Source organism: Salminus brasiliensis, chromosome 3 (assembly GCF_030463535.1).
Source record: "Salminus brasiliensis chromosome 3, fSalBra1.hap2, whole genome shotgun sequence".
Taxonomy (NCBI): Eukaryota; Metazoa; Chordata; class Actinopteri; order Characiformes; family Bryconidae; genus Salminus; species Salminus brasiliensis.
In genome coordinates, this window is record NC_132880.1 from 11,564,496 (window position 1) to 11,666,729 (window position 102,234).

At 38.8% G+C, this 102,234-nt stretch overlaps 7 protein-coding genes across 13 annotated transcripts; 5 read left to right on the forward strand and 2 right to left on the reverse strand.

The window, feature by feature from the left end:
- Positions 1–10,429: 10,429 nt before the first annotated feature.
- tpbg1b (trophoblast glycoprotein 1b) lies at positions 10,430–15,363 on the reverse strand. Its single transcript, XM_072674644.1, has 2 exons — positions 14,947–15,363; positions 10,430–13,146 (listed from the first exon to the last, which is right to left on the reverse strand). Exons 1-2 carry the CDS (start codon positions 15,207–15,209, stop codon positions 12,297–12,299), a joined length of 1,113 nt encoding a protein of 370 aa, XP_072530745.1. The 5' UTR covers positions 15,210–15,363; the 3' UTR covers positions 10,430–12,296.
- A 3,642-nt stretch (positions 15,364–19,005) lies between these two features.
- Positions 19,006–42,514, reverse strand: tmem222b (transmembrane protein 222b). 6 transcript variants are annotated; one of them, XM_072675447.1, is made up of 8 exons: positions 42,471–42,514; positions 41,793–41,853; positions 40,597–40,695; positions 29,444–29,528; positions 26,384–26,415; positions 26,007–26,103; positions 25,763–25,893; positions 19,006–23,191 (listed from the first exon to the last, which is right to left on the reverse strand). In XM_072675447.1, exons 3-8 carry the CDS (start codon positions 40,635–40,637, stop codon positions 23,104–23,106), a joined length of 474 nt encoding a protein of 157 aa, XP_072531548.1. In that variant the 5' UTR covers positions 40,638–40,695; positions 41,793–41,853; positions 42,471–42,514; the 3' UTR covers positions 19,006–23,103. The 6 variants fall into 6 exon arrangements, with proteins under 6 accessions (XP_072531548.1, XP_072531546.1, XP_072531547.1 ...); XM_072675445.1 differs by having other exon boundaries at positions 41,775–41,853; XM_072675446.1 differs by lacking the exons at positions 41,793–41,853; positions 42,471–42,514 and adding exons at positions 40,948–41,013; positions 41,103–41,514.
- A 205-nt stretch (positions 42,515–42,719) lies between these two features.
- paqr7a (progestin and adipoQ receptor family member VII, a) lies at positions 42,720–46,933 on the forward strand. Its single transcript, XM_072674645.1, has 2 exons — positions 42,720–42,808; positions 44,191–46,933. The coding sequence occupies exon 2, from the start codon at positions 44,225–44,227 to the stop codon at positions 45,305–45,307; it is 1,083 nt and encodes a 360-aa protein (XP_072530746.1). The 5' UTR covers positions 42,720–42,808; positions 44,191–44,224; the 3' UTR covers positions 45,308–46,933.
- Positions 46,934–49,896: 2,963 nt separating this feature from the next.
- Positions 49,897–58,777, forward strand: sh3bgrl3 (SH3 domain binding glutamate-rich protein like 3). Its single transcript, XM_072675448.1, has 4 exons — positions 49,897–49,915; positions 50,407–50,548; positions 53,356–53,523; positions 57,273–58,777. Exons 2-4 carry the CDS (start codon positions 50,504–50,506, stop codon positions 57,336–57,338), a joined length of 279 nt encoding a protein of 92 aa, XP_072531549.1. The 5' UTR covers positions 49,897–49,915; positions 50,407–50,503; the 3' UTR covers positions 57,339–58,777.
- A 1,309-nt stretch (positions 58,778–60,086) lies between these two features.
- trnau1apa (tRNA selenocysteine 1 associated protein 1a) lies at positions 60,087–65,995 on the forward strand. Its single transcript, XM_072675449.1, has 9 exons — positions 60,087–60,823; positions 61,075–61,172; positions 61,405–61,504; positions 62,323–62,375; positions 62,555–62,686; positions 64,037–64,156; positions 64,701–64,869; positions 65,052–65,085; positions 65,383–65,995. Exons 1-9 carry the CDS (start codon positions 60,800–60,802, stop codon positions 65,559–65,561), a joined length of 909 nt encoding a protein of 302 aa, XP_072531550.1. The 5' UTR covers positions 60,087–60,799; the 3' UTR covers positions 65,562–65,995.
- Positions 65,996–66,261: 266 nt separating this feature from the next.
- Positions 66,262–80,007, forward strand: stx12 (syntaxin 12). 2 transcript variants are annotated; one of them, XM_072675450.1, is made up of 10 exons: positions 66,262–66,353; positions 67,610–67,778; positions 70,305–70,374; positions 70,501–70,600; positions 71,329–71,466; positions 71,622–71,665; positions 71,768–71,873; positions 73,312–73,384; positions 74,220–74,302; positions 74,561–80,007. In XM_072675450.1, exons 2-10 carry the CDS (start codon positions 67,682–67,684, stop codon positions 74,651–74,653), a joined length of 804 nt encoding a protein of 267 aa, XP_072531551.1. In that variant the 5' UTR covers positions 66,262–66,353; positions 67,610–67,681; the 3' UTR covers positions 74,654–80,007. The 2 variants fall into 2 exon arrangements, with proteins under 2 accessions (XP_072531551.1, XP_072531552.1); XM_072675451.1 differs by lacking the exon at positions 66,262–66,353 and adding an exon at positions 66,886–67,164.
- A 14,762-nt stretch (positions 80,008–94,769) lies between these two features.
- On the forward strand, positions 94,770–97,810 carry ccn2b (cellular communication network factor 2b). Its single transcript, XM_072674646.1, has 5 exons — positions 94,770–94,823; positions 95,989–96,205; positions 96,648–96,911; positions 97,185–97,390; positions 97,505–97,810. The coding sequence occupies exons 1-5, from the start codon at positions 94,770–94,772 to the stop codon at positions 97,808–97,810; spliced, it is 1,047 nt and encodes a 348-aa protein (XP_072530747.1).
- Positions 97,811–102,234: the final 4,424 nt, after the last annotated feature.

Below are 102,234 nucleotides of genomic sequence, written 5' to 3' on the forward strand. Positions count from 1 at the left end.
CCTGCTTAAGAGTAGGCTTTATTGATTGATAGCTTGATTGTGTTTTAGCTTATATTCAGTGATTCATTTTTACACAAGAGGACCTCCCTGTAATGTGTGTTAGAGGGGAGAACTGTTGATCTCATTGTGTGTGTGCATTTGTTATGAATAAACACACCTAACCATGAGATTATAGACTAACTAAAACAACAACAACCAAAGTTGAGATTTCAGCTTTCAAAACTGAGGAACCAATTAGCTGGATGGCAATCTTAGCAACAATGTTCTTTCCCTCTTTTCTTAATATTTTGTCTTTTTGACTAACAAACTAAGTAAAAACTAACTAAAAGTTTTTTTTATTTAACCTGAAACTGTATTATTGTTAGAGGGCACACTCTGTCACGTTACGTTGATATATATCAACTGGATTTTAACATTGTATTCCTCCCCTGCATGAGAGAAGCATGCTAGGTTAGCGTTAGCATATAGCTAACATGAGGACCCAGTAATAGACAACTGAGTCTGAAGTTGTCAGCCTTGCCCCACCTGTTGGTGATTTAAAAGAATGTTGGCCTGCTATTTGTGATCCTGAGCAGGTGAGTACCTTGATGAAAGGCCATAATGTAAAAGGCCATAAACCAGGACCAGGATTGAGAACCACTGCAATAGTTGATGTGTCACAGTTAATGTATAGTATATGGTATATGTATATGAGCCAATAGAAAATGAAAAAAGAGGGCGAGCTTTTTTGTGATGATGGAAATGCTCCTTAGCAAAACATCACTAGCAATAACAAACTAGTTAAACTTTGTTGTTTTCTACAAAATATAACATCTCCATCCAGTGAGCACCAACAAAATGACATGAGGTGTCCATGAACATCCATTTAGTCTGGCCAATAGCCAGATGTCCCATTAATATCTTGAAAGTTGCCTTATTTATTTTTTTTCATGCTTTAATGATCATTTAATGATCACTGCCCATACTCACTTGATTATTGCTTCTGCCTGTTAAAAACCGTAGGGAGGCATTAGTCCAGTGTGATTGGCTTTACATCTCAAAGTAGTCAGCCAAGACAGAAGCTACAGGTTTCAGTTAGTAGTTAGCTGCACTGGCCTCCTAGCTCCAATCCAAAACTAAGACAAAGTTCATACACCAAACATGCTTTGACTGAGCTAAACTATCACTTTGCTACATTAAAAAGTAAAATTATCTAAACTTTTTAACCCTAAATTGAAGGCTTTTCTGACTTTTCAGTTCTTGTTTTTATGCACCCAACACTGATGGATTTGATGTTCACAAGCTCCCCTGCTAATCTGAAGCATTTATCCCTCTCCTACCAGTAAAAAGCACCCTATTTACTCAGGTTATTTGTGTAGGGCAATATATTAAAACATATCAATGACAAAGAGCAGCTCTAAACATTCCTGTTTCCTGCCCTTAGCCCATTGTTTGTGTGTTGCCTTGATCAATGCAGGCCGATTGTGTTTGCAGAGGCTCGAAGAGGAGGCCAGTTGGTTCAGCTGGATGTAGAGCCATTATTGCCACTCTGACCTCTATTCATCACATTCGATTATGACTGTGACACACACACACTATACCATGTGTGGCATATGCATACACATACAAACTTGCCTACACACACCTGCTCTTGTGTACACCTGCTTGCATAACAAAATGAACTGCACTACCAAAAGTAAAATGTAAAGTTTTTGAGTAGATCAGAAGTGTCTGATTAATGCTACATCCAGACAGCCAGATTACAATTCAGGTGACATTTCAAAAACCAACTAATTTTCGATAAAACATTGTCCATATGCGAATAGAACCAAGACAGCAACGTCAAACTGCCCGATACTATGGATATACTTTGCGTTTTCTGTTTAGAAGGACAATCAAGAGAGTGGAGATGTTGTGTAAACACGGAGGGCAGCCATCACAGAAAAAATATAACAAACAGCTCTTTGAAATCAGGGTTACTTTAAGGAAGTTGAAATAAAGCAATAAAAAGAATCAACGCCATTTCTGATAACATTTTACTTAGATGGTTCGTTTAGATGCCCACCTGACATTCAACATTCAACTGAATGTCTGTTAAATGGAGTAGATTTGCAGTAGAACATAAATTATTGTCGTTTAATTTGACCCTACACCTACACCTATCTTTTACCTTACTCTTTTAGGGTTAGGTTTAGTGTTAGATTTAAGGTATAAGTTACGGTTAGGGTAAGGGTAAGGTGTAGATAGGCAGTCAATAGACAGTCATTTACATTCAACTTAGAGTTGAATTACATTTAACAGACATTCAGTTGAATGTTGAATGTTAGGTGAGCATCTATGAGGCATCTATAATAGACCATCCAAGTAAAGTGTTACAGAGGTTTTTTTTTTAAAAAAAAAAGCAGATTGACTCTCTTTATCCAGTATGTGTCTTTGTTCTCTCTGAGATTGTGTGACTTTGCTAACAGTCTAACACACAACTGCTCTCATTGCAGTTACAGAGAAGCTCCATGCAGCTAAAGCTGCCAGACTGTCCTCGGTTCTGATCCTTCTTGACCTCTCCGCAGCTTTTGACACAGTGGACCACAAGATCCTCCTGTCTATCCTTGCCGGTCTTGGAATTACCGGCTCTGCATGGCGATGGTTTGCATCATACCTGCAGGGACGCTCATACCAGGTAACGTGGCAGGGCGACACGTCCGCTCCTTGTAGTCTCTCCACTGGCGTTCCACAAGGCTCAGTTCTTGGTCCTCTTCTTTTCTCACTGTACACTCACTCTCTTGGTAAAGTGATATCCTCCCATGGATTCTCTTACCACTGTTACGCCGATGACACTCAACTCATGCTCTCTTTCCCACCGTCTGACACACAGGTTTCTGCCCGTATCTCAGCATGCCTCGCCGACGTCTCGTCTTGGATGGCGGCTCACCACCTCAAACTCAACCCCAGCAAGACGGAGCTGCTGTACATCCCGGGAACTGCTGGACCAAGAAACGATCTTGCCATCACCTTTGAGAACTCACTGGTCACTCCCTCTACTGAAGCCCGAAGCCTTGGTGTAGTGATGGATGATCAGTTATCGTTCTCAAGTCATGTTGCAAACGTAACTTGGTCCTGCAGATTTCTTCTGTACAACATCCGGAGAATTCGACCCTTCCTCCCTAGAGAGGCCACCCAGGTGCTTGTTCAGTCTCTCGTCACTTCCAGACTTGACTACTGCAACTCTCTTCTGGCTGGTCTCCCTCTGCGCACCATCAGGCCCCTGCAACTCATCCAGAATGCAGCGGCACGGGTCGTCTTCAGTGTCCCAAAATTTAGCCATGTCACTCCACCGCTGCGTTCTCTCCACTGGCTTCCTGTAGCTGCCCGCATCAGATTTAAAACCCTGACGCTGGCCTACAAAGCCAAGAACGGACCAGCCCCTCCGTATCTGATGGCAATGGTCAAAAGCCGATCCGCACCAAGAGCCCTTCGAGCTTCAAGTACGGCTCGGCTCAACCCGCCATCCCTCAAAATCCGCGGAAGACAAGCGTCCAGGCTTTTTTCTGTCCTGGCACCAAAGTGGTGGAACGAGCTGCCTCTGGGTGTCCAGCCGAGTCGCTCGCTGTCTTCAAACGCAGACTGAAGACCCACCTCTTCAGAGAGTACTTGGACGAATAGTTCTATGGTCGCCTTATTGTATTGTGTTTAGCAATGTCTAAGCTTGGAGGTATCTTTTGTATTATTAGTCTATTCTAACTAGCTAAGGCTTTTCTTGGGTAAATAGCAAAGCACTTTGTAAGTCGCTCTGGATAAGAGCGTCTGCTAAATGCCGTAAATGTAAATGTAAATGTGTAAACACGGAGGGCAGCCATCACAGAAAAAATATAACAAACAGCTCTTTGAAATCAGGGTTACTTTAAGGAAGTTGAAATAAAGCAATAAAAAGAATCAACGGCATTTCTGATAACATTTTACTTAGATGGTTCGTTTAGATGTCCACCTGACATTCAACATTCAACTGAATGTCTGTTAAATGGAGTAGATTTGCAGTAGAACATAAATTATTGTCGTTTAATTTGACCCTACACCTACACCTATCTTTTACCTTACTCTTTTAGGGTTAGGTTTAGTGTTAGATTTAAGGTATAAGTTACGGTTAGGGTAAGGGTAAGGTGTAGATAGGCAGTCAATAGACAGTCATTTACATTCAACTTAGAGTTGAATTACATTTAACAGACATTCAGTTGAATGTTGAATGTTAGGTGAGCATCTATGAGGCATCTATAATAGACCATCCAAGTAAAGTGTTACAGAGGTTTTTTTTAAAAAAAAAAAAGCAGATTGACTCTCTTTATCCAGTATGTGTCTTTGTTCTCTCTGAGATTGTGTGACTTTGCTAACAGTCTCTTTCATAGCTGGTAATCTTCACATGATGTTAAGGTTCAACACCACTTTAAAGCTTCATTTTACAATATTTATATTGCAATGCAAATTGGAGCACACAAACGAACTGACGAACACACTTCATTTCTAATTTATGATATCGTAGGACACTGAAATATGAAGATGAGGGCCAAATTGATGTCAGCTTCTGCAGCTTCTGCCACAAAACTAAGCATTCAGCAATTCATGTGCCAATGACTGTCCTTACAGTAATGTTAATTACAGACAGTCGAGACAGTTACTCCACCAAAAGCACAATAAACCTTTTCTTAATAAAACTGATTTAAGAAGATACAATGAATGGACAGTTGTGCCAGTACTTTTGTCCATATAGTATGTGTACATTACTAGAAACGTAGCTAATTTAAACACCATGCAACAGAAGTAAAATAATATTAAATGGAAATTTCAATTATAAATATAAAAAATAAAAGGTTTCATGATTGTTTTCTTTGTGGACTGCAACATACCAACGCCATCTCAACAGCAATGGCAGAATATCTTAGTTAAGCCGTCTAATTTGTTTGCACAGACATGTTGAAATAAGTGGTTATGATAATTGTCAGTGAACTAATTACTTGCTTCTATTTAGTATTTTAAAGGCATTTGATGATCACCCTTTCTGGCGCAGCTAGACTTTATATGGTCACACAAACACAGAGACTCTCATAGTTGCACAAATAAAGGAAGTGGGTTCCAAAACCCACACAAATGCATATGGGAACCAGACAACTTAACCACAACAATACCACCACTTCATGACATCCTAAAAGCCAGACTTCAGCTAAACATTTTGATATATGAGTGCATGCTGACTGTGCTTTACTCATGCAGGATGGCCTCCCAAGGCCTTTGTCTCCACTTCTGCTTCTCTCCAGAGTCTGTTCTATTGTGACTGCAGTGCTCTTGTTCCCTTTTCACTGTCTCCTTTTTGCTGGTTAAGTGTGGCTTGAGGGCCAAAGATAACCCATGAGGACATTTGATTTGGCCCACCATAAAGAACAAACACATTTAAAACTATATATTACTTATTAAATGATTGGATTTTAGTATTTTAGTAGCATAAAATAGTGCAATGTTGTAAAATACATGATTAAAAAATTTATTTAAAACCTAGCCATCTTCTTCACTTGCACTCTAAAAACATCTTTTACTGTGTTAGAAATCCGGCGTCCAGGAGACAGATTCAGGAGTCAGGAGACTGGATCTTCAGTGTTGATGAGTTTATTGGTACACACAGAGATGTATTTTCTCTGTATTTTCTCTCACATATTTTCTCTCAACTGGATCTACTAAAAATTAAGGTAACAATTTGCATGCATTTTTGTAGGTAATCTCAACTAGAATTTTGTTAAGTAAATGTTAGACTTACTTAAATACTTTACATACTATCAATATAAAAATCTTCAACATCAGAAAACCAAAATAATTTGATTCCACTTAATAATAATTACATTGTTTTGTTTTACTAACATAGCTAAATTAAGTTCCACCAATAGAATTATACTGAATATATAGCTCAGTTAATTGACCCCACTAAATAAAATAATTTATTCTAACTTATAATTTTGTTCTGTTCCACCTAAAAATGTCAATTCGAAAAGTTTCCTTGGTGTTTTGTATTATTTACAATTAAGGGCAAATGAAGGCTCATTTGGCAATGTGACAATTTATTACATTTCAAAATTAAGTGTAAAATAAATGTTTGCACAGTACAAAAAAAACGCAATATTCTATATGAACATTGCTAACATGAATATTCTCAGTAATCTTCTCAAAGTCACTTCAGTCCCTTAACACACATGTTCATGTTCAGGGAATACTATGTGCAATATCCCCCCCCCCCCCCCCCATGTGCAATTAAGAGTCTTTTGCTGTAAATAATATTGTTATTGCTCTTTTAATTTTTAATTCTTATTTATATTATGTATATAGTGTAAATTATTTATCCAAATTTTTGTAACTGAGTGTCTTGCTATCCCTTTCTGCTGTTACACTGGGAATTTCCCCACTGCGGGACTAATAAAGGACTATCTTATCTTATCTTATCTTATCTTTAAAATTCTGCACTTAACAGAAAAGTCTGCAAAACCAGAAGTGCAGGGGAACACTTTAGCATTTGTAAAAAAAAAAAAAAAAGAAAAAAGAAAAAAAAAGAAAGAAAAAAAAAGAAATATAATTAAAACAAAACAGACAATTTAACAATTTGTGTGTGACCGATCTTTAGGACAATAGCTTATGTTTAAGGGATGTTACTTTTGGATTAGTTTCCAGCCCCTCCAGGTTAATTTTCCTCCAAGGAGAAAATTCAAAGCTGTGTTTAAGTTGTCTTGAATAGCTTAGATTGAGGGTGTGTAACAGACCCATCAGCAGGGCACAGGCCATTGCTGTATCCAGTCCTTTTAGGGCTTTTGTTCCTTCTATTACAATACTTGCATTGGCTGGATCAGATACACCAGATACCCCCCAGCAAGATCTCCACTTTACATGTCAGCATCCTGACAGAAAACATTTAGTTTTCAATATCATACTCAAGTATTTAAAAATCAAATGTAAAAAATAGAACACTTGGAGTTTAGATTAAATATTCTTTAAAAAATATCCTCTTCCTTTTCTCCGAGCTATTTTTCTATTGTGTTGTCCTGACAAAAAACAAAAACAAGGCTTCTAAAGTTAGGAAATTTGCAGGTTAAAGTTTACCTAGATCAATTTAGTGAATTCCCTTTCACCAGGAAATTTTATTGCCCTTGGATTAATCACAACATGCGTAGGAAAATGTTTCTGTTAATGTGTAACTCTATGCTGCTCATATAATATAAAGTAAAGAAAGTAGAACTATTTTGAGCTACATGATGTGATTCATAGTTTCATGTATTCCACTGCTGCTTGGAGTGATACAGTGGATTTTTGGGTGCGAACTATTTTTATTACTGCCAGCAAGGGATGGATAAGACCAACTTAACCAGACAATACCAACTACATTCCAAAGCTCATAACTGACAGGAGAAGGATCCTATTGCAAGAGGATGATGAATATACAAAGTACTAATAATTGTGTTATTTGGCTGAAATGAGAAATAAGAAAAAAAAAAAAAAAAAAAGACTTTAAACTGTCTCTAAGCTCTCTTGCAAGGCTTGGAAGTCAAATGCCACTGAGGTCCCTGTCGTCTTTCTGATGTGGGTTTTCCTTTAACATGTCCAATCCTTTGCAGATGTGGGATTCACTTTTGAAGTCATATTTTCTATCATGCCCATTAAACATGCTTAATGGTGCCAAGATGTTTTTTTCCATACAAGAAACCCACAAAAGAACTACATATAAATGACTAATTGCAAGACAGGAACGTTTCTGAAAAAGTGAAGCAGAAACATCCCAGAGGGCTTTCTTGTTTAATAGTGAAACCGCTACAGGGCCTTCATGAAAGAATAACTATGAAAGAGTGATGGTTGCATGAGCTGGCCCAGCACAGCAGTCCCACAAAGCTGAAATAGCTTTGAGCTCATTAAATAGCCACCTCACTGCAACGTCATAACAATGGGAAAAAAGTTAGAAGCTGTGAGATATTTTGTCTCTTCAGCTGGCTCACCTATTAGGAAGCGAAGAGAACACATTAATCTTCGTAGTATGGGGTGTCTGAGCAGACAATACAATGCAAAAACATTGTTAGTTTGTTGGACAAATCCCAATTTTGTGAATTTTGTGGGTGAATATGTTTTTTGGTTCTAACAAGCCTGCCATAATGTTGCACATTTGGAGCTGTTCATTGAGACAAACACAGTTTTTAAGACCTCTAGTTTGCTTGCCATTTTGAAAGCCAGAGCCAACAGCAGCTAATGGAAATGCTTGCTAATGTCTCTCTCCAGCTTGCATTAAAGCCAGCCCACTGGGCATGATACTGAATAACAAAGATTCTTCACCAAATCTTTCGAGAGCAAAAGCATGCCATTTTCAGCATGGCCCTGGAAGACAAATGATTTTCAAGAATCCAAGCTTGGTTCATTTAGTCATAGGTCTAATATTTATAGATAACAATCTCTGGCACAGAGAAGGCAACCAGAAGCCTAAAATATTTAGTGGGCTCCTCATATACAGAAGTGTATATACACTTTAGATAACTTTCATGAATACAAATGCCATGAGAACACTTTCAATTATTTCTTTGAACTTCTATTTTTATCCTGGGGCAGAATACAAATTTGACTCCACATAGGGTCAACATCATACCAAAGGATGCTAGCAATGACTGACCTTAGGAATGTTTTGCTGACGATTATGGAGACAAGGGAATATAAATCTCAAACTAGTTGTTTTTGTCAAAGGAAATAACCCTAAACATTAAAAGGCAATAACAAAATAAAATGTGGGCAGAACAATTAAAACATTTAGGGAGGTATAATGTATTATTTTAGTGTAGGCCATCTCATAAAACATTTTCAAACAGTAAAACTATTGAAGAAGAAATTTTCATAGACCAATTAGAGACTACACAGAGCTAAACACCTGCTATGGAGTGAGTAAGCAGTTAATGAGCATTATGTACTCAATAAATCACTTTTAGTGTTATGGCCTGTTGGATGAAAAAACAGGTACAGTCCACACTGAGTTGATTAACGTGTAATTAAGTGTGGGGTTTTATAGTATTTTATGCTATCTCTGTTATTGATCATGTCAAGTAACAGAGCTTTACCATCATAAATACCTAGTTGCCAGGAAGTTAGATAGATTAATAGACAGATACCTTCATTAATCCCAGGGGGAAAATTAAGTTGTCATACGAGACATTTAAATTTAATAAATAAAATATAATAAGAATACTGACCTATAGTAGCGCAAAAGGACAATGGTTTGATGTTGAGTATTTATAAGATGCTAGTTCTGTCTCTGTCGGTAAACACAGCCTGACTACTACAGGGTTCACTTAATTTCCTTAAATTTCAACTTTAGCACAATTCATTTTCATCTGAGTCTGAATAAATTTAGCACCAGTTTGTTCTCCTGCCCACCATTCACTGCAGCAACATTACACAAATAGACTACTCAATTACAGTAACTTGCACCTCTGGCATTAGCCACTTAGTTCAGCTATCCAAAAACACCCAGCATAAAACATAATGTCACCACTGAGGCCATGAAAAAAATAACTAACTATATACATATTATACATTTGTGGCCTTTATCATGTTGCTTAAATGCTGTTTACAGGAATCAGTATCCATGTGTTTGATGATGTATGCTAGATTCAGAACAAGGCACCCCAAATGACAAGACTCTGACTTAAGTCCCCCCAGTTATTTATTTTGCCCCCTTGTCTAACTGATTTCAGTTTTGTCCCTGATCTAGATGTACGGTATTTACCGTTCCCATGAGCAAATTTTTCTAAAAGCATATCCATAATTCCGGGTGAAATGAACATCTGTCTGTCTCAAATGTTAACATGCTACATAGGAAACATAGCATAAAATACCCCCACAAACTTTGTCTGAGAATGACAGGGACTTTACTGCAACACAGGCCTAGTTATTGAGGAGAGGGTTGGAGGGGATGTGTAAGGACACAATATAATAAGGCTTTGTGAGTATGGAGCAAGTTACTATCACAGGGCATCTCAGCATAGAGAAGACAAAGCCCATTTCATTGCACTGGCCATGAGCTAGTTGATCAGTTCTTTGTAGCACTGCGGGAAGCCCAATTATTTTCTTATCTCTATGTAAATATCTTCCTTCATTCTTTTTTCATTTATTTGAAAACTAAACAGTCAAAATAAAATGGCAACACAAAGAACAGAATGTCAGTGGTGTGCTAATATATTATTTAACATTAAGTGGTGCAAAAATCAAATGGGATCATCCTGTGCTGGCCCATATATATTACACAGGTGGAGAATCAAGTGAGTGAAAAGACATCACAATTGTTTTCTAACAAGTCACAGAACACGCAGGCAGAATTTTTTTTTTTATTAAGCATGCAGAAGAAAACTCTGCCCATAAGAAAGGCTATTTAGTTTGTTTATCTGATGCATGGTAAATATATTTGATGCACAACATATGCACAGATGAGCCAAGACCACTCATGGATGAAGCAAATAATGCTGATTATCCTGTACATGTCAAGGTCAATGGGACACATGTTAGACAGTAACAAAGAACAGTCAGTTCTCAGCTCAACATGATGGATGAAGGAGCAATTTGTTACGGCCAAATAACTAGGTATAACAGGGATTGTTCCTGGTCAATAGCGAGGGAAAAGAAGGCAATCCAATCTGAATGGAACAGACAGAAGAGCCAATGTGGCACAGGTCTCAGGAATGTTTAATGGTGGTTTAGAAATACCTACAACACACAGCATAGCTGCAGACCTGTGTTGTATATAAACTGCATGTGGGATCATTTGAACTGTTATTCAACTGTTAGCTGCCGCATTTGCACTAGTTACAAACAACATTTATTGAGAAACTACAAACAAGCCATTTAGGAAGACAAGATTTTTGCATGGACGTATGTACCCTTGTTACATGGAGCAAATAAATATTTCAGAGTGATTCTAACAGACATTGTTAGACATTTAACATTTCTACTTAATTTTTTTTTTTATAAGAAAACCAGGCTTTGGGTCACATTTTTTAATGGGCATTCTGATTTACTTTAAGACAAAGCTTAGTCAGCTACTATGAGCACAAGTAGTGCTTTAGCATTTATATTCCACTTTGTAAAGCATATGAAACCATCCAAAGACCATGCTATTGGCTCTGTAAAACATCAGATACCTATTTCAAGGATTCCAAGTCTCATGCACTTACTTACAAAAAAGGGAAGGGGGTCCTTAAGTAAGGCAGCCCCTACAGTTTCATCTGTATCTTATCACTGCAAAGTCCCTTAAACAGAAAAGGCTGCCAAGCTCACTAGGAGCTGAGCCAGGCTGTGCCTTCAAAGGGCCAGCAGGCCTACTGCAGTCTTTGGTAAACCCTCATCCAGGGCTGGTTCTCATCATCCTGACAATAAAAATGAGAGGAATAAAAACAAAGCAAAAAGTTTCTTCCGAAGGAAAGGGGGGAGGAGAAACAGAAGATGACCAGAGATTTCCGCAGCTGGCTCATTTTCCCTGAAAGATCCTCCTTTTCATTTCTCTTCGGCTCTCTCTGTTTATCTGGCACACAGGGAACACGTTTTTCTTTAGAAGAGGTTATCCTCGCTTTGGAATGCATTGGAGAAAAAGCCGGCTGCATTCCTTTACAGGCTCCCTGTGGGTAGAGGGACTGGGGAGCTCAGGGGGCTTGCTGACAATGGACCAGTTCTGTGACTCAATATCTTGGAAGAGCATGCATGCATAAACCACTGCATGCATTAGGAGAGTTGGTAGTTGCAGAAAACATTATATTTGTCGAACAGTTACTCCATTCCGAGGCTGCTAATGTCTCTTCAATCTTGACAAAAAAAAAACAAACAAACAAAAAAAAACATAATGGTGGAGATGTCTATGACCCAAGTTAGACCAAGGCACTTAGCTGCACTCTGACTGAGCAGACTGCATGGCAGTAAGAGCATGGCAGTAATGGACAGTTAAAAGAAGTGGAAATGTGCATTTAGTTCTTTTTGTAACGGGATAATCCACTACAATCTGGTCATGGTGAGAGAACACTTTAAATTGTGCTAGAAGGAGTGATGAACGTAATGAAGCATACGTTTTGTATATTGGCTCCTGAATACATAAATAAAAAGCAATGCAGGCTTTTCATAGATTAGGTCAAATCTATCTGATTACTTTAACAGCAATACCTGCATAAATGTACAACACATATTTTAAGCGGAGTTCCTTTAAGGCATAAATGTGCTAGAAAAGAATTGATGCTTAGAAGAGCTTGGTGTCAAATTAACAAGTCCAAACTAAATCTACGTCACACGTCTGCACTGGTGGAGACTTGCGACAGCCTGGGATCGGAGTCAATCTCATACCGGTAGTGATACCCCTCCCACACCTCCCTGCAGGCGTCCCGCATGTCATAGATGCGCTTCTTGATGCCCTTGCGGTTCAGATAGAGCACAAAGAGGAACATGAGCCCCACAAAACCCAGCACTAGGCCTAGAAAGACATAGGATGTCTGCAGGGCCAGGTTGTCACTATCTCCCGCCCGATGGCATCCCAGAACCAGCTTTCCTGCTAACAGCAGAGAAGTGTTGCGCAGTTCCACAGGAAACACACACACAAGGCGCTCTGCATCTACCACCCTCTCCTGTGAGGTGTTTAACCAGGCAGCAAAGGGCTCGATTCCGCAGGTGCAAGTGTACGGGTTCTGCCCGAGGTGTAGCTTTGCTTGGGGCATGTGCTCCAGCTCCACCAAGTCCTCTTCCCTGAAGGTCTTCAGAGCATTTAGGCTGAGGTCCAGCTCCTCCAGGTTCCCCAGGCTAGAGAATGTTTCATTGTAAATCGACACAATTGAGTTGTTGGCAAGCTGGAGGCGCCGCAGGTTGCCTAGGGGAAAGAAGATGCGAGGCGGCAAGTAGATCAATCCGTTGCTGGACAGGTCCAGGCCAAGTAGCCCTTCCAGGCCACTCCAGCGAAAAGAGGTAGCCAGGTCCGTGACAGAGGAGTGGTTGTAGAGCGCTCTGCTAAGGTTCAGCTCCCTCAGCATGTGACCCTGCACTGTGAAAGCCTCCGGGTGGATCAAAACCAGCTGGTTGCTGCTCAGATCCAGGGATCTGAGGCTGTGCAGGCTAGAGAAGGCGTGGGACTCCACCTCAGATATTCTGGAGAGAAAAAAGACCATTCAAAGTTTCTGAATTAAATTCAGGGGCATATATGAATTACTGAATGGAAAAATGTGCAAAACCATGCAAAGCAGGTGGTATTTATTTTGTCAGCCACTGATTGTGCAAGTTCTCTTACTTAGAAAGATGAGAGAGGTCTGTAATTATCATCATAGGTAACTAAGAGAGACAAAATGAGAAAAAAAAAAATCCAGGAAATCACATTGAAGGGTTTTAAAATAATTTATTTGTAAATTATGGTGAAAAATAAGTATTTGGTCAATAACAATACTTTGTAATATAACCCTTGTTGGCAATGACAGAGGTCAAATGTTTCCTGTAAGTCTTCACCAGTTTTGCACACACTGTAGCTGGTATTTTTGGCCCATTTCTCCATGCAGATCTCCTCTAGAGCAGTGATGTTTTGGGGCTGTCGCTGGGCAACACAGACTTTCAACTTCCTCCACAAATTTTCTATGGGGTTGAGGTCTAGAGACTGGCTAGGCCACTCCAGGACCTTGAAATGGTTTTCACAGAGCCACTCCTTTGTTGCCCAAGCGGTGTGTTAGGGATCATTGTCATGCTGGAAGACCCAGCCACGTTTCATCTTCAATGCTCTCACTGATGGAGGGAGATTTTGGCTTAAATCTCTTGATAAATTGCCCCATTCCCCTTTGCAGACCACAGCCCAAAAATATGATGTTTCCACCCCCATGCTTCACAGTAGGTATGGTGTTCTTGTGATGCAACTAATCTTTCTTCTTCCTCCAAACATGACTATTTTGGTTTCATCTGATCATATGATATTCTCCCAATCCACTTCTAGATCATCCATATGCTCTCTGGCAAACTTTAGACGGGCCTGGACATGTACTAGCTTAAGCAGGGGGACACGCCTGGCACTGCAAGATTTGAGTCCCTCTCGGCATAGTGTGTTACTGATGGTAGCCTTTGTTACTTTGGTCACAGCTTTCTGCAGGTCATTCATCAGGTCCCTCCGTGTAGTTCTGGGATTTTTGTTCATCGTTCTCATGATCATTTTGACCCCACGGGATGAGATCTTGCGTGGGGCCCCAGATTGAGGGAGATTATCAATGGTCTTGTATGTCTTCCATTTTCTTCCAATTGCTCCCACAGTTGATTTATTCACACCAACTTCCTTGCCTATTGTAGATTTACTCTTCCCAGCCTGGTGCAGGTCTACAACTTTCTTCCTGGTATCCTTCGACAGCTCTATGGTCTTGGCCATGGTTAAGTTTGAAGTCTGACTGTTTGAGGCTGTGGACAGGTGTCTTTTATACAGATAATGAGGTCAAACAGGTGCCATTAATACAGGTAACGAGTGGAGGACAGAACAGCTTCTTAAAGAAGTTACAGGTCTGTGAGAGCCAGAAATCTCTCTTGTTTGTGGGTGACCATAATTTACAAATAAATTCTTTACAAACCCTACAATGTGATTCTCATTTTGTCTCTCATAATTGAAGTGTACCTATGATGTTAATTACAGACCTCTCTCATCTTTCCAAGTAGGAGAACTTGCACAATCCATGGCTGACTAAATACTTTTTGCCCCACTGTACATGCCAGAGGTACGTGTCAGGTTTACCACAAATTTACAATTATCAACATTATATAGAACACTTACCACTCCACCACTGTAAAGAATTTAGTCGTTTCCCTACCATATATGACATTAAAAAAAAGAGGGTTTTCTCTTTAAAAACGCTTGTGTCCAAAATGGACATTGACTGATCAATGAAACGGTCCGAAATGTAGGTTTCGGTATGTGAGCGAGCTTACCTGTTGTTGCTGAGTGATAATGTCGTAACATTGTCAAGTCCCCTGAAGCTCTCGAGACCGATCCGGCTGATCCGATTGCCGGTAATGAACAGGTTCCGCGTGTACGCGGGTATTCCGAGCGGTACGCTCCGGAGTTCTTTCGAAACACACTTGACGGTCTGAGCTGCTTCCGAACACTCGCACCCGACTGGGCACGACGATGATCGCGTGGTCTCAACACACACCAGCGCTAGGAAGAAGACCCGCACTCCAAACTCGGGCATTTTAGCGAAACTACACTGGAACAGAAACGAGTCCAACGGTCTGAACGCCTTCTGAAACGCGACGTGCACGCGAACTTTTCACGTCACAAAAGTCTGCAAAGCTGAAGGACTGACAATTTTCTGAAATTTCACCCTGCGCGAGGACTTTCAGCGCCCTGTGCGTCCTGGCATTCCAGTTACACCTAAACACATGAAACAAATCCTGGCATTATTTAGGTCCACGTGTTCAGCCCTCATTCAGAACACCAGGACTGGAGTGTAAAGACTCTCCGAATCGCAGTGATTTGCGCGCGTGCTCTCCTCCTAAAGTGAACTTCTGAACGCCCGCGCCGCGTTCTCAGCTTCTTTAGCATCCCCCCACGTGTGCGCGAGAGGCGTCCAGTGATTAGCATCAGAAAAGCACGTTTCATCCGCTGCGCTGCTCCTCGTGAACAATGAAGTTAAGGCAGCCTCACGCCTTACAGTCGATAGGGAGGGGCCACGAGCTCCCTCTTCACCCGCCACACATTCTCGGGCTTAGATAAAATGATCCTACTCTATCTAATATCTAACCTAACATCAGCGTAGAATCCCTTACCCTTCTGGAGGAGGAGGAAATACCCCTCAGTTTCTGGCAGCAGTCTGTCAGAATGTTTACCCGACTTCTCCATGTTTTGGATTGGTATCTCAAAATACTCCCGCCTTTCCAGCAGTCGTGGCATGGCATGTCAAAATGACCGAAAACGGACTGTTTCTCAAAATAGTGAGAATAGTGATATCTCAAAATGATAAAATTAGCTACTTATCTGGTCATTTAAAGATACTGTCTCAACATTCTATGTCAAAGTTTCAATAACCAATAAGGAACCATCTCTAGATAAGTCATACTGCTACCACAGCTAAATAAAAACAAAATAACAGATTTTCCGTTCTACCTGGCAGGCTTTCCAAGAATTAAAGTATTATTGAATGCAGAATGGTCAGTGAATATCATTTTACACATATCACACAAACCATCTAATTCTCAAAGAGATGTTCATTCTGATCTATGTGTCCCTGATGACTGTGTATTGTGGAAGTGCTGTTGCAAAAGGCCAGAGTGAATCTGCATTTGTTCTCTTCAAAGCTGTTGCACTCTTAATGAGTGTGAGGGACAGGACGGAGTGGTTGTATGTGTGTGTTTAGAGGGGGAGCATGGAGGCTTTTGAATGATCCCCGCCTCTCCCTTTGAACACAGCAGGACTCCAGTGGCTTTTGAGGACAATAGCTAATAAATAAAAGTGGTCTGTGGGTCTTTGGGTTGTTGCCTGTCTTTTGACAGCCAATTGTCACAACTGCAGACTGTAAATGGATATCTTGCCTCAGTGTATTGTCCTTAGCATTTGCAATCTGCTTCAACATCTGATAAACACAAACTCTTTGACATCTGCAATGCAGATCTTGTTAAACTAAAGACAAATGTAAGAGTATGCTTTCAGTTTAGCTTTCATGAACTTATCAGAGATATACTAATATTTTCTTTAAGTATACTTGACTTATACTGTTAAGTGTACGATTCATAAAGAAAACAAATGTGTTTTGTCTAAGGCTACTTATAATTATTACTCTACTCAACCTTGAGTGCAGGTTTTGACACTATAGATCACACTATTCTTTTAGAAAGGTTATCTATAACATGGTTGGAATCACAGAGCCCTATCGCGGGTCCACTGAATGCTATCAGTTCGTAACAGTAAAAGATTTATCTTCAAATTACACAAAAGTAAGATATGGACTTCCGCAAGACTTTTTTTTAGGACCACTATTATTTACATTATACATATCACCACTGGGCTCAGTTATAAGCAGATATGATATTAACTTCCATTGTTATGCAGGACAGTCTAAAGGATAAAAAAAATAAAAGTAATTTCAGACTATCAATCCAAAATCAGTGTAGGGGAAATACTGTGACAGGAAAGACACCAACAAATCTAAAAAAGTTCATAAAGCTTAGTTTACAAATGTATTAAGATTTTATTAAAAGCAACATATAATAAAGGATAAACACTCTTTTTTTTATATCTTTAAAACACTTTATTATCCTCCTTTTTTCCTGATGTGGTGGTAGTGTGTTAGTGTGTGTTTTGCTGGTTCAAGTAAATTAGACACTAAGGAGCTGTTGGAGGTTTTATTATTATTTCATTAACTATATTACCTCACTGTCCATCTATAAGATGCATCTACTTTGTTGGTCCACGTTGTGAAATCAGAGACAGAAGCTCATCTGTTGCTGCACAGTTTGTGTTGATCATTATCTAGTTCTTTATCAGTGGTCACAGGATGGTGGCCACAGGAAACGGTTGGCTGGATAGTTTTGGTTGGACCACTGTTTTCAGTGCAGTAGTGGCACTTTTTTCCCCTATAATCTTTAGGGGTTAAGATTATTTTTACTATAATCTTTTTTAAGCACCCCTAAAAATCCCCCCAGCCCGACATGCTGGAAGACTGACTGCTGGAGTTCCCTCCACCTGCGTCAGACCAGCTGCCACCCTCCAGTCAGACCACCAGAACCCCCCACCACCTATGCCAGACCAGCTGCACACCCTCCTACCACTGCTATCTGCCTAATTACCACATTAAAACCTATTTGGACTCCTAACTATCTGCCACTATTAATAACTATCATTACTCTTATTACTCTTACCATCACTGCCATGACTATATTAAGTTATACTAGACCATTATTATTATATCATGATTAAGAATATGTTGCACACCTGAGCCATACAACAGTTTAGGGTGTTTGGTGACTTTTATCAATAATTTAAAAACAGTTCTGACCAGAGGAGGATGGGTCCCCCTTGTGAGTCTTGGTTCCTCTCAAGGTATCACTTACAGTATAATTGACAGTATAGTTGCAGTACTATTAACTGACTTGTGTATGACTATGTATGTGACAAAGAAATGTATGTATGTGATTTAAAACATGCCATGGCTGATCAACTGTGAACCATTTCTTTAGAGAATTACAGAATTTGCAAATAAATGTCTAATAAATTAGTCAAGGTGTAAACAAAGTCCTACAGAATAGAACTGTAAAATGCTATGTTCCACAAAAACAGAATCAGAATCAGCTTTGGTGTGCACAAGAAGACATCTGAAAAGCTACAACCCTCTAAAAGCTACATTCAAAGAACACGGTAAATTCTGAATACATTGCCTGATGACTGAAACAGTGTTGGCCTACAATGTAGCTACTTTTAAAACATATACTTGGTGGAGATGTGCATGGAGGATGAAACAGTCTTCCTCAAAGAATTTTTTTCAGATCTACCACTGTGTTAGCACAAAAATGGCAGAATTTATTAAATGGATAGATTTGTGTTAGACAATTTACCCCTGCTTTCTATTGGTCAATGATTTTGTCTAAAAATGAACCATTTCACACAAACCCACTCTGAATTACTTTATTATACAACAAATGAATTATGCAGATATTTGGAAGAAATAGTACAATTCTTATCCAGACTTTGGCGTATAAGAGAGAGCACGCTTGAATTACTATATACGGCCTAAGTCACCAATGCAGGGCTCCTAATGTGCTTAGATCAATGCCAGATCACATGGTCCTGGAGTATCCCCTCACCAGTGCAATTTCAATATTTTCCTTGCTTGTACAAACAGACACATTTAATTTGAACATATTATAAACATAAAACCGATTAGTTGGATCAGATGTGTTAGGGCAGGAAAATGCTAATTTGTTTAGGCCAAGGACTTGAAACCATAGACTGCATTTTATATCCAAACAACATTCATAATAGAAACAGAAAGGTATATTTATACTTTTATTCATCTGAAATACATTATCTACAAGGTTAGTGGAAGATTTGTATTTATTGGGGGGAAAAAACAAGGGGGCTGTTAGACAGCATTAGGGATTCTCAACAGTATTTTTGTATGACGAGTGTGAGGTACCGCCATTTTACTTCATCACCACAAAGTCTTTATAACAGAAATAATGCCTTTTGTGTTCAAAGTAAATCGGTCAAACTACAGGTATCCACATTCCAGAAACATGCCCATTGATACACTAATGAAGCAACATTTGATACAATCCAAATTCCTCTTGAAAAATAAAGCATCACCCTACCATAGGTTAAACTGGGTGGCCCTGGTGTAGAGTTACCCCAACATCAGCCCCCACTGACATGCCCAGTAGCATGTAGTAGCATAATGAATCTGAGGGTTAACAGACTTACTAAAGACATTACTAAAATAAACTGTTCAAATCAAAAGGGAAACAGGTCCTTGTGAACACCCCTTTCCCCTGTTTTAAACACTGCAGTTTCTGAACATCGTTGACATAAGCAATGGGGGCACATAAAAATACATTCTGCTCTTTATAAAGACTAATTTATCTATTGAACCCCAACCACCATTTATCACAGGTAAATGGGTCAACAATGCATTTGTTCAAGCAGGCATAGCACAATTGCTTATACTATAATGCTACTGGAATATTTCTATCAGCAAAATACAATCTTAAAAATAATCTTTAGATATCTCAATATGAAAATATGCATACAAATATATAGTGATAACCTGCAATAAGTAGGTTAAGTAAAACAGCCACCACTACAGTTAATGATGCCAACAGGTAAACACACTCACACAACCAGTCTCATGTAGCCTCAAACATCCAGGTGCATGCATAAAGGTGTACACAAAAAACATGCTAGCAAGCAAGCAGACACGTGCACGCGCTCATGTGCACCATGAGTAACAGTCACACAAGCAAGCACACACAGCTAAAACAGATATGCTCCTTGTCTCCCACCATCTCTCTTTATTCCTTATATTTAGACATACTGTTTTTCTTACTTTGTCTTTAAGACTGATGTATGTAAGTGACTTTTATTTTATCTGCCTGTTAAATTTGATCTAATTTGCTACATTCAGGTGTATAGGTGTAACAAGTGGATATGTGAAGGTGTTGGGTTTTTTTTTTAACTTCACAAAAAGGAAAGTATTTTTCAACTTTTTTTTCCCCCCTCATACATGGACTGCGTGGACTCGGGAGTAAATGTTTTGGAACTTTTAACTAGGTTGGCATACTAAACTTAAATAAAATCACATTATAATTATAATAATAATCAAACAAAAATTATGAAGCGAGCCCTTTAAAAAGAGGCACATAAATTTAAATCTCTGCGAAACTCAACAGTATTGCCCAAACTGTCTCTAACCTGATCAGTGAACACCAGTATCTGCAGGGCTATTTGCTTCTTGCACACTCTTTAAGCATCTTCAACAGGAGCCTCCAAAGAGCTGAGGACCACTCACTACCTGCTGTTCCTGGCAACACATATGAGCAAAGGAGTGCGAAAGAGAAAAGGAGAACTAATGCCAATGAAAGCAAGAAGGGGTGAGAGAGTAAGAAAGGGGGCTCAGTGCTTTTCTGTTTGATTCCAAACAATGGAGGGATTTGATTTAAACACAGGAACCATGGTAACGGATTTGGTGTCCTGACCATGGTTTAGGATTACAGCAGGATTCAACTGGTGTTTGAAACTAAATGCAAAGTTAATATGTACAATAGAGAAAGGCAAACAATAAGGCTTGACATCATAGTCTGGGTGAATACAAGAGTACTAAGCACGTTCAGAAGAGTTTAAATGGTCACAATTTGCTATTCATTACATTAATTGATTTATTTGTCAACATTCAAGTATGACAAGTAGGGATGCACAATGATATTTTAATTATATCAATATCCGCAGAAAATTGCTTTAAAATAATGATTGCCACCAGACAGATGTTACGATGTGGCCGATATTTCAACCCCCCCCCACACGTTTATTCAATTGCAGAAGAGCAGAATGCTCTGCATGCTCTGCTACTGTGTGTGTGTGTGTGTGTGTATCTGTTTATATATATATATATATGCATTTTTTTCAGTTTCACAACATTTGTACAGAGAATAAAATGTTAATATTTTTACATCTTATAAATGTTCATTCTTCGTCTACAGATATGTACCTTCAGTACCAATATCAGAAATTGGTACAGGCCAAAATGTCTGTATCTTTCAATCCCTGATGACAGAAACGTTTTGAATCAACCAAAACTAAGAACATCAATAACAAAATGATAAATGCAGTCATAATGTGTGACAGTTACACTCATGATTTAAAAAGTGTTCTGTTTTACTTTTAATAAAACAGCAAAGAATTCTTAGCAAGTGCAGATGTGCATCGTGTATTACTTCGTACAAAACTTGTACACTGTACTGACTGCTCTGAATTTCTGCTGAGCTGAATACTGCAGAGAGGTAGATTGCACTAAAAATAAACGCAGACAAGGCTGGACTGCTTTCTGAGTATTATTCACCAACATACTGCTTACCCATGTAGCAGGGGGCATATTCATCTAGGATGAATATAAAATGTGATGATGCAGGATGTACTGCCGTTGGTCAAGCCCACCTAGCATACGTTACCATCAACACTGTCACAGCACTCCTAGCAACCATGATTTCCAGTGAGAAAACGTATTACGTTTACAATGCTGACAGTTAAAGATGGGTCATTACTCAGAATCCCAATTTCTATTTAGTAGTTCTAGTTTAGTTCCCATTACATTCCCTATCCTATTTATTGTTTAGTGTAATTTTCCTTTAGTTTAATACTGTAAATAATCTGTGTTCTGTGTTTTTGTTACTTGTCATACGTGTTGCTCTCACCAAGACAAATTTCTTGTATGTGTAACATTACACATTCTGAGAGATTCTGATTCTGATTACAGTATTTATCTTTTTGGTCACCCCAGTTTTTGTTAGCTAATACTAACAAGCCAAGAGTTTTTTTCTATCTTGGTCAACCAAATGACTTGACAAGATTGACCTACTGTCACTGATATAGAACTCAGAGACAACAACATCCTCCAACAACATTCCTTATACATTTCCCCGCCAGGTGTGCCCTGCAGTTATGGAAGATAGTCTGCAGGTTGCAGTGGAATCAGTAATGCTTGAGTACCACAGGAAAAAAAAAGACAGAATCCCAATACAAGCTGCAAATATAAACTCTGCAGGTATAAAAGATCTAAGTGGTTTCGAGATTGCTACCTCTCAAACAAAATGTATGCTGGCATGGCAGTAAAGTCCAAGATAATTATTACAAAAGAGGCTTCACTTAATTATCAATCATCAAGTTGAAAAGGTTAATTGACTAATAATTGACTAATATTATTAATTATACATTAAGACAAAATATATTTTTTTAATGAAGTGCATTAATACAAAATCTTAATGCGCTGAAAAGTATGCCATTCCGCAGCACAAGAAGCTATTCAAAGAAACTACAATGTTACACCTTCCATAACGATGTGTATGTTATCAGCAGACACAACCAACAGATTTAGTTGTTTCAGGTCCTAGAAGCTTCAGCTTCTGAAAAAAGATGCTTAAAGAGGAAAAAAACACTTTACTATCTTATTAGTTGATCACCCATATCCATCTCTTTTTTGAAGGATGTGCATTTGACACACACACACACACACACACACACACACACACACACACACAGACAGATGAAAACATGAACATTAAAGTCTTTATACTGTGGGACAGATCTGATTTGCAACCAAATTAAAATCAGCACCAAAATCATACTTAGGAAGACAGAGCTTTTTAGTATACACCACCATGAGACATGAAACCCATAGCATATTCTCCCTCTCCTTATCACAAAGAGGCTTCAAGTTAGTTTTCTGATGTTGGTCTCCTACGTTTTTAAGTCTGGACAAGGCATATCTTTATCCCATTCAGAGGATCCAGCAGACAGTCATTGGAGTCCCACTTCAAAGACCTGGATCTCCATCAGAATATGGAGGTCTGCGGTTTCACCCTTCACTTTCTGATCTTGCATGGTCACCGCAGGTTCACATACAGAGCCAAGGACACAATGACACTGTTTAGTATCAGAAATGGTAGCCAGGTCTTTAGAAAGCCAGCACAACTGTAGAAAAAGATGAACACACAAAAATGGCATAAGACCATGTTGAGCAAAAATCAACTACGAAATAACAACAAACATATCTGGCCTGTAACTGTATGACCCACCCCCTACGGAGGCCCATACCTTTATAACCTTCTTTACTGTGACTCATAATTGAACAAGCTTCCTTACTGTGGAGGTTCCCAAAATAATCTTAGAACAAATATGTTACATGATCAAGAGAGCATCATACTAAACATGGTCCCTTTAAGTTAACATGATCTCACACCAAGATGCTTTTGGGGAAAACTGGCAATGGATCCGTGAAGGACAATCAGAAATGAACAGACAGCATTTTTCTCCCATGAATATCACCTCAAATGATCATTCACACACCATCTGGCTCACTTTGACTTATGCACCTGCTGTCTGCTTGTTGACACTGCTTCTAAAAACCAGGTACTGCTGACCTTTAATGTCCAATACAATACATTTACAGTTTTGTATGAAACTCACATGTCCAGTGAATTAGGGGTGGGGATATTATGATATTAGAGCCACAATATGGTTATAGGGGGTATTTGAATATTTGTGATATACTAAGTATTGAAATGCCATTTTGTGATACATTGCAAAATACTACTTTTGACTGCAAATTATTTTTCCAAAAGTCTACACTTTTTTAACCGAATAAACTTTACTTTACTATATTTAGGCATACTACATCTATCTTGGCGTGGTTTGAGAGAAGTGTAATTTAAGCATGCAAATTATGCAATGCTAACAGAAATCATGGCTTAAGTAAATTAGCTAGTATTAGTTGTGGTGCAAGACTAAAGCATAAAACTGCTGAATTATTATTTCAAGACACTGTGTGCACTTCCTGGTCCTGATTTAGCAACACTGCAAATGGAAAAAGAAACTGTTATTAGTAACCGGATCCACATCGGTGTGAACATTATAAAGTGGCCTTAGTACCTAGTGTTGCACCAATACCAATATCGTATCAGTTTCTGCGCAAATACTGTCACTTACACACAATATTGGAATTCGGCAAGAGAGCACCAAAACCATGAAGCTTTTTGTTTGCATACATGAAACCAAACATTTTAACAACATTTGCATTTTTTGTTTCCATGTGGTGTTTCTTTGGTTCTGAAACCAAAAGTTGAGTTCAAGCAACTTGTTTAAAGGCCACACATTGAAGTTTAGTACCTTTTTACATAGAGGTGTGTACTGTGAAATTGTTGCAGAAGCACTTTTTGTTTCTAAACAAACTTGCACGTGTTACTGTATTGTGGCAATGTTTTTCACAGCTCTGAAACTTATCAAATGTGCAGTTACTCAACCAGTAAATGCTGTTCTTTCAAGCATATTATATCTTCATTGCGAAAATATATAAAAAGGTATATATATAAACCTATAAAAAGCATAACACTATAAATATCAGGATTAATAGTCACCTATCGTGTATTTTATGTCAAAGTTGGTATCGGTACTCAGTATTGGCAAACTGATTTTGTATCAGAAAGAAGAGGAAAAAGTGGCATTGGCGCATCCCTATTAGTAACCATTCTGTTAGAATGGGAGATTCGCAGCATGATCATGCACCTCAAAAATCTAACGCAATCATAAAAACATGTTGTAGTACCATGCTGTGCCCAGTATAATTATGTAATTAATAAAGTGCACCATGCATGTATTACAGTTTTGTGTAGTGAATTATTATCTACTAAGAACAAGGATTATCAGTAAATCGTCTCCAGGAATAGCTGGTTTACCAAAACATTTTTCCAAAAGATGAAACGGTAATTACACAGTTGGGCCCCGCAAGGTTCCACAACATAACAAATCTCTCTAGGTTCACCTAAGGTCAGTGTTCATGACTTCACAATAAGATGAGTTGTATGCAAAAGTGGGATTCACTGGACAGCAAATACTTTTATCTTTGATGCAACTCTCTAACAGTGAGCTTTGGAGAACTTTTTACTTCTCTTACCATCCTCCACACTGTGCATGGTGGCAAGATAAACTTGCATGCTCATCCAGGCTTGTTTGACACTGTTCCAATTGTTAAAACGTCTTAATGATTCCTCTGACTGTAGATATGTTTAGGAGCAGGCAAGTGGCTATTTTCTTGTAGCCATTTAGCCAGGTCGACACACACCAGCCTTACTTGAATGGTGTGTTCTCTTGTCTTTTCTCATGTTGGAGAGTGAATAAGAGAAACTGATATACCCCAGAGAAACAGAAAGTGATGAATTACTAATTAAAGATTCCTAGATCCTCTTATCAACTTTATAAACTACACTTGAAATGACAGAAATGCTTCAATTACATTTTCTAGGATTTGTTAGGGGTGTCAATAATTGTGTAAGAGGTGATTTTATGATTTTTTTTTTTGAACTCACATGAGTTAAAGATGACATTTGTCTACAATTTTGTGTGATGATTATGAAAACTGAGATTATGCTTCTGAAATAAAAAAAAAAATTGATTCAAAGGTCTTTAACACATCTTAACCAGGGGTGCCAATAATTGTGGAGGGCACTGTAAGTAAATAAAAAAAAAAATGATGTTTATTATACTTACTTGACATGTTTGCCATGAATCAAAGAAAGCACACAGAGATTCACCATGTTCCATGAGGTGCTGTTGTCATAGCGCATAAGGTTCAATGCCATAGCAACATGAGAGTGACAGTTGTCACAACAAAGGTTGTGCTGAAAAAAGAAAGGTTGACTGTAAGGAGCTTTTTACTATCAGCAATATTTTAATTAACACCCAGTACTCTTCAAAACAACTGAATTAAAAAAGTAAACACATTATACTTTACCATTCTATGTTTATACTCCTCCGAAGCATCGTGAACTGCTGTATCCCAGGCATTGGAGCCACTGGCATACACTTTACTTACATCCAGCATCCAGTACCTTAAAAATAAATGTCTATCTCTTAAAACCATCTTAACAGCAGGACAGTAATGTGTTTTAAACCTAATAGACAAACTACACTGTAGGCAAGCTTCAGCTACAACTGGAAATTTGGAGCAGACTTAGTTCGTTCTTTTATGCTAAGTCACTGAGTGGAAAACCTGCATTATACTTCTAATGAATAATCCATTAAATATATTACATTATTACATAAATGTATTATGTGTACTGTACTGAAAGACTCTGTAGAAAGGTCCCCTTAAGATTTGAACCAGCTTACTTTGTTGGTCTTCCAAAGGCCATGTTGTCTTCCTAGAACAAGACAGTAACACAGCAGTGTAATCTTATATGATGTGTTAATGCATTAAATTATTACACTTTAATCATTTCACAAATCACTTCTCTGATGAAGGATCAAAATGCTGTAAATATGCAATGGCACTGTTAAGACTGAAGAAATTATTCAAATTGACATTTGAATGACATCTTGATTACATTCTAATGAGTAGTTCTTTTTATAATTATATAAATGCTAAACATATTTTAAAACATTAATAAAACAACAGACATACTATGTATAAATATGTATTTTCTTATACTATTTATATTAAAGTGTTTAGCAGGCTTACAAGTGTCCCCATGGGGTGAACTATTATAACCATGACATTGTGTAATGTATGTTATGTTACATATTTAATGATAGTGAGATCAAATTTAAGTTCTCTTTTAATATTTGTCCATTATTTTAATATGAAAACACCCACCCACCCACCCAAGCGACAAACCATGGAAGTACCTATGGCACAATGCCTGGCAACTAGCTGACAGACCAGTCACAGCAGAGATATCCACTCTCCACCAAGGGAACACTGTTGTTGGTTCCCCTAACGCATAGGTGTAGAGCTGGGTCCAAGCTGTACACTTATGCTCTTACTGCAGAGTGCTTTGCGACTGTAAGATGAGAAATAATTCATTAGTTCTTGTGGTGGTGGCAATGTATATATGGGATGCTGTGATTGGTCTGTCAGCTTGCTGCCAAAACTTGTGCTCAAAGTTTGCCAACTTTCTGCAGAGTCAATCGCTACAGACTTCCAAACTTCATTGGGGGCTTCAGATTAGCTCAAAAACAGTGTGTAGAGAGCTTAATGAAATGGTTTCCCATGGCCAAGCAGCTGCATCTAAGCTTTACATCACCAAGACCAATGCAACGTTTCAGATGCAGTGGTGTAAAGCCTGACGCCACTGGACTCTAGATGTGTTCTCTGGAGTGATGAATCACGCTTCTCTGTTTGGCAATCTGATGAATGAGTTGGGGGTTTGGGGTTGCCAGGAGAATGGTACTTGCCTGATTGCATTGTGACAAGTGTGAAGTTTGGTGGAGGAGGCATTATGGCATGGGGTTGTTTTTCAGGAATTGGGTTCAGCCCACTTAGTTCCAGTGAAAGGAACTGTTTATGCTTCAACATTAAGCAATTTCATGCTCCCACTTTTGCAGAAATAGTTCCAACATGACCGTGCACCAGTGCACAAAGCAAGGTCCGCAAAGACATGTATGACAGACTGGCCTAAGATTCCACATATTCCCTAAATAGATCATGCTCTGCATAACTGCAGGAGTTACAGATATCTAGCTGGGAGTCTTCAGGCCTTTACAACCAGCTTAAAACCAATCTAATATGAAGCAAGACAGGCAAAATAGAGGAGATAAAGGACTGCAGCTCGTAGATCATCCTATTAGAGATGGCACTGTACGTTGTTATAGATTTTCTTTTTCAATCCAGTAGAGTGTGTTTCTTGTAGGGAAGTGTTGAACTTTAAAGTGATTCCAGAGGGAAATCAAGTTGATCCCAAGTAAAATATAGACAACATAAGAGTACAACAGCAATAAAAGGCTACCTAAGGTCTGCCAAGAAATGTGCCATGTTCTGCATTCTACAAACTACTACTACTAATACTATTTCAAATAAAATGTAGAAAATGGTACTAAATCCATCTGAATTTGCAGTCTCGAGAAATGCAAGGGGTAAATTAGTAAAATTAATAAAATGCAGATATTGCATTTAAATTGCATTTATTGCAGATATGCAGATAAAATGCAGAACAGCAGCCCAGTGTAACCTAGATGTTTTACCAGTCTGGTATAGGACGGGATGCAGTCTAACGGTTTATTTAAATTATTTTTAAAATAAAGTATTTGATTAATATTTTAAAACTTTTTCTTGCACCAAATGTTTGCAGTCGCAGGTGACATAGGCAGAGTTATTTGTATTGATAACTTAAGACTGAGGGATTACTTTTAATAGTCACAAAAAATAAAACACAAGACCACAACATATCTAGTACATTTCTGATAAATGTGAATAAAAACTGGGGCTACATGATTTGATCACACAAACACTGAAATATATATCTTCTTGTTCTGCGGTATATACTACAATATTAAAATAAAACAGGTATTTTCACCAGATTTCTACAGAAGTCATTGATCCAACATTTCAAGATATTAATAATGCACTCTGCATTATCCAAGATTGGAGTAAAGTAAACAATATTGGGCAGATAAGCCTGTAATATATCTGTCATGGAAAATAAGACCAGTGGGTATTTTTCCTTTTGTATTAAATAAGCATGACGAACATGAGGCATGAGAACATGAGGATGACCAACTTAAGGATGAGGACGAACTACATAAAAATAGGTTTATGTTACATTTTCACCCTCTTGTTAATTAGTGCTTTGATCACACCTACAATATATGCAAATATCTGTGTAATGACAATCGTTGTCTTAAGCAGTTCTCTGCAAACACTGATACAATTTTAATATCATCCATAACTTCTCTATTAAATGAGATTTTGTCATTTCAGCATATAATTATAGTTTAGTTGTAAGCAACATAATTTAGAGTGGTTTGATGTAAAGTGTTCTGTCCTTAAGTCAGAACTGTTCACAGTAGAGGTGTAGAGTTTGAGGTCTCTAAATGCTACATTCAACAGACATTACAAAACAGTTTTACAATTATGGTGCCTGATGCCAGAGTAATATATTTAAGGAAACATTTGGCATTTGGAATATATATTTTTTAATTCACGCATGGTAAAAATTATTATATACTGCATTGTAAGGCAAATAACACATTTATTATACTTTATTATCATTAAATTATCATCAATGCCACAAGTACAACTCAGAAGTGCTGTTTCACAGGTCATTCTGAAATGGTTGTATTTGTGGTGTAAACATAGTGACTTCTGGTTGCTACCATCACCACAATGACAATAACACTGACAACAGTCAGGAAGTTTTTCTGAAATTAATTAGTCTAAATCAGGGCACTCACCGACACAAAGTATGGCCCAGCAAAGTCTCGAATCACACCTGCAGAGGTGCAGATCCCCATGTGCCCAATGAATGGAAAAAGCCATCTGAAACATGCATCAAAAATGTGCATTAGATTAAGCACTGAAAAAAACAAAACAATTTTTAGTTACACCAAAATACATTATGTGCCACATTTTAAGCATAGTTAGAAGAACATCCTACTGTCTACTAGCAGTAAACATAAAAAAAAAACAATTTAATATTCCCCAATGAATCTATTTCTAACACTGTGGGCCAACAATGTGCAACAGCCCAAAAGATAACATGACAGCTCACAGCTTAATATCCAACCGTGCCTAAATCCAGGCAACTGCCCTTTTCAATAACAAACAACTGGTAGTCATCCAGTTCTGTTGCTGATTCATTTTCAAGTGCAAAGCAGTAATCACTCTTCAGGAACCAGAACAAGCGTTCAGTGGTAAAAGGGACACAATCTTTCAACACATACACACAAAAAACTGCTTCACTGGCACGGCCGAGACACCTGGTGCTCCTTATTTCCTTGTTAACACTTTAGATAGTGCTGTTCAGTAACCAGCTTCTTCACCCTAAATGGAACAGGGCAGATACTGTCCTGTCTTGGATATATTAATCTCCACAGACTTTCTGAGCAGTGTTGCTGGCCTATATGTGTGATGGGGCAAACCATGGCTTTAAAGAGGGTGGTTTACAGATAATTTACAGAAAAAAGCGAACATTTCACCCTATGTAAATCCGTGTCTGAGACAATTTTATATTCATATATTTTTTAACGTTCTTCAGTTTGAACCTGTGGAAGATGTTCTTCCACATGCTCTCTATTTCCAACATTGTGCACAGTATAAGTTATAAACGTATTGCTTCTAGGCATGGCAAGGCAAGTTTCTAAAACATGCTTCATACTCAAAAGCAATTAAAAGTGTTTTGCACAAATAAAAGAAAAAAAATGGAAAAATAGAATAAGAAATAATAATAATAATATTATATATTTCTCTCTCTCTCTCTCTCTATATATATATATATATATATATATATATATATATATATATATATATATAAAATATAGTACAGATACAAATAACACAGTTATATGGCAGACTTTCCAAACTGCACACTTAGGGCCCAGTTTCCCAGGGCCTAATCTTGGACTACACAGCATTCTGAATGGAACTTCTGTGTTAGATAGATGGATTTGGTGTGGCGAAACAGATAACACCACTCCCTGCATGTGAGCTACCACACCACACAGAAGACTGCGGTTCGATTCCCAGTCTGGGTGACTATGCTGCACTACACCAATAAGAGTCTTTGGGCAAGACTCCATGTACTTGCAGGCTATTGTTTCCCATACAAATGTTAATGCATTATTTTAGTGTAGGCCAATATTTCATGATATGGGAGACATTTAAGATGGCCAAATAATGGTTTACAGTCACCTCTCCCAGCATTCCCTTACTCTCAGTCAAGGTGATTTGAGCTATTAAAATATAATTTTACTGCTTTAAAGGGTCTTTTTTTTGTTACTTAATAATAAGAGTGGTTGGAGTATGTTAATACTGTAGCCATTTTAAGACATACTAGTTTGTGGGTTCTATAAATGGGAACTAAGCTGTAAAAATATATATTTAAATAAATTGTTTGTGATGTTACAGCAGTTTAGCTCCACCCACTCACTAAAGCAGCCAATTGTAACAGAAATGATACATTAACCTTATAGGCGAAGGAATAAAGAGCCTGCCTGGTTCTGAAATAAGAATGGGTTGAAAAATGGTCATATAAAATGAATTTAGTCTGTTTTTGCTTGGCTACATAAACAAACAAAAGTGGACGTTTTTGCAAAATGCAGAAAAATGCAGGGTATGCCCTACACTTAGCACAAATGGTGTGGGTAACTCACCATTAAGTGACCAGTAAGGTTGTTAGCTTTCAAAGCATTGTACATAAAGGGAGCTATAGCTGCAAATGCGGTAATGTCAACAAAGTAGGTCAAACAGCATGACGCTGGAAAGAGAAATATCGAATGTTATGTGTTTAGTGTTTTTGTGTGGGTTTATTGTACTGACGGACAGACAGAGCGCTGACTTAATATCTCTATTGCTGCTAGCAGTCTCTTTTCCATGATGGGAGAATTCCACACGACTACAAACGAGTAGCCTGTTAATCATGAGCTTACACCGCGAGGGGCTCGTGTAGTTAGGTCTCGTTTCCGTGTGTGACAGTCACGAGTTCATGAAGCTTGCGCTCGGCGGCAGAGGAACGGCTACTCTGGTCTGATTCGATCTGATGCTAAAAAATGGTAGAAAAGTGAATGTCGAACGCTCATGTAACTCACGATAGGACGGGGATAGGCGTCCACACAATACAGTAGGGATATCGGCTCGTGCCAGGATCTATCTTCTCAAACGCTATGCGATAATTCTTCATTGACTCTATCTCCACATCCGCCATCACCAGTTGAGGAAAAATCACCTTCATCCGTTCCGCTTCCGTTCACCCACGCGCCCTGAGGAGGAGTAGCCAGCAGTCTCGTGCTTCCGGGGCCGCGCGTACGGAAAAGTTAATTCCGAATAATGAAATGAACCTAAAAACGTGGTCAGGTAAAATGTAAAAAAGCAGTACGACAGAGTAGTACGACACGCTGTAGTACGACACACCGTACAGTGACTCAGTGAGGTGATCACGACTGTAAAGAATTTAGAAATGCGCTGCGCAGAGAAAGAAAGAGTCTGGTCAGGATTGGATGCATTAGCTTGCTGATTTGCCTTTGAGGCTTCACACACAGTAAGAAAAAAGACAGTTCAGGTAAATTTATGTTTGGTATAAACAATGTACGTGTGCCTTTAAAGGTACAACAAAGCCCTTAAAGGGGAATTCTGCCTTTTTTTCAAAACTGAAAACATAATTCAGTGGTTGAAACGTAAACTGGCTTGGTGTGAAGAGGTTCATTGTAGAGAAACTGACTGAGTCTAATTTCTCTACAATGAAACAGTTGTGGTAAGAAAAACAGGAGTCATATTTAATGTCTTAATTACATTTGTAGTTTTTATTATAGTTTTTATTATTATTTATACTTTCCAGGCCAACCAAATGAAGCTACACATGTTAAGGTGTAGCTACAATGTTAATTGTTAATTGACATTCTGGCAAATTTAAAACACAAAGCTTTTATATATAATTCTTTAAAAAAAATAAAAGGAAAATCAAACTAACATGACTTATCTCTTACACCAGATACAATCAATAAGCCACTACATGATTTATGCTATCTTAGACAAAATGTTAATTTGCCCCCCCCCCCCCCGCCACTGTCTGAAGTGTTATTATATTTTAATAATAAAATTTAAAACATTAGACAACAAATCCGACCTTATTAAATCAAACATGACTGTCACCTGGTGTAGCTGATTTAGAGCATAACTTAGTTGTAAAACAGAGGCTGAAAGCCTTCTACACACTTCCACAGCCAGAAATAGAAAAACATTTTTTCACAGCAAATTGTACAAACTGTACTCTCAACCCAATTCCCTCAAGAATACTAAAAGAAATACTCCCAATTATAATCAGACCTCTTTTAACAATAGTAAATTCATGCCTTAGCCTAGGACATGTACCCAAAATCCTTAAATTAGCAATCATAAAACCTTTAATCAAGAAACCAAATCTTGATCCTAGTGTTTTGTCCAATTACAGGCCCACCAAGATATTAGAAAAAAGCTGTGGCCCAACAACTTTGCTTATACCTGAGTAAGAATGACATGTATGAAAAATTCCAATCTGGATTCAGATCCCATCATAGCACGGAAACAGCCCTAATGAAGATTACAAACAATCTCTTTCTTGCCTCTGATCAAGGCTACGTATCACAATAGCAGCTTTTTTACATTTTACCTGACCACGTTTTTAGGTTCATTTCATTATTCGGACTTAACTTTTCCGTACGCGCGGCCCCGGAAGCACGAGACTGCTGCCCTACTTAACCTCAGTGCAGTTTTTAATACAATAGATCACACTATTAGGGTTAATAGTTTATAGTAGGTTAGAGAACATGGTTGCCGCTATTGTGGTTCAAATCATATCTAACCGAACCCTATCAGTTCTTAAAGGTGTACATGTCTTCGCTCCTGAGTACCTGTGGGATTCAGACACAGTCTCAATGCCAGAGGGAATCATCTAGCGCTGTGTGCCCTCCATACTGGACCCCATTAGGCCTGACAGGTGATATATGATGCAAACACGAAAAACAAACTACACAGCAAATGCAGAGAGACTTTGATAAACGAAAGGAGGGTAACACAAATACTATGAACTCATCATGTCAAGCCAAGGGAATTGTCCAGTAAAAGGGGCTATAATGGCCACAGCATCCAACCCAATTAGGTCAGACCATGGCCATAAAGCTCAAACACCACTCACCACTTAAATCATTCATCATTCAAATCAGACATTATTTCACTTGCACGCAACATGTAAAACATGAAAAAACATTAATTGGTTATTATTATATGGAGTTTTAACCGTTAAAATGCTTCTTTACACTTATGTATCTCTAATAACTGAAAGGTTCTTCTGTTTCATAGCTCCAAACACTTATTGGCACCTTTAATTTTAGACACGTATCTGTAGATCGTGGTCTCTTAATGTAAAGGGTATTGTGGTCCGTTGTAATGATACTGGTATTTAGCAGGCACTCTTATCCAGAGCGACATACAAAAGTGCTTTGCTATTTCCCCAAGGATAACCTCAGATAGTTTGAATAGGCTAAAAATTCAAAGATACCTCTAAGTTTAGACACTACTAAACACAAGTCAATAAGGTGACCACTCTACTATTCGGCCAAGTACTCTCAGAAGAGGAGGGTCTTCAGTCTGCGTTTGAAGACAGCGAGTGAGTCTGCCGTTCGGACACCCAAGGGAAGTTCGTTCCACCACTTTGGTCCCAAGACAGAAAAAAGCCTGGACGCTTGTCTTCCGTGGATTTTGATGGATGGCAGGTCAAGCCAAGCTGCACTTGAAGCTCGAAGGGCTCTTGGTGCAGATCAGCTTTTGACCATTGCCATCAAGTATGGAGGGGCTGGTCCGTTCTTGCCTTTGTAGGCCAGCGTCAAGGTTTTGAATCTGATGCGGGCAGCTACGGGAAGCCAGTGAAGAGAACACAGCAGTGGAGTGACATGGCTGAATTTAAAAACGTTGAAGATGACTTGTGCCGCTGCATTGTGGATAAGTTGCAGGGGCCTGATGGTGCGCAGAGGGAGACCTGCCAGAAGAGAGTTGCAGTAGTCAAGTCTCAAAGTGACGAGAGACTGAACGAGCACCTGGAAGGCCTCTCTACAAAGAGGGGTTGAATTCTCCGGATGTTGTACAGGAGAAATCTGCATGACTGAGCTACGTTTGCAACATGACTTGAGAACGATAACTGATCATCCATGACTACACCAAGGCTTCAAGCTTCTGTAGATGGAATGACCAGTGAGTTCTCAAAGGAGATGGCTAGATCTTTTTAAGTCCAGCAGTTCCTGAGGTGTATAGCAGCTCTGTCTTGCTGGGGTTAAGTTTGAGGTGGTGAGCCGCCATACCTGGTATGAGCGCCCCTGCAGGTACGATGCAAACCATCGCCATGCACAGCTGGTAATTCCAAGGCTGGCAAGGATAGACAGGCGGATCTTGTGGTCCACTGTGTCAAAAGCTAGACTAGAGAGATTGCTGGCAACTGCTGAAGCTGGGAGGATGTTGGCTAAAAGCTTTCTGAGAAAAAAAAATACAAGGCTTCTTAAAACAGTGTGTAGTTACAAAGAAAATAATTTTCAGTCCATATTGCATTTGTGGGAAATGATGGCTAAAATAGCTACATAATGAGGTTTTATGTAGTTCATATCTGCTTGTTAGCTAGCTTAGGAAACAACTTTTAACAATAACATTAAAAAATAGCATGTCAGCTCTTAATATTCATTGCTTTCATATCTTCAGTATGTTCAAAGAATCACATCAGTACTAGCCATATAGTGATGTTTATGATGTCAATGCTTATTTGGAAACAGTCATTAGCATGTGTAGTTAATGTCTATAAATGTATAACTCTGTAGGACGCATGGTCTCATCCTAACTTTGAGAATACAGATATAATACTTTACCAGCCACGTTGTTGATCTATGTTATAAAATGAACAGACATTTTCGGGGCTTTATTTAACCTGAAGGGAGAGTTGGATAGTTAATTAAGTGCTATGTTAGTGTTGTAGACATGGCGACCCATGGTCCCTATCACCACCACCGTAAAGAATTCTGAGCTGGTAAGGTTCCATTTCACACCAAACAACTCTGAATGACATTTCAAATATAAGCAAAAAAGAAGACAAATTGGTGGAATACTCCTTTAAATTGTGTTGGCTTTAGAGAAAAATACAAAGCATTGTATCTAAATTTAAGTTCAGCTAAAAAGAGCCTAATACTAGTCACACATATACGACCTTTTTTGAGCAGGATATACTCTTGCTCTGAGTGCACACAAAGTCTCAGTTGTTTTCTTTTGTCTCCACAGAAGTATAGATTTTCTGTCTGCCATAATGGGTCTTCGAAAATATTACCCTTTAAAAGAAGAAAGCTCGGTAATTAAGCTGCCCGATGTGTGGCAGTTAGAAGTTGTACCTTTCAGACCTTCACCTCAGTGGCCTACAGATAAAGCTCTTGAGGGAAAATACCATATGTTTCTAAGGCTCAAAATAAAATAAGGCCTAAATAACCTTTAATACTATAGCCTTAGATGCACCAGAGGTTCATTAAGTTGCTATACTCACTGGGGAATAGTCCTGTAGAAAAGGTTATATTAAGGTTGAGCTGAAATTGTCATGTCAGTTTACATGGGATAAAATATTGTGATAATTTCATCCAGAGGAATATGAATGTCACAATTTTCCCTGTTGATCTATAACACTGTAATAAGACCGTACAAAATGAAAACAGAAACTCTGGTATCCTAAGTATTAGTGCATTTAGGTGTAAAATGATGTTACACATAGCCTTAAGCTAAATTTTATTATCACTAAGGGTTCTCAAAATGTACTTTAGATTATTAGACTTTCTGTCTAAAAGAATGCTCAATATCATCAGTATACATAGACTAGTCTTTTTATGATTGGTTCCACATACATGGACGTAAAACTTTTCATTGTGATATTTCTGAGAAATCTACATTCTTATTCTTATATCTATTAAACAATTTAAATGATATAATATGTATCATGGATGAAAATAGTACAAATAATCAAAATAGAATTAGATCTCTGATTTACATTGCCACAGAAACATGACAAGGCAGCTTGTATTTCTATGAGTAAATAAATTATTATGCTTGCCACATTCACTTTGATCGTGAACTTGAAGCTGTTACTTAGCTCCCGATGGCTCCCGGAGGTGAGACTGTTATCAGTATATTCTAACCTCAATATACAGAAAGTAATTTCACTTCCAAGCATTTTAACATTTACAATAAGTGATGTATATTGTACATTGTTCTCCAGTGTTGACTTAACATGACAGATGTCTTTGCAAAATATTTCTTAGTAGAGGAGCAGTGTCCTCTAGTGGATCAATAGAAAATGGGGTTTTGAAGGTCTATGGTATGTTTTCAGGCAAAGGTAATAATAAATAAAAATGACAGAAAAAAACTGAATGGCATGTTTCAGCTCCTTTCAAAGATGCTCAATATGATTTAGGTCAGAGCTCATAGAAGGCCACTTCAGAATAGTCCAATGTTTTCCTCTTAGCCATTCTTGGGTGTTTTTAGCTGTGTTTTGGGTCATTATCCTGTTGCAAGACCCATGACCTGCGACTGAGACCAAACTTTCTGACACTGGGCAGCACATTTCTCTGTAGAATCCCTTGATAGTCTTGAGATTTCATTGTACCCAACACAGATTCAAGACACCCTGTGCCAGATGCAGCAAAGCAGCTTCATTTTTTGAACATAGAGGTGATGTGCCTTGGCAAAAAGTTAAATTTTTGTCTCATCTGTCCATAGGACATTCTCCCAGACGCTTTGGGGCTTGTCAACATGTAGTTTGGCAAATTCCAGTCTGGCTTTTTTATGATTTGTTTTCAATAATGGTGCCCTTCTTGGTCGTCTCCCATGAAGTCCACTTTGGCTCAAACAACGATGGATGGTGCCATCTGACACTGATGTTCCCTGAGCTTGAACTTTACCTTTAATCTCTTTGGAAGTTTTTCTGGGCTCTTTTTTTTTACCATTAGTATTATCCATCTCTTTGATTTGTCATAAATTTTTCATGCGGCTACGTGCAGGAAGGTTGGCTAAAGTCCCATGGATCTTAAATTTCTGAATAATATGTGCAACTGTAGTCACAGGAACATCAAGTTGCTTGGAGATGATCTTATAACCTTTACCTTTAACTCTTTCCTTCGCTTCCTCTGGTCCATGTTGAGTGTGGTACACACCATGTCACCAAACAGCACAGTGACTACCTGTAGCCCTATATATAGGCCCACTGACTGATTATAAGATTGTAGACACCTGTGATGCTAATTAGTGGACGCACCTTGATTTACATCAATCACATTATTTTCAGGGATACAATCATTTCTGTCCAGGCCTGTTTCCTGAGTTTATTTTTTTTAATAATTTTGTTGAAGCATGGTTCAAAATCAATGTCAGATTCTCATAAAGTTTTTATTTATTATTACTTTTGTCAGATTCAAGTTATTTCTGTGACCATTGTGGGTTTTTCTTTCATTAACCAAGGGGTACCAATAATTTTGTCCATCTGCGTAAGTCATATTGTCATTCTGTAGTCTGTGTCGTGCCTGCATCAAGTTTAATTTCTGTATTTAAAAAAAAATTATATGTTTATGTTTATGAGTTTTTGAAAATCGCTGCTGTCACACTCTGAACAAACATGTTGCAAACCTGATATGATTTGTCCTGTGTGCGCTGGAAAACGTGGGTTGTCCTTTGTGGTAACAAACAATTAAACTGGATTTAATCAACTCAAATAAACACTTTGAACCAAATAATAATCACAGTTCAGTTGCTTGTTACTACATAAACTCATTTTTTTTAATCCTCTGAAAAAGGGTTGTTAAAGAGTAGAAATACCAAAAAACTGTGCATGTAAGGTGCACACCAAAACATCACAAGACAAATAAGAACGTGTCTTTGGCAGCAGTAGAATACAATAGATTACCTATTGTTTTAGTGTTTTAGTGTTTTATAATATTTGTTTTGTAGTAAACTTATTTTCACGAGCATGTAAATTGCAACAATACTTAACTACTTAAGCACACAGGATAAAACGTATCGGGTTTAGAACATATTTGTCTACCACAGGACATGGAAGCAGTGCTTTTCCCATTCTTATTACCATTCATTTGTCAAATTTCTGAAATCCATCTTAGATTCAGAGTTTGTAGAATGGACACGACTCCCACTACAAAGAGACAAGGAGAAAAAAAGTATTATTTTGGGTGATCTGTAATTCAATTCAAAACATAAGCAAAACACATAAACAAATAAGAAAATATAAATGGTTCATACACCATTCTTTTCTGGTCAACACCAGATTGCAACGCAAATAACAGTAAAAGCATGAAATACAGAAATCTTAAATTCTATTTAACCCACTTTGTATCCAAAATGTATTAGGCATGTTTAGGTCTTTCTTTGAAAAATTTTGATGTTGCATTTTGTGGTAAGGCCTTACCACAAAACGGGGTTTGATTGGTCATTCTAGCAATGCTGCAAGCAGTTCTCTTGCTGAAAGTTGCAGACCTCAATTTGACCCCCACCATTCCTGTTACCTGAAACTCCCTAACTCACTGTTAAAAGTATAAGATCCATGAGGAACATTTGGAGATTCTTCATTTTGAAACTGGGAAGGAACCTCTTACAGTGCACCAAGAGACTTTCAAGGAACCTTTCTTCTTCAAAAAACAACAACAAACTTTTCTTAAATTTTTCTCAAAGCACCATGGGAGGTTCCTCCACAGTTGAAAATTCAAGAACCTCCGGTGTTCCACAGTGTACATTACAGAATGAGGAAACAGCTACCTAAAAGTATTTTGCAACCTTCTTATGGCATTTATATTACGTTATTGGTATGGTATTTTTATGCTGGTATGGTATTGAGTGTATGTCCCAGTATGTCGAGACGGAGGTGGACGTACATGCAGGATATTTATTACTAAAGGAAAATAAAACAAAACAAACAGAAACCAAACAAGCACTATTACCAAAGAAAACTGAGGGAGCTGAGGGCATGGCGGGCGCCACTGGCACTAAAGCTGAGGGCACGGCAGGTGCCGCTGGCACTGGAGCAGACTACCTGGGGACTGGCACTGAATCTGGGGCAGCGGGTGCCGCTGGCACTGGAGCAGACATGGCGGGCAACACTGGCACAGGCACTGAAACAGACACGGTGGGCACCGCTGGCACTGGAGCCGATGCGGAGGGCCCCAAGGACTTCTCATGCCCTGTGTCCCCAGTTATATCCCTGGTGACCCGGGGCATAGCCTTAGTGCAGCATTGCCACTCCCTATAGTTATCTGGAGAAGCCTCCACTGGATTATTAACAGAATTAAAGAGGTCCCAAAACAGGCTATAACAGTGCCCCAGTGGACCGCCCAGTTCAAAGCAGGCTTTTGCAGAAGCAGTACTACTAACCCAACCTTGTTTTCTTCAGACTGGAACAACCCAGAGAAATGGACCATAAAGCACAGGCACTCACCGTTAAACACTTCCCACTGACTTGGGTCACCATTGAAAAAGCGAGGGTACACCGGGACAAAAGCGGTGGGCACTGCCGACACAGGAGCAGGGGACACTGCCTTCAGCAGAGCAGGAGCGGCGGGCACTGCTTGCCTGGTAGTAGGCACAGATGCCACTGCCTGGACAGAAACAGAGGCGGGCGGTGCTGCCAAGACAGAAACAGGCCATAGGCCTGGGCGCAGACACTGGAGCCGGGACAGACTCTTCTGGTTCGAGGGGCACAGTGATGAGGAAGTTCATAATGTTCCATAAAGGAAGATCCTCAAGACATGCAACCCTGTTAGCCTCACCTCTCCAGTCCTGAGACTCAAGGCTGACAGTACCAATCTGCAACACCACCCCACATACCTCCCACACATACCTGACAGGCAGACCAGGAAGGGGGTTCGCCTTATCGCACATCCGGCCCAGGTATCGTCTACTACGTCCATCTTTAGATCTTCTGTCATGGTATGTCAACCTTGGAGATGAAGGCAGACGTACACACAGGATATTTATTAATTAAGGAAAATAAAACAAACAGAAACCACACTAAGCACTAAGATTACCAAAGAAATACAAGAATTACACAAACACGCACGCACGCACGCACACACACACACACACACACACACACACACACACACATACACACACACACACACGCAGGCACACAGAACCAGACAAAGGAAGGCTAAAACAAAGGGGTACTTATAGGAAGGATTAGGAACACCTGGGAGTAACAAGGTGGCATGGTTACAAAGGAGACCCAGGTGGGAACACTAATGGACAGGTGGTGCTAGGAAAGACAAGACACAAAACAGGCATGACAGAACTACTTTCACTATAAAATATTTAAAAAAAAAAAAGAGTTAAATCGCTGTTTACCCGTACAATCGTTTTTTATTGTTAGCAGTTTTGGGACTTCTTGTTTAAGAATTCCTGTTGCTTGGGCATATTCTTTGGACTTCATTTTATGATAGACAAGCTCAGAAAGATGCATTGTCGGGATTGTCCTGAACGGTTGTCTGATGTTCTTTTGTAAATTAGTGTAGTTATAGTGTAGTTATATAAGTCAAGTCAAATTTATTTGTATAGCGCTTTTTACAACTGTTGTTGTCACAAAGCAGCTTTACATAATTAGTCATTAGTAAAAGACAGGAAAAAAGAAATAATGTATGAAGACATTACATATATAAATTAGCTACAGAAACAAAAACAACATTATCATAGTCAATTCACTTGTGCAGTGTTGCAGCAGACCATGATAAGGTGATGTATAATAAAATGCTGTGTAATTGAAACTGTATATTATATAAACTTTAACTTCAAAGTCATATTCTTTCATTACTTGTTTTATTTAAAGACTTGCCATTATCACAGATAAATTGCAACTCTCTGGACAAAAAAAAATTAAACAGTGAAAATAATGAAAAGCAAGAAAGCATAAAATATTCAAGATACTTGCCTAAAATGTTTCCCAACATCAACTAAACTACCAACAAATGTTATACCAAGACAGGCTACGTTAAAAAGAATGACCCTGGGCCAGAAACAAACCCTCCATGGTATTCTCACGATTTTCATATGTCTGGAGTGCCCCCTGCTGCAGACCACCAGAACCCCCTGTTGCCAATTTCTGTTGAAGAGACAAAATATATGCGCCTAAGAGTCGTTACACAACAGACCAAGACTGGTCGCGTGACTAAAACACATTCAATATGAATCAAATGTAAAGTACCCCAAAATTACTAGAGGGGATGTCATTTCAGAGGGGAGTCTGAAATGTGGAACTATTTTACAGTGGATCATGTGCTTTGACTGGGTCTAAGCCACTCTTTATTCAATTGTTTGTCCACGCTGCTAAAACCAACCACTTGTGCAATGACAAAAAAAAATATGATATCCGTGTGCGTTAGTTCTAAACCCTCATTAAAAAGAGCGCTCTAAAAAGAATGCTAATACACGCACATGTAGAAAACCCAAAAAGCGTTTTGAACACAACATAACATGATTACTATATTGTTATTTCATATCAGTACTCATCAAATAACAACAGATTCTAACCTATTCGGAGACTTGGCCTAACGGTGTTTCGTTGTTCAGAGTGTGTACCACTATACACACACATCACACGTAAGGTGATTTAACTGAAGCATTTGATCTATTGTAATGTTTTAGGGAGATTATAAGATCTTAAACACACTATAACGTATAACTTTAAAAAAGAACCTTTTTAGAAAATACTTGACACACCATTGCAGTCTCCCCAACAAACTCCACTCTCACTTTCCGCCACTCCCACCACTCTTAGAGAGACGCGCGATGGACAGACTGCCTGTGACGATCAAATATTAGCCAATCGTTGCCCAGGAAATCCTCGATTGGCAAATGGTAAAACACCAGAAGGCGGGGTCTATTTGAACACGGGTGGGGAAGAGACACTGTTTCACAGGGCACAGCTCCAGCCATGTAAACATTGATAGCAGCAGAGAAGGAAGTCCAAAAGCAGTTCAGTGGAGTGTGGATACACCTCGGTCTGCTTAGACCAGCGCGGGGCTGCAGGCAACACTGATCTGAAGGAGGAGACACAGGTAAGCTATACAACATAGGAACCCTCAAAGGATTGCATATCTGTATGTTTACATTTACTTTCCGTTCTGGGGGTAAGTAAAGCAATATTTATCGCTTAAGCCCGCTAATTTAAATCCAGGAATTAAGACTATAGTAGGAAAGTCCTGCAGCTCTTTTCGTGCTGTGAGGAATTTTCTCCATTAATGTTTAAAGGGGAACTCCCCGTTTTTTCCAAACGTTCTGCGTGTTTTAGTAGTTGAGGTGTAAAAGCATTTATTAAGATTGTAAAATGGTTACTTGAAATGGTCATTAAGAGAAACCTAATGACGCTGTTTACAGTGATGGTGATTGGAGTTATGGTGTCTATCTGGGAGTGGCCACTTTTTTTATATAAGTTTTCATAAGTAGTGTATAGTAGTAAATTATTGAGCCAGTTCTCCTAAAATTAGTAATTGAATGGTTGCATAAATAAAAAATACAACACCATTTGCTTTGACAGTTATTTTAATCAAGCATATAAATAGATTGTATACTTACAATTATAAATAGTTGTAACAAAAATAGCATCCTACTATTAACCAAGATTGATTATTTAGGCCATTTGTTTTCTTACCTGGGAACCCTGAATGGTGTACATGTCTGGTCTTCCAGTATACTTGTAGCAAGGGCTTAGTGCAGGAGCAGGGGTTGAGAAAAATGTGGACCAATTTGGGACCTCTGATTACTGGGTTAGAAAACATTGAATCAAGCATGCAGTTTGCACAATTCTAATTGGTAGAGTTACGCTGTTGCTTGTTCCAAATAAAGAAAGAAATACTGACCAAAATATGTCACATTTAAAAATTATGTTTGATATGCAATATAATGGCTTAATCAGTTATACAAGTGTTTCAATGAATTTATTAATATCTGGTTGCAAGAATAAATTGTGCATGGTGTGTTAATGCTACTATATGCTAAAGATTAGTATTCAGTTACAGTAATGTAAAATGTGTAAATTAATGTGTTATTCTTAAGTTACTATAGTAAGTAAATCTGAAACCACCTTCTGTAGAGATTAAGAATCTCAAAGAAGTTAATTAATAAAAACCCCACCACATTCCATATCTACCATAAATTGTACAGAATAATTGCCTCTACCTGAAGACACTGTCACAGTTTCTGTTTTATGCTTACTGGGATACTTGGGGTGGCAAATTTTATCTCCCAAATCTAGTCAAATCCAATCCAAATAAGGTTACTGTTGGTCTAAATAATCACAGGTTAAAATGGCTTCTGGCACAAAGAACAAGGTGGTCTTTGCAATGTTCTAAAATGTAAATTCAAATTGAACCCCTGAAAAAGGTTGTGTCAGTTGCATTTCCTAATTGCATGTTTTTCCTCCATACTTTTCTCCAAACAGTTACTGTTCTGTTGGCATACCTTTATATACTGATATGGCAACCACTGTGATGGAGAAGATTGGTCGGCTGTTTATTAATCTGCAGCAGGTGAGGCAGGTGCCCCAGCTGCTAAGGGAGGCGGTGCCGTCAATTCCTGCCACAGTGCAAGATGTGGAGGTGCCCCGCTTCTTCCGCGAGTGTTACATTTTTGCTGGTTACAGACCCCTTCACCAAGGCTGGCGCTACTACTTCCTCTCACTGTTCCAGCGCCACAACGAGACAATAAATGTGTGGACACACCTGCTTGGGGCTCTGGCAGTCCTTACCAAAGCAGCTGAACTGGCTGAGACCATAGAGTTCCTCAGGGATCCCCACAGCTGGCCGTTGCTCATTCTCCTCCTGTCCTCGATAACCTACATGACATTCAGTGCTGTGGCTCACCTGTTGTCAGCTAAATCTGAACTCTACCATTATGCCTTTTACTTTCTCGATTATGTAGGAGTGGCACAGTACCAGTATGGAAGTGCTGTGGCACATTTCTATTATGCCATAGAAAAGAGCTGGTACACACGGGTGTGGGGAATCTTCATGCCTGTCGCCAGCTTTCTCTGCTGCCTATCATGTCTGGGCTGCTGTTTCGGAAAGTACCAGAACTACAGCCTACCTTCTTGGATTCGTAAGGTCAGTCAGGTGTTGCCGTCTGCACTGGCCTATGCTTGGGACACAAGCCCTGTTTTCCATCGTGTCTACCTCTGGTACCTCTCCTGTGGAGAAAAGGATTCCACAAATGACTATGCAGTGACCTTCCATTGTGGCCAACTCGCTTTTTTTCTCTCCAGCGCCTTCTTCTTTACTTACCCTCTGCCTGAGTCCCTGTTCCCCGGACATTGTGACTTCTTGGGTCAGGGCCACCAGCTGTTCCATGTGCTCCTGGTGTTTTGTACGCTCTCCCAAATCCACGCCTCTTACCTGGACTACCTTAGCCGCCGTGACCTTTACACCAGTCTTCATGGTGACAGTGATGCACAGGTTTTTGTATTGCTGTATTTGGTGACGACAGTCATCTGCACTCAAATAGTTGCCTATATGATTAAAAAAGTAAAATGTTTGCTGGTAGAAAAAGCCAGATTAGATTAAGAGACATTTAAAAAAACAGATCTGTTGTGCATCACTACTTACTACTAGTAGTAGTAGCAGCACAATGCACTAATTATAAGTGCTGACTTGATTTAATATAACAAAACTTAAATTAAGAAAATGATTAATGCATTCATGTTTTTGCATTATTTAGTCATTGGACTAGAGACAAGAGGAAAATGCACATATAATCAAGTAATACAATGCCTTTTCTCTATTGTACTGTATTTATAAGATATAAATATTACATTTCTGAATAATGCTCATTTATAATGCTAATTCAAGTAGAGCTAGTCCTGATTTCTAGCTTTCATAAATAAATATCCAGCCACACAGCTTAAATAATATATACAGTCACACAGTATATACATGCAAAAGTAATAACACCTTAAATACAATATGTTCATTGGTTCCATTATGTTAAGCAATGGTGCTCTAAAACATACTCAGAATTTTAATATTATATGTAATTTCTATCATTCATGTCTCTGGGCTCAGCATACCAGAAACTACACACTATGTGTTTCTTACTGGTGGCCTGTAGTGTGAATTACACTTTCCAATTGTAAGGGGAGCCCATGAGCAAGAAATACCAGTTCTCCATAATACAGCTTTAAGTTTGCTTCCTGTATATGACTTTAGATTCTGGTCTAGAAAGTCAACCAAATGTGTCATTTGAACAGGGGCACCCAAGCTTTGCACACCTAGCCATGAAATTCCCTTCAGTTAATTGCCCAGTTACTTTTGAGCCTGTGTGTAATTGTGTATTTCTTGTACACCATAAGTATGTAATTTTTTTCATACAATGTTTAACATTCTTAATATGCCAGTATTCCAGTATTGTGGAAACTAACTAAATGTTTACTATGTTCTTAAACTTGCAAATCAAGGAAGAGATTTGATATTGAAACAACATATTAATCATTTACTTGTTCACTTTTTTACATAGAGTTACTTGAGGTGGAAGTGTTAATATTTAATTTAAAAATGTAAGTAGGCCATACCTTTTAGTTTTATCTATTAACAGCAATTGCAGACAGTTAACGGTCAGTACCTTATCTGGGTTATTTGATGGTACATGTATAAGGAGTAACTATCAGTACGAGGACAAATTTTATTGTGCCTATGATGCTCTGGTGTCAGTGGACAAGCAGCTGCAAAAACCCTCTGGAATTACAACAGTTTGACAACAGCAGTATTTATTGTATGTGTACTTTATTGGATATTCATTTTTCTGGATTCAGTATTAGGACACCTGCTCATAAGAGTTTATCCTACTATTGGATGGAGCACCATCATTCCATAGAACGCAGTTCCACTGCTTTACAGCTCAATGCTGGGAGTCTTTATACCCCAATAGTCTACACTTGGGACTAGGCATGGCTCTACAAGCCAATCCCTCTACTAGTAGGTATTATTTATGTTATGTAGTATTGAAGTGTTTGACCAATCAGTATTTTTTTTTTAAGATTCTCTAGGTTTCACATAATATCTTGTTTTTTTTTTTTTTTTTTGCATGACTGGGATATAGGTTTATGTCTTATTCTGTTTTGGAGATCACATTGAACATAACATTTGAATTTCATCATGTATATAATGAAAGCTTTGATTACCAACAAATAGTAAATTGCACCAATAAATTGCAAAAATAGTGTAAATTGCACCAATAAATTGCAAAAATAGTGTAAATTGCACCATGTTTGTGTCCCTGCATGTAAGAAGCTCTGTTTTTTTTTTAATAGGAAATTGAACTACAACTGTCAATTGTGACTAATACAGCTTTCTGTATTCAAACAATGATAGACATATGGTAGATATTTTCTTTCTTTATTAAGGTTTATCTCTTATTTATATATAAAATGTATGACTTTCCAACTTAAAATATAGTGGTTCATTGTAAGAAATCTGCCTGGTTAGAAATGAGAAATCTTAGTGTTGAAAATCTAATACACAGTGAAACCTCAGAAACATCAGGTGTGCTCATGCGTAGAATTGGGTTGGGTACCCCGACAGACTGTCCTAGCCTGTCCATGATTTTCTTGCTATCAGATGTTTTAAACTCATATAAATGAATTTGCCATATCAGTCATTCAGGTCACTTTGCTTTTGATCCAAGTGCAGAGTGTGTTTGTATGGGGAGGAGGTGTGATGATACAGTTAAGATAGCTTGTGGACTGTGGGTAGGTGCGCAGCACTGTTTATTCAGCAGCGTAATTGCTTAAGGGTAGAAGCCGACTGGTTCTGGTCTTCAAGCTTCTGTACCTCCTGCTGCTGGGCAGCTGTAAAACCAGGCAGTGGCTTGGGTGGGTGCATTTCCTTAATAATCCTTCTTGACTTCCTCAGACAGTGTCTGGTGCATAAATCTAAAGGGTTTGGAAGCTGAACCCAGATGATGCACTGTGCACACCACCCTCTGCAGAGCTTTCCGCTCAAGAGTGGTGCAGTTCCCATACCAGGTGGAGATACAGCCCATCAGAATACTCTGCACAGTGCAGGTGTAAAATGTCCTGAGTATGTGGAGGTTCATACCAAACCTCCTCAGCCGTCTTCGCCCCTTGTGTGGTGTGTTCTGTTAATGTATGTTCCTCTGTAACACCAAGGAACTTGAAGCTGCTGACCCTTTCCACGGTGGCCCCATTGATGGAGATAGTGGTGTGCACTCTTTCCTGTTTCCTGAAGTCCAAAACCAGCTCCTTGGTTTTGCTGCCGTAAAGAGAAAGGTTGTTTTTCTGTTATCAGTGTGACAGGAAGCTAACCTTATCATTGTTGGAGTAAAGGCCCACAATTGTCATGTCATCAGCAAATTTAATGATGAAATCTGTGTCTGGTTGTGCAGTCATAGGTGTACAGGGAGTTCAAGAGCAGGCTGAGCACACATCCCTGGGGGGCTCTGGTGACAAGGGTCAGTGAAGAGGACATGGATGCTGCCCATTCTTTCCACCTGCTGTTGTCCCGTCAAGAAGTTCAAGATCCAGCTGCACAGAGAGCAAAACTCAGATCACGGGGCTTGATGTCAGCCTGGGTGGAATGATGGTGTTAAATGCTGAACTGTAGTCCACAAACAGCATTCTCACATAGGTATTCTTGTCCAGGTGGTAGAGGGCAGTATGCAGAGTCAGGGCAATAGCATCATCAGTGGATCTGTTCCGTCTGTATGCAAATTGCATTGGATCCATGGTGTCAGGGAGTGAGGAGCAGATGACAAGTTGAGACATGCTGAAGATGTCTGCAAAGACTCCAGCTAGCTGACTGGCGCATGCTTTAAGCGCTCTACTGGGTATGCCGCCTGGACCAGCAGATTTACATGTGTTGATGCGCTTAAAGAATCTGCGCACATCAGCTTCGGAAACAGAGGGTGGGTGGGACTCAGCAGTGAATGGTGCGTTCTCCATGGCCATCTCGAAACAAGCATTAAAGTAGTTTTGCCTGTCTGGAAGCGCGGCGCTAGTGTTTACCATGTGCTTCTGGCATTGGTGGAGCTGAACTGTGCTTCCACTTTGGCTTTGTACTTACGTTTGGCTGCTTTTATGGTCTTATGAAGAGCATAGCTGGCTATTTTATACTCTGTATGAATCCGGTGACTGAGTCTGCGTACTGGTCAATGTTGTTTTACAAATCACGAAACATCTCCGAGTCCACGTCATTAAAACAGTCCTGGAGCATTGAGTCTGATTGGTCTGACCAGCGATGAACTACACTGATGGTGGGTGGCTCCTGTTTGAGCCTCAGCTTATGCTTATGACCATATCACCAGCTTTCCAAGACCATCTCTTGGTAGAGTTCAAGTTTGTGGTCTGTGTGAATTGGAAGTGTCACACTGGATGAACTGTCGTCAATAAACTTGAGGTGACGATGTACAGAGACTCTCTGCCTGCTACAGTTGCACAGGTGGCTGAACTTTCAGATTTCAGGGCAAACTACTGGGGAAATTACGAGGACTTCTTTACAGTCATGGTGACAGGAACCAGGAGTCACAAAGTCAACAATACAAATACTGCCATTTTATTTATAATGCAAAACTACCAGTGAGTCAGCACATATTTTACATGTTTATTAATGATGCATTTTGTGGAAAAAAATAAATCTTAAAAAGTAATTTTGTGGGGGACCATAAATAATGAGAGAGTTAAAGAGTTAAAGAGTTAAAAAGCTAAACATTAGTGATCATTTATATAGAATTTGTTTTAAATCATTTGAAATATTCAGAATTTGCGGAACCTTAAACATTATACTTTAAAAACAAACTCTTTACAATGGTTATTTAAAGATATTTTAGAGATAATTCAATATGTCCCACAGAAAACAAAACTGGTTCTCTTTTGCCACTGTTTAAATACTTTCTTGAGAGTCTTTTTTTTAAGTAAAGGTCAGCATGGAGCCTGATGAGATTAATATGGGTTTTACCAATGAGTGTGAAAAGTGGTGTCTGGAGGTCTGAGGAATGTTTCTGCACTGATGAGTTAATTAAAACTTTTGGTATCTCACTGACTCATACAGTACAGCGTCTGCGGGAGGAAGCTATTGGTCACATTCAACCGCTTTACTGCCCTCTAATGGATCTGCCATTGCTTTTTCAGGTCGGGCTGGGTGGCCATTTACTCGGAGAAGGTAAAAGAGAGAGTTCGTTCTGAGAGGACTTTATGGAGAGCAGAGAATGTTGAGCAGTATCAGAGTGTGTATGACTGACTCCGGCAGGTCTGACAAACCTCTACCTGCGAGATTGGACTAAGTAGTATTGAACATTTTCGGGTGCAGGCACTGTTAAAATAGATGATGTCATGTGGCACTGTGTACTTAGAATAGGTTAAAGTTGTAATTGGAGAAAACGGCCAAAGCTCTGCTTTTCTGGGGGCTTTCTTCTGTGGACTAATTCTAAAGTCTGGGAATTCGCTGCCATTTTACACCAGAGAAAGTAAACATAACGATTTGAGTTATTCATGGGTTTCTGATTGCTACTTTAATAGTATATGAACAACAACAACTATATGAACTATTCTTTTTAAATATTTTATAAGTGTTCTTTTCACACAACCTCACACTACATAAAGAGGTTTATTTTCCTGGTTGAAAATGTGCTCCTGTCACTTTAAATCTTGCAGCGAATAGCGGATCAGTGATGGCGGGGAGAGGCTGTAGGGCTGGAAAACGGAGCGCGTAGGAATACACACTTACACACACAAACGGATAAACGCGACCATGGGCATCAAATTATACTACACTACGGTCACTGCTTCAAGAGAGGTGAGATGGCGTAACTATATGATGAATGGGATCAAATGGAACAATGGCTGCAGAATGAGGGCTTTTAAATAAGCAGAGAGATTTGACACACCCAGTGCTAGTAATGCATCTTTTCTGAGCAGAAAGCCACATGTGCACACACGCTTGTTTGCAGGTTTATGCTGACCTTTAAATCCATTATTAAGCACATCTTAGAGATTGGAAATTTGGTGATTATTTAATCAGGAGCAAAGCGTTGAGGAAGTGCAAACTCATACCTGTTAATAACGGAAGTGATAATGGCCATCTGTGCCTGTTTCTCAGTTCACAGACTAATTGGCGGTAAATTGTTTTCCCCCTCTTGTGTTCTTCGTGGTTGGTAACGATACTACTATACTTACCTTTCTAATGGCTTGTGTGGAGTGGCCGTGGTATACATTTGGGAGGCCAGTAGCTGAATCTTAAATTACACCACACGGCCTATGTAATGTGCTTTGTATAGAAAGATTAAGGTAATAAAACGTTGGTTTATACATCAATTGGTGCATTACATGTATTGCGTGACTAACTATATATGTTGGACCTAGCTAACGTTTAGTGCGGAAGCCATAGTTTCGTGCTTGGTGTGTCTAGTACGCTGCAGCAGTAGAGAGCCATTTGATATTCATCCCTTGAAACCTATTTCATCTTTATAAAATGTGTCTTTTTGTGTGTTTTTTTTTATTATTATTATTATTATTCTTTTTTTTATACGCAAACAAGAACTAACGTGTGTAACTTAATCTATAGTCCTATAATTCTCGACCCAACACTTTAGGTCTCTAATGAATGGGATTTAGTTCTTTCTGCAGCATTAAAACAGTTGGTCAAAAGTATGCACATTGATAAAGTCCTTATCTACTTATGTCTTGCTCTAAATGTTTCTGATATTTCTGACTGATTTCGACTGAATAATGGTTTGACCCTAGGCGTAGTCATTGTGCAGATGTGTTCTTCAACTTCCTCAATCTGCTCTCTGTCAGAGCGTTTCCCAATTAATCATCAACCCAGTTTTTTATAGCCAGGACAACAAGGAAAAAACTTTTAAAGACATAGTTCCTGTGTGAGGTGGCTGACTTTAATATGTGCCAGACATTTGGTTTGTGTGTATGTGAATCCTACAAATGTTAGGGTAGAAATGGTTAAAAAAAAGGCATTCTTGTCAAGGTTGTTGATGTTAGTTAAATCAATTGAATTTGATAAGCTTTCTGTAATTGTTTGTATGTGTCTGTACATGCCTGACAAGGGGTGTTGTGGTTTGGCATTTTCACAGTATAAAATACAAATAAGTAAAAAATATAGCTGCAAGAAGCAATCCAAAGGTTCATACATAAAGAGGCCTTATGCAGGTTGGACCAACTAGGCCTAAAAAAAGACTCCAGCAGTTTTGTCTCTTATTTACAGAGACAGGATGATGAATGCAAGTAAGTCAGAGTTAGTTGTCAAAAGGTATGGATGTCTGGAGGTTTGCAGAACATTCTAAAGACAATTAACACAGTAGGACTGCCAATAACAACTATTTTACTATCAATTAACCTATCAACTATTTTTCTTTTAAAAAGTCAAACTGAGCAAGTTTCTTTTATTTTAACTGTAGGTTCACTAGCAAATACAACATGCTGGGGGAAAAAACATCCAGCAGTGCAATTTCAAAACAAAGTTTCTATGTGATCTATTGTATTTATGATATTCTCTACACAAGGAAATGTACTTAATTAATGGCGGGAATAAAATAATTAGGTACATATCCCATCCAACCCAAAGCACATAGACCTGTACACTGGCACAGTCAATCCCAGAAGCCCAAATTCTACCCTGTAAATTTTCTCTTATTCTGTTAAAAAAGTATTGTTATTGGAACAATTAGGGTAGCAGGCAGACGTGTGTAACAAGTATTTTTAGCAACCAAAAGGACACCCAATTTTAAAAAGCTTCCCTACTAATAGTTACTGAACATGACTAGACAGCACATGCAGTGTTTCAGAACTGTAGCTTTCAGTGGAGTTGACTGTAGCCAAAGACAGCTGAATTTATACTTGCAGCAGTTACTTGGAGGGGTTAAGAAAAAGCATTTCGAAATCTGAAAGGCTAAGTTCATAACAATAAAAAAAATGTTGCACTGGTTCACAATTTTGATGTTGATGACAATGCTGAAAATGCATCAATTACATTGGCTAATCATGGCAGCCCTGCAATATAGATGTAAAAAATACATGATCCATGGTACATTTTCTGACTGTATCAGAACTGTTTCAAATTGTATTTGGAATTTTGTTTGAATCCTGAAGTTTAACTGTTTTATATGCTTGCCATAAAGAGACCCAGCACACCTATAACTGACCTCTTTGAAATATAAGAGGCAAGTAAGTGAGTTGAAATTTGTCAAAATGCCCATTTGGTATAATTATTTATCAGGGTCTATTTATGTAGCATTGGCCTCACACCTTTTTGACTTGCGTTTGCTAAACTCTGCACACTTGAACAATCATTCTATTAAACCCTAAAACAATTACAGTATTTAATTACATTTAATGTGAGGGTGATTGCTCAGGTTTGTTTAAGCTGGATTTAAGATGATTGGCTGCAGCACAAATAAGCAACCTTTTTTTTTTTTTAAACCAGTAGTAACTTTTTCTTTTTTCTTCTTTAATGTATAATTCAGCATGTTTCTGTTGCAAAATACACACATTTGCTCATACATATATGCCTACAAGCAAAATATATTAATAGGCTCAGACATCTATGATGTAGGCAGAACTTATGATGTTTGATGATGTACTCTTTCCTAGGTGAAATCACAGCAGGCTGAAGTGATGCGCATCCTGGAGAGTAAGAACATCCAGTTTGAACTGATTGATATTTCAGTGGGCGGGGCTCTTCGGGATGAGATGAGGACCAAATCCAGCAACCCCACAGCAGTTCCGCCACAAATTTTCAATGATGATCAGTACTGTGGGGTAAGAACAAGTAGAGAGACAGATGTGTGTGTGTGTGTGTGTGTGTGTATATTATATTAATATAATAAGATATATATATAGTGCCCTCCATAATTATTGGCACCCCTGGTTAAGATGTGTTCTTTAGCTTCTAATAAATTGAGTTTTTTTCTAAATAATATAGGACCACGATGGAAAAAAGAGTAAAATCCAACCTTTAACTGAATTTTAAGGGAAAAAAAAAATCCCTGACTAAGAAATAATTATTCTTCATAAAATCACCTGTTCCACAATTATTGGCACCCCTAACATTTCTTAGGAAATAAATGTAATTAAAGTATTTCTTTCAATTCTACAGTAGTTTACGAAGTTGATCAGAGTATGTAGGAACATTTAATTAGTAATTCACAACTTCCTGTTTCCCTGGGGTATAAATATGACGTGACACAGAGGCCATTTCTCTTCAACATGGGAAAGACAAAGGAACATACCATTCAAGTAAGGCAGATGTGTGTTGACCGCCACAAGTCAGGCAATGGCTACAAGAAAATAGCCACTCACCTCCACCTGTCCATATCTACTGTCAGAGGAATTACTAAGAAGTTTAAAACAACTGGAACAGTGGAAAACAAGCCTGGACGATGACACAAGTTTATTTTGCCACCACGCACAGTGAGGAGGATGATAAGAGAAATAAAAAGGTCTCCAAAGCTCACTGTTACAGAATTGCAACAAATAGTAGCTTCTTGGGGTCACAAAGTCTCCAAAAGAACCATCAGGCACTATCTGCATGCCAACAAGCTGTTTGGGAGGCATGCACGGAAAAAACCTTTTCTCACTCGCAATCATAAACACAAACGTTTGGAGTTTGCTAAGCAGTACTGGAACTTCAACTGGGGCCGTGTGCTTTGGTCAGATGAAACTAAGATAGAGCTTTTTGGCAACAAATGCTCTAAGTGGGTCTGGTGTAACACAAGAGCTGAGTATGCAGAAAAGCACCTCAAGCACCTCATGTGAAATATGGGGGAGGATCAGTGATACTGTGGGCCTGTTTCTCTTCCAAAGGCCCTGGGAACCTTGTTAGGGTGCATGGCATCATGAATGCTTTGAAATAACAGGACATTTTAAAACAAAATCTGGTGGCTTCTGCCCAAAAGCTGAAGATGGGTCATCACTGGGTCTTTCAGCAAGATAATGACCCAAAACATATGGCCAAATCTACACAGAAATGGTTCACCACACACAGAATCAAGCTCCTCCCATGGTCATCTCAGTCCCCAGACCTCAACCCCATTGAAAACCTGTGGGGTGAGCTGAAGAGGAGAGTGCAGAGGAGAGGACCCAGGTCGCTGGATGATTTAGAGAGATTGTGCAAAGAGGAATGGTCAAAGATCCCTCTATCTGTATTCTCCCATCTTGTGAAACATTATAAGAGGAGATTAGGTGCTGTTTTGTTGGCAAAAGGGGGTTGTACAAAGTATAAACATCAGGGGTGCCAATAATTGTGGCACACATGATTTGATGTTAAACAATTATTTCTTAATGTGGGATTTTTTTCCTACTGAATAAATTCACTTGAGTTAAAGGTTGGATTTTACTCATTTTTCCATCGTGGTCCTATATTATTTAGAAAAAAACTCAAATTTATTAGAAGCTAAAGAACACATCTTAACCAGGAGTGCCAATAATTATGGAGGGCACTGTATATATATATATTTTGCTACTGAGTACTCCAATATAAGGCTATATTGGCTAAATTGGTAAATTGAAACAAAATGCATCATTATAGTAAATATTACAGAAACAAATGTATTACCTGTAGCATAACAACAAAAGACAAAAATACTTCCTTGTACGAAAGAAACTTGTGCTCCATCATTTAAGACCTCTCTCTGCTGCCCAAATAATATGGCTGTTGAGAACTGATTGTCATATGTTAGTAAAGCATTGTTAAAATAAAACTAAAATATAAGATATATCAGCCGGTCAGACTGGTAGGTGGCAGCTGGTCTGATGCAGGTAGAGGGGACCCCAAGCGGGCAGTCTTCCAGCAGGTCAGGCTAGGTGACTGAGTTGGGGGGCTTTATAAGAAATGGCTCTTCCACCTGTTGAGGTTTTCCTAATTTTGGGAAGTACTAAGAAGCCAGCACCCAGAGATCTAAGTATTCTTGATGGCTCTAGCATTCTGATAACTAAAAGTACGAGAAGGGTATAACAATCACAAAGTGGTACTGTGTAGGTCAAGTTAAGACCTTTCAGAGATACGTGTTCAAATGGTACAAAAGTAGAAAAGCAAATAAAAATGTTTGAAAATGAATGGAAAGCAAAACTCATGTTTGACTGCAAAAGATCATCTAGAAGATGTAGCAGACTCTGGAGTGGTGGTGCACTGTTCTACACCACTCCATACATTCATGTGAAAAAATTTGAGCACTCCACGAAAACCATGGAGTGTGGGTTTTTAGGGTAGACACATTTGACATACTGTAACTAAACAAATAAAACTGAAGAAATGTCATCTAAAATAATTTATAAATGTAATTAATACAAATGCAATTTAAGAGGACATAGTTGCTAATTACAATGCCTAAAATAGGAATCGAGTGCAGTACATCAGCTGTAAATGATTAGAAGTCAGCTGTTCCACTGTCCAGAGAATCATTTACAAGTGGAAATGATCACCAACATGACCAGGCCAGGCCACCCTAGGGACTTCATCCTAAGAGATGCATAAAGTGGTGTATTCACCCTTCCCAATTTCCCCCAATTGCTGTATATTTGTCACAAATTTAAATCATCCAGTGTAAGATTATCTTACTTACTTAACTTATTTTAATAATCCAAATTCATTTGACAATTTGATTCAATTTCACTAGCTACACCCAGGCACGATTACTGATCTAAACATTACTGTCTGGCAAAGTGAAGCAGGCTAGTAAGTTTTAAATGGCAGCACATGCCAGCTTCTAAAGACCTTCAAATACAGATGCAAAACAAAGACGTTGAAATCTATCTGGTCACTATTAGCATATACATGTTTGATGAAATGCAGCATTTTATGAACAAAACATCTGTCTAACAATTAAGCATAGGGGTGGATACTTGTTTGCATCAGAGAGGCATAATCAACATTTTACTGGTAGAGGAAATAATACACATTGTATTAACATTACACCAGCTATAAAAATAAGTTTCAGACAAGAATAGGATGGCTTCTATAGCTAGTGATTCTAAACACACTTTAGAATCCACAATGGCCTACTTTAAGCTGGAAATTCTGGCATAGCCTTTTAGTCCCTTGACCTAAGCATAATTGAAAATCTGTGGATAGACCTGTGTGCGCCGAGCGGTGTGTGCAAGGCGGCCCAAGAATTTCACAAAACCTACCTTTTTGCAGGAAGAGTTTGCAAAAATTGCCCAAACAATAATTGAAAGACTGAAAACCATTTACAAGCTGTGATGCTTGACAAAGAGGGTCATCAAGTACTGCCCATGCAGGATGCCTATACCTCTTGCTTTGGGGCATTTGCATTTTTTTTGTTAAATGTTATCTTTACTTGCCATTTGGAAATCATCATCTTTTATTCGCTTAGCTGTTAACCTGACCATGAATTTTGACCAGAGGTCCCCAAACATCTGCATTCTACAGTGTTGTTCATTGGTCAGAAGTCATTGCATCATTATTGATGTTTAACCAAAATCTTTGTTTACTGCCATTGTATTTTTTTGGTGCTTTTTATCTGTGTGTGTCTCTGTTTTTTCCCCAATAGAACTATGAGATGTTTTCAGAGGCAGTAGAAGAGGACACGGTTGAACAGTTTCTGAAGATCGCGTGAGCGCCACACCTGGTCGCATTCAGTTCCTAGCCCTTACTTGTTGTCCCCAAACCCTAAAGAGAATGCCTGTGTCATCTCCTCTGCCTGCTGGAAAGGCCAACCTGCTCTTCTCTCAATGCCATGTTAACATGCCACAAACATATAATCCCCCCATCTCTCACCTCTGAAAGCACATACCCTGTGTAATTTAGACTTTAATTAACCTCAATCACTTTAAATGTGGTTGCTCATATTTTTGCTTGCATTTATGTGACTTTGTTTGAATTTATTGGTTGTTTTTGTTGGTTGTTTAGCTTCCAGTGTGTAAATATCTCTAATTTGCAGTCTTGTTAGAACTAAGGCTTCTGAATGTGTGCAGTTGGGTCACGTAATCCTGGCTGCAACCAACTAATTACTTAATCTTGTGCTAATCCACACTCATGACAATACTTACAAATCATTCAAATCTCATGTGGACCATAAAATATGGTAGAAATGTGTTTTCTTTTTGCTAGCTTTGAACCATGTTTATTTTACATTGATGAATTAATTTCAGGTCACAGGGGTTAGCATGCTGGGACGAACTATGCCAATACCTAAAAAAAAACACAGGCTACAATAACAGCTTCATTTACAGCTTCATTTACAGCTTTATACAGACTGCATGTTCTGTCACTTCAGAATCCACCATGTCTCCAGAAAACAGCTCTTAAGTAATATTAACTCACATAAATCAGTTGAGTGGATATCATTCCATTGTGTTTAATGGTGCCAATAAGTTTCCATGCAGGTGTGTTTTCCGCATAAGCATAGTCTTCTCTTTACTTGGGTAAGAGCAAAGCTGTGGTTAGAAAAAAAGCTCTTGTTTACCAAAAAAAGCTCCAAGGTTGCCAATAATTCAGAACATCACAAATCAGACTAGTATTAATAACTTGTGTAATTCTTGTCTTCTTGCTAACCCTTTACTGTGATTTTCTGCTCTGTTTGGACTGCAAGGTTCTCAGCTGAACATGTCCACACAGCACAGCTTGTAATTCTGTGACCTCTATTTTGGTGATGAGACCGGTTAGACTTCACTTAAGGCACTTGATTTGTTCTGTGTATTGGATTCTAATGACTGGGGCTGAAAGCCACTGGGCCAACGTCATAAAAATGAATTCCCAAGTAATGACTTCTAGCATTAATCATGGTTTGAAAAAAGAATTGATATGAGGTAGTAATTAAATTCTGGAGAAGTTTTAGTACTAATGCTATGCCATCATGATGTATAATGAAAGAAATTGGTTGGTTTGGTGTGAAATGCTCTAAACATACATACTCTATAATAGGAACGTGAACATCTAAAACTAATGCTCTATACTTACTTCACAAGATGTTATTACTAAACTTAGTGGAGTTCCCCTTTAAATCATGTATGTTTGATTATCAGAATATTCAGTAAAATGTTCTTGTAGTCTCTGTGTTGTGGTCTTTGTACTGCCTGGCATTTGGGCTTGTGCCCCTTTTTGCCAAAACAGGAAAAAGAGAGAAAGAAAACATGTTGTCTTCCAAGAAGATGGTGAGTTGGTGAAGTATGGGTCAATAAAAAAGAAAAAAAAAGAAAACTGCCAGTGATGTTGTGCATTTTTTTCCATAGCAGAAAGGGGAAGAAAGTTGCTGATACATTTGGAGCAAACTACTGACTGATTTACTGTTAGGATTGTAGTTTCTAATTGTCTTAACACAAATCAAGGGAAGATCTTGCAGTTCCAGATATTTTGCTGAGAATTCCCTGGGCTCAAAATGAATTTTGATTCAGTGGAGCTCAGGCTCAGAGTGGACTAGTGTGTGTTGTAGAATGTGCCATCTCGGTGCTACTGTAATTTTTAATTAACACATCTTCAGTCACCCTTTCAGCTCTCTGCTAAGTTCAGTCTGATGAGGGAGCAAAAAAGTTACACACAGGACATCAATGTCATCCTTGTTTATGTATGTATGTTGACAAAGGAAAGGCCAGAATCTTAATGTCACTGCACTGTGCAATGACAACAAATGATACAGTCACAACTTACCATTGAAATGCATCTGCATGCATCATGGCTAAAGATATACAAATTGTTGGGTAATTTACTATAGCAAGACTAAGGCCATATCTGGATGTGGAAGTTGGAAGTTTTTTTTGAAAATCTCTACATCTACACAAGGACAGAAAAGTAGCCAAAAATGCTCACATGAGTGCAGCCCAATAGGCACAAAATGTATGCGGTCAGTTATCAAAGCATTTCACTGCTGGTTGTACCATGTATAACTATGTATGTGACAAATTAATTTTAACTTTAAACTTGGAAAAGGGCATGAGATTGTGGGTTCAAACTATGCTCTTATGTGGGTTATGCCAGTTTTATAGTATAGCTTTGGAGTATTATTCTGTTGTAACCTCTTGTACGTTTGGTTCTATCTACGTACCCTGGCTGAACCCCAAGCCCCCTTCTCCCAAACATTTTCCTTTATCTAGTGGCTGTCCATGTCACTCATATCTACATTCGCCACTTGCCATCCATGCAAAAACAACTGGCAGCAACCCAACCTCAAAGCATTATAGATTCACCCTCTTGTTTTACAGTTTGTAAAACAAGACCATTGATACCCCGTGATCCTTGTTTTTGTAGCTGGCTGTGTTTCTCAGTTCTTGTTTTGGGAATTCCTCCTTGCAATAGGAATTTAGTTCTGAGAGATACTTTTTTTGTATGCGCTGCTCTTTGGATCTCAAGCCATAGATTTTCAATGCTGTTTAGGTCAGGGGACTCTAAGGGCCATGGTAAGGCATTTAGCTTGTGCCTCTTGAGAATCAGAATCAGAATCATTATACAACACATTTTGCTTGGTGTGAGCAACACAAATATGACATGTAAGCCCTCCCCCTTTCATTTATCTTTATCAGACTTACATGTTCTTTTGTAAACTTTATATTATGAAAGTTGTGGTGAATATGCAGGTACGGTTTTCTTCTGAAGGCTCTTCCACAAAGCTGAAAAATGTATTTATTCACGTTTTATGATTGTTCATATTCATGTAGCTGTTAAATAGAACTGCTGGGTTTAAATGCATGAAGATATGTAGTTATTTAATTATTATAAATTAGCTTTTCATCACTGTTTAGATTAATAAACAATGCAAATCAGGTGCTTAAACTTCATGATGATTTAAGGGCAGGCAATAATTAATGTGCACAATAACCATTGTTCCTTGTTAAATATGTTGAGAGTGAGGAGAAAAAAAGGAAGGTCTGATTCTTAATCTGAACCGTACCACATAGTCTGTCAAAGTAGTGAAGGAAGGGGAGGGGATAAGATGTGTTATGACACCGGCTCTGGTAAACAGACACGACAGGAAATAATAGTATCCACTAGGGGCGTTAATACAAACATTTATCAGTACCAAAATATCTGTCAGGAATTCAGCTAGCTAGCTAGTTCATTATTTCAGAAACTAACTAATACAAAATGACCAGTCTTTGGATGGGAAATGTAAGTTTCTTTCAAACCATTTCCCGCGGTATACTGCTATATTATGTAGCTATGTATATACGAAGTTCAAGTTATTTGGCGCTACATTACGTTTTAAAAGTGGAGTGCAAACTTCGACAAAGAAGCCAACCAAGGCTTTCTAATAACATTCATTGTGCAGAGCGTGTTACTTTTATTTAATCCGATAATTTGAAATTGTACATGCATCTAAATGATGTTTATTGTGAACAGTTGTTATGCTGTTTTGTTAGCTGGAGTCTTACATGGATGAGGATTTCATTTGCCGCGCGTTTGCTGTGATGGGAGAAGCAGTAATGAGAGTGAGAATAATTCGCAATAAAATTACCGGGTAAGACGTCAATTGCCTCCCAGCCTCTTAGAGAAACTCCGATGCATAATGGCGTCTGTGGACGACCATCTACATGAACTGAAAAGAGAGCTAGCTAAACACAAATAAAGGCATAATTATATTAACCCCTCTCAACTCGACAGCGATAGTAATGATAATGATATTAATGCTATTAATAATAACTACATATACGTATAAAAGGACGAGGTTACTATGCAAGTTGGTTGTGCAGGGATCCTGCTGGGTACTGTTTTGTGGAATTTGCTGATGAGGCCACAGCTGAAAGATGTCTCCGCAGAGTGAATGGAAAACCCTTACCTGGGGCTGCTATGGTAAAATCAGACATCTTATAACCACAGTTGGCCAGAATACTTAGAAACAGTTAGTGATGGCTGAGTATGCATTCTGTTACTCATACATTAGTACACATCTTGATTAGGCACATAAGAGAAACATTGCTGTGTCCTTTGTACTTTCTGGTTGATATCAGTGTAAATTATCCCTTAACATAAAAAAACTACAGTTAAGCTTGGGCAATATGGTTTAAATATTTTTTTTATCTACAGTATTCTACTGTGACGATTTCCATAAAATGCTCAGAAAAGTGTATTGCAATGTAATTTATCACAGTAACAGTAATCATAATGCCTAGCACCACTTATTTTAATGAAGTTCTGATTAAATTTCTTTATTTATTATTATATTATTGTGAAAGTCCCCTGCAGCTCCCACAATCCTATGAGCAGGTCTGCTAATCAAAAATGAGTCACTTTTTGGTAAATTCACCAGGGTACATGTTTAAAAAGATGTATTTTGGCACTGTAGAACAACAAACTTTATTACAGTCGAAATAATCACTATCCTGAACAAGTTTAATATTTTTTAAAACCTTGAAAAGTAGATGTCAACATGTTACCTGCTCTCTCTACCTTTCATTCTGGCCTCTCTCCAGTTAAACGGCTTATAAGCAAGTAGGTTAAAGTGTTAACTATGTTCTGAATTCTGTTTTCAAAATGTGACATATACTTAGTATATTTGGAATATGTATTTCCAAAAACGTTTTATGTTTTATTACATACAAACCTTGCAAATAATGTGCATCTTACAATATGTAAGATATCTTGAACAGCTTTATTTGTACTCTTTATAGCCAAAAAGGTTCAAGTTGAATCGGGCCACATATGGAAGACAGGACGAAAACAGGTGAGAGGTGTTGAGAGGTTTGTAACTTTTGTGTCAAAAGGATGTGTTGTTTATATTCACATGTGGCTTTGCAGAACACACATAGGACAGTTTGTGTAATTGAACAGAAGATTTACCTTAAATATGGTCAGTGCATCTTCTTATTGGCAGTACTGATTTCATTTTCTTGTCTCCTGCAGTCCCACCTTCTCTCTTTTCGTGTCAGATCTCACGCCGGATGTGGATGATGGAATGCTGTATGAGTTCTTTTGCAATCACTTTCCTTCCTGCTGTGTGGGGAAAATAGTGCTGGACAGTAAAGGCTACTCAAAGTGAGGCAAATGGCTTAAACGCTAATTTCCTTTCTTTTTGGATCTTTTTGGATTATTGATCTATTTATTTAATATTGTTATAGAAGCATATACCTACTTATAGCAATTTTTGAATGAAGTCTGTACCTATAGTATTTTGAGCTTTAATGTTTTAAGCTTGGCTTGACCCATCATTCAGAATGCATAAGAAATTAGCTTGCAGACCAATTTGAGGTTTTTGTCTGAAGTCACAGGATCAATATTATACATACAAGTTAGTCATACACTTGTTACACCAACACTTGTTAGTCATAAATATGTTTCTGGCAGAAAACTGGTTGGATATTTGATGACTCTTCTTGGCAGAACTGAAAGAGTTCTGCCTAATAAAGAGAAATATGTTGCCTTCCTGCTTAACATTTGATTATGTTTTTGGGGTTTAAAGGCCTCACATTTAGTACTCCAAACATTTGTCTCATCTGCAAATAAAACCTGGACTGTTGGCACAAGGCAGGTTGAGTGTTTGGATTCAAGCTGTTGGTGCCACATTTAGCCCCTGTGATCTGTGTGCCTGTTTTGACACACATGTCCAGTTTTGCAAAGCCTTTGCCATAAATTGCACTATTGTGAGAGAGTAACTAACTGTAGAGACTGTTTTGGTGAAAATCCCAAGAGATCAACAAACCTAAACACCAATCATGCTACACTGAATCCACATTTTCCCTCTATCCTGATGGTTAATGTAAACCTTACCTGAACATTCTGGCTCATATCTGCATTACTTTATGCACTACAATGCTGCCAGTAGATAAAATAATTGCATGAATGAGTAGGTGTAGAGGTCTTCCTAAAGTTGCTGAGTGAGTGTGTTCTGCCCTACATTTGTTCTGCCCTAAAAAATAAGTTTAAAAGTTTAAAGAAATTATGAAAGCCCAATATTACCATGGCATTTATGTCTGTTATGAGTGCTTTTTGCCTTTTTTTTCTTTAACATAGCTCTGAATAAGAATCATGTCTTATTATTAGTTGTTATTATTATTATTATTATTATTATTTCTTCACATTTAGAATAGCAGATGTGGTTATTTATGTATTAACTTTGGGAGTACTGGAAATGTTCTAGTGTGTTTCATGTGTTCATTTGGTTCACACAGGACCCATTATTTTATGGGTCTATGCTACGCAAGATTTGTTTTAACTTGGTTAGTAACTTTATTAACATCTTGTAATGAGAGGTATTAATGTCTTAAGACAGCTAGGGTAACATTCTTAAGCAAAAAGTTTTTTTTTGTTTGTTTTTGTTTTTTTACAGTGAATGCTAAAATTTTAATGATGTTGTAATGTAATATTTACTGTTGTGACTGGTTTCAGATGTTGTGGCTTTGTGAGCTTTACCAGTCAGAGAGAGCAGACGCGGGCCTTGGCAGAGTTTCAGGGTGCTGTTGGACTCGGGAAGAAGCCCTTGCGTCTCAACTTGGCCACTAGCAAACCGTATGTTAGTCTTGTTGTTTAATGGATAATTGAAGACTGTTTGCAGGACTTGTGCTTTACTTTACATTCTTTATAACGGTTTCAGTTCTGAAACTCTTCTCATAGACTTCAGATAGTAAAAAACATTGACAGATACATGAGACATATACTGTTGAAGTGTGGAATGATTTCCGTTGCCATTTAGCGAATCTTAATGCCAGAGCACACAAGAAACATTTGGGTTGTGTGCCATACGTGTGTGTGAATGCTGGAAGAATCACGAATGTCTATGCTTTATTAAGGTTATGTGCTCTGGCGTTTCAAGATACTGTTAATGCACTAATACGAGTTGTGAGCTGGTGCTAATAACCAATGTTTTCAATGTGCACAATTGGCAGTGTTGTTTCAAAAAGGTTTATTGAATGTAGAAATGTGGAATTTACCTGGATTATCATGACAAAGTAATATACCATTTTTTGATGGGGTTGTAATTGCAGTAAAATGAATAACAAGCTGATTTTAAGCACCGTATTGGTAGACAAGAAAACCTCTGTGTTCTTTCTAGGAATAATAAACAGCAGACAAAGGATCAGACCAGAGCCTTGAATGTGCGAAACCAGCATTTCTATATTTGCCAGTTCTATGTCAATCAGTATTCCAACTACTACGCTGGTTATTATCAGAGTGCAGCAGACTATGATCCTTACGCAAACGTCTCTCAGGACTCAGTACAGGTACACTACTCTACTTGAGCCATTTCAATTAAATGCTATTTCTTTTTTTCATGTAGTACTCTCCAGACACTAATTGACTTGTTATATTGCTGTTGTCACTTTCTTAATTGTTTAATGTATTTAATTAGTTCTGAATGGAAACTTATTAGCCAGTGTGACTAATATATAAACTCATAAAACAGAGCTATGAGGAGATGGAGGACAGTGAATTGGAGTGTAAGTTCTGTTTTTCTCTTTTTTAAATTTTTTTTTATATGAATATGAAATTTGGCAAACTTTAATGGGCCACAGAACTGCAGTGAGGTTTCGGGTTTACCAGCAATACCAGTCGGGCCTGGTCTCAAGTTGTTGGTACTGGTCATGCTTGTGCCCCAATTTCATGATCTTGCAGACCTCTGCTCAATGGGTGGCAGAGCCAGAAGATTAAATGTGTGCTGTTTTACATGGACTACTTTATATGCATGCAATAGGAATGTCTTCTTTTATCACAAAACATTTGCTGTGCTGTTCCAGACCCAGACCTTCAGCTGAATGTTGTGGAGTCCAACAGAACATTCATAGAAAACAGTGAAGAACTGTATGATGCTCTCATTAGCTGTTTCTGCCAACCTCCAGAGGCATGGGATGGAATCACCTGCAGCGTGATGTGCTGTCTACCAGAACCAGCCTTTGAATATGAGAAGTGGCAGTGAACACAAAAAAAACAAAAACAAAAAAAAAACAATTTAGTCATTTGACACAGAACAGGATGTTTTGTTTGATTAAGGGCAGCTGAGTATTTTTGACCCTGCAGTGGTTTAGCCATGTTCTAGTACAGAACATTGTGTATGTCTTTTTTTTTTATTTTTTTTTATTTTGATCATTGCCCTTGACTTTATGAAGAGGAATTAATCCAGCCTGCTATGACGATTTAAAAAGTAAAACATGTAAATGATGTAATGCATAATGGGAATATATTTTGTGTTTATTATATTTCATTATTAATAGGGAGTTTTGTGTATTTTCCGTATCTGTGTGTGGCTTTTTCACAAAACTACACGTTGTAGGTGAATTGGCGAAGCTAAATTGCGCCAATCTTTCATGTGTGAATGGTTAGGTGTGGTACACTGCGACGGACTGCTGCACTGTTCAGGGGATATTTCTGCCCTGTGCACAGTGACGTTGGATATTATCTACATCTCCACGTCTCTAAACGAGCACCCGAATAATGTAAATTTATTAGTTAGTCGTTTAGGCTGTAGAATCTTCCGAGGAGTGGTTTCCTGTCTGGGTCCCTTGTTTTGTCTGATTTGTAGCTCAAGCGCACACTAACCGTATCAGCAGATATGGCATGCACGTAAGATGCGCATGGTTACAAGATTGGTCAAGTTTCATTACACTATTCAGACGAAGCCCGTGACGTAGATCTGCTCGGAAGGCAGGTGACTGGTGAAGAGCATTCGCCGTTTTGACGAAAAAACCCGAACAGAGAGGTCTCGCAACAAGTAAGATTTTTTTTTTTCAGAAAGTAACGTGACTAACATGTATGTTTAGTTCAAAACGGAGTTGCTTACCCGTATCTCAGGATTGGTTCTGTACATGTAGTTGTACTTCATAAATATGGTGCTCCGTTAACAATGTTAGCTAGTACTAGCTAGCTAGCAAGTACATTAATGTTGGCTATGTTCACTCACATTTTAGCATATCTAGTGCTAGCTATCCACTTAAGCAAATGGTCAAGACAACCGGAAAACCTTAAGCTAATGGCTTTAATTCGTATGGACTATTTAAGGTTACGTAAGACATGTGCCAGATTCCTCAATAGCTAGCTAGCACTATCACTTGTTTTGGCAGTTTAGTAGCTAGCTAGCTATCTAGCATTTCATGGTTTGCTTAATTTCGTTGAGTAGTTAGCCGAGTTAAGCCGCTAGCTAGCTAAGATTCATTGTGGCAAACTACAGTGGCTAGCTAGTATTTATTCTTAGTTATGAGATTTTACGGACACAGTATAGACGAAAAAAAAATTGACACTTATTGTACGGCTCTGATTATCGATTAGATCGCTAGGTAGCTAACTTCATATAGATGAATCTCACGTCAGCTTGCATTTTTATCTTATATCTACAGCCATAACATAAGCACCACCTGCCTAATACGGAGTATGCATGAACTGCACGAGACCTCTGAGGGCATCCCTGTGGAATGTTGTACCAAGACGTTAACAACAAATCCTTTAGGTCTTATAAGATGTGAGGGGTGGCGTCCAAGGGGTGGCCCATGATCCTGTCACCGGTTCACCGGTTGTCCTTTCTTTTGGTAGTTACTGACGATCACAATTTGGCAATTTGGCTCCTTACGCATGCCTATTATCCGAACACGCAGTTGAATATAAATATGTCTGTCCTCAGTTATTCAGAATCTTTGTAGTGAACCAGAACCCCGTAAAGAAAATACTAGTGCATTAACGACAGAGAAGAATGTAATATTAATGTAATGTAATTAATGTGAGAAGAATGTATATATAATTTGTGTCATTGTATCATTTGTGTATTTCATGTATTTCTGAGAAGGTAACCTTATCTAGTTGTTACTGTTCAAACATTTACATTGGCATTTCTCCTAAAATGCTTACTATACTGAAATAGCCTGATTTACTGAAAAATACTAGAAGTGTTTGCGCCATGATCAGGCACCTGAAAACAGTCTGTTAAGCTATTTACAGTGTTTGTCATAACAAATTTCTGTCTCTTTATCATTTCAGATATCGACACGCTTCCTGCTTTAGGCCTCTCTGCCTTTCTCTTCAGAAGTCTACTCAGAAAAACCAAAAGTCATGCCATACGGAAAGGCGAACTACCACTCCCCACTGCAGGACTTTAACAGTGTCATTCAGACATGTAGCTCCAACATCCAGCAGATCACACAGAACAGTGAGTGTTTCAGCTTAAATTTGGTCATGAACTGGGTTTAATCAGGATTTACCTTGTGTGACAAACACCAACCTGTCTACGTCATCTAGCTTTAGAGCACACTATGGACAGGGATTAGTGCTGATTGGGGCAGGAATGCACAGGTATTTAACACGATTTTCTCAGTGTTTCTCTGTTTTCCACCAATGAAGTGGTATTTGGGTATTGTCCACCTTAGCTAGACTATATGTCCCAGTGTTTGTGGACGCCCCTTCTAACTAATGTATTCTGCTACTTGGGTTGCATCCATTGATTACACAGATGAAAATGTCTTTTTAAAACCCACTTGTACTGAGTTCACAAAGACTGACATTTACCAATGTTTTCTTATTTGGAATTTGTTCAATGTATGAGAACTATGGGGTCCATTACTATTAGAGCATTGTTCTTAAAAACACATCATGAATCTGACAAACTGATTTTAAAGAGACTTCTCAAGAACAGATTTGAAAAAAATCTTAGGAAGATATTAGTGAATGAGACCCTGGACCCTGACAGCTCCGGACCACCCTACATTATCAGTTTCTCTGGTTTTACTACAAACCGGATTCCAAAAAAGTTGGGACACTAAACAAATTGTGAATAAAAACTGAATGCAATGATGTGGAGATGGCAAATGTCAATATTTTATTCGTAATAGAACATAGATGACAGATCAAAAGTTTAATCTGAGTAAATGTAACATTTTAAAGGAGAAATATGTTGATTAACAATTTCATGGCGTCAACAAATCCCAAAAAAGTTGGGACAAGTAGCAATAAGTGGCTGGAAAAAGGAAATTGAGCATATAACAAACAGCTGGAAGACCAATTAACACTAATTGACAACATGATTGGGTATAAAAAGAGCTTCTCAGAGTGTCTGTGTCTCTCTGAAGCCAAGATGGTAAGAGGATCACCAATTCCACCATTGTTGTGCGGAAAGATAGTGCAGCAATACCAGAATGGTGTTACCCAGCGTAAAATAGCAAAGACTTTTAAGTTATCATCAACCGTGCTTAACATCATCAAAGTTCCAGATTCAAAGAATCTGGAACAATCGCTGTGCGTAAGGGTCAAGACTGTAAAACTCTACTGGATGCTTGTGATCTACGGGCCCTTAAACGTCACTGCACCTCAAACAGGAATGCCACTGTCAAGGAAATAACAGAATGGGCTCAGGAATACTTCCAGAAATCATTGTCAGTGAACACAATCCACCGTGCCATCTGCCGTTGCCAGCTGAAACTCTACAGTGCAAAGAGGAAGCCATTTCTAAGCAAGCTCCACAAGCTCAGACGTTTGCAATGGTTAAAATGGAGTGTGGCAAAATGGAAGACTGTTCTGTGGTCAGATGAGTCACGATTTGAAGTTCTTTATGGAACACTGGGACGCCATGTCATCCGGACCAGAGAGGACAAGGATAACCCAAGTTGTTATCAACGCTCCGTTCAGAAGCCTGCACCACTGATGGTATGGGGTTGCATGAGTGCTTGTGGCATGGGCAGCTTGCATGTCTGGAAAGGCACCATTAATGCAGAGAACTATGTTCAGGTTCTAGAACAACATATGCTCCCATCTAGACGTCATCTCTTTCAGGGAAGACCCTGCATTTTTCAACAAGATAATGCCAGACCACATTCTGCAGCAATCACAACATTATGGCTATGGACATTATGGACTCGGGTACTGAAATGGCCAGCCTGCAGTCCAGATCTTTCACCTATAGAGAACGTTTGGCGCATTATAAAGAGGAAGGTGCGACAAAGAAGGCCCAAGATGATTGAACAGTTAGAGGCCTGTATTAGACATAAATGGGAGAGCATTCCTATTTCTAAACTTAAGAAACTGGTCTCCTCTGTACCCAGACGTCTGTTGAGTGTTGTAAGAAGAAGGGGGGATGCCACACAGTGGTAAAAATGGCCTTGTCCCAACTTTTTGGATTTGTTGACGCCATGAAATTTTGAATCAACATATTTCTCCTTTAAAATGTTACATTTACTCAGATTAAACTTTTGATCTGTCAACTATGTTCTATTACGAATAAAATATTGACATTTGCCATCTCCACATCTTTGCATTCAGTTTTTATTCACAATTTGTTTAGTGTCCCAACTCTTTTGGAATCCGGTTTGTATTTGTAGGCAGTGTGTTTAGGGAAATAGAGTTGTATTTTATAAACCATGGACATGACTTTATGCCATTCATACTATGCAAATTCAGGTAACAGGTAAGCTTTGTTTGGTGAAATGCCTGGAATAAAATGGCTGCCATACACATGGAGATGCAAATTTAAGAAAAAAAAGAAAAATAATAAGGTCTCTTAATTTTTCCAGCCAATCCAAAGTGCCAATGACCCCTGACTTGAGTGATCACCTCCCTTTTTTTGTTTTGGGGCATAGACAGAGCAGGAGGGTAGAATTTAAAGTTTATACATTTATAGTTGTCTTTGTTGCTCTCATTTTTAAACTATTAATGTTCTCATTCTCATTGTGTGTCTCTGTTCTAGCGGCACGGATTAAAAGTATGGTGAACCAGCTGGGGACAAAACAGGACACCAGTGAACTGCAGGATAAACTGTAAGTGTCTCAACCCCTCTTTGTATCTCCCTGAAATACACTTCACTTGTTTTCACTTTAATAAAATGCATACTTCTGTCTGTTTTCCTTCATGTCAAATTCAGTGTTATCATTGTTGTTTTTCAGTCAACAGATGCAGCACTACACTAATCAACTGGCTAAAGAAACCAACAAACATCTAAAAGATCTTGTTTTTTTTCCTGTGGCTCATTCACCCTCTGAACAGGTGTGTTTGTATACCATTTTCATGTATGCCATGTAATTTTTTCCCCAATTTGGTACAGTGAATGAAATGTCTGTCACCATACCCACATTCCATCTAGAGCTTTTTGTGAATTTGAAGATGTGCATGTGTTGCGTGTGATGGATCAAAACATGACATTTAGGACCTGGATTGGGAACCCATGATCAATATAAATGATAAAAATGCATTGGGAGAACAAAAAATCAAACAACAAAAATAGGTTTTAGGAGTTTTAATTATGCACTACAGGCTGTCATATTAATTGTGGAATCAAATAAAGTGAGGCCTGCAGTTTTTTAGAGGCTTGTCTAGATTCTTTTGTGACCTCTTGGGTACATTGTTGATGCAGTCCTGGTGAAATTGTGGTAGGTCTGCCACTTCTAGGAAGGTTTAGTGGAGACCCTGGTTTACTGGAGTTTGTGACATGCCCAGAACATATGAGACAAATCAGTGGGTATGCCACCACACCACCTCTGAAGAATTTATCTGGCATTTTTTTGTAGACTGCCAGGTCAAGTGTGTTGTAGGCAGCGGCCTGGCAGGGTTTCTGAATGAGAAATGTTCTGACATTGATTTTTTTTTAACAGTGTCATTGGTGCATTTATTGATATAGCTTGTGATTGAGTCAGCGTATTTGTTGTCAGTGCATGCCTTTCTAGCTGTTTATAAGGCTGCCAGATCTTCATAGCGCCATGACTTCTTCTTCACAGAGACAGCAGAAGATCCAGAAAGACCGCCTCATGAATGATTTCTCTGCTGCTCTGAACAACTTCCAGGCAGTGCAGCGTTGTGCAGCTGAGAAAGGGAAGGAGTCTGTGGCGAGAGCGAGAGCCAGCTCTCGTGTCTCTGTAAGGAGCTGTCACTATTTATATGCATTCTCTGCATTTTTTTTTTATCATGGAGGAGTGTAAACAATATACTGAACTAGTTTGTTAACAAATGGCAACAATATAGATGTATATGTGTGTAATGATGTATATCATTTTTTTCCCCCCTCTTTTAGATTGAAGATGGAGCTCATGATGAACAACTTGTTTCGTTTGATAAGTAAGGAAACCATGAGGTTTCCTTAAGAAGGGCTTGTATGTAAACTTTTAGACTGTACTTTAGTAGTAAAGAATGTCTGTCTGTGTGTGTCTCTGTCTGCAGTAATGGTGATTTTGGTCAGACCATGGCACAGAGAGATGAAGCAGCTATAACCGAGGAGGATTTGGAGCTTATTAAAGAGAGAGAGACCAACATTCGTCAGCTTGAGGTCAGACTCATAATTCACATCCTCTACACAAATAACTGTCCCACATTATCAAAGGGCTTGGTGATGTGGCAAAGATGTTAAATCATGACATTAATACTGCATTTTGTCTGTATGACACAATATTGTAAAGCAATGTCAAACATTAAAAATTGCTGTCAATTATCTGATATATTCTGATGAAAAGCAATTCACTTATCACAATAATTATAAAATATCATTCTAATATACAATTACACATACAAATACACCAGACTATTTGATCTTGTCCTCAGGCCTGTGCTTTATACTAAGTCTAGGTCTTTCCTGATGAAATTCACTAGTTTGTGTTTTTTGTTCATATACAGTTGCAATTAAAAGTAAATTAACAACAAAAAATTAAATGTCCATTTAAAATTAATTGCAAAATGTACATATGTTTGCAATAAACCAGTCAAACAAGACCTATAGCTCAATATCTGCTATAACTGCACAACTAATACAACAAGCTTTCTCTAAATTCAACACAAATTATTTAATACTTAGTAGAGCACCCTCTGACCTGTTGCAAATGTGATGCATAGTCCATCTTAAGAATCTTTGCCCATTCTTCATGGGCAATGGCCTCTAGTTAACTTATATTCATATGTTTTTTGTTTGTTGCAGATTTTCAGTGCCAGAGGAAGCAATATCAGTCCATCACTGAGCCATCAATGCCCCATGGTGTTCTTTTCTGCATATGCTTCACTCTTCCAGACATACCACAAAACTGGCCCGAAAAGTACCAGTTTTGTTTCATTTAGCCTTTTTAGGCCTGTGGAAGAGGAAGAGTGAAGCATGCACTTAAAAGAACACCCTGCATGCAGTGAAGCAATATGGTGGCTCGTGATGCTCTGGGGCTGTTTTGCTTCCTCTGACACTGGAAACCTGCTGCATGTGCAAGGCAAGATCATTTATTGAATATATCAGGAAGAATCCTAGGAGAAAATGTCATGCCTTCATCATTATCTTCATGAAAGAGTCTGAAGTAGACATCTGACTTGAATCCCATAGAAAATCTTAGTAGGTAGGATTATTGCTTATGAGGACTGGGCTAAGATTCCTCAGGAACGCTGCCAGAAGATGGTGTCTCGCTATGCATCACGCATGCAGCAGGTCATACCAGCAAAAGGGTGTTTGTTCTACTAAGTACTAAAGATGCTTTTAATGAAGGGAGACTGCAGTTGTCATTAAAATTGCCATTTTGTGTTGCGTTTAAAGAAAGAACTGATTATTAGTTGTTTTGAGCTATTTATATTGTTCTTATATTTTTGACTGGTTTGACTGGTTTATTGCAAACAGCTGTAAGTTAATACATTTTGCAATACACCTTTGCAATGGGGGCTAAATAATTTTGATTGCAACTGCAGAGCTTGTATTTAAATGTAATTGTTATGTGTTTTTCAATTTGTTCTAATTATAGTCAGACATCATGAATGTAAATCAGATATTTAAGGACCTTGCAGTGATGATCCATGACCAAGGAGAGATGATTGGTAAGTCCAGACGCTGTGGTTTAATTGATAGGTTGGTCAATGATAGTATGCGTTAGCAAGCTATTTAGGGGATTTTGGCACCGAGAGGGTAAACTGAGAAGATGAAGTTCTCTCAGTGATCTTTACATCACTCACTCTCCTTCAAGTCCAAAGCCTTGTCTGTCCTCTGTCAAAACAAAAATCTAGATGACCCCCAAGATGTAATATTCTGTGGACTTGAGTCAAAGCACAAGTGGAACTTTTTTTTTTTTTTAAAGACCTTTGTAACAAAAAAGAAAACCCAAACATAGTTTGGGTAAATATTTATTTTCATCAGATTTAGCTGGTGGTCCACTGGCATTTTGCCCAGTGTAGCCCCCTGGTTGGATAAAATGCCGCTTTTTATTACCCATTTTCCAAATGTTTTAACTAAATCATTATTTTAAACTGATCAACGATATTTTTAATCTCCCCCAATGTATCCGAATTAAAACAATGCTGGGAAGAAGAGTGAGCCAAAATCTTTCCACAGCGATGTAAAGATTTATTGCAAGTTACATTACTTCCAGGCAGTTGCTGTTGTTGTTGCTATGGTATTCCATGTAGTTACTATGATATCCCAGGTGATTGCTATGGTATCCCTGCTGCTAGGTGGTTGCTATGCAAGCCTATGTGATTGCTATATTTTCCTAGGTGTCGATCTCAAATTGTGGGATGATATATGCAGAGAAAAATAAGTAGAAGAATTGGATAATAATGAACATTTTAAATTTAAATTAATTTTTTATTTTTTATTTTAAATGTCTTATTTACAACAGTTGTTGTTTTACAAATAAATTTGATTGGATTATTCCAGATAGCATCGAGGCAAATGTGGAGAGTGCAGAGGTGCATGTAGAGAGAGGAAATGAGCAGCTCCAGAGGGCAGCACATTATCAGGTAAGAGTCAGGACTAGATCCATATTAGATTAGTCTTTTCGATATTAAGGGTGTACTCACACTAGGCAATTTATACTGTGCCCAACATGGTTTCCCCATTCTAAGTCTAGTGTATTTGACTAGTATGATTGCTTTGTATGGTGCAGAACAAAACAGAAAAAGGTGACACAGATTTGTACACGCAGTTCTTTCTTGTCCCGTATGCATGTATTATCAATACTAATATTATTTTTGTCCATCATAAATCTTCATCCACAGCAAAAGTCACGTAAGAAGATGTGCATCTTGGCCTTTGTGCTTTCCTTAGCAATTGTTGTCCTAGGTATCATAATCTGGAAAACCACCAACTGAGGAAAGCGTTTTATACTCCTCTATATCACCATCCAACACGCACACACACTCTGTACCTTGTGACTCCCCTCCTGTAAGTGTGTATACACAGACACATTGTGGAAGAGCATTGATAACACTGATTTTGATTTTTTTCTCTTCTGTACAGATTTCTGACATTCCCATATAAACTCAAGTTAGCTTTTCACTCTTCATTTCCATATGAAAGATGGAGTGTTGGGGAATTTGCTTTCAGAAACAGTGAAATTATTTAATTAATTTTTCCAATGTTTTTGACTTTTCTTTTTATATATTTACTGTACTGGCACTAAAATTGCTGTCAGTAAAACCTTTTCAATAAAAAGCTGCAAAACATGCAGTTGCTTCTAATTGTAAAGCTCTTTTCAATTTGCTGTAAAATTTCAAAGCTAGCAAAAGTGGCACACACTTGCACAAAAAAAACTGATTCATTTATTTAGAAGAACAACGTCTGTGAAAAACCTTTTGGGCACCCTTGGTCAAATGACACCTTTTCTAAGTGAAAATGTGTGAGAATCCCCATGGTAGAAACCTGAATATAAATATGTTCTGCACATTTCATAGAGCACAATTCACACATGGTTAAAGTTTACATCATGTCTGACATGACATTTTTTTACTACTTTCTTCAAAGTCAAGTTTCAGTAGTATTTGGTACCATTGCCCTTAAACTAAATGACTGTCACAATAGTTGGCAGGAATTTTGGCCCATTCCTCCTGATGAACTGGTGTAACTGAGCCATATTTGTAGGCCACCTTGCTCGCACATGCATTTTTAGCTTTGCCCATACATTTTTAGTAGGATTGAGATCAGGGGTTCGTGATAGCCACTCCAAAACATTGACTGTATTATCCTTAAGCCACTTTGTAACCAGCTTGGCAGTATGCTTCGGGTCATAGTCCATTTGGAAGACGCATTTGCTTTTACTTCCTGGCTGATGTCTTGAGATGTTACTTCAATATTTCCACATAATGTTTTTTTCTCTATGATGCCATCTGTTTTGTAAAGTGCAACAGTTCCTCCTGCAGCAAAACAACCCCACAACATGTTGCTGCCACCCTCGTGTTACGACACTCAACAAGTCCTGTTTTTTCCACCGTCTGACACACAGGTTTCTACCTGCATCTCAGCATGTCTCGCTGATGTCTTTTCTTGGATGGCAGCTCACCACCTCAAACTTAACCCCAGCAAGACAGAGCTGCTGTACATCCTGGGAACTGCTGGACTTAAAAACGATCTTGCCATCTCCGTAGAGAACTCACTGGTCACTCTGTCTACAGAAGCTCGAAGCCTTGGTGTAGTCATGGATGATCGGTTATCGTTCTCAAGCCATGTTGCAAATGTAACTCTGTCATGCAGATTTTTCCTGTACAACGTCCATCAAGAATTCGACCCTTCCTTTCTAGAGAAGCCGCCCAGGTGCTCGTTCAGTCTCTCATCACTTTGAGACTTGACTACAGCAACTCTCTTCTGGCTGGTCTCACTCCACGCACCATCAGGCCCCTGCAACTTATCCAGAATGCAGTTGCACAGGTCGTCTTTAACATTTCTAAATTCAGCCAGGTCAGTCCACTGCTGTGTTCTCTTCACTGGCTTTCCATGGCTGTCCGCATCAGATTCAAAACCTTGACGCTGGCCTACAAAGCCAAGAACAGACCAGCCCCTCTGTACTTGATGGCAGTGGTCAAAAGCCAGTCTGCACCAAAAGCCCTTCATGCTTCAAGTACGGCTCTGCTTGACCCGCCATCCCTCAAATTCTACGAAAGACAAGCGTCTAGGCTTTTTTTCTGTCCTGGCTTCAAAGTGTCTCCTTCCTGAGCGGTATGATGGCTGGACATTCCCATCTTTGTACTTGCGTATAATTGTTTGTACAGATGAATGAGGCACCTTCAGGCATCTGGAAATTGCACCCAAGGATGAGCCACACTTGTCCACAAGTCCACAATTCTCTTCCTAATGTCTTGGCTGATTTCTTTTGACTTTCCCATTATATTACACAAAGAAGCAGTGTGTTTCAGGTGTGCCTTAAAATATACACTTTGAAGAAAGTAATAAAAATTGCCTTAAAAAATGTCCTCCCTCATTCTGGCATTTGAAAAATAAAAATAATTTTTGTAATCCTAATTTACCTAAAACGGGAAAGACTTATTCTAAATTCATGTCAGACAGTGAGATAAAAATGCATACGTGTCTGTTTATATAGTGTATGTAAACTGCTGGTTACAACTGTGTGTGTGTGTGTGTGTGTGTGTGTGTATGTATGTATGTATGTATATATATATATATATATATATATATATATATATACACACACACACACACACACACAGTGGGGGGAAAAGTATTTAGTCAGTCACCAATTGTGCAAGTTCTCCCACTTAAAAAAATGAGACAGGCATGTAATTGACATCATAGGTAGACCTCAACTATGAGAGACAAACTGAGAAAAAAATCTGAAAATCAAATTGTCAGATTTTTAACAAATTTATTTGCAAATAATGGTGGAAAATAAGTATTTGGTCACCTACAAACAAGCAGGATTTCTGGCTGTCACAGACCTGTAACTTCTTTAAGAGGCTTCTCTGTCCTCCACTCATTACCTCTATTAATGGCACCTGTTTGAACTCGTTAACAATATAAAAGACACCTGCCCACAACCTCAAATAGTCACACTCCAAACTCCACCATGGTGAAGACCAAACAGCTGTCGAAGGACACCAGAAACAAAATTGTAGACCTGCACCAGGCTGGGAAGACTGAATCTGCAATAGGCAAGCAGCTTGGTGTGAAGAAATCTACTGTGGGAGCAATAATCAGAAAATGGGAGACCTACAAGAACACTGCTAATCTCCCTTGATCAGGGGCTCCATGCAAGATCTCAGCCCGTGGGGTCAAAATGATCACAAGAACGGTGAGCAAAAATCCCAGAACCACATGGGGGGACCTAGTGAATGACCTGCAGAAATTTGGATTGCATTTGGATGTTCCGGAAGAGTATTGGGAGAATGTCTTATAGTCACATGAAACCAAAGTAGAACTGTTTGGTACAAACACAACTCATGTTTGGAGGAGAGTGAATGCTGAGTTGCATCCAAAGAACACCATACCAACTGTGAAACATGGGGGTGGCAACATCATGCTTTTGGGCTGTTTCTCTGCAAACGGACTAGGACGACTGGTCCGTGTACATGAAAGAATGAATGGGGCCATGTATTCTAAGATTTTGTGTGCAAATCTCCTTCCATCAGCAAGGGCATTGAAGATGAAACGTGGCTGGGTCTTTCAGCATGACAATGATCCCAAGCACACTGCCAGGGCAACAAAGGAGTGGCTTCGTAAGAAGCATTTCAAGGTCCTGGAGTGGCCTAGCCAGTCTCCAGATCTCAACCCCATAGAAAACCTTTGGAGGGAGTTGAAAGTCCGTGTTGCCCGCCGACAGCCCCAAAACATCACTGCTCTAGAGGAGATCTGCATGGAGGAATGGGCCAACATACCAGCAATGGTGTGTGCCAACTTTGTGAAGACTTACAGAAAACGTTTGACCTCTGTCATTGCCAACAAAGGATATATAACAAAGTATTGAGATTAACTTTTGTTATTGACCAAATACTTATTTTCCAACATTATTTGCAAATAAATTATTTACAAATCAGATTTCTTTAAAAATCAGATGTGATTTTCTAAAAAAAAATTTCTCATTTTGTCTCTCATAGTTGAGGTCTACCTATGATGTCAATTACAGGCCTCTCTCATCTTTTTAAGTGGGAGAACTTGCACAATTGGTGACTGACTAAATACTTTTTTCCCCACTGTGTGTGTGTGTGTCATTATATCATATTAGCATTTTTTGTTTGTTTTACTATTATACCTAATGAAAATCCAGTATCAATTTATTTCAATATTTAGGTTTTTTTTTTTAATTTGTATTACTATTCACACAGTATAAATAGTGTTTCTTTCTGTGTACTTTAGCACATGCAGCCTGTTCAGCAGTTGGTCATTGATACATTGACAGTATCAAAGCATGGTAAAGAAAGGTTGACTGGAAGAGGAAAATGTGTTAGGAAAAGGTGCACAAGAATACGGGATGACCACATCCTTAAGCGGACCATTGGGAAAATTTATTTAAGAACGTGATGTCCTGACACTAGCCTCAGTTCACTCCTTGTGAAGTTCTCAAGAGCCACCACATACAAATGGCATCAGGAAAGGAGCTGTTCCTTATATCAAGCCTCTCCTGAACCAGATACAATATCAAAAGTGTCCAATCTGGGCTGAGGAGAAAAAGAACTGGACTGGCTTTAGTGGTCCAAAAACATTTTTTCAGATAGAGGTAGATTTCGTATTTAATTTGAAAATCAAGATTTTAAAGTCTGGAGGAAGAGTGACACATAATTCAGTGTGAAGTTTGCACAGTCTGTGATGGTTTGATTTTAGAGTGCTTCATGCTTCCTTCTGCTGACAAGCTTTTGGGACATGCAGATTTCCTTTTCCAGCTGGATGTAGTACCTGCCAACAGTGCCTAAACTACTAAAATAATGGCTTGCTGCCCATTATATTACTTATATTACTTGATTGGTCAGCCAACTCTCCTGACTTGAACCAAATAAAGAATCTTTCGGGTATTGTCAAGAGGAAAATGAGAAATGCCCAAAACATTTCTGTATTGCCCATCGTTTTCTGGTTGAGATACTGAATTACTGATTTCCATAGGCTGTAAGCCATACTGATCAAAAGTAAAATAAAAAAAGGCTTAAAAATGTCACTTTAATTAAATTTTTTTTTTTAATGGATTGAATTGTGAACACACTTTCATGATATTCTAATTTTGAAATGCACCTGTGTTAAATGGGGAAAATGCACATACTTAAAGTTATTACTTGCACACACTTTTGTTTAGATACTTAACAGTAATTTTGCTTTAGAATGTGTTCACTGTAGAGGATGAAAACATATTATTTACTTGTAAATTGTAAAAGAAAAATTATTACATAAACACTTTTTTTTTTGGGCAAAGTTTTTGGGCAGAACTGGTCAAACTGGCCAAATTGCAGACTTTATATTAACAGTGTTGTACAGCAGCAGCGGCAGCAATAATGGTGTTCCAGTGCTAAAGGACTGAAGCAGGGTTTTTTTTTGTTTGTTTGTTTGTTTTTTACTGTTGTTTTTTAGTTGTTTTTTTCTATATAAATTATAAAAATGCATAATTCTGTATAAAGAAATGTTTCCTTTCTTTCAAAATAAGTGAAAGTGATTGTCCACCTGTGTTCCCTTTTTATACAATTCATTGTTATTATTTGTTAGAATGTGTAAGTAAAGAAACATCTTAAACAGGTCTGCTGTTCTGATTTTATTTAGGGGTTTCACCCGATGCTACATCTTGACAAGCCTCTTGGAACAGTTAACCAGAAAAGACTTTGTCAAAGTCTGTCTGGAAAAAAACTTTGTACAAAAAAAGTGTACAGAGAGATGGTGCTAAGATCACTACATGATGAAACCGGACACTTGGGTGTTGACAGACTTGTTGAAGAGGCTGATAGCAAAGGCATAGCAAATATATTAGTTGTAACTGACAATTTCACCAGATGTGTCCAAGCATGTGCCACATCAAAAATCAAAAAGGTACAACCCTTGCCAAAGTTTTATGTGAGAAGTTCTTTGTCCACTATTACTTGCCAGCAAGAATAGAATCTGACCAAGGAAGATACTTCAAGAGCAGACTGATAAAAATATTTAAACTCTTGTCAATCAGTCTCACAGGACCAAAGAGAGAGGTTTTGGAATTTCATCAGTCACCTTACCGCACTCAAGCGTCAAATCAGGCCTGCAAAGTATTATTGCAATGCCTGGTTGTATGCATGTGTGAGTGTGCGTGTGGGCCCATCGCTAAACAAGTACAGTTTTAAAGACTAATATTGGCAAGAGTGTTCTGAACCCTTTCAGGTAAAATTTGAAAGTACCATTTGTTTTATAGCTGGTGATACAATTAGAATAACTATAGTAAGTGAACAATAACAAAACAATTATGATATTCTACACAGTTGATTTTGGTAAATAAAACGTGTTGGTTCCATTCTTTTTTTCAGCTTCATAACTTATTTGACTTTCACTGGCACAACTCTTGTCCTTATGTTGAACAATCACATAGAGTCAAAAGATGTTTCAAAGCATAGATGCAAGCCTACGCATCCTATGCCTGCACTAATGAAGCAATAAAACACACTTGAGTAATCATAAACATCTGTGAAGCCAAATGTCACAAACATTATGGATCAGAATGGTAAAGAGAACTGTTTAAAAAAGTGTTGTAATTTGAGCTGCAAATACACTTCAATTAAAGTTGTGTATGTGTACTTTAATCACATATGATTGGTTTGATTTGAAGTTTTAAAAAGTGGTGCAGAGGCGGATTTTAAGGAAAATGTGTATTTGTCCTAAACATTATGAAGGACACTGTCAGTATGCTGCAGTGATTTCAAATCAACTGTACATCCATTAAAATTAATCCAGTGGAAAAGGAAAATTTTCCTATTTAATAATAGTAACTTTCAACAAAGAGCACTGTAATAAATAGTGTACATATTATGTACATTAAACTGACATGGATCACCCATAATTCTTTCAATTCATTGTTTGGTTTGAAGATTCACATGCAGCAACGTTTATTCTGTTCATAAACCAGGGTTGCCAGATTGGATGGTTTCCCTCAAAATTCAGGGGATTTTGCAACACTGACATCAGGGCCTTTTATCAGAACTTGAAAGATCACTGTGTGACATGCAAATACAAGTGAGCAAAAACTGTTTGTATAAATATCCATTTTACATGCTGTGAAAGCTTCTTAATGAAGACCCCTTAGACTTTTAAACCAATGGTTGGTTCAAAATACTGGGAGACTGCAAGACAACCTACTTTAGTCTTCTAAAACCTAAAGCTTGGGAGAAATCTAACATTTAAGTCTGACAGTCAAGCAGAAGACTACAACAACACAGACATTGTATGTTCTACATACAAAAGATATGTAACAAAAGGAAGATAAACTCTAATCTCCTACTTGCCTCTGATCAAGGCTATATTTCCTTGTTGGCTCTACTCGATCACACTATTTTCTTAGAAAGGTTAGAAAACATGGTTGGAATCACCATGGTTGGTTTAAATTATATTTGTCTGAATGTTGTCAGTTCATAAAGGTAAAAGATTTATCTTCAAATTTGACAAAAGTGAGATATGAATTTTTGCAAGGATAATAATTACTGATTCTGTAAAGCTGCTCAAATTAAGGCAAATCCACTGCACAAAAATCAACCCCTGGTTTTTCAGAACTGATGTGGTGAACCTAAAAAAAAAAATTTCAAATGATTATTTATTAGTGTCATGTTTTTGACTGGGACTCAAATCATCTGAACATCAGCTGTTTTTGATATTGCTTATATGAAATAAAAATATTTAACAAAAACACTTGCATAAGTATCCATCTTATTTGCTGTGGAAGCCTCCTAATTAAGACACAATAGACTTACGGTTGTCCTCTAGCAGTGAATCACTCAAATCAGTCTTTTTTCCTTTTAACAAGAGTATCTTGAGAATTTGAAAAGGGTGGTTGGTTCAAAATACTGGGAGACTGCAAGACAACCTACTTTAGTCTTCTAATAAACCAAACCTTGGGAGAAATCTTACATTTTAGTCTGACAGTCAAGCACAAGGCTACAGCAACACAGATGTGGTGTTTTCTACGTACAAAAGGTATATGGACAAGTCAAATACAATTGAGAATCTGTGGCAGTATATCAAAAACCACAATATGGAGAAAATCTCCATGAAACTACTAAACATGTATCCCCAGCAGACATAAACAAAACTTATATTGCATAATTAAATAATTAAACTTATATTGCATACTACATTTACATTTACGGCATTTAGCAGACGCTCTTATCCAGAGCGACTTACAAAGTGCTTTGCTATTTACCCAAGAAAAGCCTTAGCTAGTTAGAATAGACTAATAATACAAAAGATACCTCCAAGCTTAGACATTACTAAACACAATACAATAAGGCGACCATAGAACTATTCGTCCAAGTACTCTCTGAAGAGGTGGGTCTTCAGTCTGCGTTTGAAGACAGCGAGCGACTCGGCCGTTCGGACACCCAGGGGCAGCTCGTTCCACCACTTTGGTGCCAGGACAGAAAAAAGCCTGGACGCTTGTCTTCCGCGGATTTTGAGGGATGGTGGGTCGAGCCGAGCCGTACTTGAAGCTCGAAGGGCTCTTGGTGCGGATCGGCTTTTGACCATTGTCATCAGATACGGAGGGGCTGGTCCGTTCTTGGCTTTGTAGACCAGCGTCAGGGTTTTAAATCTGATGCGGGCAGCTACAGGAAGCCAATACGTAACTACTATTACGTATTGGCCTAAGGCAATTTAATACTTATTTATGTAGCATTTTTCAGTCTTTATTATTAAATATATATATTTTCTGAGGTGCCCGGGGTCCTTCAATATCTGCCAGACTATGCTCAGGATCTTCTATGAGTGTTTGGTGGCAAGTTCTATCCTTTTTGCTGTTGCATGCTGTACGGCAGGACAGGATACAATGAGTTGGCACAAGCAGCCAACCACAAATGGACTTGCATCAGCAACATGCAGACAGCAGGGGGCAGCTCAGCACATGGGGGAGAGAAAAGAAAGGTGAAAATTAGTGTAGGATTTAGGAGTATGAATAGACTGAAGAACAACCTGTAAAAGAAGTAGATTAGAGAGTACTGATCAGAAACCTGTAATCAGACCTGTACAGAACAGTGTTAGTATGGGAACAAGCTACATCAGCAAGGAAAACAATACAGTAGATTATCCAAAAGCATGAGCAAGATAAGGTAAGTTATTAATCTAGATTTAAACACTGAGAGTGAGTCCCAAACAGCAACAGGAAGTTTAGAGATTGGGGTTTTATAAGAGAAAGCTCTTCCCCCAGTGTTGAATCTCCTAAAGCGAGGAACTGACAGAAGACCAGCGTCCTGCAAAAGAAGTGTATGTGACAGGACATTTTATTTAAAATGTTTGTTATTTATAATTTATTCAGTTCAGTGTGAAAAAATATTTAGAATATTACTTGTACTTTGATTTGACTTTGTTGACTACATTATATGCTGTTATTATAACTAGATTACTTCAATATACAGTATGAGAATACAAGCACAGAATCATACGCCAAGTTAGACATTGTAATGTTCAATCAATGTATGCTTATGACTGCATGGCCACTTCCAGCTGTACCACTAGTGTCAGGTTTGCTGACAATGCTGATGTGGCTGATCTCGAATACTGATGAGAGGGCCTACCTGGAGAAGATTAAACACAAGGAGAACTGGTGCCAGACTGGTGTCAAGACAAAGGATCTACTAGTCGACTGCAACAAGAAGCAAGATAAGAGCTACCACCCTGTCTGAATCAACAGGACTGGAAAAAGTAGAGTTTCAAGTATCTTGGAGTTATGGTCCTCCTACAACACCACCCTGGAAAAGAAGGCCCATTAGTGTCTACCACTTCAGACGCATAAGAAACTTCAAACCCTCAAAGTGCTGCGTAAGTTCTACACATGCACCATCAAAATCTTCCTTAAGAGGATTGTCACAGCCTGGTTTGGGAACACCACTAAGCAGGACAGACTGGCTCTCCAGAGGGTGGTGTAATCAGCTGAGCAAATCATTTGGCCAAGGTCGCTGACCTGCAGTCCTTCTGAACCAAGGCCCGGACGATAATAAGAGGACTTTTGGGACAAAGACATGTGTTCTTGACATGCTGCACCACAATTTAAAATTTTTAATCAAACCAAATAAACATGATTAAAGTACACATTTCAGACATTAATTTAAGGGTATTCAGTTTCACCGTGTCTAAAATTCTTTAAAAAAAACATTTATAGCCTTAGCAGTATGTTTGGGATAATCATCCAGGGAAAGAATTAAGCAGATATCCCTGTGAAAGAATGTTATTCCTCGTTATTCCTGATCATGAAGTGTTCGGTGGATAGTAGTCGCAGACAAATACACACCCATTTTCTTATTTCAGACTGTTTCCAATGTGTAGGACAGGTTTAAACTATTCAATAAATATTCAACTGCTCTGAATCAAGAGAGTGAAGATGGTTAGCATTAGCTAGTTAAAAGGTTAACAGTTCACCACAGATAAAATTAACTTATAAACGTTTAGACGATAATGACTTGAGCGACTAGTGACTAATGACAAGCGACTCTTGTTGAAAAGCCATAAAGCTGAATTTAAAACACATTTTGAATTGTGTTTAAATTCTGCTGAATTTGTCATCCATTGTTTTGGGTCTATACCCCCCGTACCCACACACCAAGCTAGCAGCTTTGCTTAACTAGTTCGGCTACAGCTCCACACAGCATCAGACAACCCAGTACAGCTGCTGTTATCTAACTGCTGGGCTATCAACACAAGTGTTGATAAAAACCTGTGTCTGGGAGGGAGAAGTCGATCTGCTGTTGGGAGTAGCAGAAAGGCAAAATGTGACCGGTTTTGCTGTGTTTTGACATATAGACAGCTATGTTGGCTTAGATAAGTAAGCTAGCAGGCCAAACATTACATCACATACCTAAATCAAATAACACATTTAGAGGATAAAGCCTCATACTTGAGGTTGTCTCTGCATCTTCATGTCACTGTTCCTGTCCTCACTTTCTTCCTACCATTATCTTTAGTCAGTGCCATTAAACAAAAAAAGAGGTGCAGGAGGTCTGGACCTGTTACTTTTTTTGTTTTCATGTTCATGCTTCTTTCTATGTTCTGAAAGATCAGTACAAACAGTGTCCACAGTAAGCCCCTTTTAGGAGGGAGGTAATAGGCGTTGCGAGGGTGCTAACGTCCCTAATGAATCACCTGTAGAAGCTGGTGAAGCCCATAAACTGTTGTACCTCTTTGACCGAAGAGGGCATGAGCCAGTCAAGCATGGCCTGATCTATCTGCATGCAGTGCTCGCTGATAATGTAACCCAAGAAACTGACCTGCAACAGATGGAATGCGCACTTTTTCAACTTTCGACTGGCGGACATGCTGTACGTGGGTAGGCAGATCAGCAGGGTACACCAAAATGTCAAAGGTAGTCTTTTAGGACATCACTGATTAGCGAAGACAGAGGAGGCGTTGGCCAGGCCACATGGCATTGGTACTGGTAGTTCCCCCTAGTGGTGAGAAAAGCCATCTTCCACTTGTCCCCCTCTCTGATCCTCAACAAGTTGTAAGCACTGCTCAGGTCTAGTTTCATGAACAGCTTTGCCCCCTAAAGCTGTTCCAAGGCCGAAGGGACCAGATGTAGCAGGTACAGGTATTTTTTTTGGTGATGGCATTGAGTGCCCTATAGTCAACAGAGCTAATTTACGGCAACATGTGAGAGAGTAGCGAGGGCTTAAGAAGCCCCAGTCCCAGGTGTCACAAAATGGCTTAAAGAAGGAAGCCAACCGGCGGAGCGTGTGCACGGCTGACTTCCAGAATCCCTGGCTCCTTATATGGGTCTAGGGGCGGAGTCCTGGGATCGCCCCGGGGGAGAACGTGATAACAAGGACCTGACACAGATAACACCCAGATCAGATAATGTTCTCTGTGTTTTTGCCACATGCGAAGAACACAATCAGGAGTACAGCTTTAGGGTAGGACACAAAAAGGTCATTTATAAATATATAGCAACTTAATCATATAGCCAGCCAAATTCTTAATTGAATAGTTTTAGTTTCAAATACATTTTAACATAGTTTCTGGTGGTTGTGAGAAACAGATAGTAAAAGAATGTGCTTTAAATAAAATTCAGTTTGGATGTGTACTTCTGCATGTATTGTGCTTGCACTTACCAAAAATTAGATCTTTAAAAGGATAGTCTTGAAGAACAAAGTAATCATGCTGATAACAAAGGAAAGCAAAACACATTCTAATATGGATCCAGAAGAAGAGCCTCAAGGTATGCATGTGCACCCGACAAACACAAACTGAAGTAATAAAAAAGGAAAAAGGAAAAAACACAACAGGCTTGAGGAATGTTCTTCAGTGCAGCCACATTTCTCGCTCACGGTGGGTAGAGCCAGTCCAACCACAGGAATGCAAAGCACTACAGCAGACATGGTTTTCCATCTGTGTCTGAGTATGTGTATGTGTCTAAGACAGCAAGAGCAAGAGAAAGAAAGATGTGATTTTATGTGATTGAACTAAATTTAGATAACATATAGAATTTACAATTTCATATAAATGTTTTATATAAATGTTTTATATTTTTGAACCTGAAAATGTTTTTTTCATTCCAAATAGCAAACCAACCTGGTTATACTCATGTGACCTGGGTATATTTATATGCATGTTACAGTAACACCAATGAAACATTTTAAGAGAATTATCTCATACCAACAACAAAAGTATGATACCAACATTATGAATACAGGTTTCCTATGACAGATTTACTATTTGAGGTCATTTGATATGCAGCTGTAGCCAATAAATTATTTGCTGGATAGTGGTGCCATAACATTAAAGCACTTTCTTAAAACAATGCTTCAATTCTTGCTTCATTTTGGGTGAATCAATTATAATGTAACAGAGTTGTCACAGGTGTTTACGAACATAGAAAGTTTTGTTTAGTCAAGCTAAACAAGAACACCCTTGTTTTATTACAGTAATGATTTGGTTAGGTTTTAGTAGCTGCACCACATGGTTGATTTAAACCAAGCCTTGTTTTAACTGCTTTGCTCTGGCTAGGACTATTTAGTCTCCACAGGTTTAGTTTGGAGCAGATCTTTGTGAAAATTGCTCTGGCTAGTGTCTTAGGGGTGGGCTGCACTTGATTGGGCTGCATTGCAGCACGGGCTGGAGGCCATGGAGCAAGTAAAAGGATTGGGTAAAAGGAGTTAATGGCCAGACTCTACACTGAACTGGCACCCCTCAAGGATAGGAGCAAGGAATTTATATCCTCTAAACAAGCCTGTGGAGACTAGGGGTGGCAGATTAAGTTGCTCTGCTAATCTTCAGTGTCTAATAAGATGTCTCACTGTTTCCCCTCCAAAATGTGTTCACACATCACAGACAGGAGAGGCCCTAGAGGAGCTTCCAGCTTCAACATACTGCCTGTCTGGAAAGAATTTAAATGGCAGGGACGGGGTGAAGGTGGATGAAGTGGTTGAAGCAGTTTTCCTAGAGTTAGGGGGACACACCCAAACTGTTAATGTGCCACTGTTCAATATTATTTTCATTTCTAACTACAACCATTAACTCTACTGACAGGTGAATTTAAAAACATTGATTATCTTAATTTACAGTGGAATCTGCAAAAGGGGTGGGATATATTAGACAGCAAGTGAACAGTTCTTATGCTGTGTGCCATCTTTATATTGGTTCCAATTACACAAATATTTGTCCTAACTATACTATATACTATATACTATATACACCTCAGCTGTCATGTATTGACAGCGTCAAACATGCAGAGGTTCACCTACTGCTGAAGGCACGCAATGCTGTTGAGGAGCACTTCCACAACTCCGATGTTGAAGACTAGCACATGCCTCCTCCGACAAAAGTCATCCACTGCCTCTTTTCGAACACTGCTAGCTAGCCAGCGCTAAGAAAAAAGCACAGGTCTGAAACAACTAATGCCTGTGCTGACCGTTCAGTGTGCAGTGGACTAGTGTGATGTAACCCTAGTCCACTGGACCACTCAGAGCCCCTGCTTATTATTTCTACGTTATACACCACCTAGGGCGGGCCTCCTTACAGTAGTAACCCCCTTGCACTCTCAAGTACTGAGCAGAGTAAACACATGGAAAGCTGCCGGCCGGTGTGTTCTCAGAGTTTGTGCTGGACAGTAATGCCAGATATTTTCAGGTCTTCACTGCTTTTCCCATATGATGGAAAACAACTACCATCATACTTGTGCCAAAGTCAAGTCAAGTCAGATTTATTTATATAGCGCTTTTTACAACTGTTGTTGTCACAAAGCAGCTTTACATAATTAGTACTTAATAAAGGACAGTGAAAGAGAAGGTGTCCTGCTGCAGCATGCCTGAACAACTTCCGTCCTGCAAGTCAAATCAAGTCAAGTGGGTTTTTATTGTCATTTCAACTACATACAGAGTACACAGTGAAACAAAACAACATTCCTCCAGGACCATGGTGCAACATAGACACAGTGCAAACAGAACACAAGTGCAACACAGTACAAGTGCAGACAGACAATACAACAATACAGACAAAGAATAATAAATAAATTAGGGATAGTGTGCAAATTATGCAGTGTGCAATAAATGTTTGAGTCCATTGTGATAAAGTGCCTTTAGAAACTGGTTATTAGTCATCTGAAGACAGAAGCTTTCACCATCACTGGGTCCCCACCACTTAGTGTACTGCAAAAATGCCCAAGGCTGTGAGGCGTCCAGCAGTCTCACTCTGAACCATGGATTGCCATGGTGTGTTAAGCCCTCTGTTCTCCTCCCAGTTCACCCGTGACTGTTACATTTGCTATCAGTGCTGTGTACACAGAGCACTCTGCATCATCAGTGACTCTGTAAAATCTTCTACCATCCGATAAGAAATACAGGATATATATACACACACACACACACACACACACACACACACACACAGTGGAAGAAATAAGTATTTGACCCCCCACAGACTTTAAAAGTTTTAATACAAAAAAATTAATTATTTTTTTATTTTGCAATACATGGCCCCGTTCATCTTCCCGTCAATGCGGTGAAGTTGGCCTGTGCCCTTAAAAGAAAAACACCCCAAAAAAATAATACTTCCACCACCATGCTTGATGGTGGGGATGGTGTTCTTAGGGTCATATTCTGTATTTTTCTTCCTTCAAACACGTTGAGTTGAGGCCAAAGAGCTCAATTTTGGTCTCATCTGACCACAGCTCCTTCTCCCAGTCTCTCTCGGAGTCATTAATACGTTCATTGGTGAACTTGAGGTGGGCCTGGACATGAGCCTTCTTGAGCAGAGGAACCTTGCGAGCATTGCAGGATTTTAAACCATTACGTCTCAGTGTATTACCAATGTTTTTTGGAGACGGTGGTCCCAGACGCCTTGAGATCATTAACCAGCTCCTCCCGTGTAGTTCTTGGCTGATTTTAACCTTTGTCATGATCAATGAGACTCCACGAGGTGATATCTTGCATGGAGCTCCAGGCCTAGGTCGATTGACAGTATTGTTGAACTTCTTCCAATTCCAAATAATTGCACCAACAGTTGTCACCTTCTCATCCAGCTCCTTACTTATGGCTTTGTAGCCCATTCCAGCCTTGTATAGGTCAACAATTATGTCCCTGACATCTTTAGACAGCACTTCAGTCTTGCCCATGGTGGTGAGTGTCTATGAATCTCTTGGCAGGTGGCCTTTTACACAGGTGACAATTTGGGACAGGTGTCTCTCATGCAGGTAACGACTTCACTGAGATTAGGGTGTGTCAGTGGTCTGTGGGAGCCAACATTAGTCATGTTTTTTAGGGGATCAAGTACTTAGTTCCCTCAATGAAATGCTAATTATTTTTAGACTATAAATAGATTTAATAGATTATTTGTCAGAGTATGTTGTACGATGTTTCAGGTGAGTCAGCAGTGAGTGAGTGACATGTTTAGCATAATTAAACATTAGAGGTTAGCACACTGGGACAATGGCTAGCAGGAGAACCCCTGGGATAAAGCTCTGGTTAATGTTAGTTGCAGTTTACTGTGTATGCATTGGACATGAATATATACCGCGACCTAATAAACTTGACAAAATATAGCTGTAATTACTGTGCTGAGCTGTGACTGTGAACTTAAACAAACTTAGATTATAACATTTAGTTACTTTGTGAAACTAATAACAATACATTTATTACTTTTCGCAACTTCTGTTGTTTTTTTTCTTTTTGTCAGTGCGGGGTATTTCCAAGACAAAATGAAAGGACTGAAGCATGTGTTATGTGGAATAAATCTTTCAAGATGGGCAAAGTCCCAGGTGTTTAAAATGTCTGGCTCCGCCCCTGTTTTAAACTATCTTGTTCCACTAAAACAGGGTTGTGAGGGATACAAATATTGTGGTTCCATTTTGGTTTAATAAAGAAACTTTTTTGTAAAAGAAATGGATTTGTCATTTCAACTACATACAGAGTACACAGTGAAACAATACAACATTCCTCCAGGACCATAGTGCAACATAGACACAGTGCATACAGAACACAAGTGCAACACAGTACAAGTGCAGACAGACAATACAACACAATACAGACAAAGAATAATAAATAAATGAGAGGTAGTGTGCAAATTATGCAGTGTGCAATAAATATTCCATTGTCCATTGTGATAAAGTGCCTTTAGAAACTGGTTATTAGTCATCTGAAGACAGAAGCTTCCACCATCACTGGGTCCCCACCACTTAGTGTACTGCAAAAATGCCCAAGGCTGTGAGGTGTCCAGCAGTCTCACTCTGAACCATAGACTGCCATGGTGTGCTAAGAGGAAGAATGAGAACAAAATGAGAGGACTGAAGCATGTGTTACATGGAATAAATCTTCCAAGATGGGCTAAACCCAGGGTTTTTAAAATGTCTGGCTCTGCCCCTGTTTTAAACTATCTTGTTCCACTAAAACAGGGTTGTGAGGAATACAAATATTGTGGTTCCATTTTGGTTTCAAAAAGAAACTTTTTTGTAAAGGAAATGGATTTGTCATTTCAACTACATACAGAGTACACAGGGAAACAAAACAACATTCCTCCAGGACCATGGTACAACAATTTCTAAACACTATGAAACAACTGTGAACAAGTGAAAATATTAATGTATGACTCACAGTAGAATCGTTTACGAGCTGCAGCATTTCTCTCGCTGAATCAGAACTCAGGATGGTTTCACTGTTTGGGAGAAGTCCTGCCTTGCCCCAAAATGAAGATTCTGATTTGCCATGAGTTTGAATGGCTTTTTACTAGTTACCAAAATTCACAGCTTCAGAAGTTTTCTTATAAAGCCTGGCTACTCTGGAATAATCGTCCAGTTAATGTTAAGGAATCAGACACAGTCTGAATCTTCAAGTCTATGCTAAAAAAAAACTCACTTGTTTAGTTTTAAGTAAACTGACATTTTATAATAAACATCTAAATATATTCAGAGCTCTGCATTTACTGGACATCTTTGAAGTGGAAGCATATGTGTTAAGCCCAGACTAAGCATAAGTGGATTTATGGAGCAGTGGGCTTACCCAACCGCACAAAATAACTAAATAATTTTTTAATCTGCCATGTCATTATTACAGTAAAGAATTTCTATAAAACAAGCTGTAAAACAAGAACAACCTCAGGTGATATTACTCCTGTGCAAATTGGCATGTCAGTAAGTATTCCATTATATCCAGTGGGAAAAAAAGAGTTTGTTGTGGGTTTTCTCAAGTGTAAAGGCACTCAAGTGGGTTTAGTAATATCATATATAAGTGGCAAAGTGAAAATAAGTGAAGGCTACAACATTCGGCTCAAATCCAGCAGGTTGTACAAGTCTGTGGCAAATCTTGAACATTGCATGATGCAACATTCAAATCTTCAAGATTTTTGAGAGGAGCAGCTTCTTTCTGGCAGCTTTAGTGAGAGTTTAGTCTCCTACACTCAGAACAAACCAAGCCAGAGTGCTGGTACTGTATTGAAAATACTAGTGGCACCATGCATGATATGTCACATTTTTAACATCTAACTAATACAATAAAAAAACTCTACCATTTTCTTCCCCACCTTACTTCCCCAAGGAGCAAAGGCCAGCAAAAAGCAAAATGACAGGTCTGTGGCTTCAGGAAATCTACAGAGAGGATGAAAATCTGTCATGGTTTGTCACGACAGAGGTGGACGTACTCACTGGATCTTTTAATATCTTTTAATAATGTGGCTCGCTAGCCACAGGGTTTGGTGCTCCTAAAATCTGTAAATTAATAGGTTATTCTTATTTTATGTGTATTAAACTGTCAAACTGTTAAATTTGTATTTACTGCCAGTCAAAATGTGACTGTTCTGGGAACACATTAGTTAGCCGGCAGTGTCCCTTGTGAGACAGAAAACTCCATTATGATTCCTCCTCACCTCCTGAACTCATATGCAGGTCAAGATTGCCAAAGAGGAATCCAACTGAGAAGACAAGACATTTGATGGATATCAAGACCACTGCAATGTGCAATGTGTACTACAGCAGTTTTGAAAATACAGCAGAAACAAATTTATAAATTCAGTCATGCTCCATTAAAAACCTTTTAAATCAAATTTTTAGGATGTAAAAGGAAGTTGGGACACCCCCACATTTAGTAATAGTTAAAATACTTACTGTCTAATTTAAACCTTTAAAGACATTTAGTTTGGTTCACTCTTAATTGTTGAAGTGAATGTGATCACTAGGGCAAGATCCAAAAAGTCATTCCACTGTCTAAATAATTTTCAAGGGCCAATGTGGCCAGGTCAGACCATCCTAGCAAGTTCAGCACAAGAACAGACTGCAGTATGCAAGAAGAAGTCTCCAACAATTCTAATTCCTAATCCTAAAATTTTACAGGTGTGGCAACGTGATCACAGCAACTTACAGTCTGAGGAATATTTACGGCACTCCTTAGTTACAGGCCTGTTTTGGACTAATGTGCACGTTTGAGGGCTGGGCCCAGACCCCTCATTGCCAAAGCATGATTCTATTCATTCTGGAAGTAAGAGAAAAGAAAAAGTCACAATGCCTGCATTTACATTCTGGCACCTCCCATTCCCCAACTTAAAGAAATATTTCTTTCAACAAGCAAATGGGAAGACAAAGAGCACTTTTTTCCCCCAGCCAACTGTTCAGGATAATATGGCAACACTTGCAAAGACAACAACCTGCCCATCACACTGAAGCAAAACGAACACAACTGCAAGGCACTAGTCTCGCAAACTGAAAATAATTATGGTAAACAAACACAAAGTGTGCCTCTTGTGTAGATGTTCTCATCAAAATTTCATGCATGGGTTTTTGTACTTCTGAGGCAGTTAGCCGACTCTCCTCTGAATGTGAACTATTCAAACAAAACTTCACAAGATTGGCATGCTCCAGGAAATAGCTGCAGGGAGACAGCGAGATTTTTTCCCCCATACATGATTTCTGTTCTGCACTTGACACACACACACAGTCTGTTCCTGATTTCTAATCATTTTGTTTTTGGGTTTACAGTAGTCTTGGACAATGGTAGTCTGCCAGCCTTGTCATATCCCACTCTAAATGGAAACAGCCTTGTAACAAGTCGTAACACAACAACTTCAGTTCTGTGTTGTTGTTTTTTTTATATTAATACATTTAACATACATAAATTTAACCATTTATTTGTTTAAAAATAATAACATACAAATAAACATTACATTAGAATTGTATGTGTGTTAGTAGCTTAATCATTTTCAAACTTTTCATTTAGTAAGCCTTGTATTTACAGTTAACATTCATTATCTTGCTTGGGAAATAAGTCTTTCTGCTGGTGGAACTGAACAAATCTATTCAGTTTCAGTAGTGCACAGAGAAATCAGCAACCAAAACATATTAGTAACATCACTAACCAACAATACATTTTCAAGTTTTTACTTGTGTTTGTTCTATAGTTCTATGGTGTTTTACTTTTTAAAGTAGTTTTCATTGTACTGTGTATAACAATTATGTTTATTAATAATAATAATAATAATAATAATACCACTACTACTACTAATAATAATAATACAATTATTATGAAATGTTACATATTATCTTACATATGTCATGGTGCACATCTCAATCAGAAAACCAGAGAATAGCCATGGGTATTTTACTCTGGCAACTAGCCGGAATCTGATACATGGATGGCTGAGAGATTGGAGCTGGAGGTCAGAATGCGCAAACATAACGAAAGAACATCTGGAATTCAGATATTTTCACCCCTCTGGGTCGCGTGGCAGAACCTCGCCTACCCTGGCTACACCCCGTTCTGCTGCTATTTAACCAGCTACTTCAAGTTTCAGCCCTGTATCGAACACACGCGCCTTAATCTGCGAAGGAAAACAACAGCAGCAGCGCACGCATTCCCCGCACATCAAAACATGTCCTCGAAAACATTCACTACAGCCTGTCTTTTTCTGCTTTTAATTCAAATGGTAAGATATCGAATGCTAATTATTCGTCAGACAAAGGCCGACTATGTGTGACTTTAATCTGCGTGACTGTTGATGGTTAAGCTGCGGAGTTAACTGGCGTGGTCCGTACATCTTAAAAGTAAGTTTTAGTCTTGTAATAGGGGTGTGCGATATTGACAAAAAATTATATCTCGATATTTTCTGGGATAATAAGACATTCAGGTAAAAGTAATACAAGAACAGTGCATGTGTTACTGACATTACAAAATTGTTTCTTTTTTCCACATTAAATTGTAATTTATTGTTAATGTACTATGTTTTTACTAATCTTCATATTCAGCACGGAGGTTAGTTGGCAGACGGCAGACGATTTTCGACATGGTTTGCAGAAAGCAGTCTTTTATGAACCCTCTGTTTTCAAAGCAATACCACCTCCAAGCTAGTGAGGACGAGCCAGGTCTAGCAACTAAATCAAAACATCAAAAAACAATTAAGATATTATCATAGACGATACATATCGCACACCCCTAGCTTGTAATAAAGCTCCGTAGAATGACGCGAATGCATCTAATGAAAGTCAGTTAGTGAAGTACTGAAGTTTGTTAACACTTATGGTAAGAGTCCTGGCTTGCTGGCCATGCAGGAATAATTTAATAATCAATAATGATCAATAATTTAATGATCAGTGAATGCTTTCAAGATTCTGATTAAAGAAACAATTTAAACATTTTAGTACGGATGAATTGTCAATGCATATTATTACCTTTTAGAACACTGGTCTGGGCATTACAACAATTGTTGAACATACTTATTCGCACTTCTGTTTAGAGCGGTATTCAGGAGGTAAACGCTGCCTTGTGCAGTTAGTGACACTTGCACAGGAAGTAAGGAGCACTGGTTCAGGACTGGCAGTCCTGCTTGTTATTATTTTGATTGTGTCGCCACCCTGTGGCTATGATGAATATTGCACGAACTAGCCTGATCTAAGTTTAGTCACAATTCCTGTCAAACAGATAATCTTGTTTAGACCATAATTGACTACCTGTAGTGAGTGTTTCAAACCTGCAGTCATTTATACTGACTGAGCAATCCTTTTTTGCACCACAAAAACTGCATTCTCAAAGCTGTAGATAATATTTTGTTTTAGAAATAATTGCTGACAATGTCCTTTTATTCTCTTGTTTAGGCAGTGAGTGAAGACTGTTCTCACACCTGCAATTGCCCTCCTGAGACACCATTCTGCCCTTTCGGGACCAGCTTGGTGCTGGATGGCTGTGGCTGCTGTAAGGTGTGTGCCAGACAGGCAGGGGAACCTTGCTCTTCTCTGGAGCCCTGCGACCACCATAAGGACCTTTACTGTGACTATGCATTGCTGAGTGACACAGAAACTGGAATCTGCATTGGTAAGTGATGTTGAGTGATGTCACAGGAAGCTTTGCTTTTTATTTTCTAAAGATGACAGTGATTCAGTAGTGGTAAAGAATAGATTCTGATTAGAATGTTAGATTGTTTGGCAGGTTTAAATGTTGCAAAGTACTGCACTGTTTCATAGTACTGAGCTCTGCATCTGCAAACAATACAGAACTCCAAACCTACTGTTTCTACTTCATATCACTTGAGATTTGTTTTTATGGGAAGGCATGTTGAGGAAGAGATCTTCCTTTGATGACCAAATAAACTTTAAATCTTCCTCACTGGTCTAAACCTTTTTGGAACAAGGTTTCTAATTCTCAATAATCAGTTGATTTATTTGATCAAGTGTGTTAGGAAAACGCTTAGCAGGACATTCTATAACTTATCAAAACTCTGCATTTACAGTTACTTCTTTCTTTGTTTCACTGACAGCCCAGGAAGGTCAGATGTGTGATCTCGGTGGAGTAATCTACCACAGTGGGGAGACATTTCAGCCCAGCTGCAAGCACCAGTGCATCTGCATGGATGGAGAGATTGGCTGTGTGCCAACTTGCACCAGCGCTATTCACCTTCCCTCTTCAGACTGCCCATACCCACGAAGTATCCAGATCCCTGGCAAGTGTTGTGAGGAGTGGGTGTGTGATGAGACCCCTCATGAAGAACCATTCCAGTCAGCCATGGCTGGTAGGTCTCTCGGCAAGTCACTTTTTTATGTTTTTTTTTTTTTTGCTATTTTGGACGTGCATTGGAGTATTATTCAGTAATGCTAGCTGTAGCACCAGAGTTTGTTTACATCAACACTGTCATAAGTTTGCTCATATCTCCTGGTATGAAAGGTTCTTTCTAGCTTAAGATAAGATAGTCCTTTATTAGTCCCGCAGTGGGGAAATTCCCCATGCTAACACATTGATATTTTGTGAACATTTATTATCTAGAATTTTTCTTATTTCCTTTTATTTTACATCTCAGTGTATCGGACACTGGAGAGTCCAGAGCATGGCAGTGTGAGGGACAACTGCATTGTGCAGACCACAGAGTGGAGTGAGTGTTCAGTCACCTGTGGTATGGGCGTGTCCTCCCACATCACCAACGCCAATGAGAGATGCCAGCTAGTGCGCCAGACTCGCGTCTGCATGATCCGGCCGTGCCAAATCCAACAAGGCAAAATCATCAAGGTAAGCAGACTAAGAATGACTTTGAATACTGCATCTTTTTTTTTTTTTTTTTTTTGGTTTCCAAATTTCACTTTTCCCTTTTTTCTCAACATTTCACAATTGTTTTCCTTACAGAAAGGCAAAAAATGTGTTCGGACTCCAAAGAATCAGCAGGGCATGCACTTTGAGTTGTCTGACTGTCAAAGCATGCGAACGTACAAACCCAAGTTCTGTGGAGTGTGTACAGATGGACGCTGCTGCACTCCGCAAACCACCATTACAGCTGAGGTAGAATTCCGCTGCCCTGAGGGAGCCTCCTTCAAGAGGAAGATGATGTTTATTAAGACCTGCTCTTGCCACTATGGCTGCCCACAAGAGAATGATATATTTCTTGCTTCAAGCTCACGGAGAATGTTTGGAGACTATGAGAATGACATGTGATCAGTCAGATGTTGTACACATACAAACAGAAAGTAGCACATGCTCTCACACATTTACTGACAGTCTAGCCCATGCATATGCAAAGGCTTTGTGTGTTTGTTTTTTGTTTGTTTTTTTTAGAACGCAAACATTTTACATTTGCTCTAGGGAGCTTGAATGTTTTATATGAAGCCTTACTTGGCTTTTTTGTGTAGCATTTTGTGCAGCTCTAAAGTAATGCAGCTCTTTAAATGGTCTGCACCTGTGTTGATGCATACATTGGCTAGAGTGGACCTGAAGCACTGAAAACTATAAATGCTTAGAATTTGTCTCGAGGAAATGGACTAAATAACAAATTCAATATAATTTAATATTACAAACCTTCTAAAAATGTACTATTCACTATTGCATCACACTTTTTTCAAGTGGTCTTACTATGTTTACTCACAATTCAACTTAACTGAATTAGTTATTACCTATATTGACTCCCAAGAGTTCTTGGTAGAAGACTAACCCATTTTAAATGGGACTAAACCCCAAACAGTTTCTGGCACTGTTTACTGTTTATTTAAAGAAGAAACATTTTAAATTATGACAAATACACATTGTTAAAACAATGTAGCAAAACTGTTGTACTTATTTAAAAAATGGTTGACTTTGAACATATTTGTATTTGTACTGTAGTATTCTGGTTCCTTGTAACCATCTTATGAAAGATATGTGAGTTTAATTTCTAATGCACTTTTGTTTGTTTTTACAAATAAAGAAGATATATATATTTTTATATATATAAACTGTGATGCACTGGGGTATATTATGATTGAATACAATGTTTTGTAAGTGAACTACATCCAATGTCTAGAATATTCACTGAAGCTACTTTTATAGAGTCAGTATCAGGGGTGGAGCCAGACATTTTAAACATCCGGGGCTTAGCCAAATGTCAATAATCATACCCGTCTTAGAAGATTACGCATAACACACATACTACCTTCAGTCCACTCTCTGAAGTCCCTAGATTCTCAGCTGTTTCACTGGCTGTCCCTTGCTGTGCCTATTCTTCCTCTTCTCGTCCCCTGACTCATCTGTGTGGTAAAGTAAACCCTCAAAACACACAGTATACATGTATATACACTCATACACTCACCGGCCACTAGATATTATTAGATACACTTGTTTCTACACTGCATCTATGCTTTCAGCTCCACTGATAGGGCACTTCATGTAATAAAGTATGCAGAGAAGCAAGAACTACAATCTGTAGTTATAGAACTACAAAGTTATCCTATATGATAAGCAGAGCTGAGTTTTTTTTACAAACATATTTGACAAATATTTGCCATTTTAATATTACATGAAGTTAATCAAATGTTATAATCTAAGTTTGCTTAAGTTAGTTTTAACACAGTAACTACAGCTATCTTTTGTCAAGTTTATTACGTTGCGGTATACACACGTGGACAAAATTGTTGGTACCTCTCGGTTAAAGAAATAAAAACCCACAATGGTCACAAAAATTACTTAAATCTGACAAAAGTAATAATAAATAAAAAATGCTATGGAAATGGACAAATGAAAATCCGACATTTTAAACCATGCTTCAACAAAATTATTTTAAAAAGGAAACTCATTAAACAGGCCTGGACAAAAATGATGGTATCCCTGAAAATAATGTGACCAAAGAGACATGTTAAATCAAGATGTGTCCACTAATTAGCATCACAGGTGTCTACAATCTTGTAATCAGTCAGTGGGCCTATATATAGGGCTATAGGTAGTCACTGTGCTGTTTGGTGACATAGTGTGTACCACGTTCAACATGGACCAGAGGAAGCAAAGGAAAGAGTTGCCTGCATGTTAAAGGTAAAGTTATAAGACAATCTCCAAGCAGCTTGATGTTCCTGTGACTACAATTGCACATATTATTCAGAAATTTAAGATCCATGGGACAGAGAGTGTGCAAACCAGTTGACAGATGTTCTCACGGACATCTTCAACGTCTCCCTGCGCAGCTCCACTGTCCCAACGTGCCTCAAGACCACAACCATCGCCCCCGTGCCGAAGAAGTCCACGGTGTCCTGCCTCACTGACTACCGTCCCGTAGCTCTCACGCCCATCATCATGAAGTGCTTCGAGAGGTTAGTCATGAGGAACATCAAGAACCAACTGCCCTCTTCATTGGACCCCCTGCAATTTGCATATCGTCCCAACCGCTCCACGGACGATGCCATCACCACCACCCTTCATCTCTCCCTTACCCACCTGGAGAAGGACACCTACGTCAGAATGCTGTTCATAGACTTCAGTTCAGCATTCAACACCATCATCCCACAGAACCTCACCAGGAAGTTAAGCCTGCTGGGCCTCAACACCCCCCTCTGCAACTGGATCCTGGACTTCCTGACAGGAAGGCCCCAGTTAGTCCGGTTCGGGGACAGCAGCTCCAGCACCATCACCATGAACACTGGGGCACCTCAGGGCAGTGTACTGAGTCCTCTGCTGTTCACCCTGCTGACTCATGACTGTGTTGCGAAACAGCATCATAAAGTTCGCCGATGATACAACTGTGCTGGGTCTCATCAGCAAAGGCGACGAGTCAGCATACAGAGAGGAGGTGCAGCAGCTGACAGACTGGTGTACAGTCAACAACCTTCACTGGAATGTAGAGAAGACCAAGGAAATGGTTGTTGACTTCAGGAAATCAAGACCGGACCACTCTCTGCTTAACATCAACGGCTCCTCTGTGGAGATCGTTAAGAGCACCAAGTTCCTTGGTGTCCACCTAGCGGAGAACCTCACCTGGTCCCTGAACACCAGCTCTACAGCCAAGAAAGCCCAACAGCGTCTCTACTTCCTCCGGAAGCTGAGAAAGGCCCGTCTCCCTCCACCCATCCTCACCCTCTTCTATAGGGGAACCATAGAGAGCATCCTAAGCAGCTGCATCACTGCCTGGTTTGGGACCTGCACAGCCTCTGACTGCAAGTCCCTCCAACGCATTGTGAGGACAGCTGAGAAGATCATCGGAGTCTCTCTCCCCTCCGTCATGGACATTTACACCACCCGCTGCATCCGCAAAGCAACCAGCATTGTGGATGACTCCACCCACCCTTCACACAGACTGTTCTCCCTCCTGCCATCAGGAAGAAGGTACCGCAGCATCCGGTCCAACACGACCAGACTCTGCAACAGCTTCTTCCCCCAAGCCATCAGACTCCTCAACACAACTCAACTTCTGAACTGATATCTTTCTGGTACATGTACACTCTCCCTCTCTCTCTGTTTCCAACCATTTACCCCAGATAACATGGGAAGCATTTTTTGCACAAGCATTTGCACTAATAACTTTACTACCTCACTGGACTCTATTTATTGCACATTGCACAACTTGCACACTACCGTCATTATTTATTATCCTCTGTCTGTACTGTGTTGTGTTGTCTGTGTTGTGTTGTCTGTTGTGTTGTCTGTCCGCACTTGTTTGTTTGTGTTGCACTTGTGTCTTGTATGCACTGTCTATGTTGCACCATGGTCCTGGAGGAACGTTGTTTCGTTTCACTGTGTACTCTGTATGTAGTTGAAATGACAATAAACCCACTTGACTTGACTTGACTTGACTGTAGCCAACCTCCCTGGATGTAGCCACAGGAGGAAATTTGATGACAAATCAAAGGGATAGTATGAATGGTAACAAAAGAGCCTAGAAAAACTTCTAAAGAGATTAAAGGCCAACTTCAAGCTCAAGGAACATCAGTGTCAAATCGCACCATCCTTCATTGTTTGACCCAAAGTGGACTTCATGGGAGAAGACCAAGGACACCATTGTTGAAAACAAATCATAAAAAAGCGAGACTGGAATTTGCCAAACTACATGTTGACAAGCCCCAAAGCTTGTCCTATGGACAGATGAGACAAAAATGGAACTTTTTGCCAAGGCACATCAGCTCCATGTTCACAGATGGAAAAATGAAGCATATCAAGAAAAGAACACTGTCCCTACTGTGAAACATGGAGAAGGCTCTGTTATGTTCTGGGGCTGCTTTGCTGCATCTGGCACAGGGTGTCTTGAATCTGTGCAGGGTACAATGAAATCTCAAGACTATCAAGAGATTATAGAGAACAATGTGCTGCCCAGTGTCAGAAAGCTTGCTCTTAGTCAGAGGTCATGGGTCTTGCAACAGGATAATGACCAAAAACATCTAAACACCCAAGAATGGGTAAAAGGAAAACATTGGACTATTCTGAAGCCTTCTATAAGCCCTGACCTAAATCCTATTGAGCATCTTTGGAAGGAGCTGAAACACACACCCTTCAAACTTGAGACAACTGGGGCAGTTTGCTCATGAGGAGTGGGCCAAATGATTGCTCAGAGGTGCAGAAGTCTCATTGACAGTTACAGGAATCCTTTGATTGCAGTGATTGCCAGGGTTGTGAAACAAAATATTAAG

Excerpts from the sequence above, each read along its gene's own strand:
- tpbg1b (XM_072674644.1), bottom strand. The coding sequence starts at position 15,209 with ATGCCCGAGTTTGGAGTGCGGGTCTTCTTCCTAGCGCTGGTGTGTGTT. Across the intron at positions 13,147-14,946 it reads TTATCACTCAGCAACAACAG|AATATCTGAGGTGGAGTCCC; the intron begins GTAAGCTCGCTC and ends TTTTCTCTCCAG.
- tmem222b (XM_072675442.1), bottom strand. The coding sequence starts at position 31,938 with ATGAAGGTGATTTTTCCTCAACTGGTGATGGCGGATGTGGAGATAGAG. Across the intron at positions 29,529-31,795 it reads ACGCCTATCCCCGTCCTATC|ATGGCTTTTTCCATTCATTG; the intron begins GTGAGTTACATG and ends TGCATGTTTCAG. Across the intron at positions 23,192-25,762 it reads ATTCATGGCAAACATGTCAA|TTGTGCTGGCTTTCTAAAGA; the intron begins GTAAGTATAATA and ends CTTTTTCTACAG.
- paqr7a (XM_072674645.1), top strand. The coding sequence starts at position 44,225 with ATGGCAACCACTGTGATGGAGAAGATTGGTCGGCTGTTTATTAATCTG.
- sh3bgrl3 (XM_072675448.1), top strand. The coding sequence starts at position 50,504 with ATGGGCATCAAATTATACTACACTACGGTCACTGCTTCAAGAGAG. Across the intron at positions 50,549-53,355 it reads CGGTCACTGCTTCAAGAGAG|GTGAAATCACAGCAGGCTGA; the intron begins GTGAGATGGCGT and ends ACTCTTTCCTAG. Across the intron at positions 53,524-57,272 it reads ATGATGATCAGTACTGTGGG|AACTATGAGATGTTTTCAGA; the intron begins GTAAGAACAAGT and ends TTTCCCCAATAG.
- trnau1apa (XM_072675449.1), top strand. The coding sequence starts at position 60,800 with ATGACCAGTCTTTGGATGGGAAAT. Across the intron at positions 64,870-65,051 it reads TCTCTCAGGACTCAGTACAG|AGCTATGAGGAGATGGAGGA; the intron begins GTACACTACTCT and ends CTCATAAAACAG. Across the intron at positions 65,086-65,382 it reads GGAGGACAGTGAATTGGAGT|ACCCAGACCTTCAGCTGAAT; the intron begins GTAAGTTCTGTT and ends GTGCTGTTCCAG.
- stx12 (XM_072675450.1), top strand. The coding sequence starts at position 67,682 with ATGCCATACGGAAAGGCGAACTACCACTCCCCACTGCAGGACTTTAAC. Across the intron at positions 71,666-71,767 it reads CAACTTGTTTCGTTTGATAA|TAATGGTGATTTTGGTCAGA; the intron begins GTAAGGAAACCA and ends CTCTGTCTGCAG. Across the intron at positions 73,385-74,219 it reads TGACCAAGGAGAGATGATTG|ATAGCATCGAGGCAAATGTG; the intron begins GTAAGTCCAGAC and ends GGATTATTCCAG.
- ccn2b (XM_072674646.1), top strand. The coding sequence starts at position 94,770 with ATGTCCTCGAAAACATTCACTACAGCCTGTCTTTTTCTGCTTTTAATT. Across the intron at positions 96,206-96,647 it reads AGAAACTGGAATCTGCATTG|CCCAGGAAGGTCAGATGTGT; the intron begins GTAAGTGATGTT and ends TTTCACTGACAG. Across the intron at positions 97,391-97,504 it reads AACAAGGCAAAATCATCAAG|AAAGGCAAAAAATGTGTTCG; the intron begins GTAAGCAGACTA and ends TTTTCCTTACAG.